The 104,138-nt window shown below is 44.4% G+C and overlaps 2 protein-coding genes across 4 annotated transcripts; both read right to left on the bottom strand.

Moving 5' to 3' along the window:
- Positions 1 to 22,222: 22,222 nt before the first annotated feature.
- On the bottom strand, positions 22,223 to 59,741 carry Zc3h12d (zinc finger CCCH type containing 12D). 2 transcript variants are annotated; one of them, XM_006227616.5, is made up of 6 exons: positions 56,454 to 59,741; positions 52,317 to 52,700; positions 39,080 to 39,219; positions 29,192 to 29,426; positions 25,892 to 25,998; positions 22,223 to 24,955 (listed from the first exon to the last, which is right to left on the bottom strand). In XM_006227616.5, exons 2-6 carry the CDS (start codon positions 52,628 to 52,630, stop codon positions 24,150 to 24,152), a joined length of 1,602 nt encoding a protein of 533 aa, XP_006227678.1. In that variant the 5' UTR covers positions 52,631 to 52,700; positions 56,454 to 59,741; the 3' UTR covers positions 22,223 to 24,149. The 2 variants fall into 2 exon arrangements, with proteins under 2 accessions (XP_006227678.1, NP_001100939.1); NM_001107469.1 differs by having other exon boundaries at positions 22,224 to 24,955; positions 56,626 to 56,718.
- A 5,657-nt stretch (positions 59,742 to 65,398) lies between these two features.
- On the bottom strand, positions 65,399 to 97,459 carry Ppil4 (peptidylprolyl isomerase like 4). 2 transcript variants are annotated; one of them, NM_001395054.1, is made up of 13 exons: positions 97,301 to 97,438; positions 93,251 to 93,318; positions 93,102 to 93,166; positions 91,505 to 91,622; positions 90,859 to 91,001; positions 89,762 to 89,858; positions 88,846 to 88,962; positions 85,776 to 85,900; positions 82,289 to 82,355; positions 80,081 to 80,192; positions 77,418 to 77,514; positions 73,396 to 73,543; positions 65,399 to 67,049 (listed from the first exon to the last, which is right to left on the bottom strand). In NM_001395054.1, the coding sequence occupies exons 1-13, from the start codon at positions 97,368 to 97,370 to the stop codon at positions 66,798 to 66,800; spliced, it is 1,479 nt and encodes a 492-aa protein (NP_001381983.1). In that variant the 5' UTR covers positions 97,371 to 97,438; the 3' UTR covers positions 65,399 to 66,797. The 2 variants fall into 2 exon arrangements, with proteins under 2 accessions (NP_001381983.1, XP_038936980.1); XM_039081052.2 differs by lacking the exon at positions 73,396 to 73,543 and having other exon boundaries at positions 65,403 to 67,049; positions 77,380 to 77,514; positions 97,301 to 97,459.
- Between the last annotated feature and the right edge of the window lie 6,679 nt (positions 97,460 to 104,138).

Here is a 104,138-nt window from a genome sequence, read left to right as displayed (position 1 = left end):
CGTTCCTGTAACCAAGACTCCATGTAATGTGTGACATGAAACAGGCCTGTGGCTTATTATAGCAGCTGGCTTGAAGTCCTAATTACTACCTTTGTGGTTTTAACAAGTCTTTCCCATGGCCTTGTGCTGAAATGCCAGAGTCGCCTCAGAACAGAGCAGCACGTATGCATTAGGCACTTGTGAATCCAGACAGCCAAGCTCTGCTAGCTAATGAGAGGCGCACCTGCACTTCCCTGCAGGGAGGAGTGAGTGAGTTTTGTCACGGTTATGAATGACCTGCACGTAAGTTGCTACTTTTCTAACGGCCAAAGTACAGGCGTTTTAGGCTTTCCCAGTGTATCCCCCGTTAACTACAGCCTGTCTTCTCACTCTCCGTCCCTGGTCAATAATGCACTTGCCCGTGAATGTGCTGTCTTTGTGCTGGCGTTCTGAAAGCCCAACTGCAATTCTCTAGCACAGGAACCTGAGAAACCTAGAATTAGGCTGAGCTTTACTGTGCCTAGCATTCACGATTCGGTGAGTGGGACATTTGATTACATAATGCCTCGCAGGCCGCTCTTTGAGGTTCTAATAGGCATGGTACTGAGAGTCCAACAAAAAGCTCCCTTTCATCCTCAGAGAATATAATTTAGAGGTAGCATTTTCCTTCTTCCTACTCTGGACAAAACAACTGTGTCTTTTCTAATACAATCTGCTCTCCATTTCTGAGGACCCAGCTACCCCTACCACATCTTATGAATTACCGTTCAGCAAGGGATTTGTGGCATGCGGTTTACTAGGGAAACGGGCTTCAGCTTGGTTTCTGGACTTGCAAACTATGTGCTTCTGATTCCTTGTTAGAACATATGAGAACTGTCCCAACAAAAGGACGTCAAAAAGTGTTCTCCCTGGGCTTTCTCTAGGGTACCCAGGGACCCAGCTGACCTCCAGTTACCCTGTCCAGTGGTCATCTGTTTCTGTTTCCTTTATTTTCTTTTCTCCCTAATCTATATATATACATTGACTTCGAGGCTAATTTAGTCATACTCCTAACATTTTCAGTTGAACTCTATTCTTTTTGGTGCGAATATTCTGTCCTGCAGGGGCTCTTGTCAACCTACCTGAGCTCGTATTTTCTCCCCGCATCTCTGTCACCCACTGGAACCAAGCAGAGAGAGCAGCCAGCACTGCTTCACAAGCAGTGAGTGATGGTCATGGCATTGATGCTGAACAAAGCTCTTTGGGGTTTCTCACTGGCAACTGTCCAGCCTGGACCTGCCAGCCATATGAACCCCAGGATAACTGTGAATGGCAGCCAACACAACATCATAAACTTACTCAAAACATTGTTTTTTGTTGTTATTGTTGTTTGTTTGTTTGTTTTAACTGAGTTTTGAAGTTTTCAAACTTGAACTTTGCAGATAACATCATGTCAAGATGCTGACCACTTACTAAGTGTCCATGATCTCAATTGCCTTCTTGGTGGTGAAGATGCCAAGCAGAAGTGACACAGCCCCCCCCCCAACATTCCTGTCCTCACTGTCCCCCACTGTCCAACCTCACTGTCCCCCAAAGCAATCACATCGGCCTGATTTCATCAGCAGACAGGCTGGACACTGACTGGAGCTGGGTTAGGTCCTGCTGTATGTGCCTCACAAATATTAGCTCATGTAATCTTCAGAACTCAAAGAACAGACAACGTGCAGAGCTGAAGCACGGAGGGACTAAGATCAAATAAATAACAGGCCCACAAATAAATAACTGTCACACAACTTCTAGCGCCCTGGCACGAATTTAAAATCAAATGGCTTCAGTGATGTCTTCCATCAATTGGTAGGCACTCCCTTTAAAGAAATGAGAGTGTGCTGCCCAGTGTCAGCTCAGACAGATTCACACAAATGTCAGTAGCGGCTTTACTCACAGTCGCTAAACATTAGAAACGAACCAAATGCCCCCATCAAGAGGCAGGCAGGTAGATTCTGGAACATCTATACACTGGAGTGCAGCTCAGCATTACAAAGGGCAGAGGCTGATGGAATGTCAGTATGTCTCCAGTGTCATACTGCCTGAAGGGTCAGACACAGAAGACTTCATTCTGTCTAGTGCCATCCACAGAAAAGGAAGCACTGTACAGTGACAGCAAGCAGAGGGCAGAAGACAGAGACTCGCTGCAAAGGGAAACACACAGACTTTGGGGGTGATTAAAGTGGCCACTCTGCTCCCTGTAGCAAGCTTATATGAAGAGATAGATACCATTAGCAATACTCATGGGCCAGTGAGTACTTGCTACTTGTTCTGATGACCTGAAGTCAATTTCCAGTATCCACACAGCAGAAGAGAACTGACTCACTCTGACCTCCATACACATACTGTGATGTCTTAGGGATTCATTGCTGTGAAGAGACACCATGACCAAGGCAACTCTTATAAAGGACAACATTTAACTGGGGCTGGCTTACAGGTTCAGAGGTTCAGTCCATTATCATCAAGGTAGGAGCATGGCAGCATCCAGGCAGGCATGGAGCTGGAGGAGCTGAGTTCTACATCTCGTTCCAAGGGCAAACAGATGACTGGCTCCCACATGGCTAGGAGGGTCTCAAAGCCCACTCCCCACAATGACACACTTCCTCCACACCTACTCTAAATAAGCCACACCTAATAGTGCCAGTCCATGGGACAAGCATATACAACACACAATGTACAGTATTTTAAAAAATGCAAACCTCATGGTGGGTACCCACTATTGTATATAAACTGTATGGTTGGCTTGAGCACATTTTTTTTCATAAGAAAATGCTTTAACATAGTCAATAACATTTCTCACAGTTTTAGAAGCTTGGGAGAGCCCAGGATTGTCCCACGTGCAACCTCGCCAACAAGAAAACACGTGTGGACATAGGAATCCTAGCTGTGACCAAACTTTATTAATATCTTAAGGAGAAGCCCCCGCGCGCCCGCATGGCACGGCTATATACACCCTAGCGCGGCGCATCCACACCTGATTGGTCGCTTACCCATGATCTCATAAGGCACGCCCCGGAGTGGGCAAAGACCTGGCACGAAGGCACTCTTGCACATGCGCACACAGTTAACTTCCTGAAAGGAAGTCGGCTGGCGCGGCGAAGGCCAGCGCCATCTTGTCTAGCTCGGCCTTCCACGTGGGGCGCAGTGGAAGCCAGCGCCATCTAGTGGTGGCGAATGTTATTGTGGCCCTCTACGTCTCCCCCTATTTATTTTATAACAGTCCTGATCACCCTATCGCGTGCAATGAGGAAACCTCAGCGATGTGGAAGGGCTGATCAAAGGATCATTGAGTCTCTCTCATCCCAGTGCAATGGATCCGCAGATCCATAGGGTGCAAGAGCAGAGAACTCAGATACCGACTAATTCCTGAGCATAGATAACCAAATTCCAGGGGAGGCCCCTTGTACAATGGCCACAAGTGCTTGAGTGATAACAGCCTTGTCACGTTTCTGTTGAGATCTGAGTTTGCAAACCAACCATAGTATGAACACTAATCCACAGCATAGGGCTGCACCAACAGAGCCACTCCCGATAAGTAGTGGGCACCTCATCTGGTTCACCTCAGCTGTTACCACCAGGGGCCGTAGTCAAGCCGCTCCTATAATAGAATTTAGAATTTCCAATTGTTAGTAACTACTCCAGAAAGTTTACCCACTGTGCTTGTCTAACAATAGATTGGGGGAGGATAACTCCAGACACTGCAGACACAATGTCTGCAGCAGTAATGGTTGCTACAATAGCAGCGAAAGTGTCAAGGTCTTTTCCAGGACAGTTCAGGATCAGTCATTTTTCTCTGGAACAACCAGCAGACAATGGAACCATTTCTGAGATCTGTACAACCAGGGCAGAGTTCCCCAGTCCACAGCAGCTTTATGCAGGTAGCATTCTTGTGAAGCTACAGTCTGTAAAATGACCAGTTAAGGCAGCAAGAATCACCAGGGTAATGAGTGAGGCAGCAACGGCTGGAGTCCAGTCTTCTCCAGAAAGCAGCAGTGCACAGAGGGTCAGAGAGCGGGCCACAGTGGGACGGGACACACGTAGCGGTAACACTGACTGCAGCAACGGCAAAATCTCTGTGATGACAAAGGATGAAGGGGAATCTTTCATCTTCCTCTCAGGGCAGAGGACCTGAACCACGAGAGCTGAATCTTCATGCAACCAGGATCAGCAAGTCTCACCCGCCACTCAGGCAGCTGGCACACTCTTGTAGCATCCTGTAGAAAAAACACAAACATCCCCTCTTCCCCATATAAAATATCTGGACAGGATCATGTCAATATGTGGATCTTTCTATTTCACCTAGGCAGAAGTATGCCTAGTTGTAGGGTGCCATAAACTTTGGCATCCAAATTTTAGAATTGAAATAAAAGGAGCATTATTTAGCATACAGGGATAATGCCCCCTTTTTATTTATTAAGATATAGTAAAGATATTATTTATTAATGTAAGTCCTCAAGGATTAAATTGAGGACACTGAGCACTTGTATTTATAAATTGACTTGTATACCAAATTATTGTCTCCAGCATTATTGTTTTGGATATATAAAGAATGAGATTTTTTGACTAATTGTTCCTATGTAGGGCCTACAATCTGTCTGGTATCATTGTCCTCCCTTGTTAAGGAGCCCAGGCAATCCAGTTTGAGTTCTTAAATGGTCTATTAAGGAACAGTATTTAGTGCTCTTAACCACTAAGCCATTTCTCTAGCACCTCACAAACTTTATTTACCTAAACATAAGCATTAATTAGAAATGTCAAATCTTGTAAATATTGTCCAGATTCAGTCGTACTAGAAATCCCTGAGCTGGCAGGGTGAGGCTGGGAGTTGAAAGTAAGCAAATGGAGTCTTCCTCTTTTCGTGAGGGTGTGTTATCAACTCCATTATCATTTTCAAAGAGCTGGGTCTATGGTTTTGTTTAGTTGTCTGAGCCTGAAAGGACAGTGAGTTGTCAGACAATTTATACTGAAATCACTGATTTTAAGTAGAAAACCTGTCTCTAATAAAGCATTAAGTAATTGAAATCAATTGTAAACCACAAGCCACACATTGGCTATCAGTATGTGAATTGAAAGCTTGATTTAAAAACAGTGGCTAAAGCACGTAATTTAATAATCTGTGCTGAAACAGCAGAAACTCAAGAGAATAAACAAGTGATCCAATCATACATGTAGCCTTTTCATTAGATGAACCACCTATAAATGCAGTAAGCGCATTTCCTATGGGTTGTGTGCACAAATATGCAGGAAGTACAAAAGCATGTAAAGAGTAAAATTATCAATTTTGTCTGAAAAAATTGTATATGTAATAGGCCAAATATCGGTATTTTGTAATAACCAATTAACTGTTGTTTGGAATAAGATATGTTTTACCAGGTTTCTTTTTAAAATACTTCCATGACTCTAGTCTACAATTCTGTATTAACACAGCTGAAGCTTTATCTCCAATGAGGATAACAAAGGCTTAAGTCCTCTGGTAAGGTGAGGTACTTAGCCAATTAACATATCCTTAGAAGCTTAAAATTAGCTTCAAATATTCTTTTTTGGAGTAGTGTAACAGCTACTCCCCAAATATTAAAGCTCATTTAAGAGCAAAGGTTCGTAGTAAAAATTTCCATATACACTGAAAGGTTTAAGTTCTAACCTTTTCCATTGAAGAAGCAACAAAATTACATAATATAAGGCTGTTAGCCATTTCTAATGATATCACTTCATGGGCTCTCCAAAACTATAAGCAAGCTCACAGAATGAAAACTCAAAATCAATCCTCTAAATCTATCTTGAAATGGCAGCTGGAGTAAACAAACTGGCTGTAATGTTCTCACAAGTTCTAAAACCTCATCAATCTTTCGTGAATCCTGTAACAATCTCTACCTGTTTGATTTTTTCTTGATTACAAATAAGTTTGAGTTAGTCAATGTAACACTGGAAATCCTTAATCACAATCTTTAAGTTCTCTTTGTAACCCCAGAGCACAGCCACAACTTTGGAAAGTCACCTGAGTCCTGAGTAGTGACTAGGCAGCTGTTCTTGGGGCAGGGGAATTAGCAATTAAAATACAGATAGCTTCAGGGGAAACCACAAGTAGGAAAGCAAAACTCGACCTCCAACAAACTAGTACAAAGTTTGACTGCCAATTCCTATATATGAACGCACGATGGCATAGTCTCTAGTACCTCAACAAAGAGACATTGTCCTAAATTCTTTTAGAAGCCTGATTTCTAGGATAAGAATTCCATAAAAATATTATCTCAATTTAGACCTGTTTCCCTAGGTTGGCACATGTCACATGTTATCTAGAATGACTTCATCCAAAATACCAGCTTTATGTCAACTTTCTGTTACCAATATTATACCCTTTTAACCATATCCAATAACTAAAAAGCCAACAATCTATGACCAAGGCAAGTAGAGCATATTTACACATTTAAAACCAATCAGAAACAAATTGAAGTGGCTACACATATCTTTAATATTTAGACCAAACATCATTTTTACCTTTTTAGCTATGATTTTAAGAGAAGCACCTTGTCACCTGTTGACTCAAATAATAAGTCAGGGATTTCTCTAAGAGAAACAGCTCTCAACTCTTGTACCAAAGAAGCTGAGAAGCTGCTGGCGCCTTTAAGATCAGCTCGTGTAGACGCTTAGCCTCTGGGCAGCTTCTCCAGCTAACCTAGACTCCTGGCTGCAAGTGTAGGGCTCTAAAGGCCTGATTGAAACTGTTTTTTATTCATTTGTTCCCTTTTTGAAACGAGTTAAAACCAAATCAAGGTGTAAACGACCGGCAGATAAAGTTTTTACCATTTTTTCTTTTGAACATGAAACATAAAACATTTAAACAATGAGAAACGAAAACCACAGACATACACTGACAGACATGAGGACATCCTGGTGCACCAGGGACAAACAATAGACAAAGAGGGAAAAAACCAGATGGTGTTCACGGTGACTATCCACTCGAGTGGAGTCGATATGGACAATGGATTGTCTCAATTCCTGGACTAGTCCATCAACGTGTTGAAACCCAATTCCTGTAAGATACTGAGATATATTATCTGAGCAGCACGACTGACATTCGCCAATGGTATGGAAGTGAAACAGTCCTGAATATTTTTACTCACAACCCAATTACATTAACTCCATCAAGCTGTGCATTGGCATTGAGATGTCCTTTTGTTTGATTCTCCTGAATAAATTTTCAGGCGGTATGCCTCTATCAAGCCTAATCAGTATGACTCTGCAAAGCTGTCGCGTCGGCGCACGGACGCCGCAGCGTCCCGCGGGCCGGCGCGGGAGCTTAATCACACCTTTTACAAGCACAAAGACAAAATTTTTCTCCCAAAATACTGTGTTCCTTTTATCTCCTCCCTTTTTCTCACCCGGGGCGTTCTTTCCCCAACCTTTTGCCTCTGGCGGTGGTAAGACCGCAGAGGGGCCTGGTGCTTGAGATTGATCAGGATCATTTTCTTGTTGCAACCTTTCACTACACTCTGTTTCTGACGGGCCGCCTTGCCCTTCCCCCAATACTCTCCGCTTTGCTGTTACAGCTGGGCAGTTCCCACGCGACCTCTGACATTGTTTGGCGGTAACTAGAAGCTCAAAGGCTAATAGAAAAAACCCGAGGGCGGTCAAAACAACAATCGAGGCTCCCGCTGCATCCGGCAGAGGAGTGAGGCAGAACAGATCAAGGCTAAACATAGTCTCTCAGAGTCTTACCCACGTTCCGCAGCTTCTGGATCCCTTCTGTGAAATGGAGGCCCTCCTTGGCGCCTGGCGATGGTGTGGCTTTTGCCCGGGTTTCGGCACCAAATGTCCCACGCGCGACCTCGCCAACAAGAAAACACACGTGGACATAGGAATCCTAGCTGTGACCAAACTTTATTAATATCTTAAGGAGAAGCCCCCGCGCGCCCGCATGGCACGGCTATATACACCCTAGCGCGGCGCATCCACACCTGATTGGTCGCTTACCCATGATCTCATAAGGCACGCCCCGGAGTGGGCAAAGACCTGGCACGAAGGCACTCTTGCACATGCGCACACAGTTAACTTCCTGAAAGGAAGTCGGCTGGCGCGGCGAAGGCCAGCGCCATCTTGTCTAGCTCGGCCTTCCACGTGGGGCGCAGTGGAAGCCAGCGCCATCTAGTGGTGGCGAATGTTATTGTGGCCCTCTACACAGGATCAAGATAACAGTTGAGTCTGAGTCAGGTAAAGACCTTTCCAAAATCATAGAATTTTCTTGCCTCACCCTCATAGGGAGGAAGTCAGGCTTCTGGGCCTCTTTTATATGTTTTATTCTGTTTGTTGGTTTGTTGGCGGCCTATTCAGGTTGGCCTCCAATTCGCTATCTTCCTTAGCCTGCCAAGGACTGGGATTATGAGTTCCCACTGCCAACCCCATTCACTCAGCCCTTGTGACCTAATTACCTTGCAAAGGTCTCACAGTAGCCCTGGTGATCAGATTTCAAAACCTGACTTACAATAGAGACACAAACATTAATCCATAATGTATAGAAATTTAAAACCAAAAATATTTTTAAAAAGTTTTAGCAAAAGTGTCTGCTATGCAGAACAAACATCCATTTGAAAAGTTACTTCCCATGGGGTGAGGGCTCAGAAGCATACAAGTTACCAACCAGAGATCCCATAGGAACCAGCAAATAGAGAATAAGGCCCCATCCCATGGCAACTAGAAAGCACAGCCACCCTCTTGCCAAGGAACAAGCACCATCTTTACTGTCGCTAACACGTCTTCTGTAAAACTTCACTTGCATTAACAGTATCTAATAGTACTTAAACCACTCCCTCGCTATGTCTACATGAGTTATATCTAGTTTCTGGAACTGTCCACACGAATACTTCAGCGAATACCCAGATCCCTGCTCTCCTGGAGCCTCGGGCTTTCACTCACATAGCATCACTTTTAAATCTGGAAGGGGCCTCATCACCCAACTGGGTGTAAAATCATCATCATCATCATCATCATCATCATCATCATCATCATCATCATCATCATCTGACTTCCCTTTCCTAGCCCCAGCTCCCAGAATGACTATTTATTATTGAACGCCTAGGCCATAAGATCTTGCTCATTCCCTGACTAGCTCGGAGCTTATTTAACCCATTCAAACTATTCTGTGTCTACCACTTGGAGAGTTACCTCTCCTCAGTCTTTGCCCTCTTCTTTCAAGTCTTCCCCACCCTCTCAGCATCTTGCTCCAATCTCCACCCCTCCATCTCTCTCAGCTTCTCTTATTCTCTCCCATTTCCCAGAGTCCTCTCTGACCCTGCCAGTGCCCCACCTATTACTTTCTGCCTCAGCTCATTGGCCAGTGGCTTTTTTATTGACAGGTGGTACTCTCTACAGATTCTCTACAACTGTGCTTACAATCCTACACAGCCAGTCTTGCTTATCACCAGGGGAGGGATATGAGAGATTCTCTAGGCAAGGCATAAGGCATTCTCAAAGTTAGGATTCTCTTCACAAAACTCTTCCTCACCTTTGGTTGTTCTGTTTCCAAAGTCCTTCCAAAACACAAAAATTTGTCAATTTTTCTATAGCTAAATTACCACAGGCTAAGCTCCCTAAACAACAGCATGGTGCCTGTCAGCAAGTCCCCAACCATGACAGGATAGTTCTGCTCACTAGAGTTAAACTTTCCCTTAGACCTGCCATTGCAGGTGTATTCAGAGTTACAATATCTCAGGGATACAGGGATGTGAAACTAAACACATAGTCACCTCTTAGACCTCTTGGCCCAGGACTAATTTGTGAGATTCCTTATCTCTGTATTGACAACTTTGAAAATGGCATCTTAACGCAGCTGAGGTGGTACACACCTTTAATCCCCTCACTGGAGTGTGTGTGCTTTTAATGGGGAAAAACAACAACAAAAACAAAATACAACAGAAACCTCTTTTGCATTTTCAGGCTTCTATCTTCGTGCTATAGAGACCCTCATGTTCATAGCTAAATGCTCAAGAATTTCGTCTTAGTCACCTTGTCTCTACTGCTGAATACTGCTGCTACTGTTACTACTGTAGTTGAGGTAGGCTAACAGGGGCATAAACAGGTTAAAGTCAGGGGTGCCTCAGTAACCTGAGGGCTGGAAACTTTGCCCCAGATCCTACATCAGCTGCCTCTTCCCCTGTAGTCTGCCAGATCGTGCTTGCCTCCTTCCTCCTGCTTAAGTTGGATGGAGTCCTGCAGCTGACATCACTTCTCGTTTCTCTCTTGCACTCTGTCTGCGTGCCCTCTAACAAGGAAGGGGGAGGATACAACACCTCAAAAACACGATCACCTTCACATTAAGCTCAGCGATGGGGAGGAAATGAAGCCTTGTGCTCTTCCTCCAGACTCTGAGTCCTTGCTTCCCACACATACACCCGATGCTGTCTGCAGACAGTGGCTTGATATGTGGCCTGAGCCCTGAACTGCTGACTAAACAGAACGGAAGTCAAGCAGGGAAAAATTCAAATAACAGACAGCATAATTACAAGGGAGCGTTTTATGTTGAAAACATTGCTTGGCCGGAAAAATTGAAAGAGAAAAGCTTAAGCAAGCTCTTCTCAGTCTGACCTCCAAAAACATAGTCTTACAAAGTCGATATTGCAATGGTCCAAAAATGGAGGGTTTCCATACTGATTTGCCCCAAAAGACAGCATCAGCTGACTCTAGGAGAAGATTCCTGGAGAGAGGACTCATAGTTCTCCATTGTACATTCTGGAGAATGAAGTGATCTGTGTCCACACTCTACCTGTCAGGGCCAAGCCAGAAGCCACAATGTGCACATCTAAACAGAGCTGTTCCCTAGGCTGCACAAGAATGAGGTCCTTCCTCTCCAACCTTGCTACTATACTAAGGCACAAGAATTTGAGTTAGACCATCCTTGCTCAGCTTCACAAAGCTGTAACGAGAAAAATGTGTGGTAACCAGAGCAGTCTAGATTCAGCCTGCCCCCCCCCCCCAATTGATTTTCCAGCCAGCAAAAGAGACAGCAGGGAAACCAGGATAGCTTAGTAGACCTGTTTCACACCAGTGGTTCCAGGTCTGGAACTTCAAGCTGCCCGAAATCTGTAACTGCTTTCTGCACAGTCATCTGGAGAGAGAAGGCAATATGCCTGGTATAAAGAATTTCCCTGAGTGTAAACCGACGTCCTATGAAAGGATGCTGTTTTTCAAGGCCTTAATAGACCCTCATCCACTAGGGACACACCACCCAAAAGCAGAGAATCTAAGTGGAAGAGGCATCTCTAGTGAACTCCCGTGTACCAGCCTGAGTCCAGATCGGGGAATGGCAGACCAGATGGTAGTGGCACTCACTCGAGGCGGGGTCGGGGGTAGGGGCAGGGGCAGAAGCAGAGGCAGGCAGGCATATCTCTGAGTTCGAGGAGAGACTGCTCTACAGAGTGAGTGAGTTCTAGGAGCCAAGGCTACAGAGAGAGATCCTGTCTCAAAACAACAAAAGAGTTAGGGAACTGGAACTGGAGAGATGGCTCAGTGGTTTAGAGCACTTCCTGTTCTTGCAGAGGACCTGGGTTCAGTTCCCAGCATCCACATGGTGGCTCGCAATCTGCAGTTCCAGGGGATCCAACCCCCTGTTCTGAGTGGCATGTGAACACAGATATGTCAGCACAAAGGAGGGTCAGGACACAAGGAACCATGTTAACTGGAATCTCTGGTTTATCTGAAGCTGACTCTAAACTTGAGATGCCAAATCTTTTAAGTTCGGACTCCATTTTAGAGAACCTGACCTACGTTTGAACTCAGGTAAACTAGCAAGCTGGTACCTAGCATTAGTTTCCAAGTTGCCCCAACCCCGCCCCAACAAAACCTGAGCTTAGCTCTAGTCTCTAGGCTAAAACCCAACAAGACCAGAGTTTCCAGATTACACCCTCAACAAGATCAGTGTCTCCAGGTTATTTCAACAAACCTGTACCCCGGGTTACAGGCCCACCCCTTGCCTACCGACCAGCAATGCAGAGGAAAGCAGAAATTGGGTTTATGATAGACTCCAAGCACCAGCCAATTATGTTAAAGGCCACTGTAGCTTTCCAATTAGATGCTTGTACACATAGTCCCTGCTTGCTGCTTACTATAAAGTCTACCCCAGATAGATGTTCAGGGCTTCCCCATCACTAAAACTGTCCTGCATGACAGCCGTGTGTTAGGGTAGTCCGAGCTAGCTAGAATAAAGACCCTGCTATGAGTTGCATCCGATCAGCTCCTGTCTGTTTGGGGGAATCACTATCATTTCCCTGGTACAACAAACTCGCTTCTGCCAGGGATAGCAGCACACTCCACTTATGGTTTTATCCATTACAACAGGGTGAGAAACTAGTGGGAGAAAATTCAGCAAGAATCCTTGGGAGTGGACATGGCAGTTAAGGCTCAAGATGGCCCTGGCATTGGTGTTTTTGTTTTGGGGTTTTCTGTTTGTTTGTTTATTTGTTTGGTTGGTTCAGAGCTGTTGGTGGTGGTGATGTTGGCTTTTTTCATACAGTATATCCTAATCACAGTTTCCCCTCCGCCCAGGACCTCTCCACCTCTATTCCCATCCAACTTCACATCTTCTTTTTCTGTCTCTTTAAAAAAACAAACAGGCAAATCAATAATAACAACAATAACAGTGATGGTGACTGAATTTTTTGAAGTACAAGAAACACACAAAAATAATACCCATAAAAACACAAAATCAGAAGCCATTATATACTAGCAAAAGACTAATGATTTTTTTAAATGGATAAGCAAAGCAATGTGAGAACATGAAGTACCATGGAATGTTTTGTTTTGTTTTGGCCATTTCTGCATGGAGTCTGCCTGTAACTGTGGTTTACACACCCAGTAAGACTTTATCTTTTACAAGCAGATGTCAATTGGAGATTGCTTCTTGGTTAGGGATAGGAGCTCATGTCCGCTATCTCTCTCACCACTGGGGTCCTGTCTAGCTTGAACCTGTGCAGGCCCTCAGGGTTTCTCAGAGTAGCCCTGGCTGTCCAGGAACTCACTTTATTGACCAGGCTGGCATCGAACTCACAGAGACCCACCTGCCTTTGTCTCTCAAGTAGTGAGATTAAAGGCCTGGGCCACCAATGCCTGGAGCCATGGTGGCTCTTAAGCTCTGTAAATTGCCTTCCTGAACCACTACCTAACAACTCCAGGTCTGCTTGGCAGACAGACTTCAGCCAGTCAGAGCAGGAGTCCACGGTGAGAAAACTCTGCCCATTTGTAAATTGTATCCTTGGTTTGAAATCTGCACTGAGCAAGAGAGGAGATGCCAGCCAATTTTGACTCAGAGCAGTGGTTTCCAATATATTCTTAGCAACAGTACTCTCTTTCCAAATAAACCTTTACCCTGAACATATACAACAGCAGAGATGGGGGCTTGCCAGAGTCACCGTGAGTGAGAGGCCAGAGCCCTTTTTGCCCAGCCTTCTCCTCTTCCTTCACGACCTGCAGGAAGCACTGACTTCACCAATCCTGCTGTAGAGCTTGAGGCTGTTTGCCAACTTCATTCAGGCCTCTATTCTCTAAAGGGGTTGCTTCTTTGGGTGATAGCGATCCCATTCAGTCAAGACATTTGGAAATGGAGAGTGAGCGGGCCGGGAGAACAAGACAGTTGGGGCTGGGATTTGAAGGAGCTGTGAGGGTTTGTAAGGAGGAGTCTTCAGGGAGCACAGCAGACAGGCTTGGAGGACTCCCCTGGTCAAGAAACCTATATCTGTAATTATTTTAACTAAACTTTTAGTTTTTTCTCTTGTGCACTGATGCGCTGCTAATGGTGGCTTAGGGTTTGGTTTTGATACATTCTTGCTAACAAAGAGCTGGGAAGGTAGATGCCTAGTAACAGCTAAGCTCGCTCGCTACTAAGTACTTTGGCAACAGCATCAGAGACTGTAACATTTGAGTTACTTTGCTTATATCTAACAATTTATTTTGGGTGGATTCCAGAAAGTTTTTAGGCCAAGATATTTTTAATATCTTGGCCTGAAGAAGGAGAAATAAATAAATAGTATGCAAAAAAAAGAAAAACTGGGTAAACTTCTGTCTCTCCACTGGGAAAGTGGAGTCCTACCCATATTGTGTTTGCGATCTTTATGGGATGAAAAAAGAAACACTCACATGATATTATTTTAAGAAAAAAATGGAATTTTAAAATTAAACCTGCATAGTCACTTTAGCCACACTTCAGAAAACAGAGCACTCACATCCCGAAATGTTAGAAGAAAATACATCAAATGTTGTCCGTCTCCTTCTCTTGCTGCTTTATATCTTGGGTTTTCTCCCCTAAAACACGAGTCCCCTTTGTTAGGTTCATTTGACGTTGATTTATTCGCTGCATGGCACGGTGTGCGTGGAAGTCAAAGGACCATGCCCTCTACCATTTGAATCCTGAGGATGGAAATCAGGTCTTCGTGCTTGGTGGCTCACCTTTGTGCTTGAAGCCATCTTGCTGTCTGTGGTATTTCTTTCATATTCATATGTGTAGGTTTTTTTCTTTTAAAAAAGAAATGGTGGGCTGGAGAGATGGCTCAGCCGTTAAAGGCTAGCCTCACAACCAAATATATAAAAAAGAAATGGTAGGACTTTTTCATGAGAAGTATAAATGTGTGCTGTGTGTGTGTGTGTGTGTGTGTGTGTGTGTGTGTGTGTGTGTGTGTGTGTGTGTGTGTGTATGTGTGCCTATAGATACACAGATGGGGAGAGTGTAATTTCCCTTAGGAAAAGAGCAGGAAGTTGACTCCTCTGATACCCAATACATGACTGGAAGTCCTAAAGCATCTTCCCAATGTCAAGGCCGGTGTCAGCACCAGTAACTTTTTTATATTTCCCTGGGGCATCTGCAGTCTTGATTTGTATTTCCCAAGGCAGGAGAACAAACCAGAGAGAGGCTCAACAAGCCACCAGCAGAGAGGCCCCTTTGAGTGACGGCAACAGAGGAGAAAACCTCCAACATCGTGGGACACAGTTCAGCCACAGCTGGGCTTTGCAGAGACATCCACTGCCAGACACAGCAGCCACAAGTCACATGGGACTATTGATGTATGTAATTAATTAAAATGAAAATTAAAGTTCAGTGCCTCGGTCACACTACTCACATGTCGATGTGTGTCTCCCAGGGAACAGGGTGGAGCAGAAACTTCTGTTATGTCAATGAAGAGCTTAAGCAGCATATTCGCTATGCAAAGATAGCTCAGTACTTCCAAATTATGAGGCTGTGTGCAGCAGCACATGCCTAGGATCCAAGCCCTAGGGATGCATAGGCAGGGCCTGCAGGTTCAAAGCAATATGGTTGCCGTAGTAAGTCCCAGGCTAGGAAGGAAAGAGAGGAAGGAAGGAAAGAAACAAAGAAAGAAACTCACTCTGAAGGGTGAAAGAATGTAATTGTTTTAATTTGCTTTGTGTTGCAATGATATGCGCCATGACACAAAGGCAAGTTGAGTAACGTAGTTTGACCTGGCTGGGGCCACCGGAAGTGGCACTATTAGGAGGTGTGGCCTTGTTGGAGGAAGTACGTCACTGTGTAGGTGGGCTTTGAGGTCTCCTAGTGCTCAAGCTGTGCCCAGCCCAGAAAGAGCCTCCTCCTATCTGTTGCTGATGACAGTCTCCTCTGGCTGCCTTTTGGAGCAAGATGTAAAACACCTCCAGCACCATGTCTGCCTGGAAATGCCATGCTTCCCACCATGATGATCGTGGACTGAACCTCTGAAACTGTAAGCCAGCCCCAATTAAATGTTTTCCTCTATAAGAGTTGCCTTGGTCAATGTATCTCTTCAAAGCACTGAAACTCTAACACGAGTAAGAAACAAGTTTATTTCCTCTTTCCGGTCCTTGATCAAGAGAAGCCAGGTCAGGAGCTGAAGCAGAGAGCCTGGAAGATGCTGTTTACTGACTCAGCCTGCATTCTTACACCGTCTAGGACCGCCTGCCCAGAGGTGGCATCCCCCATGGTGGGCCAGACTCTTCCACATCAATCTACAGTTGACAAAATGCCCCACATGTCCGCAGGCCAATCTAACGAAGGCAATTCCTCAACTGAGGTTCTTATTCCCCAGCGAGCCAACGTGGTAGCCAAGATTAGCCTCAACGACGAACTGAGCCCTGGAATCCAAGATGTAGTCAAACAAAAATCAGTGTATGGACAATAAAGAGTGAAAAAGTATGAAGGAAAAAGAACACGTTTATAATAATGATATGAACAACGATAGTAATAAAAACTGCAAGATACCCAGTATAATTTCATCAGAATGTGTATCAATATCTGTTTAGAGAAAATTATAAAATTATTATTAAATGAAATAACGGAATCAAGCATGGGAGATATTAAGATTCCATTCAAGCATGTAACTATATTCTCTGGAGTTTTCTATACGTTTAAAGTAGTATAGTTTGTATAGTAGTAGAGTTTAAGATATAAAATGAAAATGTATTTAGTTTGCCTTTCTAGTTATCCATGATATCCACGCTGTTAGTATATCTGTCAGGTGGTAAATGGGGTTTTATTTGTCATGTTCAATCAACTGTTCCCTGGTCTCTGGCCTCTGGAGTTGAGATGCAGGAAGGGTAGCGCCCAGGTCAACCAGCCATGCTGCAGCAGCGACACCTAGTGGTCCCAACTGTGACATTCAACCTCCTTGCCCAAGCCGTAACAAGAGGCCAGGAGTGACGATCTTTTTATATGATCTGTCTTGTGGAGTGTAAGTTCTCTAATACATATGTAGTAATGTCTTGATTGCACTCCGTCAGAAACTTAGAATCTTGAGCCCCTTTTCGAATGCATGCTGGCCACCCACAGCATTTTACTTTCTGTTTTGTTCATATGACAAGAGGAGCCCTGTGGACCACAGGGTGCTTGTGGAGATGGGAGGACAATTTCATGGAGTCAGTATCTCCTTCCACTTTTTATGTGTTTTCCAGGTTTACATGGCAAGTGCCTTTTACCTGATGAGCAATTCCACCAGCTTCAGATATTTTTGAAAGCTTCTTATTATTGTGTATATGTGTGTGCCTGTGTGGGTTTACATACAAGAGGGCGTTAGACTCCCTGGAGCTCGAGTTAGTTACAGGCAGCTAGCTGTGGGTCACCTGATGTGGGTGCTGGGATCTGAACTCGGGTGCCTTCCATGAGCAACAAGAGCTCCTAACCACTCATCTCCCTCTCATATTTTCTTAAGTAAACTATGCATCTGTGTTTTCACTAGTATTATTAGTGATGGGCTCCCAGGGGTTCTCTGTTCTGTACATGTGTCCTCTTTTAATACAGAGTATACAAACAAGTGTTTTTCCCATTCGTGACTTGTTCCCTCCACACTGTCCAACAGAGAGCAGGGACAGGTTGTCACATTCTGTGTGTTAGATCGCACTGTTGGTGTTGTCGTTTAAAGTCTTTAACTCACGGTCACATCTTGGGCCCTGCTTGATCATTTATAGCATTAGTTTTCACACTGAGGCCTAGGATCCATTTTGATTGGATTTTATGCTGTGAAATTTTTAAAAATCGTAACAACTGGACTGTGAAAAAATAAGAGTAATAATTAAAAAAAAAATCAACAGCAAGTGAGAAACAGAGAATCCGACACTGATTTGTCTCCGGGACTTTTCACCTCTCCTTCCCAACACCGAGCTCCGGAGGAGCTGGGGAAGGGGTGGGGAGTGGAAGAGCATGTGAATCCTCTACCTGGTCTGGGTAACAAAGTACTAGAGGCCCTAAGGCAGTGATTCTCAACCTGTGGGTCTCAACCCCTTGGGCAAACTTGCAGTCTGCAAAACTATCTACATCGGGATTCACAACAGTAGCAAAGTTACAGTCGTAAAGTAGCAACAAAATAACTATGGCAGGGGTTGGGGATTTAGCTCAGTGGTAAAGCGCTTGCCTAGGAAGCGCAAGGCCCTGGGTTCGGTCCCTAGCTCCAAAAAAAAAGAACCAAAAAAAAAAAAAATAACTATGGCAAAGGGTGGCGGCGTTAGGAAGACTGAGGACTGCTGCCTTTGCCAGAAGAAAATCAAAAACGGGGTTAGGTTTTCTGTTTTACTAAGGGGTCCCCTTGGAGGCTCAGAGTTCCCTTCTGCTCAAGTATGATGTGAAAGTACTAAGTCATGCAGTCTCTTACAGGCCCAAAGAAGGGATCCTGGGGTTCCTCAGAGCCCCCGATCCCCCCCTATTTCATAAACCAGTCCAGCCTTCCAGAACGCCATAGGTCTTGGCTGTGCTCAGAGACTCTTGTAGTCCATCAGTATAAACGACAATTATTTAAAAACAATAAAATAAAATAACCGTTCACTCCGCTCACTCTCAGCCACTCAGCAGTGGAGGGGCAGGTGCCTAAAAGGAGGGAAGAAACCAGAGTGTAGCCCACAGGCTCTTGAAGACAGCAGCACTGGGAGTCTATTCGGGGGAGGGGAGGGCTCTTCTTAGATGGGTCACAGGCCAAACACTAGGAGCCCCACCCTGGGTGTGAATTGAAGGTGAATCCCAGGTGTCAGGTCTCTAGTGAGATAAACATGGACCCTCTTAGACCTGAAGCTCCTAAATCCCTTGGGTTAACAAGCAAAGAAAAAACCTCCCAGGGACCCTGGCAGAGCTTGGCCAACATCAGAGTTGTACAACCCCATAAATTGCTGCATTTGCAGCAAACAGTTCCTGAAGTATTGTTTTGAAAACAACCCCCCTTCCACACCCCCAAAAGTCTTCCCCGGAATCGAACCAACTCAAAGAACATTGGGAGCAACGAAATGTTGTCTTCCTGGGACACGTCCAGTAGTACCATTTCCTTTTCAAAGAATCGACTTTCCCACTTCACAATATATTGTCAACACTTGCACCGTTGAGCAATATTACCTTAACGATTTACCACATCACATTCATTGATTGAACTGTATTTTCATTAAGCCTTGCACCCCTCAGTGTCCTCAGTCAATCGTTATCTCTCTTCGGTCACCACAAATTGCTACAATGAGTACCCTTCTCTGAGTGCATCTTCCAGGAGCTCCGTAGGGAGTGCCTTCCTGTCCCCACCCAGGAAGTAAAGTGCTGTGGTGTGACTAGTTAGAGCTCCAGAACTCTCTTCTTTCTGTAACATTGCCTCCCTTGTCCTGACTGACCAGGCGGTTGGAGACACCAGCGTAAGACAGAATCTACATCCTTTAAGTGTGTGTGCGGCCTGCTCAGGGAAGTCTGGCCAAGAAGAATCCAATAAAGAAAAGCAACCACTAGAAGCAAGGGTGCCCTGAAGCAGTGTGGAGACGTGGGAATGAATAGCTACCCAGAAAGGACAGCTTTGAAGGAGCCTGAGGAGATTCCGGTGCTGTTAGCCAAAGAGTCATGGAGTACGGCTGAAGAAATGTGAGGGAGAGACGAAGTGAGGAAGAGACCAAGGAAAGTGGGGGAGAAGAAGAATTGTGGCCAAGCGAAGCATGGAGTCCAGAGAACTCACAAACGAGTGCTTTTGAGGCGGAGCAAGACCCAGGGGAATTGAGAGATGGAGACAGTGGCGGAGAGCGGATGGGACAGCAAGAGCAAAATCTCTTTGCAAAAAAAAACCTCACTTCCTTCCTACACTGCCTAAGCCTTGCGGAGAAATGCTGTCTGCCTGCCTCTCTCAGAAACGGCCTAACTCTGGACCCTGACGTGACTTATCATAATCACACCAATGCTATATTCAAGAGTCATTTTGGATGCAGAATTAGAATTCTGAATTATCAGAATTGTCATGAGTAAGGGATGCTATTTGAGCAGATGTCTTCAACAGCCAGTCAGGCAAAGCAGCCAGTTGGTCATGCTTAGTGTCCATCAAATAACTGGTACCAACCAGGAAGTCATGATCAGCAACAGTCACCCAGTGTCAGCCAATCAGATCATCAGGGTCAATCGCTCAGTGTCAGCCAGTCATAATCAGTGTCCATAGATCAATGACTCAACACCAGCCAGTCGGTGTCTGTCTGTCTGTCTGTGTCAGTGATCCAAAGACATCCGTTAGTGGGTCACTGAGGCCATGCATGACTCAGTGGTGGTGTCAGTCAGTGTCTGTCAGTCAAGCAACACCAGTCACTGTCAGCCAGCCGGCCAGACTTAAGCACGGCATTCGCAGGTTTTCGAATGCTTGCCCGCGGCCTTTCTGTTTCTGAGACTTGGGACAAGTGTCCCTCCTCCACGTGCCTGTCCCCAGGAACTCGAAACAAATTAATTACCCAGTGGGGTGAGATCCATTGCCCTTCATTTCCTGCTACACCTTCTCCATGAACATACCTTTGACTCCAAAGAGCCTCTTTCACAGCTGTAGGGGTGTTTGGTGGTGTTCTCCTGAAGGGCTCATCTGGCTCTGACCCCAGAATTGACTCAATGAGCAGGACAACACTCCAAGCTCTACTGCAGCAGACTTTTCTGTCCCCCACCTGACTGTGGATGAGCAGATAGGAGGGTCACCAAATAGGACAAGAGGTTGCTAGGGACACCCTAAGGTTTGAACATAATTGTGGACATGCATTCTGTCCGGACAATGGTCCTCTACCTTTTTGAGGGACCTGCTCCCCCTCTTTCCAATGTCCACCCACCCTGTAGGTTTGTGAAGAAACTAACCCTCACAGTTGACACCCATGTGCTAGCCAGAGGTGCTCGTGAGACGAAGGCTGATTGGCTCAGGAATGAGTACATGAGCCATACCTGGTCACTCAGAACTCTTTCCCCAGGATTCTTTTCAAGTCTGCTTCATGAATCTCTAGCTAAAAGGACATGTGCTTGAACCTGCCTGCAGAATAGCTCTCACTGTCTAGAGAAAAGCCTAGAAGAAGACAATAAGGGAAAGAGAAAGAGAGGAAGGAAGGAAGGAAGGAAGGAAGGAAGGAAGGAAGGAAGGAAAGAAAGAAGAAAGGAAAGAAAGGCAAACAATCAAGGAAGTAGATCTGAAAGAACAGACAAGAGACACCTGGCAGACTTTGCAGCCTCGAATTATGCCTCCACCTCTGGCCGCCTGCCATTTGGTTTTGTCAGCCAGGGTGACAGCCAAAGAACCTTGCCTAATACGGTGTAATTGCTGCCAGGTGCAGGTAGCTCTTGCCATTTGGACGTGGATTATTCCGTGTGTGTTTGCTCAAATCTCTTGACTTCTGCACTCTAGAAGCCTGCATCAGGCCTGAGCAACTGCTCCAGATGCCCACAACTTGCTATAAGGTGTGCGTGCGTGCGTGCGTGCGTGCGTGCGTGCGTGCGTGCGTGCGTGCGTGCGTGCGTGCGTGCGTGTTGGACGCTGACCTCTTTCGCTCAGCGTTTTGCTGTGATCTCACCCTGGATGCTGAGAATGCTCTCTTCATGCTTACCTCCTTTCTAGAGTTTCATAGAAGGTGCCCCGTGCGGTTACACAGGACTCTGTACTAGAAGAGCCCTGTGCTTGGTTTAATGCTCTGTTGTCACCATCTTGAAATTTGTAGGCATTTAGAAAAGAGACCCTTATTGTGCACAAGACCCCAAGGATTATGTACCTGATTCTGACTCCATGGTGCCCCTTGTGCTGGGATTTGTGATGCCCATGATCCTCTCCAAGTCCCTAAATCCTGTACCGTCCTTGTTCCTTAATGTCCCTTCCCCTCCCCAAGATCTCTGCCGCCCCCTTCTACTCCCATGGGGGACTTTTGTCCCAGAGGCCTCCAGCCCCCGCGGCTTCATCCAAACTACCCACGCCAGCCAACACGGCACGCCATCTATCTGACTTTACATCAAACCAAAGCTGGGACTCGCTTTACTTAGAACAGAACCGAAAGAAGCAGCTTTTCTTGCTTCTACTGCTCAACACTTAAATTCTGTGATTCAGACTCAAACCTCCTTCCAGATGGAGCCTCCAGGGAAAGTATAGCCTGGCCCCTCGAGGGAGAAAGAAACACTGAGAAGTCCCTCCGCTTCTGGGTTTGGAAGAGGGAGCTAAACTTGGAGACTGTTTGGTGGATCTGGAATGGGGGTCAGGTCTAGCAAACTAATAAGCGGCTTGTGGTCTTGGGAATGGCCTGCCCCTTAATTTGTGCTGGGTCCGGCTACTTCCGGGGGGCGGGGTGGGGGGAGGAGCTCTAGCAAATCAAATCACAGCTCCCCCCCCCCCACACACACACACCAACGGAGAGAGTGTGGAAAATTGACATAGCCAAGAGTTCTCACCCATCCTGTTAAACTTGGGGGGGAAAAACAGTGGAGAAGAGAACTGACAAGAAATCAACACACAGTTTGAGAATCGAGTTCAGGTGTGGAAAAGGTGGTTTATTTTTGGAGCATGGTTAACAGCTATGCAACTAGGGACAGTTCATTTATGTCTCTCATCCACCGTTTTGTGTCACAAGGACATACTAAGACTTTGGAATTTTCCAAAGGTGATTACATCTGAGATGTGTTGTTTCTTTCCCCTACACACACACACCTCTTTTTTTCCTTCCCTTTTTTCTTAATCACAGTGAACCAAATAAAATAGCTTTACAGCTTACTAAAACTCAAACTTGTCTTCATAGGAAGCAGTTTAAACATTTCCAACTGTAAATTCGCAATGGATTGATTTGAAGCAGGGGACAAGACCAGGGAATCAAACAGCGGCTCTAAGAGTCCTATGAAAAGAACACACACACACACACACACACACACACACACACACACACACACACACGAGGAAAAACTTCAAAAGATCTAGAAAGAGCAAACCCTCTTCAGGACAGGGACTCAAGATAAGAAGCAACAGTCTGAGAATAGCATACGTTTTGAAAAGGGTGTGAGGAACAGATCCACAAGAAGCCATGCTAAGAAGGTGGTTTTAAAAGAGGGAGGACTTCCAGGAAGCCATATGGCTACCCTGGTGCCAAGGAGTCAAGTTTACCATGAATACTGCAACGGCATTTTCCCTGAGGCAATGAAGGGGTGTTTCCCAAATGTGCCTACCACACTGCAGGAACTCGGAGGCTTTGGCAAACAGGTCCCATTGGCAGGTCCCTTCTGACTCTCTCTGACCAAATGAACTACTAAGTCCCTCAGGAACAAATGAGTTACAACCTGGCAGGCTGCCGTTGTAACTGGAACATGTGGGTGCAGCCTACAGATGCTGGGTTCCCTCAGAATGCTGGGCCCATGCCCCAGCAACACTGTATCATTTCTTGTCCCTTGTGAATGAATGAGCCTCTCCTCCCCACAAAACCCAGAGCAGAAGTTATCTAGAAGACACAGCTAAGTAAAGTTGCAATAAACCTCTACCAGAATCCAACTCTATGCTGACCAACCTGGATTGTTGTTGACTGCTGAGTTGTTGTTGTTGTTGTTGTTTTTTAAGGGGGTGGTGGGTAGATTGAAATCCTATCTCTATAAGGTGCAGTTTAAATTTTGTAGAATCACACAAAGGAAGGCTGATTTAAAAAAAAAAAAAAAAAGCCAGGCTGAGTCTTGAGCAAGGTTGTGTGCGTGTACGTGTGCGTGTGTGTTGTGATGTTTCGGTAATATGGTATGTATGTACAAAAAGAATAAAAACCCAGGGAGGAGACCCGTAGGATCAAGTTCCCCTGGGACAACCCCACAGTAAAATTTACACAAGGCTGAGTTTCCCCTATGAGTGAGATTAGCAATAGTGACTTGAAAACTCCAGACAGCAATACCTTCCTTCCTTCCTGTGTCACCTGAACATGTGTTATACATCATTTGACACCACAAAAGTCAAGACTGACTTACCAGCCTTTTTCAATCTTTCAACTACAACGACATGTTAAGTTCTCCTGGTTTTCTAGAATTCTAAACACACACACACACACACACACACACACACACACACACACACACACACTCCAAGAGTTTATGTCAAACTCAGGCCAATCACCTTGGCTAGCGGTGATGACCAGCTGAAACATTTTTGGATGCTAGTTAGAACCGGATTTAGATGTGCTCTGGACAAAGCCTTCCAAATACATCAGAAATCATCCTGCTCATGAAGCAGACCCTGGCTTCAGAGAGCATCCCCAAGATCCCCACCGGTATCCACCACTGAGGATTGAGAAAGCTCCCACCGAGACCACCTTTAAAAAATGTCGTTCAACTGCAGGGACACATCCAAATTAACAAGCATCTTGTATCCCACCTACCCAAGCAGAGAGTCAAGCCTGGGCCACCACCCCTTGCAGTGTTATGAACCTGTCCCCTAAGGATCCCCCAACGGAGCACCAGTCTTTTGGGATCTCTGCAGGAGGGTGCGCAGGGCCACGTCTGAGAGCACAGGATCCGAGGCCATAACAGGGTCCTCTCGGTCAGATGGGAAGGCGCTGCAGAGTGAAGCGCGAGTTCCCCCACTGTTGATGGTGGATTGTGCTGACCCCGAAGGTCTTCCAAAGGTGTTCTCGCTCCAAGCCGACTCAGCCCAAACCGAGTGATTCAAATAACCATAGGAGCTGGGCAGGAAGGCCCACGGGTCTTCCGGCGGTCTGCGCTGGGGAGGCAGGTCACTGTGCATGCCCCTGGAACAGTGTCTGTCCGATGGCTGGGACTGTGGGCAGATTGGGGACCCGAGATCGCCCGGAGAGAGCAGGCTGTTCGGAGTCCGGAGGCACCGCAGACCCGGCGACCCTTGGGTGGCAACGCTGCCCGCGCGAAGGGATGGCGAGGCCCAGGACGTGGGACCACTCGTGGGCATCCGGTCAGGCCCACGCGACAGGGACACGACGCCACTGGCCGCAGTATCGCTGAAGGTCAGCCGAGCGAAGCTCTGGTTCAGGGCTGTCAGGGCCGCGGGCTGCGGGGCCGGCGTGGGGTTGTGAGCGCCGGGCTCCAGGGGAAGCGGCCGGGCTGCTCCGGGACGGCTCCGGGCGCTCGGTGGCCGCGACTCCCCGGCGCCACCACCCGGCCAAGCCCGCGTCTTGGCACGGAGTTCGTCTGCCACCGGCAGCTGCCCTTGGTGTGGTCTCTCCGGGTGGTAGAATCTGCACTTGACCCCGTAGGTGCATTTCTTGCCTAGAAGAGGCAGGGCGGGAAGAGCACAGGATGAGACCGTGGTGAGCAGAGGCTATGATGTCTAGCCTACGCCCTTCCCCAGGCCTCTGACTCTGCTGCTTTCCACCCGATGAAAGACTCAGGTCTGGAAGGTGACCAGGGGGTGGCAAGTGTTCTGGGATGAATGGAAGATACAGTACTCGGAGTTCTGTAACCCACAAGGTCAGCTGAGTAAGTAACCTATCAGGAACTTCCTTTGAGCAGAGTCTGGGGCCAAACTGGGTCTAGTCACCTTTAGCCTCCACCTCCCCAGGGGTCCTGACCTTGAGATTAAAGCCCACTGTAGGGGTGCCAGTGGTGCAAGATCTAGCATTGCCTCTGTTTCCACTAATAGCCACATTCCCCCTGCCCCAGCACTAACAATTCTGACAGAAGTGGCCATCTAAACCCAATCACTTCAACCCGGCATTCTGGGCCAGCCCAAAAAAATCATCATCATGTTAATCCTCATAAGAAACGATTTTGAATGTCACTTGTGTCTCAATGAACGTCTGTCCGTAAGGACAAAAGGCAGGAGCACTAAATATCTTAGCAAGGCAGGTAGGGAAAGAGCTATTGGGCTTGGATGAAACCCTTAACTCTGAATGGCCAGTACCAGTAGGGGCCCACTTTGTCAGGGTGAGTGGGAGCAGACCAAGCAAACAGTGGGGCAGGTTAAGAACATACTGTACCAAGGATGCAGTACAGGATCTAAAACAAGAGCTGGAGGACGCAGGGTCCGTATCCCCCCGAGTGTGGCTCTACACCCAACCTTCATGGGCGTCCGTTCATCCTTAGAACATCCTTGCTGGCAAACTGCAGCAAATATGCTGCTACGTTTCTCTCCAGCGTCAGGTAGCTGGTCGAGGGCGGAGGTTGCCAGTTTTAAGGCAGAGCCCACAAAACCTGGGTACCCACCATAGGGACAGTGCTGCCAGGATGGCTCTGGGGGCCTTGGCTTCTTGCTTAGGAAATTGCTTAGTGTTGGTCCTCGACGGCCGAGGGGGTCATCAGGAGGCATGAACCTGAAAAATAACCATAGAGGGGCCGCTTCAAGAGTGACTGGGACTTTACCACCGATACCCATATGGAGGCTTGGGAGAAGAGTCACCCGAGAGAATAAATAGCCAGATGGCATGACCACGCACCCAAGAAGGTACATGTACTGCAACCAATGTCCCTTCAAGTCAGCCCCTCCTAACATGGTGGCTTTTCCCAAAAGCTTGAGAAAGTCCACGGAGTTAACAGACAGCTCCTAAGTGACTTGGGAACTGAGGAAGCCCCTTGGAGGCTTAGGGGCTTGGTGATGTCGGCTCGATGAAAATAACCTTGAAGACAGGCCCTTCAGTATACCTGTTGGTGGAAAGATGTATCCATTGTGGGCGGCACCATTCCCTAGAACTAGAATCCTAGACTGTATAAAAAAAAAAGGAGACAAGGTGAACTGGGCTGCATTTATCACTTGTTGACTGCAGCTGCCTCAGCTTCTGACCGCTGTGACTTTCTCTGGATGTGATGAGCCATAATCCGGAACCAAGAGTCAAAATACGCCCTTAAGTTGTTTTTGGGAGGGTGTTTTATCAAAGCAACAGACCAGGAAACCAAGACAGGCTCCTTCCACCCCCTCCCCTTACACCATGCCTCCCATCTCTGGCATCTATAGGTGCAGGGTCAGTAGTAACAGTCTACGACACCAGCAGGTAAGCAGATGAGGCAGTAGCCCCACGCTTTGCAAACTCTGGGTGTGGTTGTCTCGACTCTGCTGCACACATGGTCCTCTGATGCCAGCCTGTCTCCTGCCTGCTCCGCCTCCCCTTCCCTGGCACAGAGCCTCAACAAAGAAGGGACTGTGTTTTCCAAATGCTCAGGGCACAGAGCAGAAAATAACATGGCTCAAAAGCTGGGCACTAGTCACTTAGACCCGTAATCCCACTATTGTGAAAGCTGAGGGCAGGAGGATTGCAAGTTCAGGGCAGCCTGAGTGACTCAGTGAGACCCTAGCTCAAACTAACATTTAAAAAGGATGGGGGTGGGGTTGGGGTTGAGGGGTAACCAATGTGCTTCCGTTAGAGTGTTTACCAAATATACACAAAGCCCTGGGCTCGGTGCCACAGAAACAAAATGCCTCCAGGGGGAAAAAGTAAAGACAAACAAAGCCCCTCCCATTTGCTGACGTCCTGCACTGCCAATCAATCCCTTTGTTCCCAGGAGCTCCTTCCAACCCATAAGGAAGTTCTAGAGGAGGTGGAAGGGATGGGGAGAAGGTCGTCTTTGACAGTCACCATCTCCCAAAAGCTGAGTGAGTCCCGCCCTGCAGAGAGCTGATCTCTGACCCAGTGCAGACTCCAGGGTTCAGCTCCAGCCACACAGCTGGCTTCTTTGTGGAGTTGGGATCTGATCAAGAATCTGAGGAGCCGCCCACTGCAGTTATTAAAAGTTCTCAGAGGATTACCCCTCTCTCTCTCAGGAGCAAGAGCTGCCAAGAGTACCAAGAGGGCCCAGTGGACATGCCCAGGGCACTGAGGCGGGCGCCCTCACTCACAGGATGTCAGTCCCTGCCTTCTGACCTCCCACCCTCTTAGCAGAGAGCCAGGCATTAGAAGGACTTGGCCAGGACCCCTGGCTGTCACCAAGTTAGAGGCAGCCATGGCCCATGAGCCCTCAGTGAGGATTTCTAGAATCTCACTTCCTGACTTGCCAGATTCATTTAGACTGAAGCTGGACAGAGAAAGCCCCTAGCTTGTGAATCTGGACATGACAGTGGGGGTTACCTCAGTGCAGCTGCTGAAGCATCTGTCCTGGCGTTCAGGGGGGGCATCGATTCCCAAGTGCAGGAGCAGGGAAGGGAGTGTGTCCACACCTGTCCCCAAGAATAACTGCTGCCCTTGTAGGATACAGTTCTCTCTAGGGTTCACTCTTCTTCAGCAGAGCGGGATCTCTTAGGAAAACACTGCATAGGGTCCAAAGCCTTAGCTCTTTCCACTGAACTACACCACCTTCCCTACTTTGGGGTCAAGCACTGTTCTCTTATGCTTAAGTGGACTGAATACCACTTGGAGGGCCTCTTTCTCTCCTCTCAACCCCTTTTTGCCTGGCCCATAGTCGTTGTTCATTTATTCCTACATCCATTCACCCCTGTATCAGTAGCTACTATGTTTCTACTATGTTTCTACTATGTACCAAGCCCACTGAACAGGCATTCTGTGTCATTATAGGGTCAAAGACCTTGTCTCAAACCACGCGCCAGGAGGCTGGTCAGAGACCAAAGAGTAAGAAAGAGTCAATTGGTTTTTGCCTGGAATAGAAATCTAAGGGCTGGGATTGAAGCTCAGTGGGTAGAATGTTTGTCTCAGGTGTACAAAGCCCTGGGTTAGTTTGATCCTTAGCATGGCATAGACTGGACACAGTGGTCAGCGTGATACTTAAAGGGTAGAGGCAAGAAGACCAGAAGCCCAAGGTAATCCTACACTACATAAGTTTGCGGCCAGCCTGGGATAGGAAAGAGTGACTTGATTGGTATTTTTTTAAAGATTCGTTTGTATTCTTTTTAATTGTGTGTAACTATGTATGTCTGCATATGTGAGTACTGTTGCTGTTGGTAGCCAGAGGTATTGGATCCCCCTGGAGCTGGAGTTACGGAGGGCGGTGAACCGGCTGGTCTGGGTGCTAAGAACTGAACTCCAGTCTTCTGGAAGAGCAGCAAGTGGGCTTCACCACTGAGTCATGTTCCCAGCCTCTGTCAGGGTTTTTAAACTTGAAAGAAGATACAATATAGTTGAAATCCCTCCTCCATTCTAACTTTTTTGATTTTAATTTTTACTTTTTAGATTTATTTTTATTTTATGTATAGGAGTGTTTTGCACTGCCTCACCCACTCGTGTGTGTGTGTGTGTGTGTGTGTGTGTGTGTGTGTGTGTGTGTACCACATGTATGTCTTGTACCTATGGAAGCCAGAAGAAGGCATCAGATCCCTAGAATGACAGTTACAGATGGCTGTAAGCTACCATGTCAGTGCTGAGAACCAAACCTGGGTTCTCTGCAAGAGCGACAAGTGCTCTTAACCACTGAACCATCTGGCCAGGCCCACTCTGCATGATGACTGACTTAAGGCTCTCACCCAAACGGAAGATGAAGTGGTGCCTCCGGGAGAAAGAGATGCGAGAGACAGAGCTGACCCTGGGCCTGGTTAGGGCACGCGGGCTTCCACCCTTTCCTCACCTGTCATTTACAAAGGAGAACATGAGTAGCCGCTGCTCAATGAACCATTTCCACTCCGGGTTCTCATTCTGCAGGTCCCGGTAGTTGTCATTGGAGACAATGACGCCATCCTTCTCATAGGCCAGCTTCACGATGTAGCGATCGTCGTAGCAGACCACTCGCTTGCCGTTCACCTTGCGGGATGGGGTGTACACCAGCACAGCCTGTCGCTCCAGTTCCTCCAACACGTGCTGTTCTGAGGCCACACGGGGAGACTTGACTCAAGGCTCCATGGAACGACCTGCCTCCCGGCCCAGGAACCCACCCTGAGCCATCTGCCTCCATCCCTGAGCCAGCCCATCAGAGCTGGACAATTTCTAAGGGACTAACTTCTAGACTGGCTTTAACGTCACGCTTTTTGCCCCTCTGTGTGTTTGAATGCTGGGATTATCATGCTTGCCCCCAAGGCTGGCTTACTATTTAATGCCTACCGTCCTGGTATCGGGAAGTAAAAGCAAAAGGAACAGGACCCAGGTTTACTGGAGACCCTGCCTCAAACAACACAAAAGTGCCTCGTACAGTACGCCTAAAGTACTTGCAATGAAAAGCGCCGTGGGCTCCGAGAATGGGTGTCTCCTGCCTGGAAAGTCTCTGCTGCCCATCCGGGTCCAAAGCCTCACTTCCCCTGAGATAACCTGCTATAAAACGTAATATTGACGGCTCCCTTCACTTTTATTTTCACAGATACACATGTGAGGACCTTTTTCAGTGCGGTCTGGCCTTGGACTTCACCCAGTGAATAGTCCCTACCCATACTTAGATAATGGTTTCTCTGTTCACTTACCCTATGGTGGCGTGGTCTGCCGTGCTCACGTGATCGCTACTTTCAGCCAGTGAGTCTCTGGCGTGGATAGTCAGGAACCACCCGGGGCAGATCTCTAAAATCTTTTCTGGCCCGCTAGGCATAATGTGATCGCTTACAAGGTTTTATTTAGCATCTATTTCTGGCTATTCTTTTTTCTTTTTTTCTTTTTTTTTTTTTTTTTGGTTCTTTTTTTTTTTTTTTTTTTCCGGAGCTGGGGACCGAACCCGGGCCTTGCGCTTCCTAGGTAAGCGCTCTACCACTGAGCTAAATCCCCAGCCCCCTGGCTATTCTTGATATCGAACATCTTTGCCTATTTTTACGACCCAGTTGCAGGTTTTCTTATACTAAAAGGCTCATCTTTCTGTGGGTTCCTATTCCTGACTCATTAATTTGGAGTGAAATGCAAGGCGTAGGGCTGGGGAGGTGACTAAGTTGGCAGGGTGCCTCCGCGTCATGCAGGAAGCTTGGGGTTTAATCCCTCACTGTGTGGTGGAGTGTACCCATAATGCCAGCACTTGGCACCAGGAAGCAGAAACGTAAGGGTCAGAGTTCAGGACCGCCACAGTCTAGACTCTTCTTTCCCTCACGCTTTCTCGTTTCCACTCGTCTGCTTTTGGCATCTGTCCGTGAGACAAAGCTTTTATCTCAACGTGGCCAATTTCATTCATTTTTTTCCCCTGCCAAGTGTGTTAGCACACACAGCCCTTGGGAGACTGAGGCAGGAGAATCACCACTGCTTTGGCTATAAAGCGAGTTCTAGGTCAGCTACGGCTATATAGCAAAACTCTGTCATAAATAAATAAATTTTAGCCTTTCTTGCTCTGAGGTTTTCTTCCTTAAAGTTTGTGGATTCCTTTGTGAGTCTTTAATGCTCACAGGAAATCTTGGTTTAAAAGGCACATTTGTTTGTTTGTTTGCTGGCTTGTTGTTTGCTTGTGTATGTGTGACCTATAGAGGTCAGAGGACAACTTTTGAGTTGGCTCTTTCCTTCTACCCTGTGGGTTCCAGGGATCCAAGGACATGAATCCTACAAAAGCAATAGTCAGTGGTACAAAAGAGATCCACATTCACACTGGAAGTGGCTAGGAGATGGCCGCCAACCTTTAGATGTTGACAGATTTTAGGAAGACAGAAAGCAGAGACGACGATACAGTGTTGACAGAGCCACAGCCCAGCCTATGCCCATCATTATCTCTATGGAAAAGAGGAAAACACTGCTAGCAAGGAGAACGGCATCCCTGTGCTAATCTCTAAGAATAAAGCACTCCTTGTCCTGCCACTGGAGTGTGTGGTAGGTCCAGGGGCCTTGCTTCCTCTCTGTTTCAGGAAGGAGATTTGGAAAGGAAAACTGTCAGTGAACGCCCTAGGTCAACCCTGCTTCTGGGAAGAAGGCTCATTCTAGGAAAGAAGCCCAGGGCGTACTTGCACAGGTCCGTATCTGATCAAACTGGATTGGTGAGGCGGATCAGTGGGTAAAGCTGCTTGCAGCTAAGCCCGACAACTCACCTGAGAGGAGAGAGAACTGACTGCTGCAAGCTGTTCTCCAACCTCTGCTTGTATGTGTGCACAAAAGCACAAAAGCATACAGATGCACACACGCACGCGCGCACACACACACACACACACACACACACACACGCACGCACACTACACAAGCAAACAAACAAATGTGCCTTTTAAACCAAGATTTCCTAGGAACATTAAAGACTCACAAAGAAATCGACAACTTTAAGAAAGAAAACCGAAGAGCAAGAAAGACTCAAATGAGCAAAGAGAACAACAAATCGGGGGGGGGGGGGGGATGAGTAAGGGAAGTTAAATAGAAATCAAGAGAACTCTTTTAAAAGTCCATATTAGGGGTTGGGGATTTAGCTCAGTGGTAGAGCGCTTGCCTAGCAAGCGCAAGGCCCTGGGTTCGGTCCCCAGCTCCGAAAAAAAAAAGAAAAAAAAGAAAAAAAAAAAGAAGTAAAAGTCCATATTAACATAGAAATATTGAAGAAGACACATGATCCATGTGAATATTTGCTTATTTAAAAACAAACAAATAGGGCTGGAGAGATGGCTCAGCAGTTAAGAGCACCGACCGCTCTTCCAGAGGTCCTGAGTTCAAATCCCAGCAACCACATGGTGGCTCACAACCATCTGTAATGAGATTTGATGCCCTCTTCTGGTGTGTCTGATGACAGCTACAATGTACTCACATACATTAAATAAATAAAATTTAAAAAACAATAAAAACAAACAAATAAATAGAAGGTGATGATTGGTGACCACGAACAGAATTTAAAATAAACTAAAGGTCTGGAGAGATGGCTCAGTGGATTGGTGCTTATCTGTCACACATGAGACCTGGGTTTAACCCCCAGTACCACATAAACCAAGTCTGATGTTGCACATCTGTAATGCCAGCACTATGGAGGTCGACACAGGGGGATTGGAAGTCCAAGGTCGTTGTCAGCTACATATGGAGTTTGAGGCCAGCCTGGACTATATGAGACATTGTCACACACACACTGAGGGGGAGGAGTACCTCTGGCTAAAGTTAGAAAGGAAAAGTCAAGCAAATTTTCCAAAATAACCAATAGGTAGCCACCAGGCCTATTGTTGGCTTGGCTGAAGTGCTACCATAAAGGTTTAGCACTTGATCTCTTATGTAAGCAAGCACAGTGAGAAAACAGCAAGGGCTGGGAGTATAGCAAGGGAGAACACTGGCTTAGCATGTGAATTTATTTTTATTATTATTAGTAGTAGTAGTAATAGTAGTAGTACAATTACTATTATTAATAACAACAGAAAGTCTGTTTATTTAAATCATAGTGCCCTACTAGTTATAGCTTAGAATATCAACCAACTTTAAGACTTAAAGTGGGGCCAATGCCCTTTCGTCTCTGTCTCTCTAGACTTACTCTTAGGAGCCTTGCTTCCCACCCTACCTCCATTCCCTGGAGAACTCTACCTCTTGGTGCAGACCCAGGGTCCCCTTAGGACTTTCCCAGTGACCCTCTCAGCTTTCCTGTCCAGCTTTCTCTTTGTGTCAGCTGTCAGGGCACAGAAATTTTTTTCTACCAGAGACCCCCAGTGGTCATACTGGTCTGGAATACAGGTGGCAGTTTTGACTATCCTTCCTGTCCTCCTCGGCAGTCTCTTCAGACTTACTATTGGTTTTGTAGCACCCTGACTGCAGGAGCCCCTCCTCACACCACATCTTCACTCCCTGGGAACTCCACATTCCCAGTGGCCCCGGCTCTGACTTTTCAGTGGAGACTCTGTAAGTCAGGAGGGCCTGGACAGACACACACGATACATTTTGAGAGAACATCGATGGAAGCCAAAACAACTACACCCAGCAAAATTATAAGTCATTATTGACTAAGGAAAAAAACATTTCATTATTAGAAAGCAAGTTTAAGCAATTTCTATCTACCAATCGAGCTCTATAGAAGGCACTAGAAAGAAAACTTCCATCAAAGAGAAGGTTAACTACACCCAGGAAGATAAAAAGAACAAATAATCCCTAAAGAGTTAATAAAAGAGGGAAGGGAACACATCCATAACAAAACAACAAAATAATATGAATTAATAAACACTCCTCATTGATAAGTCTCAATACTAATGGTCTCAATTCATCAATACAAACAGGTAGGATTAGAAAAAACAGGATCCATATTTCTGCTGTATCCAAGGAATACTCCTCGCCATCAAGGATAGAGATTACCTTGGGGTGAAAGGAAGGGAAATTTTATTCTAAGCAAACAGATCGAAGAACCAAACAGATGTAGCCATTTTAACATTTAGCATCTGACAAAATAGACTTCAAATCAAAAGAAACACACACACACACACACACACACACACACACACACACCCCAAATTAATAAAATTGGAGATGAGAATGGAGAAATTACTACAATCCCTATAGAAATTCAGAGAATCATAAGACAGAATCTTAAAAATATATACTTACTCCACCAAACTGAAAAACCTAAAAGAAATGGATGAATTCCTTGATAAACATGGCCTATCAATGTTAAATAAAGATTTAATAAGCAGTTTAAATGTACCCATAATCCCTAGGGAAATAGAAACACTATTTAATAAAAGTCTCCCAACTAAGAAAAGCCCAGGGCCAGACCTTCAAAGAATAATTAACACTAGCACTCCTCAAAGTATTCTGCAAAATAGAAACAGATGGAACTTTGCCTAATAGTTTTTATGAGGCCTCTGCTCCCCAGAATACCAAAACCACCACACAAAGATCCAGTGAAAAGTGAAAATTGTGAACATAAATGCAAAATTTCTCAATAAAATACTGGCAAGCCAAATACAAAAACACATCAAAAAGATTCTCCACCATGATCGAGTTGGCTTCATCTGAGAGGTGTAAGAGTGGTTCCGTCTACAGAAACCAATAAACACAATTCACCGCCTAAAAAGACTGAAACATAACCACATGATTATCTCATTAGATTCAGAAAAGGCCTTTGACAAAAATCTAACATCTCTTCACGATAAAAGTCTTGAGAAACCAGGGATATGAGGGGGATACCTCAACACGATAATTACAATGTAACGCACGCAAGTCCACAGTCAACATCAACCTACACAAAGAAGAACTCAAAGCATTTCTAGTAAAATCAGGAACAAGACAAGGTTGTCCACTTTCTCCCTGCCTATTCAAGATAGTCCTTGCAGTCTTAGCTAGAGCAATAAGACAACTGAAGAGTTCAAAGGGAATGAGGGTGGGAAAGGAGGAAGTTAAAGTGTCTTTTTCTGCAGATGATACAATCGTTTACATAAATGACACAAAAAAGTTCCACTAGGAAACTTCTACCCCTCATAAACACCTTCAGCAAAGTAGTGGGCTACAAAATTAACACACAAAAATCATTAGTCTTCCTATATACAAATGACAGACAAATAAAAAAACTAGAAAAACAATACCTTTTATAATAGCCTCAAAAAAAAAAAATCTTGGGGTGACTCTAACCAAACAAGTAAAAGACTTGTATAATAAAAACTTTAAGACATTTAAGAAAAATATTAAAGACACCAGAAAATAGAAGGCTCTCCCATGTTCATGAGTCAAGGGGGTTAATATTGTAAAAGTGGCCATCCTGCCAAAGCAATCTACAGATTAAATATAATCCCCATCAAAATCTCAAGACAGTTATTCACAGAAAGTGAATGGATGATTTTGGAAACACACACACACACACACACACACACACACACACACACACACGCACACACGCACACTAGCTAAAACAATCCTTAATAATAATAATAATAACAACAACAACAACAACAACAACAACTTCTGGAGCTATCACCATCCCCAATCTCAAATTGTACTACAGTAATGAAAACAACAGCGATACCATGGTGGCGCTGAAGAAATAACTCAGTGGTTAAGAGCACTGGTTGCTCTTCCAAGAGGACCTAGGTTCCACTCCCAGCATCCACAAAACAGCTCACAACTGTCTGTAACTACTCCTCCAGAGGATTTGACACCCTCAGACAGACAGACAGACAGACAGACAGACAGACAGGCAGGCAGACAGTCAGACAGACATATAGGCAAAACAACAATGTACATAAACTAAAAATAGATTACTTTTTTAAAAAATCCACTATGGTGTTGGCAGAAAAACAGACGCATTGGTCAATGGAATTGAATTGAAGACCCAGGTAAATACAGACACCTATGGACACCTGATTTTTGACAAAGAAGCCAGAAATATACACGAAAAAAAAAAAGACATCATCTTTAACTAACTGGATGGGGGCATGTAGAAGAATCCAAATATATTCGTACTTATCACCCTGCACAAAACTCAACTCAAAATGAATCAAGGGCTTTCACTCAAGGCCAGATACCCAGAATCTTACAGAAGAAAACGTGAGAAACAACCTTGAACTCACTGGCACAGGAAAAGGCTTTCTGTACAGAGCACCAATAGCACAGGTACTAAATCAACAATTAATAAGTGGGGCCTCATGAAACCCAGAAGCTTCTGCACCACAAAGGACGCTTTCGTTTTGGACAAAGCAGCAGGCTACAGAACAGAAATGCTCTCTACTAATTACATATCCAGTAGAGGGCTAGTATCTAAAATATATAAAGAACTAAAAAATCTGAACATCAGGCAAAACAACCCGACTTTTAAAATGGGCACAGACCTAAATGGAGGGTAGTTCTCAACAGATGAAACACATATGATTGAGCAACACGCAAAGAAACGTTCGACATTCTTAGTCATAAGAAAAAAAAATGCAAATAAAACTACGTTGAGATTTCACCTTACACTTATCAAGAATAGACAAGATCAGTAAAACGAGTGCTCCTGCTGGTGAGGGGATGGGTTAAGAACACTCGTCCACTGCTGGTGAGAGCGCAACCTTGTACAGCCCCTGTGGAAATCAGTGTGGCAGTTCTTCAGGAATAGAGCTACCTCAAGAACCTGCTATCCCACTCTTGAGCGTGTACCCAAAGGACCTCACATCCTACTGCAGAGACGTCTGCTCATCCGTGCTCCCTGCTGCTCTGTTTTACGATAGACAGAAACTGGAAACAGCCTGGGTGCCCATCAAGTGATGGGTGGATAGAGAAAATACGGTGCATCTAACAGTAAAATGGTATTCAGCTGTTAACAAAAATGAAGTTATGACATCCATGGGTGAATGAGTGAAGGTAGAAAAAACATCACCCTCAGAGGCAACCTGGACCCTGAAAAATAAATATTGTATGTTTTCACCTGTATGTGGATGTTAGATTTTGAACTGTCAATACGTGTGCTAGAATCTGAGTAACCACCGAGGTTAGGTATCCAGTAAGCGACTAGCAAGGAGGAGATCTACCAAGGAAGAGGAAATGGAATGTGTTGTTATGGAGATACGGAAAGAAAACCATTTCCCATCTGGGAAATGGGAGAGAAGAATAAGAAAGGGAACACGGGGAGAAACAGCTAAGGCCACTTGAAAGACCATATAAACCTACTCCTGCTGGAGAAGCCCTTAACACATACACGGAGGGGTGGGGGGATCAAAATGGAGCCACTACACAGTAGAAGAGACAAAGCCCCAAGTAGACATCCTATGCCACCAAGTAAAACATCCAGGGCCGGGAATGGGTTATATTGTATGGCACCGTCAACCAAAGGGCCCCATGGCCACCCTCAGACATCGCAGGTTCTTGCTAAGGCTAATGGTTACTCTCCACATCTTGATGGCAAATCACCATTGCTGAAGACTGTTCACATCGTCAAAGACGAGAAGTCGAGTTGGTACCTGACTAGTACCGTCCTCTCTACTAGCTATAGACACTGGAAGGTACTCTTAACAACAGTCAGCTACAAACCTCACAACCTACGACGTGCAAAATATATGGGTGCAACAGGGGCATGATGGTTTGGGAAGTAACAAACCACTTTCTGATTGGATTTCCTGCCCATGCTGCCAGACACTGCTAAAGTGGGCAAGAGCCTGCAATTAGATAGGTCATGGGCCTAGTGGACTACCTTTTACTGTTATTCTGCTAAAGGGACACAACAGTTAAAAGACTCCTGAAGACATACTGCTACACTTACGGATCAGTTCCTCACTCAGTCTATCCAGGAGAATCTTCTTGTAGTAGATGGGAACTAGCCCAGAGCCCCTCGCCTGAACAATGTGCAGAATATTAGAAACTTTGTAACACTCAGTCCTAAATAGGAGTCTTTATCAGACTCCTCCCCTCCAGGTTCAGGGCCCCATGCAGAAGGGGCAGAACGATTCTAAGAGGGAAACCATGTTTTCCAGACGCAAGAGGACTGACCCACATATGAACTCATGGGGACTGGGGCAGCACACACAAGACCTTCACAGGTTCAAGCCAGATACCATCCCAGCACTGAATGGGAGAACTGGATACAAGGACACCCCACCCCTAATCACAAAGTTATCTACAAACAAGAGCTGATGGTAAAGAGACTATCAGTTTTCTCCAATGGAGTCTCACTGAATATATCAATGACCCCCTCAGGACAAGCCCTACACCCAGGAGTGGTTGACTAATGACAAGATAAACTCAATGTTAGTTTTTGTGGACATTTTATTTAATTTTGCTTTGTTTGGGCATTTTTTGTCTTGTTAGTATTTTTGTTCAGTTTTGATTTTCATTTTGTGTTTTTGTTGAGGATTTTTTTATTTTTGTTTGTATTTTTGTTCGTTTTTGCTATTTTGAAAGAAAGAAGGGATCTGAAGTTGGGTAGGTTGGGAGGTATAGACAATCTAGGATGATACTGGGGAGGGGAAAACATTATCAAAGTATATTTCATGTAAAAAAGTTTTCAATAAGTAAAAATGGCTCACGGGCTGTCCTCACAGAGAACCAGAATTAGTTCCAAGTACCCACTTTGAGCAGCTCACAATCATTCGTAACTCCAGCTTAAGTAATTCAACAGCCTTTCAGGCTTCTGAGGCACCCACACTTGGTGTGCATGTGCACACACACACACACACAGGCACACACACATAATATACATATATTACGCACAAGTAAAATATATCAGAAAAAAATTTGTTTAATAGAATGCTGACCTAGCATTGCGCAAAGCCCTCAGTTTGATCCCAAGCGATGAAAAACAAAAACACTAAAAATTAAATTTCCATTTTTTCTTCACACAAAGAGGTTGGAGAGGTATCTGGCAAATACCAAGTATACCCCGACAAAATGTCTTCTTCAAATCCTACCTACTGGGTGCGAAGTGTAAACCCAATCTCCAGAGAGCTAAATGTTGTAAGACACAATTATTTTATAGTACAAATGCATTCCCAATAAATGATAGAGTGATGTGCTTGTCTATATATACATGGGCAAGTAAACGTTAGAGGATATTTATCTATTTAGCGAGTATTTTTGTCCTTTTGACATTGAGGAAGTGCTGTGAGCAAGTGCTCAGTCAGGGCTCTCATTGGCCCTTCGGTATGGGAGAGAGGCCCTATACCAGTAATGGGCAGTTGACCACCATCTTGAGGGACACTACCACAGACAATGGGTGGCATACCTCTGATAGGGGTATCAGACCTTGATGGCTCTTTTCTCCAAGATGGGACAAAAACCTTGATGTAGGTGTGTCCTCTGTCCCTGAACCAGTCCACGGCCAGACGAATTCCCCGGCAAGAGAAGGCTTCTTTATTTCCATGACTACAATGGAAGACAGAGAAATCTGAGGAGACACAAAAAAACCCTGGAAGCATCCCGAGTCACAGCCTCAGAGGGAACTGGGCAAAAGTGAATTTTAAACACAGTCCATTCTTCTCCCCGACCATAGCCACTAACTAAACCCAGGCAGCTTTCAATAAAGATGCAGAGGTGCTCAGGCTACAGGGGATGGGAGGTAGGGGCTAGTGGGACAGTATTCCAAGGGACAATTGACCTGTCAACTCTTTAGCTGAACATATAAGAGTCAACACTGAAGGGGGAAAACAAAAAGAGTCAACACCAAATAGACAAGACTTGGCGTCTGTAGAATTGCCCTCCCTTTGAGAGATGATTATTCTGACTCTGTCAGGGCTCCAAAGTCCAAGCGAGGAAGCCAGTGCCCCCCAAATCCCACAAAATACACCAATGTTGCAGAAAAGGAAGGGCTCTGTGAGACCATGCTGCATCTTGTCGGCCTCTTAAAAACATCTCCCTCGCCAGGCATCATGGCACTTATCTTTAATCTCAGCACTGAGGAAGCAGAGGAAAGTGGATCTCTGTGAGTTCTGGGACAGCCTGGTCTACATAGTGAGTTCTGGGCCAGCCTGGTCTACATAGTGAGTTCCAGTCCAGCCAGGGATACATAGTGAGGCCATGCCTTAAGAAGAAGAAATCATCTTCTGTGGCACATGCCTTTAATCCTAGTACCTTGAAGGTAGAAGCAGGAAGAACAAACGTCTATGGCTATCATTGGCTACACATTGAAGCTAGCTTGGGCTACATAAGACCTTGCTATGGAAGAAAGGGCTGGGGGATTGTCCTCCTTCATCTTAGAGGGCTGAGGGGTAAACATGGGTTTTAACTTTGAAGTAGCTATAAGAACATGGGGAGGTGGGGACACTTGTGTGCGGTTCACAAAGATTAGCTGGCCCATAGAGGACAGTGAGCCAGGTGTGAGCATGAGATGAGAGCTGTAGAAGTCGTCAAACAAGTGTCACTGGTTAGACCTAAAGAAATGTTCAACATCTTTAGTCATAAGGGAAATGCAAATCAAAACAACCCTGAGATTTCACCTCACACCAGTGAGAATGGCTAAGATCAAAAACTCAGGTGACAGCAGATGCTGGCGAGGATGTGGAGAAAGAGGAACACTCCTCCATTGTTGGTGGGATTGCAGACTGGTAAAACCATTCTGGAAATCAGTCTGGAGGTTCCTCAGAAAATTGGACATTGAACTGCCTGAGGATCCAGCTATACCTCTCTTGGGCATATACCCAAAAGATGCCTCAACATATAAAAGAGACACGTGCTCCACTATGTTCATCGCATCCTTATTTATAATAGCCAGAAGCTGGAAAGAACCCAGATGCCCTTCAACAGAGGAATGGATACAGAAAATGTGGTACATCTACACAATGGAAGGAATATTACTCAGCTATCAAAAACAATGACTTTATGAAATTCGTAGGCAAATGGTTGGAACTGGAAAATATCATCCTGAGTGAGCTAACCCAATCACAGAAAAGCACACATGGTATGCACTCATTGATAAGTGGCTATTAGCCCAAATGCTTGAATTACCCTAGATGCCTAGAACAAACGAAACTCAAGACAGATGATCAAAATGTGAATGCTTCACTCCTTCTTTAAAAGGGGAACAAGAATACCCTTGGCAGGGAATAGAGAGGCAAAGATTAAAACAGAGACTAAAGGAACTCCCATTCAGAGCCTGCCCCACATGTGGCCCATGCATATACAGTCATCCAATTAGACAAGATGGATGAAGCAAAGAAGTGCAGGCCGACAGGAGCCGGATGTAGATCGCTCCTGAGAGACACAGCCAGAATACAGCAAACACAGAGGCGAATGCCAGCAGCAAACCACTGAATTGAGAATGGGACCCCCGTTGAAGGAATCAGAGAAAGAACTGGAAGAGCTTGTAGGGGCTCGAGACCCCATATGTTCAACAATGCCAAGCAACCAGAGCTTCCAGGGACTAAGCCACTACCTAAAGACTATACATGGACTGACCCTGGACTCTGACCTCATAGGTAGCAATGAATATCCTAGTAAGAGCACCAGTGGAAGGGGAAGCCCTGGGTCCTGCTAAGACTGAACCCCCAGTGAACTAGATTGTTGGGGGGAGGGCGGCAAGGGGGGGAGGATGGGGAGGGGAACACCCATAAAGAAGGGGAGGGGTGAGGGGAATGTTTGCCCGGAAACCGGGAAAGGGAATAACACTCGAAATGTATATAAGAAATACTCAAGTTAATTTAAAAAAAAAAAAAAAGTGTCACTGGTTAGGTCTGAGCTGCTGTTGCTGAATAAACAAAAATTGAAAGTGAATTTGGGGGGGGGGGGGCTGGAGAGATGGCTCAGCGGTTAAGAGCACTGACTGCTCTTCCAGAGGTCTTGAGTTCAATTCCCAGCAATCACATGGTGGCTCACAAGCATTTATAATGGAATCTGATGCCCTCTTCTGGTGTGTCTGAAGACAGCTACAGTGTACTTACATATAATAAATTAAAAAGATCTTTAAAAAATGTAGAGGAGGAGGAGAAGGAGGAGAAGGAGAAGGAGAAGGAGAAGGAGAAGGAGAAGGAGAAGGAGAAGGAGGAGAAGGAGAAGGTGGTGAATTGGGGGACAACTAGAAGGTACCAGAACTCAGTTTCTGGATGGGGAAGAAACAAAGATAATGTCTGTGTTCCTCATTGTCACAATGAGATGTGAAAGTGACTAGCAAAACATTTCAGGTACTTCTAGGTTTCCCGTATAAATGCACAATGGACCTTGACCTGACAGAGGAATTCTGGGAAAGTCTCTGATTGGGGGGGAGGAACATTCACAAGTTTGGCTTTCAATATAGAGTGACTTGGATCACTAAGCAGACATGGTAGGTAAATGCCAAGAGGTCAGAGGAGAGATCTGAGTGGTAAAGGTTGTGGATCACCCTTGTTTAAGCAACAGTTGAAACCGTGGTATGGACATAAAGAATCTCTCCAAGGGACAAGAAGAAAAACATCCAGGTGTACTGGGGTCCCAGCTGACATTGAGGTACTGAGGTGGGATGCAGCGAGGCTATTAACTCTCTTTGTTTTGGAGGCCAGAAGCTGATGGCTTCTGGCAGTTGACTCCTGGGATAGCAGCAGGGGATTAAGAAGAGAAACATAGTTTCTTGGGCTCTTTAACTTAACTCTTCATGAGCCAGAGAGAAAAAAAAAGAGAAAGAGAAAGTGATGCACACACACACACACACACACGCACACACACACACACACACACATTCACACTCTCTCACACACACAGACATACACATTCTCTCTCTGTGTGTGTGTCTCTCTCTCACACACACACACACACACACACACACACACACACACACTCAGCCAGACCCAACCACCTGTTTCATCGACTTCACAAGTGCACATAATACTTAATACATACATGTGTAGACACAAACATATACACATATATATATGTATTGTGTATATCTGTATATGTATACACACACATTTGGTGGATGGAACAGAGCCCCAAGAGTCACAGTTTATTTTTTCTCTCAGCTTTTGTATATCTTCTTAGACAAAAGTTTTTCATGAAATTACCTCACAGATAAAATTTTACACAAAAGGGAGTTACAGAAGGATGACCATAGCAAATTCAAAGCAGTGCTTCATTCTGTAAGCTCATTATAAGTTCAAACATCCACCCCATCCAGACACAGTGATGCACACTTGTAATCTCAGCACCCAGGAGGCATAGGCAGCATAATTGCCTGGAGTTGCAAAACCTTGTCAAAATAGAAAACAAAACAAACAGCAACAACAACAACAATAGCAACAACACACACTGCATGCTCCTAGAGGGTTCTACCAAGGTCCCAGGGCCTAACTAGCTTGGTCCCTGATTATTGGTGAAGGCTTACTAAAACCCTGCTGGGTAGATTCATAATGGAGAAAGATACCAACCTCATAACCAGAAGAAAGAGGGACACCACAGGAAAAAGGGAGGGTTTCCAGGAGAGACCCTGATACAGCCCTATTCTGGGGACCAAAAACATAGCAATGTGCCCACAAGTCACAGGGGAAGTACAAATGACATGGAGACCAGAACAGGAGGAGCCAGAGGCATCGGATCCATCTAGAGCTAGCTGTGAGCTGCCTGGGGTGGGAACTGAACTGCTGTCCTCTATCTAGAAGAGTAGCAAACACTCTGTACTGCGGAGCCGTCCTCTCCAGCATGAGACAGTTCTTAGAAGCGGCTAGCTCACATCCCGTTGAAGACCACACTGAGTTTCCCTAACTGCCCTCTCTTGTGTGACTGCCGCTGCTCTTTTCCTGGGACTGTGGGACAGACACAGGTTAACAGAGTAAGAAGGGATGTCTAGGGAAGCAACTAATCTGTAGAACCACAAGCCAAACTCCCAGCGGATATCTCTGGGGATTTCTTCAGCTTCGGTAGCCTAGCGGTAAAGACCCTGAGTTGGCCGCCCTCCCGGGCTGGCTCTTCTTTCCTCAGCTACAGAGGCTAACTAACAGTAGGGAGAAGATACCAGCCAGTGCACGCTGGGAAAGAAGGAGGACGTCATTGTTAGTCCCTTACACCCACCCACACTGGCCGAAAGAAGAAAGGACATAGATGAGGAGGTCGTTCTCAGGTTCTTCCTGACCTCTCCTCCTTCTGATTATCCCTGGGAGGAGCATGTCCCAACTCTCCCCAAAGCAGGCTGCCTGGTTTGAAAGAGGTCCACAGTGGAGCTGGAAACAACTCCCCAAACCTCTTACAAGCCCGCTAATCTTTAGAAAGCTAGAGATGGAAGAACAGGTCCCTGCTGGAAGAGAGTATTTTAAGCCATCATGGATCCCCCGCAAAAGCCAAACGACACTCCTATAAAAAAGACTTAGAAACTCTTTTTCTAAGAAGCACTGAACCTCACTTGGACCCACAGTGATCAGCAAGGTCTCCAGGGAAGCACAGGCCACACGTGGAATTGGAGACCCTGCGCTCGGGAGCGTTGTCTAATAAACACCAGACAGGCTCCTTTGGTGATGACGGTGATCAAAAGACGTCAACCTCTCAGGATAACCACAGTAGTCTGGAGCTAAAACAGAGGAGCACATTTCGAACAAGACCACCTGATTCCGCATGCCTCTTCCCCCTCGCTCCAATTCTCCCTTTATTAAACCTGAAGTTCATGTCAATACTCTGAATTTAGGATCCCTGGATCCCTTTATCTGTCTCTCTTCTCGGTGCACATTCTCTGACTCCTTGTTTTTTAAATAAGGACGTTGGGACAGGTGCCAGGGCTTAGCTATTGGAGCAGCCAAAGCCCCAGCTTTTGACCTAAAATTCTTGTTACAATTCCAGTTGACCAGGACACCCTGTGGCAGAGCACCATGAGACCCAAGACCGGCTGTGCCAGCTATCACAGGTGGAGTCTCCGGTGGTCATTAAGAAAGGAGTCGGGGCAGGAATGGAAGCACAGAACCTGAGTCATGCAGAAGGCTTGACCAGGAGGGAACACCGTATAGGTATAGTCAAGTGTCAGGTCAGCCCCTCCCCTTCATAAAAGGAGGAAAGATCTGTCCTCTAAGGAAAATGAATACTGTGAAGGACAAACACCCCCTCCTCCATATTCGCTCCCTCAGGCACACACAGCTCCTGAAAGCAGCCATCCAGCCCCACTCAGATCTCAAATACAATGGTCACTACCACAATCACTATGAAAGAAATGTTTACTTGCTCTGTCTCCTGGGACTGTCCATGAATCTGTCTTGATCAATCTAAAGCCATGTAGTATTTGCATGTGTTTGTTGAACTGGTGGACACAGACTTAAAGACAGATGGGAACAGCAACCCTCTTTGCAACCTGAAACGCACTAGTCAATGATCCATGTAGAAGTGTGATAGTCGAGACGCTTGAAATGTTGGCAGCAGTAAAAATATAATTGGCTCAAAAACATCTGACGATTAAAAAGAAATAAGAAAGGGCTTGGAGAGATGGCTCAGTGGTTAAGAGCACTGACTGCTCTTCCAGAGGTCCTGAGTTCAAATCCCAGCAACCACATGGTGGCTCTCAACCATCTGTTAATGGGATTTGATGCCCTCTTCTGGTGTGTCTGAAGACAGCTACAGTGTACTTATATATAAAATAAATAAATCTGAAAGAAAGAAAGGAAGGAAGGAAGGAAGGAAGGAAGGAAGGAAAGAAAGAAAAGACAGCTTTCTTTCCCTGACCTTTTGATGGATATGTTTAGACAGAGAGAAAAGGAGGGAAACTGAGTCCCAGTAGAATTCCAGTCAGAAGATGACAGTCACCCTTTCCTGGAGAAATGTGTCCACCTGGGTATTTGTCCCTGTCTTTGTACCAACTTACAAACTCCTACTATAAGATAGTGCTAGGGCTAAAACACCCATCAGAGGTGCCCCTGTAATCCTAGTATATAGGACATTACAAAACAGAATGGTAAGCCTGAGGCTAGTCTTGTCTAATGTTGAGTTCAGGAGCAGCCTAGACTATAAAGAAAGATCTTTTCTCAAAAGGTTCCAAGCACAGGGCCTCAGGACATAGCTCAGTTGAAACCGTGCTTGCCTGGCATGCACAAGGCCCTGGGTTGTTCCTGGCATCAGATAAGTCAGCCATGGTGGTGCATGCCTGTAATCTCAGCCCTCAGGAAGCAGAGGCAGGAAAATCAGGAGGTAAATATCAGCTTTGTCAGCATTGGAAGTTGGGGGCCAGCCTGATCTACATAAGACCCTGTCTTAAAACAACAACAACAAAAAGGAAACTCTGTGGGGGAAAAAAAAAGAAGAGAAAAGGGACACCTGTGGCTTTGCGATCTCTTTTTAGGGGGATGGCGAGGGGAGGGTGATGGAAAGCTCATTTTAATGACTGTGGAGAGTCCTGTTTACCTGTCATGCAGCTCAGTTTGTTATTAAATTACTCCCTTGAGGAAATGACTTTCACCCCATTTTACCCTTATGGAAACTAAAGCAAAGAAAGGTGCCCAGCTCTCTGACCTGGTGGTAATGCTGTGAGTCTGCCATACAAAGTCTTTCTTCCTTTCCCCTAAGTCTTTGGGGCCCAGATAGTAAAGTCTTGGACACTGAGAATTGTCCCACTTGAAAGAGCTTCTCCATGGAGAGATTAGCAGACACTGGGAAGCAGCTGCAGTGAGGCCATGGGAAAGGAAGTGAGGCCCCGGAACATTTGAATATTGGGAGGAGAGAAAAGGGAAGTGGTTGGTGTCCAAAACAGATTCTGCCCGCATGACAACGGTGTCTGCAGCAGCCAGTTAGAGCACTGCCATTTTCACACACTAGACGATATAATTACACATGAGGGTGTCCTGACTAGTGTACAAGAATCCCCTGTACAAGTCAGGGGCTCACAAGACCGCCCATGGAATACACAAGTTCATGGTCATGGGATGGGATGAACAAAGTTGTCTCAGGCCTCTGAGATGGAGAGGCTATTTACACACACACACACACACACACACACACACGCGCACACACACACACACACCAGTTTCTTATTGGAGGCTCAAACCAGTGGTGTTTTGAATCTGCCCAGTAGGAGGTCTAACCCCAATTTGGATCAGTGGAAGGAAGAAGGATTATAGGAGCTGTCCTGGCTGCCCTGTTCTTAAGGAGGCAGAAATGGCTGTGGATTTGAGTAAGAGCTGAAGACCCCAGCCCAAAAGCTAACCATCACCTGACATCACACATAGTGACTAACATCTATAATCCCAGTACTCAGAAGGCCGAAGCAGGAGTATGATGTGCAGGGCCAGTGTAGACTACATACCAAGACTGTCTTAAAACCAAAGAACCAGCCTGGTGTGGAGGCCACTTTGGAAAGGGGGTGGGTGGGGGTGGGGGGTAAGCTGCAGACAGAGTTCATTGTAGAATGCAAGCGTAGTCTGGGTTTCATCCCTGACACCACGTAAAACCATCACAGCGGTAGCTGTCAGCACTCCAGCAGTGGAGGCAGGGGGACCAGAAGTTTAGGGTAATCTGCTCCTTAGAGGGGTCAAAGTCAGCCTTGGCTACATGAAGCTGTGTCTATGAATAAAGAGAGTGCATTCATTGCCGGACAGTTGCCTGGAGGCCAGGTGTTAGAGGACAGTTACACAGTTTACACTATGTTCTCTCTCTTCCTCCGCTTCTTATGAACACACGTGCACACACACACACACACACACACACACACACACACACACGCGCCCATTGAAGGGACCCTAATAGAAAGGATTGTTGCCCATGAGTCTATCAGAGCCACCTTCCAATATGCACATGATTCGTGGGGAATCCCAGCACTGGCAGGATCAGAAAGTGTTCTGGTACTTTGTCCTGCAAATCTCTGGAGAAGGAAACAGGAGCCTGGCACATCCTGTCCATGGCTGGCACCCTACCCAGAGAGCTGTGCTCCATGGAGGATGCGGTAGACGCCGGGACAGAGGCCTGTGGGGATGCGGTTGCCCAGTCTTTGGTTCTTTCTCAGGTCAGATGTAGGGAGAGGGGAGAGTTTTGGGGGATGGGTACAGATAGAGATGATGGAGGGCTGATGGGAAAGTGGTGATGGGTGGAGTTACTTAGTCCAACTTCCTAATTGCATATATAGGTCTCTAAAAAAGGACCAGGTCTGGAACTCATATAGACTCCTCATTTGGTCAAACCGAGAAGCTGGATGCGTATTTGTATAGCCATTAATTAATTAATTCCGATGAAGTAAAAGGAAATTAATTTGAACACCCAGGGCCTGTGTGGTATTAGCCGCACTCCAAGGTTTCCACAGCCACGCGTAGCAAATAACTACATAGCAGCAGTGCAACTCCAGAACTTTCTACCCTCGCAATTATCATGGACAGCCTTGGGTCAAGTGCTCCGAACTTGGACTTCCAGGCACAGAACTTCTCTGTCCTCTGACTCTGGCCTTCTGTTTTCCCATGTGGACATGAGAAATGCAGAGGGGGCTGTGGAAACATCTGAGGCCTGGCTCCCCGGGGCCTGGTATAATGAGCATCGTCCCACATTACAACTCTGTTATCCTCTATCTGACTCGCTCCTTACAGAACGACAAGTGAGCTACCCGTACCTCGAAGAGGAACCCAACCTGAAGCACTCCTTATGTTGCCGGAATGAGGAAGGCTTTTAAGGTTTCTTATGGGGTAGCTCCCCACATTCAGTTCCCTTCTGTGTAGATGAGTCACAATCAGAAAGTGTTTTGTAAGTCTCAAACTCCAACATGTCCTGAACAAATACATCCACTCGGTTCATAAAAACCTTCAATCCAGGGTCCAGGCCAGTTCCTATGGACTCAGCCGTCCTAGCAGCTTTGATTTAAATAGCTTGAAGTACAGTACTATGGGGGACACAGCACTGGAAGCTGGGTCTAACGAGTCAAGTGCTGACCTTGTCAAAGCCCATCAAGTCCCTTCTCCAGTAGCCGAGAGACTCAGACACAAGGACAGATGGCCCTACTTGAACATTCTATATTGGCACAGGGCGGGTGACTTGGTGCATTACCTGTAACTTCTCATTGTATGTCACCGGTCCCTAATGCTTTGGTTCACAGACCCTTTATTTGTTAAAAATCTATACATCTTCTCTGCAGGGAAGCAATAGTATATGCACGGATATGCCATAATACATATCATTTCAAAGTAGATGGGCCCCAGATCCAGGCCTGCAGGAAAAACTAAAACAAGTAAATTCTTAGTCAGCTCGGCAGACACTGGAGTTTAACCTAAAAGCTCCTCTCAGACCTCTGTGCTCCAGAAACAAGAGTGCAGGAAGACGTGTTGTTGTGAGCCATCAAATGACAACAGGTGTTAGCCTGCAGGGAGCATGGGGAATGCAACTTCTGAATAGTTGGGGGCTGGAGGGGGATCAAGCCTTACTACCAAAAATCAGGCTACTGTTCTCCATAAGCTAAGGTATGGGCCACCTCAGGCTCCAGGGGACAGAGGGACAGCTCGTTGTGGAAGTTGCCCCTGCCAACAGTGGCCACACACTTCTTATAGGTTGGGAATAAAAAGACACATGTCTCACCAAGGCTTCAAGCTCTACCCTGCTCCCCCAGGAGCAGACAGCAGCCTCACCTCTCAAAGCAGAGGGTAACAATGTCTGAGATCCTATAAACCTCAGAGAAGTGGTACCCCCAAGAGCATCTTTCTGGGGTTAATAAAATTTTCTGTTCAGGAGCTGGAGAGATGTCTCAGCCGTTAAGAGCACTGATTGCCATTCCAGAGAACCCAGGTTCAATTCCCAGCACCCACATGGCAGTTCACAACGGTCTGTAACTCCTGTTCCAGGGAATCCATCACCCTCACATAGATATACATGCAGTCAAAACACCACTGTACATAAAATAAAAATCTTTTTTTAAAAATCTGTGCTCTGTAGGTAATGAGACACCAGTTTGGGTTTCCATTCTCCATTCTCTATAAAAGGGGGGCTCTCTGTGGTCATCTTTTTCATGGCTGAGGATCTGGTTGGCCCTGGGAACAAACTCCCGCTGGAGATCACAACCGAGGGATCGAGAACTTGGCCTTTGAAGGAAATTAATTACAGTTCATAGTCGAAGAGTTATTATATTGTTTGTGCTTTTCCCTAGCATCCAAGGAGCAAAGAGGCAAAGAGGCAAAGAGGTGTGTGTGTGTGTGTGTGTGTGTGTGTGTGTGTGTGTGTGTGTGTGTGTGTGTGTGTAAACCAAGCTGAGGAAGCTGTGAAGAACAGACCAAAGAATTCCTCTCCTTGGTCTCTGCTTCCGTTCCTGCCTCCAGGTTCCTGCCCTGAGTTCCCACTTGGGTTTTTTCCTGACGATGGACTGTAACCCGAAAGCCAATTAAACCTTTCCTCCCCGAATTATTTTTGGTCATGATGTCTCGTCACAGCAATAGAAATACCCTAAGTAAGATTGTTTCTTTAACACCTCAGAGAGCAAGATATCATAGTTTTCCTATATGCTGCCGAAAGGGGGCGTAGGAGGGAGAGCGAGAGGGAGAATGTACAGTCCCCAGAGCTCCTCCACGCCCTGTGGGCAAACCTAGCAGATTAAAAAAGGAACGTAGGCTTTTAAGGCACACCATGCTGGGCGCGTGGGACAACCACTGGGCTGGACCATTCCAAACCTCTGTCCTTCAGTGCCAAATTCAAAGTGAGCTCAAATCCCTCGGGGGAGCTTCAGATGCTTGTTGACACATTTGGACGGCTGATAACTGCTTTTCGGAATTCCTATTCAGCTTTTAAAAGGGGAAGTACAAGTATTTATAGCTGTGAGTGAGCTATTTCCTATGGCTCTGCCCTCTGCCCGCCTGTAACTCAGCCAAGTTTGTGAAATGCCCTCCTCACCCAGCACTGAGCATGGAATCTTGGGAAATCGGGCCACAGAAGAGCTTTGCCAAGTCAGGCACAATAGCCACACGCGCCATCAAGCTGGAATCCCTTCATACACTGGAAGAAGCCAAGTTACAAAGACTGACCTGGCCCTATCTGCAGCTCAAGGTGGGAGGAGAGACCTTAGAGACGCTCTTTTCAGTCAGAACTGCATGCCCGAAGCGGAGGGCTTTGAACACAGCCAAAGCACTTCTCATCTGGTTCTCATGCTCTAAGGGAGACATGGAGGTCTACTGGCCTGCTCTGCACAGAGAGGAACCGAGTACTCTCACAGCTGTCTGGGGACAGACGCCAAAGAAGGAGCCCTATCCGCCAACACCTAACCCTGGGCTCCCGCCTATCACTTGCTTTCTTCCTTCTGAAGAAAGCTGCTTCTCCTGTGAGCATGGCCAGCATCAACTTGCTGAGCACACCGCAGGCACTTCCCCTAGCTCCCCTCTAGGAAGGGTTAATTCCATGTCACAGAACCAAAAGGCAATTCGTCTCGTTCACGCAGCTACCAAGATACAGAACAGGGTTTGAAAGACTGAACTAAGAAAAAGAAAGAAACAAAGAAACCAAAAAAAAAAAAAAAAAAAGAGAGAGAGAGAGAGAAAAAGAAAAAAAGGAGAAAAGAACCCAACAAACTAAAATCAGAACTAGCATCTGATCTGGCTATACTACTTCTGGGTATATACCCAGACGAATGTCAGTCAAGCATAGCATCAACATCCATCACATACCAAAACCCTCTTCACAGTATTTGGGTTAGAGAATCAGTCTAGATACCCATGCCTTTGCTTATAGAGAATAGTAGTCTGATTTTTGGAAGCGAGGCTTGATCCCCACCCTCCCCGCCCCCCTACCACCCCCCTGCATGTGCGCACTCCCCTCTCCAAGCAACTATTGGGAAGTTGCGTTCCAGACGCTCCCTCCAGGCTAACACCTGTTGTCATCTGATGGCTCACAACAAAGTGTCTTCATGTGCTTTTGTTTCTGGAGCACAGAAGGCTGAGAGAAGCTTTTGGGTTAAACTCCAGGTGTCTGCAGAGCTGACCCAGAGTCTGCTTGTTTTAGTTTTTTTCCTGCAGGTCTGGATCTGGGGCCCATCTACTTTCAAAGCTATGAATGGCTTGAAATTGAAACGAGGTCTATTATGGCATATGTACATACTATTGTCTCTCTGAGGAGATATATAGATTTTAATAAATAATTAAAGGTTTTTCTTTTTTTAGTTTGGAGACTAAAAAGTAATGTAGTGTGTATACACAATGGCATATAAATTTTAAAAATGATGATTATGTCGTGTGCAGGAAAGTAATGAAACCTGAGAGTCATCTTAAGCAATACAAGTCAGACTCAGAAGGGTGATGATGGCATATAAATGGAACCTTAGCATATGTATTGTGTATGTATGTAAGGCAGGGAAGGATACGGGGACTATTTGTTGAGGAGAAAGGGAAGGGGATCAGTGGGAAGAAAGGAGGAGAGCGAGACAAGACGGGTAACACAGAAAGGAACCATGGGCAAAGCATGGAACATACACGTATGACGTCAGGAAACCTATTATTTTGTACAATCGTTCTTAAAAACTCATCCATCGGTCCTAAAACTCTTTGAACCAAACCACAGAGAGGAAAATGTTTCCCAGAACTCCAAATAATAAGGTCTCTGGGCCCAGCACTCAGTAATAGGACGAAGGAAACCAAAGATGCTACCTCATAGCCACATTGCTGCCATCGATCACTATGGGCCGCAGGAAGCTGGCTGGATCTCCGCCAGCCTCTTCTAGGCCTAGTCCCAGGCCCTGCTGGGCAGAGTCTCGAACCCCGCAGCATCCCCGAGGCATGAGCACTATCCCGGTGCCATTGGCTGGATCCTCCTGGGCCTTTGGGCGGCTGCCGGTCTGGATCAACTCTTGCAGCACGTCATTGACCAAGGCACCGTCACCCAGTTTGCCCAGCACCCTGACCACGTCCTCCTGGCTGTAGCCCAGTTTCTGGAAAAATTCCATCTTGCCCCGACGCTCCATATCGTGCCAACTGTTGCTTGGCCCGGCTCCTGCCCCGAGCTTCCTCCTGGCAGAGCTGCACTGGCATGAGCTGAAAAGAAAAAGCAGTAGTGAGGTGTTTGCTGAACAGCCTGGCAGCCGGTCCTCTGGGGGAGAAGGGCATGCTGCGTGTGCTCCTCCCTCGTGGCGTTATCTATGAGGAAATCAGGTGGCTCCAGCTCCCCGTGGGGATTTTCAGTTGCTTGGTATGTCTGGGAAGCCGCCGATGCAAGCTCGCCTCTTTTACTTTCAGTGTATTCTCTGATGCCTCTGTTCCTGTGTATCTGTGCGGGGGAAGCTAGCCAGGGACCAGGGTGGCAAGAGTGGAGTAGGGGACCAAACCAGGGAAACCTTTTTAGAGACTCTGTTAGCAGCAAGATGCCATCCACTTCTGGCCTGAAGTGGTTAGCACCAATACCTCCGGGTGTCACGTTATTTGGAGAGAAGGACCTTTCAAATCAGGTCTTTGGGGGCACACCTTCACCCTACAGCAGATGCTCTACAAGAAGAGACAAGGCACTTTAGACACACAAATGAGCCTAGGAGGGCGGAGGGGTCACTGTGGTTGTGAGCAGGTTAGGGCGTGAGATCTGGGAAGGAACCAACATTGTTGACTCTTTGACCGCAAACCTGCAGCCTCCAGAACATGGTGACTTTCTGCTGTGTCTGCCCTCACTTGCCAAGATGGCTACAGCGTTCCTGGCTGTAGAGATCCCGGCAGGCAGTACAGGCTGCTGGCTCACCCACAAGAGAACAAGAAAGGCAAGGCTGCCCAGGAATCCAACTATGCACTCGAGCTCAGTTTGCTGATGCAGATCACGCTTAACCTTAAAAATAAACACCCCAGACTCATATGTGGCTTTTCCTTTGGGGACACCCAGCATGGCCTGTAATACCTCCCCATGTCGGGGGAGGGGGGTGGCAAGGAAGGGGCTGCACCTGACAGTTACGTTCAAAGAGGAGAAATGGGAATATTCAGGACACACTGGGACTCTCTGCTAGTCACAGAAACTGACACCGTTCAAAAATGTCTAAAAATGTAGAGATGATCATGAAGACATAGTAACCGTATAGAAGACAAACAACGCAGGAAGGTGTAAAACACGGCCTACACCTCCAGGGCCTCCTAGGTAGGTCACATGTCTACGAGTCTCCAGCACTTTCTCTGTGTGCCTACCTGCATTTAATAGACACACAGATATGATCTTAGCATTGTCTCCGGCTTATTTTTGCACACACAATGCCACGTGGTATGCATCATTAGTCAGTAGCTTGTCTTTCTCCTTCATCTTGAACATCTCGTCCAGCCCAGAATCAAACTTGATGGCGAAGGGTATGACTGAACGAATGGCGGCTTTTCACGCTTTCGGTATCATTTTTATGAACTCCTACTTAAACGTCCCATTTCTCTCGTTGACAAAATAGTGTAGACGTACCAGGGCTGGGGGAAACTGAGGCTATATAGCTAGTCGATGGCAGAGAGTAACACTAGTCAGTTCCAGAAACAACTTGTTTTTTTGAGTCACGTGCTCAGCACTGAGGTAGCACGTTACCGTTGCAGAAGTGGAAAAAGTAAAATGTCGATGGAGTGGCTTCTCTTCAACCTCACAGTAGTGTCTCCGTGAGGAGCCCTCTGTATATTTTGTGACTCCTGCCGGGTGGGACAAAAGCAAGGACACCTAGAAGGAAAAGACTTGTGCCACGTGGGTCGAGCAGGTAGCTGGTCGCACAAGGGCCTCCCCTCCCTGTGGCTGCTTCTTTCTATGGCGCCAGCGAGTCATCTACCACAGACCCTTTTCTGAGAAGGCTTTCAAAAGGTACGTGTGCCACCAGACAGCTGTTTTTAGACAGCTGTTAGTTACAAAACTCACGGAGAATTCACCTACTTCAGAAAATAATTCCCCCTCGGGACCATAACAGCAACTTTAGTTCCTTTTAAGACAAATGATTTCTAAATAAGGGAGGAACCAGGGGTAGGGGCCTGCTTTCAGGAGCTATTAGCTCTCAGCTGCTTAAGGGTGACCTTGCTATTTTTAAAATCTTAGAATCTGAACAGTTTCATCTAAGTTCTCTTCCTCAGTCTTGACTGGAAGTCCCAGATAACCCAGAAGATTAGTACCAAAATCTTACAGATTTCATCATGAGACCTCACAAGGGTCAGCATTCCGACCCTCTCTGTCCTGTGTCCCCTCTAAAAGCAACAAACCCAGGTAGGAAGCCTGCAATCTCTGGAAGAGCCTCTGGAGAAATTGAGGAGAGACTGAAAGGGGAGAATAAAGGAAAGGGAGGGATAAAGCTGTGAGAAACCACAGTCCCCCTGTGCACAGCACTGCCGAATTATGAGGGACTGCCTCCTACATTGTGGAAACCCCAACCTCCTTTTGAGGTGGAAAAGTGCGAGACTGTTCCTCACATGGCGTGGTGGTTTGTGTGAGGAAGCTAAGGGAAAGAGCCTTTGGTGACTTGTCTTTAGTGCTACTAAATAGTGATGTTTGTCATCCAGACCAGAGAGCCCCTTTCAGTGGCCACCTGCAGTACGAATCCACAGCTTTGAGCCCCAAATTACTCATTAGGCACCCAGAGGTCAATCCCAAGAGTGAGGAGAAGTCAGCCTGGTCCTAGCTTCTCAACAACTCCGTGGAGTTTGGTGAGTCAGCACAGATTTCCAGTCCCTCTAGTGGAGCTAGCTATCAGTCAGATATGGTTTGGTTTGGTTTGGTTTTGTCAGTTAGAGTTTGAGGAAGTCACAGAGAATTTAAGATTTCATCCCACAGGGCTGATTTTTTTTTTCCCCGCCTGCTCACTTCTGTCTTTTTAAAAGAGAATCTGTAATTTAAAAACACATGGCAGGGGGCTAGGCCTGTATCTTACGGGTAGGGTGCTTGCCTGGCATGCCCAAGGCCCCATTTTAACCATCTCTAAGCTCATAGTCCTGTACAGGTGAGTAGTCTACACATCGGTTAACTCTTAGTTCACCCATCTCCAGAACTCTCCATCCCTTGAAATCCATCATCCCCTTCCCAGGCCCCACCTCCTCCCTGGCCCTAGCTTGCAGCCATCTCTCTCCCACCTCCAAGAATTTCAAGTCACATAGCATGTGTCCCCCGACACATTTGTTTTCCTTAGCTTGATGTCTTCAAGCTCCAACCATATTGTGTCCGAATTGTGTCCGAATTTTCTTTCTGTTTGAGGCAGAATCATAACCCATGTGGATTATGAACCATAATCCATATGTTGTGTGTGATCACTCACATGGGCTATTTTGACTGCCTCTTGGCTACTGTCACTCAAACCGCTATGAACAGCATTTCGGCCTGGACTCCCCCACCCCCAACCCGTGCGCGCATGTGCGCGCGCCCGCGTCCCTGCTACTATAGGTAACTTACAGGTATGCTTGAAGCCACGGTCCATAGACCTAGCCATGTGCTGGCTCCATATTAACATCATCTGGCCTGGGAGAAAACTCCCTAATCTTGGGTGGCCAAGCTTGGGTTTCTAGTTCTGCAAAGAATTGGCCAAATCAGGCTAAGACCAGTCAATCTGTTCATCAGCCCTCAGGCTGCTGCCAAGGCTCCTGATCTCTCTCCAGCCGGGAAACTAGACCCAGCCGAACCAGTGTCTAGACTGGTGGACGCTTAAGTGAGCCTGGAAAGAGTCGAGCAATCTCCACTCCTGAACTCCCGCAGCATTCAAGGTTTAATTCAATTGGCAGGATTAATCCCCAAATCCCCATCCCCCCCCCCCACACACAAATCCTGTTAAAAGTCATCAGACACTGCATCACAAGGCAGTTAAAGATGCTTACCGTATTTCCGTAATTTGAACACCTAGCAGAGCTTCTCAGGTGTGAGAAACCAGAGCGTTCAGCGCAGTCCTCACTCACACACCTGTCTCAAACATGCCCTTCGCCCATGCCCTTGACTGAAGTCTGCACTGTGCCTGCCACGTTAACTGATAGCGGGGCAGCAAGCACTCACCAGCAGGTGTGTCCCTCGTGCTCTCCCAGCAGACTTGGCCCAGCTGCCTGAGCCTTCACACTGACCCTCTCTTTTCAACTAGGGAGTGCTCGCTCAGTCCCTCAGGAGTTGCTGGAATCAGAGGAGGGCAGAAAGCCCAGGCCACACCCCTGCTAGAAGCTGATCCATGCCTGTGCTCCACTTCCTGCCACTAGTCGTGTTCAGCTGCAAAAGGTCCTTACTCTCTGTGTTAAAAAGAAAAGGAAGAAAGCAGTGAGGGGTAGGAAGTTCACGCCTCCGCCCCAGTCAACGGAATCAAAGTACAGCCACCATGCAAAACAATCGCGCCTCCTCCCGGGACGGCCAGGAGTTCAAGTGGAAAAAGCACCCTGGATCCAGAGGGTGAGAACAGCTGCTAAGTTCCCACTCCTGGTGCCTGGGAAGCCCATCTGCTTGAAGATGCTCCTAGGGGAAGTTAATGCTCAGCTATAAAAAACGACCACAGACTGTCAGAAGGAAGCGGAGAAAGGACAAAGACGCTACAAGTTGCACCTGGAGGTTGGGCAGGGAGGATTCTGCCAGTTATTCACAAAACCAGGAGTCCCAACAAGTAATGAACCTCTGTGGGAAAAGGGCTCCACGGCTCTCTTTACTGTTGTCTACGTAGAGTGAGAGACAGCTCTCTCTAACTGAGGAGGTCAAGTCTGATCCCAGGCCTACACAGCGCACCATTCCGCCACTATACAGAGAGCAGACTCGGATTTCTGTACACCCCTAACAATGACTTGCTCAAGGATGTAGTCAGGGAGTTAAGCTGAGTTTTGAACACAGGATTTGGTTCTGAGGAAGTAAGAATGGTCTGGCTTTTGCCTGGATGGTGGAGATTAGAACTCAGGTCCTCCTGTTTGCACTGCAAACACTCTTACCCACTGAGTCATCTCTCTAGCCCTTCTTTTAGGTTTTTTGAAACATGGTCTTTATATGTATTCTAGGTTGTCCTTGAACATGCTAATGCCTAGGCTGGCCTTGAACTCAGTCCTACCTTGGCCAACCCAGTGCTGAGATTAAAGGTGTGAATTATCATGCCTAACCTTGAACGCTATTCTTGTAGGTCCAAGACAACAAGTTTTAGAAGCTCTGGGAAGAGTCTCAAGTTGGACCCGGAATGTGGGATATAAAAATCTTGATGTGTAGGCCATCGAAATAGATCAGCAGGTAAAGATATCCTGTGATTCATAGAACCCGCATATGAAAGGAGACCTGCAAGCTGACCTTGGCACACACAACGGCAGAGTGTACATGTACATGCACACACACACACACACACACACACACACACACACACTTACAAATAAACGTAATAGACATTTTAAAAGAATTCTGGGGCTGGGAGGTGGTGGCACACACCTTTAACACCAGTGTTCAGGAGGCAAAGGCAGGGCTCTGCCAGTTTGAGGCCAGCCTGGTCTACAGAGCAAGTTTCAAGACAGCCAGGGCTACATAGAAAAATCCTTGTCTTAAAAAACAAGCAAGCAAGCAAACAAACAAACAGAATTCTGTTTTGTGACCATCTCTGGGTCAACATCACTTCTGAAGAGTAATGGACATAATGGAAAGAGAGAACGGCTCCCTTTAGTTGTCCTTTGACCTCCACTCTTTTTATATCACATGCACGTATACATGCACATGTACTTATGCATACACATAGCCAGTGTTAGCTGGTGTTAGCCAGCTAGTGGTGGTGCACGCCTTTAATCCCAGCATTCGGAAGGCAGCAGCAGGCAGATCTCTGAGTTCAAGGCCAGCCTGGTCTACAGATTGAGTTCTAGGATAGCCAAGGCTACATAGTGAAACCTTGTCTCAAGAACAACAAAAAAGTTCAATTGTCAGACTGGAATGTGTTTCGAGGTGGCCAAAAGATTTCAGTTCCTTAATTCCTGGAGACACCATTTTGGCTGGAAAACTCGACCCTCGGTTGTCTTTGTTGAGAGAACTACCTGCCATATGGTCCCTTTACAGTGTGATCTAGAGAAGCCTGGGTTGAGTTCACCCACAGTGTGGTGCTCCCACCGCTATGACTGTGGGGCTGGGGAAGGAGTCGCACCTGTTTGGACAACTTATTACCCAGCGAAAGGAGAAACAGTCACAGCGTGGTTCACTCCAAACTGAGCTCTTGGCTAAAAGAGGAGAGGAAAGGGCAGCTGCTTGCATATGAAGACTCCTGGGTCTCCATCTCCAGCCCCACAAACATCAGTCAACCAAATAAGGACAGGAGACTGTAATCTTGCAGTGGTGATTGGGCATGGCTCTACACCCCACAAATACAGTTGTTGAGTCCTGAGGAAGCCTCTCTCCCTACCCTCCTCTGCTTGGTCTACACCAACCAAGGCTACTTCTGCTTACTCCCCGCCTTTGTGGTAACACGGGGTCTGTGCCACAGGAAGTGGTCGCGGAGGATGTAGGTGCGTGTGGATAGACCCTGACCACAGAGAGAGGACAGCATGCAGGTAGGTATCATGAACACAGAGCCCTGGAAGTCCAGGGTGCTCAAATACCTGCTTCCTTCCATTCTGTGGCACCGGTGGACGCCAGACTTTAGAGGGTGTTTTCTGAGTGACCTTAAACTGCATAGTACAGTGGGGACAAGGTGATAGGCCTGGCCAGAAAGAACTCTCCTTGGACTTTATGAGTGTGTTCACCAGAGGCCCGTGGGAGTCTCCTGTCTCAAATCCTGCTGACACTGGGGTTTCTGAGCCATTCTGCTTTGTGCCAAACCCACATGTGAGAAAGTGTTTGCCAAGGCCACCTCAGCTTTTCTTCCCTCACTGCTAGGAGCTACAAGGACAGTCAAGCAGGGTCTCCCCAACAGTGACCTGTTGTGTCCCTTTTCTTTTGGGTCCGTATTATTTTTCATGTTATTGAGGTCTCGTGGTGTGTTTTGTGTATGTCTTAGGCACCTGTTCAGTTTTGTACGTAACTTTTAACTTGTGTATCACGTTTTGAGATATACAGACACTTACTTTTCAGTAAATGTACTGTCTTCTCCTTCGTAATTTACAGATTGTATCTTTTTTTTTTAAATCCTTCTTCACCCGGGGATTGAAACATTTTCTCTCTCAGGCTATAAAGGTTTTTATCATTACATTCCCCTCTCTCTCTCTCTCTCTCTCTCTCTCTCTCTCTCTCTCTCTCTCTCTGTGTGTGTGTGTGTGTGTGTGTGTGTGTGTGTGTGTGTGTGTGTGTGGTTTGAGGGCCGAATGTCAGGCCTCCAGCCTAATTCAAAAGTCTGTGGCTTTCAATGATTGACAGTCTCCCTATATATCTTAGACTAGCTTTGGTCTTTGTGCCCCAATCCTGAGTGGTTTAATGTGTGTGTGTGTGTGTGTGTGTGTACATGCGTAACTTTTGGCAGTGAGTCCCCCCAACCCCCCGTCTACCTCGTTGATCTCCTTGTTTCTGCTGTTTACTACATAATCCCAGGGCAGCCGGCCAGCAATTCCAGGCTACTCTCCTGCCTCTGCCTCCCATCTCCACTGTAGGTGTGCTGGGATTACAGATGTGTACCACCACATCTGGCTTTTTATGTGGGCTCTGGGGCTCCAACTCAAGTTGTTAGACTTGCATGGCAAACACTTTTGCTGGTGGTCGAAACTCAGCAGCCCTGCTTTGGTTTTGAGGTCCTCTCCTGCCTCAGTATCCTAAAGCCCTAGCCCATGAGTGCCTGACACCACACCCGACCTAAACACACTCTATAACAAAGATAGGCTTACCACAATCGGCCGGGGCAAAGCCCAGCATCTAGAAAGGCCTGACAAATTGCAGAGACAAACAGAATGTTGTGCACATCTTTAATCCCAGCACTTAGTAGGCAGAAGCAGGAAGGAGACTCTCCGTGAGGCGGAGGCTAGTAGGTCTATATAAGGCTACATACTGAGGCCAGGTTTCTAAAACAAAACGACTTTGCAGAGACTAGCAAAACTACCCTCCCGGTCAACAGCAGGAGTGTGTGTGCTTGCCCTGCACAGATTGAGGGGTTGGAGAGATGGCTGTTTAGATGCTCTTGTAGATGACCAGGGTTCAGTTTCTACCACCTGTATGGCAGCTCGCAAATATCTGTAAGTTCAGTTTCAGGAGATTTGATCCTCTCTTCTGAACATACATTCATACATGCATGCATACAGGCAAAACATTCATACATATAAAATAAAAACAAGTTCAATTAATATTGTGTACTCATTTCTGGGCCATCATGACATCACAGGTTGGGAAAACTGTGTCCTCCGGTGCAGAGATGTTGGACAAATCCAAATGCAGGAAGGTCTGGCCTTCCAAAGGATCAGCCAGCCTTTCTCAGGACTGCAGGTTTTGTGAGGAACGTGGGACAGAAGTAATGGTCCTGCGGGGCTTTCTTTGTACAGCCCCAGCTACTGAATTCCCTCGCCACTATACCAGTGGTTCTCAACCTGTGAACCATGACCCCTTTGGGGTTCAACAACCCTTTCACAAGAGACAAGGATCGGATATCCTGTGTATCTGACCTTTACATTACGATTCATAACAGCAGCAAAATTACAGTTATGAAGTAGCAATGAGAATGACCATATGTTTGGGGGTCAGCACATCATGAGCGGAGTAATGCATAGCTTTAACAGACCACGGTTGACTCTGGAAGACCTGCCTTTCCTAGAACCTAGAGAGAGTCTTAGATTTTCAGAGAGCCCCCAAGGGAAATGTGTTGTGGTTCATGCTAGTACTCCATCCATCCCTAAGAGGAAATGCTATGAACCGAAAGACACAAGGGCTGATGGTCACTAACAGAGGAACTGGGATGAGCACAGGCAACGACGAGGGGTGTTGTATATGCTACATGAAGCCTTGAAAACATAGACCCATGGCACCGGCTTATGATTACATCTGAACCCTGGCCACACTGGTTAGAAACATAGGTTCCAAGGTTCATCCTAGCATCCTCTGCTGGCCTCTGGCCAAAACGCTACAGAAGCTTTTCTTGGATTCCACAATACAATACCTCACTGCACAAAAAGGTGCCAAGTTACCCTGCCCTCACCTTGACTCCTGTCCTAAAATGTGTTCAAGTTCTAACTCCTTATATCTGTGAACATAACTTTATTTGGAAATAGTCTCTGTAAAAGTCACCCAGGTAAGATGGAGTTGTATGGCCTTGACTGGGCTAGCATCTTTATTAGAAAAGGAAGAGGGAGACTCAGACACAGAGATGCAGGGCAAAGGCCATGTGAAGACGGAGGCTAATCTTAAAGTGATGTAGCTGTAAGCCAAGGAACACACCAGAAGCCAGCAAGAATCATTAATGTCTTCAAGCGGCTACCGTGTGTGTTTTGGCATCACGTGACCACTCATGTAGAGGCTATCGAGTGGACATAGGATGTAACACGGGCTCTCAAATGAAACAAGTATCCTGGTGAGACCTATCATGTTACTTCCTGTAAGCATTCGAGGGGAAAAGGCTATGAATCTGTGCTTTTGATTTGTGAATAGTAGATGACTATTGATGTAAGAGTGAAACAACCCTTCTGAAGTTAAAACAGTATCTGTCATCCAATGAAATTACAGTAACAGCAAGGCTCTGCTGCATGCTGCATGTGCAGAGATGAGTTGGACAGGGTGACTGCCCCTAAGACAGTATGAGAGGTGGCCCATTAAGGGACTGTGGACTATATTAACTAGGGAGCTCCACTGATTGCACCCCCAGAATATTAAAGTTTTACCCAAACCACATCCATCTGTAGCCATTCCAGACCCTCAAACTGGTCTCTGAATAACTGATTATGCAGCAGAGACCTTGACTTATGATTTTTTTTTAATTGATGGGAGGCCCACTCTGTCTCAAATCCAGGCCTCTGCTTACATAGCACCTCCTCTGGGAAGGCGACTTGGATTAAATCTGGTTTGGGGTTGTATGAGGCACGGATATAGGATGAGTTACGTTCAAAGCAATGGGAGCTGTGGTACCAACCTGTTGCAGATCTTATATCCAACTCCCATTTTCTTTGGCTACATTGTGCCACTTTCTCCCTTAGGAACATGCTCCAGTTTTCTACTGCCTGCAGATCCATTTCTGGATTTGCTCCCCACTCCCTCCTGTCTTTGGGCCTTCCTTTCTCTTTCGGACCCTCCGCTTTGGTCAGTCCATCACCGAGTGTTCCCTTAGTGCTCCTGCAACTGCCACAGACCTTTGTTTCTGACTCAAGCTTCCCAACTGGAACCCAAGCCTCCCCACTGCACCAAGGAAACAGTACAAAGCAAAACTGTTTTCAGGAACCAAGGGTCACTGTGGTAGAGCTCTAGAACTCGAGCAGCGTTCTCTAACTTCTCTTTTTGTACACACTGCTGCTAGTATGTCACTGTGTGGGAAATCATTCTTGTGTGTCAGCTTCCCAGCAATCCAGACGAAGTAAATAACATCAACACAGGTTTTTTAAAAAAAATCATTAAGTTGACTGGGCAGTAGCATGCACCTTTAATCCAAGAATTCAGAAGGTACAGGCAGGCTCATCTTTGTATTCAAATCCAGCCTGGTCTACTGAGCAAGTTCTGGGACAGACAGAAAAACCCGTCTCAAAAAACAAAACAAAAACCATTACATCTATTTAGTGTGGGTCTGGTTGCTCATGTGCCAGTGTGACTGTGGAAGTCGCAGGACAACATGTAGGGCCCAGGGGTCGAATTCAGGCTGGGTGACATGTGCCTTTACTGGACGAGGCACTCGACAGCCCCTGCAATACCATTTTTAAATTGCACAATGAAAACAACGGCTAACTCATCCATCTGCCTGCTCGAATGGATGCAGAATGAAGAGGCAGGACTGCTAACTCTGGTGTTACTCATGTTTTCCAGAGCTGGGTGGGTTATGAGCCAGTAGGAAGAAAGGTCAGCAAGAATAACTGGTGTTATTTGCTTTGAAACGGAGACAGTTTTGAAAATGAAGGGGATCTCCACAGGTTCACCTAACAGGAAACAACCTCCTCTCAAATTTCCCATCAAAGCACGGTCTCCTAGCGACAGCCACTGAAAGGTAAAGCTTCTGAGATTTCGATTTTACTATCTGTTATGTATTCTCTGTGACTCGACCTTCAAGGGTATGAAATGTCAAACTTGAGATGAAACCTCCACTCACCAAAACGCAGCTTATTAAAGGCACCGGCAGGATTGCTGAAGTGCCATGAAGGTTGTCACCCAGCCCGCTAACAAACTATTACAGTTCTGGCCAAAATCTTTGAAAACTCAACTGGTAAAGGGATACAGTGAAGTTATACTGACAGGCAATCTGGAGTTTGAAGTAACTGTTTTAATGCGAACTGTACTTGCTGGGTTTTTTTTTTTTTTCAAAAGTCAATGGAAAACCACAGACGATGGGTTCCATCTAGTGCAGTGAGACGGTTCTCAGCATGCACGAGGCCCTCCATTCGATGCCAACACCTAAGGGAAAAAAGGCGGAGTTCACCTAAAACCTACAGAAGCCAAATCTGAGACAGCAAACTTGGGTCGCTTTACCTAGATATAAGCAGTAGTCAGATCTAATCTAATCAAGGTACATCACACACGTTAGGGCTAAAAATCATAATTGAAATCACCTGGTGGGCATAATGGCAGATATCCTTCATCCTGCACGCACAAGGCAGAGACAGGCAGATCTCTAGGAGTTCAAGACTGAGGGCCTGGACTACATAGTGAGTTCCAGGCCAACCAAGGCTACATAGTCTTAAAAACAAGCAAAACTCACGTGGTGAAGTAGCTGGGAATGGGGCTCGTTGGTAGAGGGCTTGCCTAGCACCCACGAAACCTTAGGGTCGGTCCTCAAAGCCACATAAAATAGGCCTGGTGGTACACAGTTATAGTCCCAGCTCTCTGGAGGATCAGAAGTCATACCCACCTAGGTTTGAGGCCAGGGTGGGTTATAAATAACTCCATTAAAATAAAATAAAATGGAAAAAATCACCTGGTGAAAACCACAGTTTCTCAAAAGAAATCCTCATACATTATCTTTGAGAATGTGAATTATTATAGCCATTATAGAAAACAGTAGATATTTTGGGGAGACAAACCTTCAAGATAGTACTGCTATGATCCAGCAGTCTAATGGGTTTCAATTGGCATACTGAAGGGCTGTGTGTGCTCCCAGCTCAGACACAGAATAGACGTACTTGCCTATCAATACAACAGAGAGAGAAAACATGTCATATGTACAACAGGATATTGTTTATCCTTTAGGAAGGAAACTATCATTTGCAACATGGATGAACTTGGAAGACATTAATACTGAGCGATGTAAGCCAGGCACAGAAACATAAGTTCTTCGTGACTTCATTTTTATGGGAGTCTAAAAAGTCAAACTCAAGAATGAAATGACTGTTAGATCCCAGGACAGTAGTTCTCAACCTGTAGGTTGAAAGCCCTTTGGGGGTCAAATGACATCTTCACTGGGGTTGCCTAAGACTATTAGAAAACACAGATAATTACCATAATGGCACCAAGATTACAGTTATGAAGTAGCAATGAGGTAACTTTATGGTGGGGGTCACCACAACAGGAACTGAAGGGCTGAAGCGTTAGAAGGTTGAGAACCACTGCCCTAGGGCATAGTGATGAGGAATAAAGGAGATTCGGGTCAGAGAATATATTTTTTTACTAAATGAAAGGAAGAAATGTCTGCAAAGTATTGCAGGGAGTGCAAGCTACGGTCGATAATAATGAATAGATTTCAAAAAATCCCCGAGAGCAAACTTCGGCCAAAAGAAAGAAAAAAGTGAGCTGATAGCTGTTTGTAATATGGATTTACTTGCTTCAGAGTATGAACATATATCAAACATACTACACCCCCATAAGCATATAAAATTACTGTTAAATACATAAGGAAACAAAAGAGCTTCTTACAACTTGCAATCAAGGACATGTTTTCCTTGAAATGTTTGGTGCATCAGTCTCCCACCCAATACTCCAGAACTCTTAAGCGGAGTCTCAGCTGTCAGTCGGCAACTCCTCACTGCTCCCAGCTTGTCTCTTGCTCATTCTTCAGGAAGTTGTTTTAGAACATCTGTGTGAGCAACACCCACAGTTCTGTGTGCAGGATAGCTGTTTATTCGAGTGTGTCTGTGTGTGTGTGTGGGGACAGTATTTGGAGGCATGAGGTCAGTGCGAAGCTCTCCCTCAGTTGCCCTCACTGAGAAAGGGTTTCTCTCTCTCTCTCTCTCACTACCCGGAGCTGCACCTGCTCCTGTCCCCGCAATGCTGGATTACTCACACGCACTGGCACACTTGGGTATGTGCTGAAGATCTGAACTCAGCCCTTTGCTGGTGAAGAAGCACTGTACCAACTGAGCCATCTCCCCAGAAAAGATGCTAGCTTCTGATGTAATTAAGCTTTTTCTATTAGTGGTCAAAAATATGTACAATAGTGGAGCAAATGTGCTCTAAGCTGTATGGTAGACTGATACTCTCATGGCTACCCCTGCCCCCATACAAATTCACATACCAGGTAAATTAGAGCAGCCATAACTATAAATGCATCAAAACACAAAACAAATCGCCAGATAGTGCCATGCCCAACTGAAATGTTCACAGTGGCATTCCCTAGACAGCGAAAACTAACAAACAACCTAAAAGTCCATCAACTGAATCACATTCACACAACTACGTAACCATAAAAATCAATGGACTCCAAGAAAAAGGAAGTACAGAGGAAATATACATTGTGCCATTTGTATAAAAATTCAAAAACGTACAAAATTAACAGCAGGGCAAATACAATTCAGAAAACCCCTGCAGGAGAAGGATCACATGGAATTTTCTAGTGAGTGATACTCTTATCTCTCACGCTGCAGCTGGGTACAGAACACTTCCATTTTCAAGGTTGTATGTCTTATATACAAGTCTGCGGACTTCTGTGATATGAAACGATTCATTTTTAAAAGACTGAAACTATGAAAGATGTTAAATATGAACGTTACCATGTATACATAACAATAAAATTTGTATAAAAAAGTATACATAAAATGCCCCCCTCTCTTCCAGAGCCCCACACCATCAGTGTACCCTGAAAGGCAACAATGCTAACATGGAGACCACAGTCGGCTGTGCAGGCAGGAACTGAGAGCGGCTGCACACCCCAAGTCTGGCTGGGCAGACCTACTACATTCCATCTGCCTCCTGTCTGCTCATCTGTACTTGGATTTTTCTTTATCTTTGGATTTCTTTGGACTTCTGCTTCGGTCCCTCTTTCTGCTCCTTTCCCTCTCATAAGGATCTGTCTGGTACTTGGGTTTGTGGCTGTTGCTATAGTGGCCATCCCTTTCTCGAGATCGGCTACGACTGCGGTTCTGACGCCGGTCTCTCTTTTCATTCTTCTGTTTCTCCCAACAGCTTTCTTCTTCTTCATAATGGCCAAATCCCATTTCCCTGTAGATATCCTGTCAAACAAATGCAGTGTTAAAGTCAATCAGTAGAATAATCATCTATGAGCTCTGTCCATTCATGAAGCCCAGAAACAGCTGCCATTAGCAAGTCACTGCAATAGCTCAAATTCATTTCTTTTACTTTTAACTTTTATTTTTATTTATTTTATTTTATTTTATTTTATTTTATTCGGCAGGCTCATGCTATGTAGCCCAAGCTGGTAATAAACTCATTCATTTCTTTTTTTTTTTTTTTTTCTTTTTCTTTTTCTTTTTTCCGGAGCTGGGGACTGAACCCAGGGCCTTGCGCTTCCTAGGCAAGCGCTCTACCACTGAGCTAAATCCCCAACCCCAACTCATTCATTTCTTAAGCCTCAGCTTCTCTCAGTTTCCTGCCCTCATGCTTTCAGTGTATGTATCACCACGAATACTAGAATCTCATAAACTATATTAAAGCGAACAATTAAGAAGAGGGAACTGTTCTTAAAGGTCTGATTGGTTTACATCTATTCAGGTGACATGTAAGATCAGTCCCAAAACACAGAGCTGAAGCAGCCACATAAACACTGAACACACCTTATTTTTTTCCCAATGGAGTCTGTGGGATGAATCCAGGGCTTCACACATGCCAGGGAAGTGTTCCACGACCCCCAGCCCTAGCACAGAGCCCGGGGTTCCAATAACAGAGAGCCATACTCCATTCCTCATTCTCCACTTCCCCAAACTGTGGTCTATCCCTGAACTGCAGGGAAACTGCTAACGTCCCCTAATAATTCCACAAAGAACATCACTCAAATAACACAGTAGGCCGAGATTAAGGTGTGTCAGTCAGTCTAGAATGAAAACAGACACTGAGAACTTTGGCCTGTACAGTCCCCACCAGGCTGGTCTTAAACTTACTCTGCAATCCAGGCAAGTCCTGAACTCCTGATCCCCCATCTCAACCTCTTAAGTAGCTGCAATAGAGGACTGCGTCACCATGCCTGGCTCATTAAAAATAAGACAAAACTAACTAACTAAAAAAAAAAAAAAAAACATTTGCATTGGGAATGAAACCCAGGCCTCTTGCATGCCAAGCACACACTCTGCTACTCCCCAGCCCTGGTTAATTTCAAAGTGTTTTGTAATACCTCTCTATGTTCTAACCCATGCTTCCTATGGTCACACTGAGCTGATACATGATGTGCTAACACTCTTACTTAGTCTGTCAGACATTAAAGGCAGTGCAGTGCATGACTGTAATCCCAGCACTTCTGAGGCAGAGACAGGCGGATCTCTGTGAATTTAACATCACTCTGATATACACAGCAAGTTCCAGGACAGCCAAGGCTACACCGTGCATCTCTGCCCTCAAAGAAAAGTATCCTATCCTTAAAAGTGGATTAGGAACAATGTCTGATGCCAAGAGAATAAAAGGGTCTCACTGGGCTGGAGGTGTAGGCAGGCACACTAGAGTGCTGCTTGCTCTCTGCTCAGTCTCCAGTTAGAGCCCCAAAACATGGATATGGGAGAAATGAGACCCATTTTGTCTACTTCAACTAAATACTACTCAAGTTCTTGTAACCTAGTAAAATCCCAAAACTTCAACAACACAAAACAACCTATGGAATTAAGGCATAAGATGAAAAATTACACTGATGAGTTTCTGAACTGAACAGCAAGGCATTTGAATCGCTGTTCAACAAGCAACAATTTAAAGAGCAAGTTAAAGCACCCTTCAGAGACTCAACTCTCTCAGCAAACGGCAGCAAACAGGAAAATCTTAGCTACACTTACAACTTATTTTGAAATTCCTGTTGGAAATAACTGGTTATTTTTTTGAGACGGAAATAAGAAAACGATGCTGACTTTCTTATGAAGAAAAGGAATCAATATAGCTATATTATCAAATCAAACTATGAAATCCAAAAGACTTACTGTGATGTACTTACAGGGGAAGGTTAGAAAAATAGATTGCAGAATCTAACACTGTTACAGTTACGATCTCCACATTATTTTAAAACGTAAGGGTGTGTCAGAAGAGAACTCTCAGCGGGACACTCTCTTCCACTTTGCCGAGGGGGGGGGGGTCTGCTAGGCTGGAGTAGCATGTCCCATGCTGGGCCTCAGGTTTCTGGGGGTTTTCCTGTTTCTACCTTCCACATCAGCACAGAAGTACAGAGATTACAGATGTGTGGCATAAAGCGTGTTGCTTTGTTTTTCTTTGTAAAGGGAGGCTCCAGGGACTGAGCTCAGGTCACAAGGCAGGTGCTTAGCCAGCTCTGCAGCTCTACAGCTTTAAAACAAACTGCAATAGCACTTCTTCCTTCTCACTGCATGTCAAAAGAAAAGGACTGCCATCGTAAGTCTTAAGTATCAGAAAGTAGAGAGGCTAGGGAGCTGGCTCAGTCATAAAGTGCCTGCAGACCAGGACAACAGTCTGATGTGAAAAGTTAGGTGACTTGAGATCATCCAATCAGTGAGCTCTGAGCTCAGGCAGAGATGCTGGCTCAAAGAAAACAATATAGAGTACAACAGAGGAAGACACTTAACTTGAACCTTTGGCATGCGTACACACACACACACACACACACACACACACACACACACACACACACACACACGCACGCACGCAAAAAAAAAACATGTGCAAAGGGAGCTTAAAAGGCTTCAGTAGAAAACATGTTAAATATTCATAGGAGTGTGATATGACATCTTTTTTAAAAGACTGGGGTGATCTAGAACCAAGTTAACAGAAATTCAGAGAAAGGAATTGGGCTATGGAGAAGGCTTCGTGGGAAATGGCCTAAAGGCCAAGCACTGTGGGCTGGCAGAGACAGGAGGATCGCTCGTTTGTTGGCTACCAGTCTAGCTGCATGCTTGGTAAGAGACCCTGATGTAAGGAGTAAGGTAGAGTGACAGAGTATGAGCCCACACCCTCCTGTAGTCTCCAGAGCACACTCACTGCACACACAAGAACATATGTACTAAAATGCACCCACATACATACATACATACATACATACATACGTACATACATGCATACATACATAAGCAGTTTTGTGGGGGAAGAAGGAAATACTCTGCTTACATCACCTGGAATATTACAGTATGGGTCAATTCTATTAGAATAACAAGGATTGAGGAAAGAAGAGGAATCTGAATATATTCCTGGTAAAAAGAACAGCAGTAGACTGTGAATCTGATCTAAACTATGGTTCCACAGCATACTACACGTGTAAGCTTGTCAGTAATAAGCCTCCTCCTTTGTCTTTGTTGTAAAATGGGGGTAAAGACCTTACATTTTACAGACAAAACAGCCTTTTTTTTTTTTTTTTTTGGTTCTTTTTTTCGGAGCTGGGGACCGAACCCAGGGCCTTGCGCTTCCTAGGTAAGCGCTCTACCACTGAGCTAAATCCCCAGCCCCCAAAACAGCCTTTATTCCTTTTCTTTTTATGTATTTATTTGAGGAACATTTGAAGGAATGGACCAAGATTGTTTAAAATCTTGCTATCTATGAGTATTTATCAAATGTACACTTAGTAAAATAGTTTAGATCTAGGAAGATATTGAGTACCTGTATTCAAATCCCTAGCACTCACAGAAGCCATGTATGAGTGCAGCTCTTTAGCCCCAGAGCTGGGCCTGAGGGAACAAAATGATCTTGGGAGCCCTTTAGTCAGCCAGCCTAGCCAAAACAGCAATGCCAAGGTTCAGTGTAGACTGTCTCAAAAATAAGGCAGAAAGCTTACATAGGCAAGTGTACTTGAACATCCATGTTAACAACACAGAAGCAGACAGACAGACAGACAGCAAGCGAGCACACTGTTAAACGTAGACCAACATAAAAGACATCATCATCATCTACAAGAGAAAAAATAAGAGGATGAGATGGGGTTCAAGTTCCACTTTATATGTGTACTAGTCTGTAAATCTCTCCTTTTTAAAAAAAAACTCAGAGTCTCATTACATAACTTACCCTGGCTTCAAACTTTTGACCTTCTTTTAGATTCCTATAGTGTTCAGTTAGATTTTATGTTTGAATTTTATTGTTTTAAAAACTACAAACCACTTAATCACACTACCTAGAGGCAAAGGCAAGCAGATCTCTGAGTTTGAGGCCAGCCTGGTTTACACAATGAGTTCCAGGCTGGCTAGAGTTACACAGTGAGATCCTCTTAAAACAAAGCAGGCCACAAAGCAAAACTACAAACCAAAACAATGTTGTTTTTACAATCCATTAATACAAAACAGAAAATGAGAGCCATTACCTGAAATAAGAACTAAACCAATGTCATAGCCACAAGGAGACCTACTCTAAGTGACCTTAAAGCTATACCTTGACAGTATTAGCAAAAGTAATGAGATTAGCCAGACAGGAAATGTTTGCACACACTTGACCTGTCTGAGAAGTATCTCCTTCCTCAAAGACGGAAACTGTAACTCAGAGTTAACTTGCCCAGGTCACACTGAGCAGTGCGGAATTGTCTCTCAACTCTCCTGACAGCAAAGCTTTAACTCGGCTTAGCCTTACACGTCTACTTGTGTCTCTGCTTCATAGTCTTCACTCCTGTTCCTTCTCATCTCAGCCCACTGGAAGCTTTCTCATTGACCAAGACCATCTCAAATGACTATTATAAAATAAAATAAAAGCTTGCAGTCAGAATGAAATGACTTTTTAAAAATTTAACAAAGAGCTAAAACGGGTTAGAAATTATTTCATTATCACTGTTTTAGGAAATAGGCTGCTGGGAGAGCTTCGGTGTGATGTTTAATTATGAGCTCTATTTTTATTTTACATCTATCTACAAAACAGACAGGACATAAAAACTTCAAGAGCTAGTCAGAGGTAAGAAAGAGCTCATGGTTGTCATCCTATCAATTGGAAGTCGAAGGCAGCAGGATCAGTTCAAGGACAGCTGCTGCCACAAATCAAGTTCAAGGCTAACCAGGATTACCAGACGCCCTGTCAGTAAACAAATAAACCAAAGGAATCTTCAAGCCCACTGGCAGTGCTGCACGTAAAATACATGCCGGTCACCGACGTTTATTGTCGCACCATTCACAACAGCTAAGTTATGGGCACAACTAAGGGTTTAACAGAAGAATGAGTGAAGAAAAGATGGATATCCACAAAGGAAACTTTTTCAGCCACAGTGTGATGTCTTGTGTAGTAAAAAGATGCAACTCGACAGCCATATTCAGCAAATTAAGTCAGTGTCAGGAAGATAAACTGTGTAAGTCTTCTCTCATTTGTGGTTCTAGATTTTATATAGTCATGTACATACAGATTAAATAAAGGAGTAATTGTAGAGGGGAACGAGGGGACTAATGGGAAGGGAGTGGAGGTAATATTTGCAATATACAATACATACACGTAAAAAGATTTAAAATAAAATCAAGAGGCTGGAGAGAGGTTGTGCCTCAGATAAGGAGTGTTGACTGTACAAGCGTAAGGAACTGTGTTCAACCCCCCAGAACCACTTAAGAAGCTGGGCAGGTTCACAAACCTTAACCAGAGTGCTAAGGGGAATGGAAGCAGGAGGATTGCTGGGGCTTGCTGGCTACCAGCCTAGCTTCAGGTTCAGTGAGATGCTGTCTCAAGGGAATCAGATGGCGAGTGATAACACAGGTCAGAGTGCCCTCCTCTGGCTTTCCCTGCATGCACACCCCATGCACATGCTCTACAACACAACTTGTTGGACAGATGATGTCTTAACTTAGTTTGTAAAGTGCTGAGGGGCTGGTAGAGGCTCAGCATTTGAGAGGATTTACTGTCTTCCAGAGGGTCCAGATTCAGCTCCCATCACCCATGTAAAGCTGCCCCATAACTGCCTCTAAGTCCAGCTCCAGGGGATCCAACACCCTCTTGTGACCTCCAATGGCAAGTACCACATATTTACAGATATATATATGGATAATGATGATGATGATGATGATGATGATGATAATAATAATAATAATAATAATAATGATATCTTTTAAAAAGTGTTGAGAGGGCTGGAGAGATGGCTCAGCCGTTAAAGGCTAGGCTCACAACCAAAAATAAAAAGTGTTGAGAAATTAAGCTAGCAATTGAGAAGCAATTTTTCAACATCGACACATTTGGTTTTTTAATGAAAATGAGTATCCACAGGTAAGGAATTCATTCTAGATTACAATGTAAAAATAGATAATAACAAATTACTCTGCAAACAGTATTTATATCCTGTGGGATACGGTCTTAAATTAAAGTGCATTATCGTGCTTGTCCATTCTTTAGCTCAGAGTAGGGATTACTACTCAAAACTATCCCTTACCTCCTAAATCACACGACCACATGCACTGTGCAAAACGATAAACTATTGATTTCGCCATATTTCAGTCTGAATATTGGAAATACCTGATTAGGATTTTTGATTGGCATGTAATCTTCATCTTCTTTTTCTTCAGAGCAGTGACGGGTTTTCTTTTTGTGTTTTTTACTTGTGTGTGAGTGACTTGATTTTGAGTCTTCTGCCTGTTCATCTAGTATTAGATCATATTTTGCACTGGAGCATTTAATTAAGGACAAATGGTATAAATTATGGATAAGAAGCAAGCCATAAGAAATACAGCAGGGGTTGGGGATTTAGCTCAGTGGTAGAGCGCTTGCCTAGCAAGCACAAGGCGCTGGGTTCGGTCCCCAGCTCCGAAAAAAAAAAAAAAATACAGCAAATAAGGGAAGCCATGAACTGAATGGAACTTAAAGCAAACAGCCTCTGAGAGCACAGAGAACATCTGCAAAACAAGTAACAGTCCGTCTGCCTTCACTGCAGTCCAGAGGACTGGAAGGGACCCTGGGATCAGCCAGCTAACAACCACCAGGCAAAAGTAATAAGGAAAACAGAAACCGAAATATATTTGTCAACAATGAAAAACTCAATTTAAAAAGTGAGGCATATCATCAACTAAAGAAACTAAAGCAATATGAACCCCAAAGCCAACGCTCTCTACATAAAGTGCATTGCATGACTCTCCTTAGGTCAGCTGCGAGAGGAGGATGTGACGGTGTGGACATTTTTATAAGAATTTATAGCAACCAAAACTGTAAGTTACATGAACACAGATATACACATTAGAACCATTTTTAGTTATCAAAAAATGGGAGCAATATTTAAAAAGATGTAATACGGGGTTGGGGATTTAGCTCAGCGGTAGAGCACTTGCCTAGCAAGTGCAAGGCCCTGGGTTCGGTCCCCAGCTCCAAAAAAAAGAAAAAACAAACAAACAAACAAACAAAAAAAGATGTAATACATTCTAGTATCATAGTATGATATAATATAAAAGGAGTTATTAATAATTATTTTTAAATGTAATGAAGGCCTATATTAAGATTAAAAGTGAAAACAATTTTAAGTCAAACACTGTATGAGATCCCAGGACTCAGGAGACAAAGCAAGCAGATTTCTGTGAGTTGACTTTGTAACAAGCTCCAGGCTAGCCAGAGTTACACAGTGAGTCCGTCTCAGAAGAAACAAGCAAACAAAACTACACAGATCAGGAAGTTAAGAGCTAAGAGTCTCGCTGCTCTTCTAAAGGATCTGTGCTCTGTTCCCTACACACATCAATTAGATGACAGCTGCCTGCAGCTCCAGCTCCAGGGCTCAACACCCTCTTCTGGCCTCATCAGGTCCCACATTTACACATGTGTATACCTATGTATAGACACACACAAAACTATCATTCTAAAACACAACTACTTAAAAACTTCATGCACATACTTGTAATCCCAGCTATTCAGAAAGATGAGGAAAAGAAGAGATTAGACTGGGACTAGCCTGGGCTACAAAGTAAGGCCCTGCCTGGGGAAAGAATGGAGACCCCAGATACACATTACTGTAATTTAAACTACAACAAACTCTATCAAAGGTAAAGGATTGAAAGGAAAAAATGAAACACGCTGTAAAAGTATATTTTATTCAGCTGATGTAACTGCCATTCCTGAGGCTCAGTGCTTGTCTGCTAACCTAGGCCTAGTCCTGCAAGCTTTTAGCCTAGGTACAATCTAATGTAGACCTAGAATGTTTACAACCTCTGAGACTTACTGTTCAATAGGCTCACCCTTTCTTGTTCTTTCTGATCTCTCACCGGCTCGTTCAACTCAAAACTCCCCTCTAAAGTGACTGATTGGATCTGGCCTCTCTCTTTCGGCCTCTCCTGAATTGCTCTGCTTGGCCTCACACTAACTCTGACAATATGTTCTATCTTCTTGCTTCTTCCCATTCATTCTCTAGCTTCTTCTGACTTCACCTCGCTTGTTCTCTCTCTCCAACCTGTTTCTGCAACATTCTCCCAGTAAAACTGCCTCTTTCTGTTCTGCACTGACCTAAGTCACTTCCTTTACCTCTCTCCTTGTGCAGATCCTAATCTGTAAATTCTCTCTCTGATTCGTCACTCTGTCTGCCACTCAATTAGACACACTTTCAAACATGAGTGCTTCCTTCTGCACACTAACTTTACCTTCACTGTTTGGGACTCCAGGTCTGTACTAAGGGCGTGACTATTTCAGACAGAGAATAAAGGTGTGCGCTAAGGCTGAGCCACAGCACGACTAGAAACAGTAAATCATACAATCTTGGGGTTCACAATGTGATCAAATATCCTGCAACAAATAACCATGTGTGCATGTAACAGAAGTGAGCAAATCTTCTCTAAATGTTATTTACAATATGTCACTAAAACTGTAACTGTAATTGGGTCTAAGGATGTGATGTAACTCTGGTAGAGTGCTTCCTATCATGCAGAAACCCCTGGGTTCAATCCTAGCACAATAAGAATAATGTTTTAAATCAGAAATAAAGTAAATTCTCTAGTATAATATAAAGCCTTAGGATAAAAGAAAGCATAAACTGGGCATGGTAGCACACACCTTTAATCTAGGCACTTAGAAGGCAGAGGCAGGTAGATCTCTTATGAGTTTGAGACCAGCCTGTCTATATACTGAGTTCTAGGACAGCCATGGAGTAAGACCCTGTCTCAAAAATAAACTAAGAGAAAGCATAGGATTAGTGTAAAAATAATCCCTGTCTCTATAGTAGACTCTGAGAAGGTTGAGCTCTGGAACACGAGGAGTATGAGGAAACCTAACGTAAGTGCTATTTTAGTTGCATCTGGGACTGAAGTCAACATTGCCATGTTCTTTAGGACCAGAATGTAATGTCTGTTTTTATACACATACCCACAGCTCTCTGAATGATGGGAAACAAAACAGTCTCAAGAGCTGGAGTACAGCTCAACTAGTAGAGTGGTCACCCAACATCCATTAAAACACTTCAGTGCTACAAACTTAAAAATAATATACTGACTTCCTGATAATCAGAAGGACTTCTGTGGTAAGCACTTCTACTTTATGCCCCACGGTTCCTTGACTTGTCCTGTCTATTCTAAGTGGTTAAGCCTAAACTTACCTTTGACATGAAGGTAACATTTGCACAAGTTTGTCTGTGCCTTTTATGACTATAAGCTTTAATCACATGCTCTCTAATATCCCTTGTTAAAAACCAACCTCAGCTTGCTTGTCTGGCTGTCTGTGAAGACTTAGGGTGATACTGTCAGCACCCTTCAGACATCCCAAGGCTTTGTGCAGTGCAGACAGCAATGCACTTTAAATAAAGCACTAAAAGCTAACCTAATACTCACCCTCCTTGATGAATACTTGGCAAAGACATGCCTATGTAACGCATTAAAGAGAACCTCTTTTCATCAACAGAAACAAGGAAACAAAGACACCTCTTATCAAAGATGATCACCAAAGAAATGACCCTTGCAACGTGTGGAGTGATAGATTTATCGTTGAACAAATAGAAATGATATAATATGAGCAGTAAGTTTCACTGCTTTTTTACTTGTTGCAATTTGGAAGAACCTGAATTATATGGTCCAAGCAATAGATTTCTTTTTAATCCTATAAATCTCAACTCTTGTACTGAACAGGAAGGAGCCCTAAACAAAAATTTAGCAAAAAGATTTAGCAAATCTTTGTTGTTAAAATGACAATGTATTATACAAAAGAAAAAAAAATCTAATCATGTGGCAAAGAAATACAAGATTTGTTATCTAAATAAGGAAATTAAATATAAGAGAATGAGTAACACAAGAATATTCGATAGAAAGGAATTTAAAACATTATTATTATATATAAAAATAACAAATTTATTTTGTGAAGATCATCTGAGAATATTGGGTAAGTAAGGTATTTATCATAAGAGTAGGAGATAAAACATTTAGGCCTAATGCTTCTTTCAAACCTAACTTTCTCCATAATACAAAGTATAGTGAGAAAGCAGAGTCTATGGGAGACACTGACCAGCTGTGACAACAAACTGTTTCCCCACAAATGACCTACACAGTGGAAGCCGAGCATACGGTTCTTGTAAAGGATACTCTTGCTTGGGCTTTACTTTTTCTTTTAGAACCAAATTGGCTGGTTTATCCTGTTCCTTTTCATACTCCTTGAAATCACTCTTGGTATATTTCCCACCTATTTATTGAAAGGAAAAAGAATTAGTATCACATAATGATACATTAACAATTTTATAAAACACAAAGGGCACACATTGGGAGGTAGGAAAGTGAGGAAGGACATAGAATCTCAAGCCTGTCTCTGCTGAGGTTTCTACCTTAGTTGAAAGTGGATGTCTACTTTCTTGGTAGTCATATGCTGCCACCTAATGACGTGTGTGAATATTACAACATCCAACTGAAACAGCCCTACTGCATTGTTCAAGCAGACCCACTAAGTCCCTGAACTCTAGGACTGTGATTATAACCTGTAAAATCACATCAAGAGACTGGTTTGGGAAAGGGTATGGGCCTGGTAAGACTGGTGAGCCAAGCTGGGACAGGTTTCTCCTTCAACCACAAGAGAAGCCAACTCAGAGAGAAGAACAGACAGACTCTCCTCATGGAACAGAAGAAGTTAGAACCCCTCTAAGAGGGCTGGAAAATGAATTTGATTTATAAGTGAGAACACTGGGGGTAAGGCTCTGGCTCAGACCGCAGTGTGCACTGAAGAGGAGGAACCTACAACATGGCCCCTGGTGAGGTGAAGGCTGTTGTGAAGGGACAATGCAGAGGAGGAAAGTTCTTCACACAGACCAGATATGTCTCTCTGGATTTCTTATAAACCTTAACAAAAACTATTTTTAAAAAATCAATTCACTTTCACAAACCACTCAAATAGGAAAGAAATCATAACGGAGACAGAGCACATGAGCACAGTCCAAGTCACCTCCTCCTTTGAGAGATCCCAGCTGCCAGTGGCCTTCCAATGACAGCTCTAAGCCAAGCAGGCGGCCCTGCCTACTGGCTGCCCCAAACAGTCCTGTTCACGTCTGGTTTTAACGTGCAGTCAGGTCATGCACAAGTTACAAATGGCATGGAAAACCTGGTGGCTCTAGTGACAGTCCCATGGTTAACAACAAGGTCCCACCACGGTGTGACCTGGGTTTGACACCAAGCACCCACAAGATGGCTCATGACCATCTGTAACTACAGTTCCAGGGGATCAATACTCTGGTCTCTGCTGCCACCAGGCATACACATAGTACACATACATATACAGAGATAAAATATTCAGACATATAAAATAAGAATGAATCTTAAAAAAAAGAAAAACCAGAAATCTTCATTTTCCTGGTAAAATTTAGCATTACATGTGAATAACTACCAAAATGAAACCTTTTTTCTATTTTTATTTTGTTGTTGTTTTTCTGAGACAAGGTCTTAACTATGTAGCTAACTAGCCTGAAGTTTCTAAGGAAAGCTGGCCTTGAACTCACAGAGATCTGCCTGACTCTATCTCCCCAGTGCACAACCCTAAGTGAGGCCTTTTTAAAACATTGTAACACGATCTTCTTAAATTCAGCTAGGAATGCCGGTCAATGACAGACACATGCTTAGCATCTGTGAGACCACCATGCTCAATCCTTAACACTCACACACACGCCCACACATACACAAAGTTATACACAAGGGAAAGAATTCACGACTAGCCTGGGGAGTCAACACTTAATCTTAGCACTCAGAAGACTGAAGCAGGAGGATGTTAAATTTGAGGCCAACCTAGATGCCATAGAAAAACTGTCTCAAAAACTTTTTAATTCAATTTTAATTTTCAAAGTTTAAACTAAAAAGATATAATAATAAAATAATTTAAAAAGTAAACTCATGTTCTAGCATATAAGAGGTTCAAACTTAAGTTAGGCATGCCTCTATCACGGATTTCCATGTAGGTATACAGCAACTGTGAGAATGTCACACATCCAGGGTTAGCCCATGAAGGAGCTCAGGCAGTAAATGGTGACACATTCAACAGCAGACTGAGCAGCCACTGAGAAGAGCACACACACTAGCACACGCACGCACATTAAATGAGAAGAGCACACACACTAGCACACGCACGCACATTAAATGAGAAGAGCACACACACTAGCACACACACGCACATTAAATGAGAAGAGCACACACACTAGCACACGCACGCACATTAAATGACCTCTGAAGACATTATCAATGGGGACTTCAAGACATTGAGTACATAATCTGCATTCTGTGAACTCTTTTTTGAAATGAGGAAAAAAACATGCATGTATACAAAGAATGGCTGTAGAAAGAACAGGCAACTGGTTACTTCTAGGAAGAGAAATTGAGTATAAGAGTAGAAGAGAACATTACAACAAAGTAGAAGAATATTACAACAAAAAGAATAAACTTTTTTAAGTTTATTGTAAGTAAAAAAGTTTGTATCTAAAAGAACCAAATCATCAAAAAATCTTAACTATTTCATCAGATGTCTTCAATAGGTAATTTAAATAACTTACAGTATAAGCAAACAATAAAGATAAAGGTATTTTTATCCATCAACACATACATACACACACATTCTAAATAGCAGCTTTATAAAATTCTAAATGACATGAATTCTACTAACATTTCTCTTAACAGCACAAAATTAAAGCACATACATGCTCGCATGCAGACACACACCCACGTCCCCGCCCCCCCCCCCCAAAAAAAAAGCAGAACAAGAAGACACAGCAACACACCTTTTCCTTTCCATTTAACCTTTGCAACAGACTGGCTGAAATCCACGTGGATTCTCCTGTCATCTATAAGCACATTATCCATCTTGAAGAATGCTTTCTCACAGTCTTCTTCCTATTAATGATTACAAAAGCTCAGCGTGAATGTTTTTAGGAAAAACATCTGCAGCTACAACAAATACTATGAATACAAAAGGCTGTTGTTACTGAAACTGATATTCAAGTACTTCTTACACACTAGACATTAAATGTAGTGCATCTACTCTTAATTAACCCTGGTAATAACCTTTAAGGGTCCATCTATTTATTATCCTCATTATTTCAAAACAACAAAAAACAAAACAAAAATGAAAAAAAAAATGTTAGAGGACTCACTCTAAGATGAGCAGGGTACCAGCACCTAGAACTAGACTTTAAACACATATGAATACCTGGTTTATAACAAAGATGGCCCCACAGAGCTCTGGGAACAGAAAGACCTTTACCTTCAGAGGGGCTGGGGCACAGGAGTATCCGAAGTCGGACAACTGAAGCACAGTGTAATCCACATAGGGCACAGAGATCACAGACCCTCTGCCGCCCCATGGAAACACACAGACCGCCCGCCGCCATGGAAACAGTCTAACGACACGGCTTATATAGACCGCCGCCATGGAAACAGTCTAAGGACACGGTTTATACAGACCGCCCGCCGCCATGGAAACAGTCTAACGACACGGCTTAGGGAAACAGCACAGTGCGGCTGCAGAGGCCGGCAGCTGTGTAGGTTCTTGCATTTGCTGCTTTTGCAGAGGACCCATGTTTGGTTTTTAGCACCATTTGCTCACAACCATCCATGACTCTAATTTTAATTTTAGCGACTATGGAGCTCTCCTATGGTCTACAAGGGCACCATACATGGTGCACATGCATATATGAAGATAAAACAGTCATATACATAAAATTAAAGCTTAAAAAAGAATATAGAGAATGTTCTCATGTCTTTAGAGTAAGCAGATTTTAGAGGCCCTCTTGAGAAAATGTTGACAGATGAGACTAAATTAAAATTATTACTTTTGTGTTTATCAAATGGGTAATCCACAGAACAGAAGATATATTCGTATGATGTATATTTTTAAAAAGAGCTTATATTCATAACATATAAAGAATTCCTAAAAGCCAACAAAAGGCAGGGAACTCTGTAGGAAAGCAGGCAAGTAACCGTTTAATAAACTTGATGGCACAAAGGCAGAGTGAGGAGCAGGGCACCTCATTTCAGGAGTACATTTGGGCCAGTGCGATGACTCAGCAGCTTGCTGTGCTTGCCACACATGCCCAACAACCTGGGGTTACCCCTCGAACCACAGACGAAGCCAGGTGTAGGGGCACTCATCTGCAGCTGCAGCACCCTACGGCAAGATGGGGGTAGAAGCAGGAGTCTCTCGGAAGCTTAGGTCAGTCAGCTCTGCAGCCCAGCAGAAACAGAAACAAGAGGAATCCTGCCTTCGAATAAGAAGGAAGAACCAACTCCCAAAACGTGTCCTCTGACCTCCTTGTGTGGGCTATCGCACACGTATATGGCCCAAATAACAGTAACAGTAAAGCTTGGATTTTGAGATTTTATTTTTTTATATATATGAGTGTTGCCCTGAATGCATGTCTGTGTGCTCTGGGAAACTCTGCTGATTAAGGCTGAAGTCTACCATTGACTTTCTGGGGTTCAGCACATAATGGAGGACTAAGAGTTGTACATTACATACAGAAAAATGAGGTAATGTCTGATTGAAGTAAGCACTTGGCCAACCAAGCTATCATCACTAAGGAAGATCTAGCAGCAGCTATCTGATCCAGTCCTCACACTGCACACTAATGAGAGGAAAGCCTTGGGACTCAGTTATATACTTAACAGATGTGAAGGACTTTTCCTAAAGCAATTAGATTCAGGCAGATGATAGCTAAACTTACAGTAAAGAAACATTGACAGCAGTAGCTGCTGAATTTATTTGAATGTAAGGTTAAAATAGTTAATGTTCTTGGATGCCTAAAGAAAAGCACCACCCTAGAAACTGAAGCACTACAACTTTTCATCTTGAAGACGCCTCAGAGACATAGCCAGGTGCAGTGGTGCATACCTCTAATCCCACGCACATGGAAGCAGGAGGATAACTAGTATCTTAGCCAAGGCAGAAAGTAGGAAAAACCAGAATCTGCTATATTTAGATTATGACATACCTTTTCAAATTCAATAAAAGCATAACAGAGGGACTCTCCTGTTTTCCAATCTCGGATAACTTCACAACTGAAAAAAAAAAATTTTTTTTTTTTTGTAAAGTCACTTTTTAAAAAAAGGAAAGAAAGCAAAGAAACCATTTGCTCTAATTCTTCACACCAGAACAAAATAAGCCAGCTATTAAACCCACAGAACTCTAAGGCTCCAAATTTTCAGCCCCAATTCTATTTAAACACACACACACACACACACACACACACACACACACACACACACACACACACACCCACACACACCCCTTATCAACCCAGTAAACTAATTATCTAAATTCTACTCCAAATACACAAACTAGGCTTAGGGTGAGGGGATACGCAGGGGGAGGCTTCCTTTGAACAAAAATAAACTGCTAAATTATTTTCATTTAAAAAATATTTTTATATTTCTTACTTTTAGATTTCTGAGATTTTTTTAGATTTTTTTCTCCTGGGTATCCCTGACTGACCTGGTATTCACTATGAAACCCAGGTAACTTCAAAATCATAGCAATCTTCCTACCTCAAAGATTAAAGACTGAGCTGGAGAGATGGCTCAGTGGATAAGAGCACTGACTGATCTTCCAGAGGTCCTGAGTTCAAATCCCAGCAACCACATGGTGACTCACAACCATCTGTAATGAGATCTGATGCCCTCTTCTGGTGTGTCTGATGATAGCTACAGTGTACTCATATAATAAATAAATCTTTTAAAATTTTTAAATTAAAAAAATTAAAGATTTGCACTGAGATTAATGGTGTGCACTTTTCCAGTAAAATCTTTAAATCCTGAGTCTTTTTTAGTGCAAACATAAAAGACATTCTGTTACATATTTAAGTTCTTAGTATGTTTACTCTTTGGAATTTGTTATAAGGATCCACTAATGTAGCCTGGAACTCAGCCTGTAGACCAGGCTGACCATCACAGAGGTCTCCCTGCTGCTGCCGCCTCTCAAGTACTTTGATTAAAGGCACAAGTCACCATGGTTTGAGCTTATGCTTTGGATTTTAAAGTAAATAAGGCTCAAAGTTAATACTCTAAGCACAGTCACCACACAGAACTAACTTACCCAACAGTAACCAAGGGAAAGCGCCAAGAGAGTGGAGCTGAGAGCAGCCGGCTCGTCTCTGTCTGTGTATCGTATGATGGGGACTATTTTAAAGATATTAAATGAAAGGACATGCTAAGCACAGCACGTGTTAACCAGGTAGAAGAAGCCTCCGTACGAGTTCTGTTTCTGCACTAATGACACAGGGAAGGGACCCACGAGAGGGTTCAGAACCGCATTTGCTCCTGAGACAGAGGAGCTGAGTCACTCCCTAGGTCTACATGGGAGAAAGAGAGAACTGGCACCCAGTAAATAAACGTGTTTTTCTAAAAAGCCAGTAACAGTTTGTTTTCACAATGATGAAGACGACAATGATAATGATGATGGCCAGAGAGATGACTCTGGTTAGGAGCACTTGTTGCTCTGCCACAAGACCCAAGTTCCATTCCCAGCAACCGGTGGGCAACTCACAACTACCTAGACCTCCAGTGCAGGGATGCGGTGCCCTTGCCTACCCTCCATACGTGTGGACACCTGCATGCATATGGCATACGCTCATGCAAGACTCTCACACACACACCACATACTTTTAAAAATAATAATACATTTAAAATAAAATACTCAATGATAAAAAATAATATAGAAAAATTAATCAAAAGAAAAATTTTAAGGTTTATTAATTTATTTTATGTGTGTAAGTACACTGTTACTTTCTTCAGACACACCAGAAGAGAGCATCGGTTTCATTACAGATGGTTGTGAACCAACGTGTGGTTGCTGGGAACTGAACTCAGGACCTCTGGAAGAAGAGCAGTTGGTGTTCCTAACCTCTGAGCCATCTCTCCAGCCCAAGAAAAAAATTATTTTAAATTAATTTATTTTTATTTTATTTTATGTGTATTGGTATTTCGCCTGCATGTATGCAAGGCTGTAGTTACAGATGGTTGTGAGCTGCCATGTGGCTTCTAGGATTGAACCCAGGTCCTCTGGAAGAGCAGTCAGTTATCTTAAATCCTGGGGATCTCTCCAGCTCAAGAAAAAAAAAATTTAACGGGGTTAGTCTGGTAGATTATAAGATGCTTGCTCTGAATGCTAGGGGACCCACATACGCAGTGATGTAAGCTTGTAATCACAGCACTAGAGAGGTGGAGGCAGGCAGACCCCTAGGACTCAAGTGTGGCCAGCCAGTGTAGTCTGTAGCCTTCTTGAGGAGCTCTAGCCAGTAAGAAATACTGCCTCAAAAAAGGAAAAGGCAGACACCACTGAGGAAGACAGCCAAGCCTGTCCTCAGGCTTCCACACACCTGCACATGCAGAATAAAAATACAACCCACAGCAACAAACCACCATTTCTCGTTTCTGAGGTATGGTGATATAAACTTAAGACTCACACACACACACACACACACACACACACACACACACACACACACACGCCCACACACACACACACGCCCACACACACTTGGATGGACACATAGCTTAATTTATGAAGTGTTTGCCAGGTATGCAAGACGCCCTAGGCTCAAACCACAGAAGCACAGAAACTGAGTGTGGTGGTCGCCTATCATCCTAGCCCTCAGAAGGGGGAGGCAGGAAGATCAGAAGGTTTAAAGTCATCCTTGGCTACATGAAAAGTTTAAAAAATAATATATAAATTTGTAAAATTTCATTCTGACAGATGCTGATAGGTTTAGGAGCTGAATTAAATGGGCATTTTAAATATTAATAAGATACAGAATATTATAGAAGTATTCTTAAATTGCTCAACTCATTCTATTGTGAAAATTTATGCTAGGAATTGAAGAATCACTCAAATATTAAATCAAATTAATGTGTCTGAAAACACACTTTTCTTTCCAACTGTTGAAACACATACCTATAAAATCACCAGTATGAAATTCATCAAAGAGGGTGGGACTATGTCTCAGAGGTAGAGAACTTGCTCAACATGCATGATGACCTAGTTTTGATCCCCAGCCCCACAAAAAAATAAAACAAAAAGCAAATTTAAAAATTCACTCAAGGGGTTGGGGATTTAGCTCAGTGGTAGAGCGCTTGCCTAGCAAGTGCAAGGCCCTGGGTTCAGTCCCCAGCTCAAAAAACAAAACAAAACAAAACAAAACAAAACAAAAACAACAAAACACTCAAAATCGACAAACTCACCAAAAAAATGTATAATTAAAAAAACCTGTGCTGAATGTGGTGATCTATGGCTTTAAGTCTTAACACTCTGGAAGCAGAGGTGGGCAGATCTCAAGTTCAAGCCCACTGTATGGCAAGTTGCTAGCCAGTCAAGGCTACATAATAAGACCCTGTTTCAAAAAGACAAAACATAAAACAAACACCCACACCAATCAGTTAACACCAGATAGTTCCAAATTTCTCTTTTACTAATCCTGGGATTACCTTCTTATTGGCCCAAATCTTGAGAATATGATCTCCAAGTCCTCGTCTGTGGTCACTGGATTCAGTTTACACACAAACAGCACATTCTCCGGGGGTTTAATATCTGCGTCAGGCAGGTCTCCCACCTGAAGTTACAAATAATCAAGCACACAAATCAAGTCCTTTAGTTTCTATTCCAAATGTTTTTGACCAAGCCCACAACACTAATTTCCTAAAACCATCTAAATTACACCATGAACTATAGGTTCAAGGTGAAAAAAAAAATCTAAGAAATATTTCAAGTGCTAGAAGATATCTCATGGGGTAAAAGTGCTTGCTATCAATATCAAGCCCAAAGACTTCAGTTCGACACCTAGGACTCTCACATATGTTAGAACATGGAGTCCTGTGAGATTTCTGAGTGCTTGTGAGAAAACGCCAAGAAACCAAGGTAAGAGTCTTGTGACCTCAGTTTCTTCCAAAGCATGGAATTGTTCTTGGATTGTGTAGCAGCAGATAGGAGTGCGTTTACTTCAGAGTTTGTGTTACAAACTACTGTTATGTTTACATGCCTGTATGAGAAAACGTGTCTTCGCCTGGTGCAGTCTGCCTGCCCCACTTGGCCCTGTGATTGTACACTCACGTGACTCCTCTCACCCTCAGAGTATAAAGTGTGCCATGCTCTGAATAAAGTGAGCTACTGCACGAGACTTTAGTCGCCTCATTTACCATCTCCATTCTCTCAGGTCCCTCTGCCTTTAGAGCAGTAAACACACAAGGTGGAACAACCAACCTCCGAAATTTGTCCCTCGATTTCCACATGCAAACCATATACACACAAAGAAACACAAAATGCAATAAAAAATTTGCTATTAAAAAAATCTGATACTATATCTTTCCTGGTATTAACAATATTAATAGCTATGTTTTTACCTAACTTAATAACTGCTGCTAGCTCTTTAAGCAATTCTGTGATTCCCATCCCTTTTACTGACTTTTAAACTTTATTTCTATTTCAGGCAGGATCTTACTGGAGGTCTGACTTGATTCAACCTGCAGCCCTACTACCCCTCCTTCTGAGTACTGATACCATAGACCAGTTACACCATAGCAGGCACACTCTCCAATTTAAAAGCAAGTACATGAAATCAAAAGGACACAATAGCTAGGACACAATCCAGACTATCCTGGCCTTGAAACCCAAATAACAACCATGTTTTCTTTTTTTAAGTGTTTGACATATTGTTTGAAGAGCACAGTTTATAAAGAATAACAATAAAAATCACTGGGGCTGGCTCAGTGGTAACGGCCTCTGCCATCAAGCCTGAAGACCTAAGCTGGACACTCAGGGGACACAGATAACCACCTCCTGTTGCCCTCTGACCCTCAAACATGCACCCAACTAACACACAACCATACCCAGAGTAAATTTATACGTTTTAAAATTAATTAATAAAAAGCTACCTGGCCAAAGAACAAATACCTCCCCATGGCCCCATTGTCCTGCGTCTCACAAAAATCACACATCTTTTGTTTTCTTTTTTTGGCTATTCCTTTCCCCCCCCTAACATGTTTACTCCGTACATCGTCAAGCAATATAATATTTGGCTTTGCTTTGGTAATACCCAATTCTTTCCAAACTGCTTTCCAATATGGAACCACATCCTCTCAACTTCAGGCCTTTTACTTTCTCCAAACTAAAGTCCAGATCAAAGTCAGCTGCTATAGCAAAGAGCACACTGGAGTGTGTTGGGCACACTTCCTACTAGGGAGACTACAGAGGGCACAGTGGGGTGACGATGATGATGTACTGCCCACAAGCATTTTGAGGGCAACACTATTCCGTATATGTGTATCTGAAAACTGAGATGACCACGTAAAGAATTGCACTGAATAAACACAGCAAAAAGACAATCTTGGGATTCAGAATCAGAGCCATGAATCTGCTCAATGTTTCTACGGCCTGCTAATGGCAAGAGCAGCCTATTAGCTATGCCCATAAGAAGTGTCACACATCTAGCTAGCGTCCAAGATACTATGCAGGCTGATGAGTCTGGAAAAGACTAACTTGGGCAGTGGCACAGTAACACCCTATCTTGACCAAGGAGAAGAAAACAAATCAATAGAAATCCGTAAATGAGACAAAGGAAACCAAACACATTAGTGGGAAAGATGCAGGAGGCAGAAGCGATGGCTCTGTAGCTGGGAGCACGCGCTGCTCTTTCCGTTCCTCAGCTCTGCCTAATGAACATAGGAGGCTCACGAACCATCTGGAACTGCAGCTCACGAGGACCTGACACAGCTGCCTCCATGGGCACCTGTGCCAACCAAATTCATACACAAGCACACATATATACACGTAAGTAACTGGGCTGATACAGGTAGCCAAAGAAATGTGATTCAGTGTAGGGAAGTAAATGATTTATCAGCCAAAACAAAATTTTCTCTACTATACATGAAAATGTAGTCTAATTAAACAATGTTCAAAAATTATATAAATAGTAAACTAAAATTCAAGTAAGATATAAATTAGATAACCATCTCCCATTTTTAAAACTTTTTTATTTATTTGTGTGTGTGTGTGTGTGTGTGTGTGTGTTGTGTGTGGGCATGTGCATGCCATGGTGTACAGAGGTCAGAGGAAAGTAACAGGAATGGGCTCTATCCTTTCACCATGTGGGTTCTGGTGATCCAACTCAGGTTATCAGGCACCACAGCAAGGGCCTTTACCCACCTCCTCACCTCAGCCCTTCTCTTTTTAAAACAGCACTCAGAAATATATGGAAAAACAGAAACAGTCTGTTTATTTTCGCGTTACTGTGTCCTACAAAACGTAATCCACACAGAGTGGTGGTGCACATGTCTTTGACCCCAGCACTTGAGAGGCAAAGGCAGGTAGATGTCTGAGTATCCTGGTCCATAGAGCGAGTTTCAGGACAGACTGCTATACAGAGAAACCCTGACTCAAAAACAAACAAGTAACCCAGGAAAAACAATCTCGCTAAATTTTTACTAGTTTACTATCACAAAAACAGATAAACTCAATATGTGTTATGTAAGTTACATAACTATTTGTCCAAAATTATCTTACCATCTCTAAAAGAATAGCTTGAGTTTTAGCCTCTTTTTCTGCCTTTATTTCTTCTACTTCTTCAGCTGATCTTCCTTTGAAGTCATCAATTTCTTCATCTGCTCCTATTCGACCACTCTGTAATACAGAAGTTAAAAATCTGATAATCATGGAAGACAAAACATGTTTTACTCTTAGCTTATCAAACATAGCAGAATAAAAATTTACAAACATCTGGCATTCATTTAAATTAATTCCATAATATTTGCCAGACTTAGCTTTGGAGTGATTATAAAATTAAAAGAATTATTTATATAGATACTATTATCCAACTAAGTATTCAGTAGAAGGGATACATAATTTTAGAATTAAATACCAAACTCAACCATAAGTTCAGCTTTGAGAAAGCCTAGTAAATTTAAACTTCAAATGCCTGTGAGAATGTTCTCTCAGTCCACAGAAATGGCTAGGCCTAGCCTGGCTCCACAATATCCCCACCGAAAAAGTGTCTTACAAGACAGTCATTCAGTTTAACCCTGAGGCTATTCTCCTAGATAGAGTGAGATAGAGAAACTTTCAAAGCACTGTTTATATAAAGTTTCAGAACTGAGACTCCTGACAGAATAGAAACTACAGAGAGAAATTAAGGAAATGAGACAGCATCAAAAGAAAAAAATCTCTATGGGTGAGAAAGAAATCCTAAACTTGCTCTTGTGTAGAAGATCAAACAGTATAAGCTATAGAAAGAAATATTTTAATACACTGTACAAGAAGGTGCTACTAGCTGGGGAGTGGTGAACTCCTTTTATCCTACCATGAGAAGAGGCAGGCAGATCTCTCTGAATTGGAGGCCAGCCTGGTCTACATAGGAAAACTGTAAGCCTGCCAGAGCTACACAGAGAGAAGAAACGGACAACACCACCAAGGTGCCACTTACATCTAATTGCTCCTTCGTAGGTTCTGGTGATCGATCAGGAATTAATAAATCAGGAGGGTCATCAAAGGGGTCATCTAAAATCACTGTATGATTTATCCTTACAAAACAAATCCAAGTCAAGTGTTACGTTTACTTCAGAATCCATACTTTCTTCATAGACTCTAGCATATAAGTATTTCTACTGCCCACAGAGCTCAGGCACTACTGACCTACGTATACGTTTATTGTGAGCAGCACTGTTTTACCTTTGACATTGGTGCTCTGCATGACTTATGATGTAACGTGTGCCTGGCATGATGCCTGGCACCTGGAATCCCTCCCCAGCACTCAGGAGGTTGAAGGAAGAGACTCTCTAGTCTGAGGTTAGCCTGAGCTAGAGAGTAAGTTCCAGGAAAGCTGGGCTACAGAGTGAGGCTGTCTCAAAACACACCATGAAAAACAAACAGGGAAAGAAAAGAGTGAATGCCTAAACCCTGCTACTTGTACCCTATTTAAAAAAAAAAAAAATATCTGCCTTAAAAAATAAACTGGAGCAAGAGTAATTCTAACCAATGTAACAATTAGTACAAAAGAAAAGTAAAAGCGTTCCTTTTCACAAGGATTCTAATGCCCTCATATTAATTCACATTTTGAATCATAACTAGTTGTGATGGTGAATTTCCATTGTTGACGTGGCAGAATCTGGACACTCCTGGAAAGGGAGCTAGATTAAAGTGGTCTGAGGGAAGCCTGTGAAGACTAGCTGAACACAGCTGACGGGAAGACCGTCTCACAGGCTGGCCCTGGACTGAATGAGGAGGAGGGAGCTGTGCACAAGCACGCCTCACCTCGCCCTGCCTCGTCACTGTGAGTGTAGTGTAACCAGCTGCCTCAAGTGTCATTTTAACTGCTCTACTGACTGCAGCCCAAAGCTGTGAGCGGAAGTAAACCCTTTCCTCCTCGAGTTCCTTATATCAGAGTAATTCATTACAGAAAAATAAAAGAAACTGAGATATTAGTCCTATGTATAGAAATCTACTCATTCATGTCAGTACATGTGCAATAATACCACAGTGTTAAAACATTCTAGTATATTAAGAAAATAAAGCTAACCACACCTGATATCTTGATATGGTACAAAATCCTTGTCGACAAAGGTCTCATTGATTTTCTTAACTATGTCCATGCCTTCTGTCACTTCACCAAATACTGTATGAACACCATCAAGGTAATCTAAATTTTCTCCTGTAGTAATAAGAAACTACACCAAAAGACACATAATAAATATTTGAAAGCATATATAACTCTGAAATCACTTAGAACTATATAAAAAAAAAAACAAGATTCTAGATTTACTGTATCAATTCTTATATACTTATTTTTTAAAACTAAATAAAAAACAGAGATTATGTACAGAGATGTTCCCCTGATAGTTTAAAATACTTCAACAAGACAGGCGGCACAACACGTGTATACAGTGCCCACAGAAGCCAGAAGAGGCCATCAGACGGAGTCCCAAAGCATTGTGAGCCATCATGTGGGTGCTGGGAATCAAGTTAGAAACTCTGGAAGAAGAGCTCGTGCTTTTAACCACTGAGCCATCTGCCCCACCCTAACCCTGCCCTTTAATGTGGAAAAGAAATAATTTGACATTTCCCCTAAAAAATGTCCTTAATACATTTTCTCATTCCTGAATAAATTACTTTTAAAAAGGTAACTTCATAGGCTCCATCCAGCAAAGCTCATCTCCATCCATGTCCTAACCTGAGATCCATGTTGATCACTGCCATTGTTCACCATGGACACAGTGCCTTTCTTCTTGTGCTTAATCCTTGGTACTTTTTCTGCCTCAAAAAAGCTTGCTTGATCACCATACAGTTGCCTGAAAGTATACAATAAAGTTATAAAACTTCAATACCCCCAAAATTTAATACAGAGGTATCGCAACAGTGTGACTGTGTCTTTATAAATGTCCCACTGATCCAAATACCCCTTCTTCTTCTTTATAGGCAGGCATTCTGGGAACTTAGGGAACCAGTGTAGAATTTGAGGTATTTTAATGATGTGATGATTGAACCACCACTGACTGGAGGATTTAACAAGTTTGAAACCAGCCTGGGTAACACAATGAGTTCTAGGACAGCCTGGACTAGAGTAAGATTCTGGCTCATGAACCCAAATCAATAATAACTGAGATGGAGGTGATGATGCACACCTATAATCTAACACTGAGGAGGCTAAGGCATAAGAACCTTCAGTCTGGCAAGGCAGTGGTGGTACACACCTTTACTCCCAACACTTGAGAAGCAGAGGAAGGCAGATCCCTGAGTCCAAAACCAGCCAGGTGTACAGAATGAGTTCCAGGCCAGCCAGGAATAGAGACATTCTTTCTCAAAAAAAGAAAAAACCAAAAAACCAAAAACCAAAAACCAAAACAAAACCTAAGTCTGAGCCCAGCCTAAGCTACATGGTGAGTTCCAGATTAACCTGGGCTGCAGAATAAGATACCACTTCAAAAATAACCAATAAAAAATAAATAAGGATAGAGGACAGGGATAGAGCTCAATTGGTACAATGTACACTTAGTATACACAAACTATATGTTCAATTGCCAACTGTAAAACTAGGTGTATTGGTGTATGCCTCGAATCTCAGTATAAGGAAAACAGAGGCAGGAGGATCAGTTCAAGCCCATTCCCAGCTTGGTACAGACTGAGTTCAAGATCAACCTGGGTTACATGAAATCCTGTCTCTAAATACATACACACACTCACAGTCCTGCCTCGTTGCTCTTTTATCAACTTGACACAAGCTAGAGTTAGTTATCTGGGAAGAGGAGACTCAATTAAGAAAATGGTTCCATCAGATCGCCTATAGGCAAGTATATAGGACATTTTCTTGATAAAGGATTTGTGTAAGAGGGTTAGAGAGATGGCTCTTCCAGAGGTCCTGAGTTCAATTCCCAGCGACCACCTGGTGGCTCACAACCGTCTGTAATGATATCTGATGCCCTCTTCTGGTGTGACTGAAGACAGCGACAGTATACTCATATACATGAAAAATAAATAAATAAATATTTAAAAAAAAAAAAGTGGGCCTAGCCACACAGGGTCAGTGCCACCTTGGCAAGTAGTTCCGTTGTACAAGAAAGCATACTGAGCGAGCTGTGCAGAGCAAGCCAGGAAGAAGTGTTCCTTCATGGCTTCTGCTTCAGTTCCTGCCTTAAATTCCTGTCCTGACTTCCTTTAGTAATAAAGTGTTACTTGAAAGAAATAAGCCCTCTCCTTTCCAAATTTCTTTTGACCATAGATTTTATCACAGCAGTAGAAACTCTAATTTAAATGCATGCATAGGAACTTACCCAAATATAGACTCTCCTCCACGGCCAGTCCCTGTGGGATCTCCTGTTTGTATGATAAAATCCCGCTATAATATACAAAATTCTCTGTTAGTTCACACTTGCTACATGTTTCCAATAACAGAGAGCACGACTACTACCTACTAACTCACCTGTACATTGTGAATGAGGCAGTAGTTGTAATATTTTATTTTGCACAGCTTCAAAAAATTCAAGCAAGCTAAAAAGAAAGTAAAAATTAGATTATAGGAAAGCAAAAAGCAGTTTTAGACTAATTAGTAACAGCATAATTAGAACAATTTAATCTAAACTTTTTACTAAAAGAAAAACAAAGGTTCTGTGGGCTGGACTTGTTCATCACTAGGGACAGGCTCTGAACCCTTCCTCACCTCACGTTCCCAGCCTCACCCTGCCTCTAGTTCACTCTCCCTGCTTGGTGTGCTCTGCTAAAAATGTGATCTCACATCTGCCTAATCCAGCCGAAAGCTGCCATTCCTGCCCTACCATTATGAACTGTCCCTCTGAAACCATAATCCAAAACAAACGCTTCCATAAGTCACTTTCTGGTGTCGGTGTTTTATCACACCAACAGAAGAGTAACTAATACAGCCTTCTAGATGTTTGACAATGGCATCACAAACATCACTAATTATGGTTCATGTCCTTGAAGGACTCATAGATGCATGCTAACAAGTTCTTAAGGCACTAAGAAACCACAAAGAAAATAAAATACATAAGGCTCCCTGCCCTCCATAAATTTCTATTTATGGAACTAGGGTCATAACCAGGTATGATGGCATATGCCTGAGATGAATCAGAACCATGTATTTAAACTAGTGTGGGATATACAATAAGACAGTCTCAAAATCAGAAAGAAAAAAAATACAACAAAGGTCCTCACAACTAAACATGAAAGAATGACATTAGGTATTTCTAATAATACTTTCTATGTTATTTAAGTAGCTATATATACATAACTATCACACACAGACACACACAGACACACACAGACACACACAGACACACACAGACACACACACACACACACACTTTAGTTTCATGAGACAGGGTTTCTCTATGCAGCTCTGGCTGTCCTAGAACTCCCTCTGTAGATCAGTACTGTCTTAAACTTAGAGATCAGACTGCTTCTACTTTAAGTGCTGGGATTGAAGGTATATACCACTGCCCCCAACTCTGTAAAATGATTTTTTTAAGGTAGTTTTAAAATGCTACAAAGGGTTCAAAAGGAAAAAAAATGTTTGTAGCTAGGGAAGTTAGAAGACTATATGGAGTTAAGGTAGAGATTAAAAGAATTCGATTGTATCATATCAACATTATATGTACCAATTAAAAATATATATCTAGGGGTTGGGGATTTAGCTCAGTGGTAGAGCGCTTGCCTAGCGAGTGCAAGGCCCTGGGTTCGGTCCCCAGCTCCGAAAAACCAAAAAAGAAAAAATATATATATATATATCTAAAAAGAGAACCTGGAGGCTGGTGAGTGGGCTCAATGGATAAGGGAACTGTCATGCTTGACCTGCATTTGACTTCTGAAACCCACATGGTAAAAGGAAAACAGGCTCCCAGGTTGTCCTCTGATCTCTACAGGAGTGCCTTGGCACTCAAGTGCACACACATGCACATGTACTGAGCAATGGAGGGAAAGGGACAAGAGGGGGTGGGGAAAAGTGTGTATTTTTACAAAGATGAAAGGGGCCAGGCACTGGTGACACGTGCTTTTAATCCTAGCACTCAGGAGGCAAAAACAGGCTGATCTTTGTGAGTTCAAGACCAGCCTGGTTCACATGGTGAGCTCCAGGACAGCCAGGACTGTCAGAGAGTAAAAAGTGAAAAAGATGGGGTTGGGGGACACAGCTCAACACTAGTGTTTAGCATGCAAGAGGGGCCTGGTTAGAGTCTTAGACACGCACCACCATGCCTGGCTCCAGTTATACTACTCTTTTGTTATTTACTTTTACAGATAAACACTGAAGTAATTTCAGATCAACTAAATCCATGGAGGTGAATGGTGGAAATTAAACAAGATTAGCTATGTGTTGGCAACTTGTCATAAAGTTGGTCATGGAGACTTAAGACTTCATTCACTCATTATCTTTACTTCTATTTACTTGTATTTTTAAAAGTAAAAAAAGAATCTGGATATGCTTACTTTTGCTTGGTAAGTAGGTATACATATAACTAGATGCCTAGTCATTCTCATTTAATATATACACACAAGTAGATGTCTTTGGTGTCCCAAGCTTTCCTTGCAGAACCCTGGCTTGTTAATAATGTGTGATAACTCTCCATTTCAGAAGTGCACAACTCTGTGGGAAGGGGTCCATTCATTATAAAGTGCTGCTCTACATACAGTGTCAGAGGAGCTTACGAGAAAAAGTACAAAATCAAGATATAACAATACAGTTCCAGCCAGGTGGTGGTGGTGGCAGCAGTGCACACCTTTACTCTGCTTTGGAAAGCAGAGGTAGGCAGACCTCTGTGAGTTTGAGGCTACTCTGGCCTACAGAGTGAATTTCAGGACAACCAGGGCTCTGTTACACAAAACCAAAACAAAAATCAACCCAATACAGTTCCATAGAGCATCCTTTGAGCCTTCAGATGCAGTTGCCCTTAAGCATCCAAGCTTATCACAGTAAAAGAAGGCAACTGAGCATTCTCTACCACTTGACAGAGTATTAAGTAAAAATGTACTCCTCACTGTACCAAACCACTAGTATAATGTTCTCAGAGTGGAAGATGCTGTACGAGGCTTTCCTCCTCCTCTTCCTCTTCCCCTTCCTCATCTCCTTCTCCCTCAAGACGGGGTCTCTCTTTGTAGCCCTGGATGTCCTGAAACTCATCCTGTAGGCCAGGCTGGCCTCTAACTCAGGGATCCACCTACTTCTGCCTCCTTTTGCTGGGATTAAAGGCATACACCACTGCCCAGCTTGTATCAGGTTCTTAAGATAACGGAGATATTAAGGTACAGTTCCTGCTCTCCTTGCAGCACATCACTGGGAGGAGACAATCATGCACACAGTTCCAGGACAGTAAGTTCACGTTCTAATAAAATGAGTGCTGCTGTGATTTATAAAACCCTTGCACACAGAACAGAAGAAACACTAACTGTAGCTGATCTTTATTTGAGCTCATGCTTTATTTGAGCTCTTCTTATAAATATATAGTCAGGAGACTCTCAGGAGGACAGGAGTGAAGACGAGTGTGGGTATTGGCAACAGTAAAAATATAGAAGGCTGCAACAGGAAGTAAAGTGTTTGTGGGGGAGGGGACAGACAGTTGAGCGTGGGAGAAGGTGCACATGCCAGCAGGCACTCCCTGTGCAGTACTGCAGCTCCTTTCTCTCTCTCTGGTAATGTCTGCATTCCACAAGGGAAGGATGCTGATTAGCTAATCTTTCCTAGTTTCCTGATTCTCCCAACGGATACATTCTCCACACAGCTGACTATTATTTCTCCAAGGCAAGTGTGCCATGCTAGAATCCTGCTCCAGAAGCCTTCAAAGTCTGTGACAATCAACATGGCACTGAGGACCTGGCCTACCAGTATTCTGGCCCAAATGAAAGCTGTTTCACTCCACATACCAATTCGTTCCAGCCATGCCAGATTTCTTGTTATTACCAGGAAAAGTTCAAAGAAACTGCTAAGAAAACCTTACCTGCCACTCATTTCTGAAGAAACCTAGGTTTCTTATATGGCTTCTTCCCACCTCTCTGTTTTCCATAGAAATGTGCACATTCTTCTTTTAGGACTCTAAGTTAAAATTGGATCCTGTTTCGTTCTTCCTCAATGGACAGTCAGATGCCTAAACTCTAGCTGTTCCCTGGCGCCTTGCTGACCAGCCACACAGGCAGACACCAGGTGTCATATAACCAGGAAGAATGCAACGGTCACCTTCCCGAAAACCAGACGCATCCTACCTGCTTTCATCACGACAAATGATGTTATGTCAAGCCGTATTTAACCCTTTTTCTTTCACGAGTAAAGAAAGTACATCATAGCCACGAAAGCTATGGGCACCTCACCCAGACCCACACGCCAAAGTCCTTCAAAAGGGACTAGAGAACGAGTTTTACTTAAACACACAAGGTCCTCTATGAAACACAGCACAACACACACACACACACACACACACACACACACTGACTCACGGCCCCGCCAGGTCGCGAAGGCCGCAGGCCTCACCACGAGGACGCTCTTCGGTGTACAAGTCGATGACCACGTCGCCCAGAGTGGTCTCCAAGAGAACCGCCATGGCGCCGGCTTCTCCGCAGGAACAAACACCCCGGCAATGACAGGCGCAGGCGCAGCCAGCGCGCGTCTACGCTTTACGTCACGATGTGTGCGACTTCTGGCATCATCCGCAGGCGCCGACGCCCTCCTTGGAGGCTTAACTTCCGGCAGCCTGGTGGGCGGGTCATTTAGCCCGGCTGCTTATATCTGTTCCTGGCTGTATTATAGCTGTGGAGGCGGTTTAAAGACTCTCCTTCACTCTCGGTGACACGTAGAAAGGCCTGTATCTCAAGAGGGCCATTCCATAGGAATAACGTAGGCATCCGAGAGCTGGAAGACCTCCAAGCCCGCGGCGCATCCCACCACCACCCCCCGCGCCTTTGTAAGAAGTTGCCCTAGGGTTTTCATAGTCCCCATCAAAAAACGCCAGGCCGAAGGCATCGGTTGCGGCCTAACAAGCTTTGGTTTGGGGGTTTTTCTTGTTGTTGACTATTTTAAACATGCTAGTGTGTAGATCAGGACTGTACATGGTTTAACAGCAGAGTTTTTGTGCAAAAAAATAGAATACAAAGGTTCAGTCTTCGATTACATATGTGTGTGTATAAAATGCATATATATGCATTAAAAACTACCGGTTATTTGGATGCTGATAACATGTTTCCATGTTTTAATACACTCTTTTCTAACCAGGCATATTATTCACTTTTAAGTCGTTTTAATGTGTACTTGTGAAGATCAGAGATATGATATGACAGATCATAGGCATAGCCAGAAAGTTGAGGAGAAAAGACTTTTTAAAGATAAAGTTTTTTAAAAATTGATATTTGGAGCAATTCCATGGCAAGCAGTGTTCACCAAGCATGTATATTCCTTATACTCCAAGGAAATTAGGAAACAGAAGATGGTAAAGCGAAATGAATTTATTTACAGCCTGGCCCCATTTAGAAGGGTCTAATCCAAAACCCTGCACCTGTTACCAACTTCTAGTTTAGAAAAACACAGGAGAAGAGCTAGAACACATGTAGTGTTAACTTTGCAGGAGGTTAGTAACTCGCTGGACTGATTTCTTTCCCTTACCGATGAAGCCCTCTTAAATAAATCTCTCTTCTCTGCTTCTCATTTTTATTTATCTCTTGGATTGGCATAGTTTGGATGGATGACTGAGCCTTTCTGGTTTGAACTGGAAGCAAACAAGATTATCCTCAAATAAATTTGAATAGCAGTACAGCATTTGCCTTGCATGTGTCAGTCCCTTGTTTCAAACCCTGGTACCATAGTTTAGACCTGGTGTTGCTAAAATTAATTAATTAATTAATTAACAAAATAACTATTTCAACTCCACGAGGTATTTAAAAGAAAAATGAAAGCCTGTGTCCATATCCTTTACTTTGGTTGACAGTACTGAGATCCTAAGGGACTCTTGGAACAGAAGAGATTCTCAGGAGAGATACCCCTCAATAAGGGCAAATATAATAGCCAAGCCAAGACAGTAGGACAGGAGTGGTAATTCTGTGAGAATAAGATTGTCTCAGGCTAAGAAGATGGTTCAGTGGCTAAAAACATTTACCACCCCAAGGCTTATGGTCTAAGTTTGAATCTCAGGAACCCACAAGTGAGAACAGAACCAACTCCCAAATTCTACCTTCTGACCTCCACATGCACACCATATCCATGCATGCTCACACACATTTTTTTAAAGGGACTTTTTTGGGAAGTGGAGAGATGCATTTGCGGATGTTAGCACCAGCTGCTCTTCCTTCCGAAGGATCCAATTCAACACCTACCATGCCCATGGCTGCTCACAATCCTCTATAATTCCAGTCTCACGGGATCACACACCCTCCTCTGGTCTCTATGGGTACTGCATGCTGGTGCACAGGCATACATGTAGATGAAACACTCATCCACATAAAATAAAAATAATTTTTTAAAAGTTTCTCAAAGATGACACACTAAGGACTTCTGTGGGGAAGTGGCTGGAGGTGTACCTCAGTTGGTTTCAACGCTTGCCTAACATGGATGCATCCCAGGATAATGTTTCCAGCACCATACAAACGAGGAATAATAATAGTGCATGTCTGTAATCTCAACACTCAAGTTGTGGAAGCAGGAGAATCAGTTAAGGATCATAGTAACCATGTAGCGAGTAAAAGCAAACCTGGGATGCATGAGGCCCTGCCTCAAAAGCAAACATTTGAGTCAGATCTGTGTAGCTAGCACTCAGCGAACTGAAAACCTGTTAGGAACTAAAGTAAACATAAGAACCTACATACAGACTCTTAGTGGCATACAAGACAGTGGGAACAGCTACACAGAGGCAGGGCTAACCTTTGCAACCAGTGTCCTGAAGGAATTGGCAGAGGTGTGACAAGACCTGGCAATCTGTCTGTGAAACGCTGCCCACTAACTAGGTCAGTGCTGGTAATGTGATCACCTTAAGGAATATTCCCATTGCAGAGGAATGTGCAAGCTGTAAACAGAATTCTAGGACTGAGGAATGGAATGTAAGAGAATCCAGATGAGAGTCAACAACCGATCTAGGCTCTTTTTATGTCCTACATTTCAGTCCGGCTCTCTCTTCCTCCACACCTACACTGTTTAATGCCCATGCCGTTTTAGGAAGCCAGCTTTCCCCTGCTCTTCCTTGTCCTGTATGCCTCCCCTCAGTCCTGCTCCCGTTTCCTTTCACTTTATCCTTTCCCGGTGAACACATTCTGGCCTGCGGTGTGCAGGGTCTCTGATCCTCAGTCTCCAGAGAGGCAGTGTTATTTGTGTTAACTGACAGCCTATCTTTACCTCTTTCTTGAGTCTACTCCCTTCTCTTCCCCTACTCTTTCCTCTGTAGTCCTCTACTATTTATGTTCTCTTCCTCTTCACCTAATTCATCACCTAATCTTACTGTATTTTCTTCTTACTTTGGGCCACACGTACGGTAACTAATATATTAATCGTAAGTGTTTCTGTTCCGATGGAAGGTATGGTTTCCAGGGACCAGAACCCATACAGTTCAGAGGGGGAAAGATCCCAATAAAAGGGCATCCTGAGACAGAGGACCTAGGAACCACACAGCTCTGAGGTGGGAGAGTGTCCCAGTGAAAGGGCATCCTGAGACACGAGAGCCCAGGAACCACACAGCTCCAAGATGAAGCCTCCTCAGCAAAGGCATTGCGGCTCCCAGGGGAGGATATATATCCCCCAGTGAGCTGAGGAGCTCGGCCCCACTCCTTCGTTTCTCTCTGCTTCTTGGTGTCTTCTGATGAATCACCCCAGGCAGTAAATCTCATGAAAGAGATTTATTGGAGAGTCCAGGATGTGGAGGAACAAATCCAGGGATGGCTGCCGCCTTCTGCTCCCAGGAGCAGACATCAAGGAATTAGACAAAAGGGCAGAGCTTGTCAGGGCAGAGGTTTCCAGATTGAGGATTGGTGGGTTTCCTGCTCAGGCACTGATAGGTTTTGTTCGCTTTCCCTACATGAGGCCCATGGGTAAGGGTGTGAAGTCCTTCCTGGATGCAGGCGGCTTTGGCTGAGGCTCCACCTCTGGAGCTGCTCTGGGAAATGGAGAGAAGTTACTGCCACTGTGGATGGCTCCTGTGGGACAGCTCCTGCAGAGGTATTTCAGGAAGGCAGGAGGTTGAGGTAGGAAAGAAGGGATCACCACCATGGGCAGCTTCTGATGACAGCAGCAAGCGGATGTGTTGCTACTTTGATAGATACTGACATTTTTTGACAGATCCTCTGGGGACATTTTATGGTGGCTGTAGGCTCGGGTGAGAGGGAAGGGCCAGCTGTAGCTTTGATGGATTTTGTGCTGCTTAGGATGACACCTTCTCTTCATTGGAAAGGATGTGTGTTGGCTGTTCACACCAACTCAAGTGACAGTTAACTCCTTTTGTAAACGTCGTATAGTCTGTAAATGTCGCGCGCCTAACGTCTCGCCAGCAAGAACGACTCGAGGACACCAGGATCCTTCTGCAGCAAAGCGTTTACTGCATCTTAAAGAGGGAGAGACCGAGCCCCAGAATGGTGCTGCTTATATACACCCTAATGTGGCGTGTCCACGCCTGATTGGTCGCTTACCCATGATCTCATTGGCACGCCCCGGGTGGGCAAAGACTTGGCGCGAACACACTCTTGCACATGCGCACACAGCTAGTTTCCTGAAAGGAAGTCGGACTGGCGCAGCGGAAGCCAGTGCCATCTTGTAATGGTGAATGTTATCGAGGCTTTCCACGTGGGGCACAGTGGAAGCCAGCACCATCTTGTAATGGCGAATGTTATCACGGATTTCCACATGTAAACTTTATAAATCTCCAAGGCAGGAAAAGCGCCAGCCCCAGGCCTGAGGATCTCCAGTGGCCAAGCTCCTAGTCCCCACAGGCTTCCCTAACAGCCCTGGCCCTAATGTTTTCTGTCAGCTTGAACATTCATTCCCAGCCCCAAGGTGGGAGAGTAGCTAAGCTTTGCCCTACCAAAAAAAAAATATCCCACCAATCCCTAAGCTCACTCAAGCTCAGGACTTGAAATCCCACGGATCCTTACCCTGGAAAGCTCTGACCCCTAAGAAATCCTATATAAGCCCCACCTTCCATTCAGTTTCTTACCCAAGCAGCACTTCTGTAAGGGAGGACTTTCCTTTCAGAACTGCAACACTTAGGGTGTGTATACCTGTTTTCCACCCAGGAGGCAGGAAGTGGATGCTGTTAATAGCCTGGTGATCTGCTCTGTTTATGGGGTCACACCACACTATTATGTTTATCCCAGACTCTCCCTCCCTAGACCTACATCTTTTCAGGCAATAGAACTCTCCTTAGAAGAGATGTCACATGTACTTTATAGCCTAGTGACCTCTACACATCTGTAGGACTGAAAGGAAGCCAGATCCTAGGCACTGAAACTATAGAACCCATCTTCATGGTAGGGGTCACATGTACTTTTCAAAAGAGTTTCAGTGAAGTCACGCTCTAAGCTTTATTGTACACATGGAATTAACTGTCACCAGAAAACATTTTTTCCTCAAATTATAACATATATATCTAAAACAAACTGTCTGGTATTAGACTATAGAAGTATGAGCCAACACCAGCTAACTACGTCATGTTGAAGTGGATTCCCTTCTTCCTGCTTTTGTACTGTTTCTCTGCCAGCCATGACGTTTGCCAGAGCCCCACAAGTCTCTATGCAAAAACACAGGTAAAGTGAAAAAGGCAGTATGGCTTCTCTCACATCTACCAGTCCCAGAGTGTTGACACTGAGTGGGAATAGTTCAGAAGAAATTCCAAAGGATCCAAAGAGTGACGATATACGTGTTCAAAGACACAAGCATGGACACGCATAATCCGAATGGATTTCAAGACAATATAAGGCTAAATGAGGAAAAGGACTTGATGTGTGAAAATGGAATTTAATAAAGAGAAGTCTGAAAAGAATTATAGCAAAAAGTGTCCCAAATGTGAGGAAAGAGACATACTCACACCAAATGGGATCAGAAAAGAAATCTGTACCATATTAAGGTTAAAACACTGAATATACAAAACGAAGGAAGCGTATCAAGAGCTTCAGGGGAGAAAAACACCAAGACACATGTAAAAGCAAGATCATTAGAATAATAGCTTAGTTTTCAACAGAAACATTAAAAGTCCCAAAGGTGCTTTTGGGACGTATTTCAAGTTCTGAGAGACAACAGCTGCCAACACAGACTACTGTACCCCAGAAAACTATCTTATGATGAGAGACAGGAACATTCCATGATTTTAAAAAAAAAAACAGGCTAATGGTATTTATGAACAAGAAGCCAGCCAGCCCTACAAAGCACACTAGGAGAGGAACCCTTGAGACTGTGGGGAATGATATACACATAAAGAGAATACAGGAGAGAAAAGTAAAAGATGTTACGAGAGTAGATAAACAAATGAGGATCAAGGAAATAGACACTTCTTGGCAACAACAAACTGGCAGGGATCAATACACCCCTTTCCTGAATATCCGTGGTCTCAGTTCCCCAATCAAAAAGAGGAAGGCTTGCAGATTTGTGGTTTGTTTTTTTTTTTTTTTCTTTTTTCTTTTTTTCGGAGCTGGGGACTGAACCCAGGGCCTTGTGCTTGTTAGGAAGCGCTCTACCACTGAGCTAAATCCCCAACCCCTGTTTTTTTGTTTTTTTTTTAAGCCAGATGGTAGTGGTCTACACCTTGAATCCCAGCATATCTCCTATTTGCTGCCTTCAAAATCCACAACTCCACCAAAGACAGAGTTTGTCTTAGAACAAAAGGAGAAGGGAAAGATATTCAAAGGAAATGGAATTAGGAGAAACTAGACTTTGCTATTCTAATATCTCACAAAATGAACTCCAAACCAAAACTAATCAGAAGAGACAAAGGAAGTCACTTGTACCGATGATGGGAGCACTTGTTCTAGACATTACAATTCTAAACAAATGCACCAAACACACGAACCCAACTTCATAAAGCAAACACTGCTAGACAGAGTCACAGACTTAGCCCGCTCTCCCCAATAGACAGGTTATATGTATGAAAAAACTAGAAACACTGGAGTTAAATGACATCAAATGGATCAAATGGGCTTAACAGATTAGAACACCCATCCACACACCACAGAACACGCTTCTCAGGGGCCTGTAAAACAATCTCTGAAATAGATTGAGCATACGTTAGGACAAAAATCTGAACAAGTACAGAGAAATTGAGATCACGTTTTGCAATTCTATTTGACTATCATGGGATAAAAGCCAGAAAGCAACAGAAACTACAGAGAATCCACAAAGTAGATAGTGG

Source organism: Rattus norvegicus, chromosome 1 (assembly GCF_036323735.1).
Source record: "Rattus norvegicus strain BN/NHsdMcwi chromosome 1, GRCr8, whole genome shotgun sequence".
Classification (NCBI taxonomy): domain Eukaryota; kingdom Metazoa; phylum Chordata; class Mammalia; order Rodentia; family Muridae; genus Rattus; species Rattus norvegicus.
The sequence above is the reverse complement of the archived record's forward strand: the minus strand, read 5'-3'. Positions and strand labels throughout refer to the sequence as shown.

Coding starts and splice junctions, on each gene's coding strand:
- Zc3h12d (XM_006227616.5), bottom strand. CDS start 52,630: ATGGAGCGTCGGGGCAAGATGGAATTTTTCCAGAAACTGGGCTACAGC. Junction 39,220..52,316: donor GGCAGCAATGTGGCTATGAG/GTAGCATCTTTG, acceptor CTTCCATTGTAG/TCATGGAAATAAAGAAGCCT. Junction 29,427..39,079: donor GTCTGATACCCCTATCAGAG/GTATGCCACCCA, acceptor GTGTGGCCTCAG/AACAGCACGTGTTGGAGGAA.
- Ppil4 (NM_001395054.1), bottom strand. CDS start 97,370: ATGGCGGTTCTCTTGGAGACCACTCTGGGCGACGTGGTCATCGACTTG. Junction 88,963..89,761: donor CTACGAAGGAGCAATTAGAT/GTAAGTGGCACC, acceptor TCTGTATTACAG/AGTGGTCGAATAGGAGCAGA. Junction 67,050..73,395: donor CAATCAAAAATCCTAATCAG/GTATTTCCAATA, acceptor TTTGTTTGACAG/GATATCTACAGGGAAATGGG.